This window comes from Cygnus atratus, chromosome 2 (assembly GCF_013377495.2).
Source record: "Cygnus atratus isolate AKBS03 ecotype Queensland, Australia chromosome 2, CAtr_DNAZoo_HiC_assembly, whole genome shotgun sequence".
Lineage (NCBI taxonomy): Eukaryota > Metazoa > Chordata > Aves > Anseriformes > Anatidae > Cygnus > Cygnus atratus.
The window spans coordinates 60,829,562-60,968,102 of NC_066363.1; the positions used below are offsets into that span (position 1 = coordinate 60,829,562).

The 138,541-nt window shown below is 38.3% G+C and overlaps 1 protein-coding gene across 3 annotated transcripts; it reads left to right on the top strand.

Moving 5' to 3' along the window:
* The first annotated feature begins 11,165 nt into the window (after positions 1 to 11,165).
* On the top strand, positions 11,166 to 116,369 carry VPS41 (VPS41 subunit of HOPS complex). 3 transcript variants are annotated; one of them, XM_035552619.2, is made up of 30 exons: positions 11,172 to 11,249; positions 12,200 to 12,346; positions 15,390 to 15,428; positions 29,584 to 29,691; positions 32,547 to 32,624; positions 50,980 to 51,054; positions 56,389 to 56,451; positions 57,663 to 57,728; positions 67,039 to 67,158; positions 70,403 to 70,549; positions 71,733 to 71,799; positions 79,959 to 80,056; positions 82,443 to 82,572; positions 84,287 to 84,402; positions 85,981 to 86,037; positions 88,772 to 88,833; positions 89,654 to 89,735; positions 95,558 to 95,650; positions 96,138 to 96,265; positions 97,096 to 97,240; positions 98,523 to 98,564; positions 98,697 to 98,747; positions 99,983 to 100,120; positions 103,070 to 103,124; positions 104,250 to 104,390; positions 105,850 to 105,986; positions 112,444 to 112,543; positions 113,357 to 113,401; positions 114,413 to 114,492; positions 116,003 to 116,369. In XM_035552619.2, the coding sequence occupies exons 2-30, from the start codon at positions 12,311 to 12,313 to the stop codon at positions 116,081 to 116,083; spliced, it is 2,580 nt and encodes an 859-aa protein (XP_035408512.1). In that variant the 5' UTR covers positions 11,172 to 11,249; positions 12,200 to 12,310; the 3' UTR covers positions 116,084 to 116,369. The 3 variants fall into 3 exon arrangements, with proteins under 3 accessions (XP_035408511.1, XP_035408512.1, XP_050565235.1); XM_035552618.2 differs by lacking the exon at positions 12,200 to 12,346 and having other exon boundaries at positions 11,166 to 11,249; XM_050709278.1 differs by lacking the exons at positions 12,200 to 12,346; positions 15,390 to 15,428 and having other exon boundaries at positions 11,197 to 11,249.
* The last annotated feature ends 22,172 nt before the right edge of the window (positions 116,370 to 138,541 follow it).

The following is a 138,541-nucleotide window of genomic DNA, read 5'->3' on the forward strand; positions in this document are numbered from 1 at the left end:
ACCAGCTACTTCAAGGGACTAGATGGCATTCAAATGAGATCCGGTGTTGATTTAGAAATCTGTTCTTTCAGAAAGAAATTGTATCCCCTCATCTTCGTTCAAAAATAGGTAGCATGCTGTCGTCACAGCCACAATATAAATCACTAATTATAATGAGCCAGACGCCCATAAAATAAACAACAGGGTCTTTGATTGCCCTGGTTCTGTTTCTTCTAAATCATATCATCTGTTGTACATGTTGGGGGCTGGACTGTTGGCATGATGTTAAATACTTAAAGGGGAAGCCTGGCACTTTGTCACAGAGGAGCATTCTTAATAGCTGCTGTTTAACACATATCAGGGGAAAAAATGGTTCCGAGTGCCCATTGGATGCAACAGCAGTTAGCTAATAAATACTATTCCCAAGTGATTCACATACAATGAAGTAACCAAAAAGAGCCATGTTAATTTCTATCCTGTTTTCAAGCAAGAGAACAAAATCAATATTTGCTTAATGGAAAAAGGCAATACTCAAGGCAGCCCATCAAGGGAGGAAGGGCTGTCCTGTAGCCAAAGCATAAGGCTGGCAATCAGGGCACAGAGATCTTCCTTTCAAATTGCTTAAAATGAGTTAGTATTGCTCTTTGACTCACTTTCCCCACCTGACAAATGGGAAGTTGTTCTTCGTGGAGGCTGCACGAGGCAAAGAGACGATAACACTTTTCAAGCACTATGGGTATTTGCTGGCCTGGCAGCAAACACTGTGGAGAAAAGTGTTGCAGGTGACCTGTCACTACGTGCTGACAGCAAACCAGGCACCAGTAGAATTGAGGCCGCTTCTCAACACTGTACTAAAAATCTACTTAAATGAAGTGGGAAGGTGACGACCGGTGCTCTGCTTCTGCTCTGCCCACTTAGCACGCAGCGGGTATAGCCTCTCGATATCTGACCCAACATGCCATAAAAGTGTTATTATCTACAAAATACCTTCTTGGGGGCTAAAGAATGAGAAGAATGGAAACAATTTATTTCAGATTCAAAAAATTGCTTTGGGGGAGGATATCATCCTATTATTGCTCTGTGGCAGCTGTATTTATCCATATCCATTGTTGAGAGCAATCATCTTGTTAGCATTTTTATACTATAACCACATGCTGCAGGAATGTTGTGGATTCCTTTGAAAGCTGTGTGGCCTTTTTTTCTATGGGATACTCATATCTTTTAAAACCTTCAGAGGTGAATCACTTCCTTTGTAAGGATCATTGACTTCAGCGTGACTGTTAATGTTTCATTAGTTCTGTTTCTGTGTCAGGGGTTGGTGGATTGTACAGCATTTTTTAAATCCATACCCTTTGGATAACACAGTGTCAACAGGCTTACATTTGAATTTACTTAAACTTGTTGATACATTGTCAGAGCTAGCTATGTTTCCTACATCAACATAAATCTCACTGACATTGTATTTGACTAAAAAGTTATTCCACTCCAGGGTGGAAGGAGGTAAGAGGAGATACTTAAATAGCCCATATATTACTTCAGGCACCAGTCACAGGTACTACCCTGCACCCCAGGGACCTGGATTTTGACTCTGACATTGCTTCATAATCAAGGATTGTCCCAGGGTGAACTGTCAGACTTCAGCTATGTGGTCTTGGGTCAGATCCTGAGGGGATGTAAGAGGATCAGAAGAGATGGCAAGGAAAACATAGCTGTGCAAAGGTGCAGGCTGATAGAAGCAGCTAAAGATGTAATGAAAGAAATAATGATTTTTAAGAGTTTTGTTTTTTTTTTTAAACTAGTTTATGATTAGAACATCAGAAAACAGAACACACAGAGAGGATTGTACTTTCAGTAAATGGAGAGGTTGTCTCATAGGTATAAGAATGTGTGATTAAAAGGCCTGATGGCGATAAACTGATGTTTATAACTCATTCTCAGTTATGCTGAGGTCATTTTTTTTTAGTTCCTATCAGTGTAAAAGGGTCTGAAATGTAAATGATTATTTGTGTGAATGTCATAAACAAATGGAAAAAAGGGGGAGTTCACTGAGACAATCAAGGGGTTATTCTGCTGGTCAGGATCCATCCTGCACCTCTGCTCAAAGAGGGTAGCACATAGGTGTGGTGGTAGTGCCAGTCTAGAGGCCTACTAGATTCCCCTTGGTGCTCACAGGGCTGTGCAGGCAAGGGGGACATTCAATTTAATATTTTGGGCTGCAGGAAAGTTAATCAAACTTCTCTTATGAGTGAAATTGCAGAATCTGTCCTCAGGGAAGATAGTTCAGTTATGTTGTCATACCTGGGAATGAATGCAGCCTTACATAATCAGAACATGTGAGCCAGTCATGTGCCTCTAATTTCATATTCTCATAACTACTGAATGTTCAGACCTCAGTTTAATAGGCAATGTGGAATATCCTAGTGAAGCCTTAACCCCTTTTTGATGAACAGAAAAACTCATTGAATTTAGTGGAACAGGAATTTTATGTCACAAATGACAGTACCTGTAGTTACTTGCTTGGCAGGAGTATAATTGTGACTTTATATATTTATTTTGCTGTTTCTCCTCCATTTTCATGTTTTTAGTTATTTCCTTCCCTCTGCTCCCTGGATCTCAGTTAAACAGTATGACAAAACACATATACAAAGATGGCAAAGTTGAAAATTCACTTCAGAATGTTAGCGTAATGGCTATAACCAGAATATTATGCATGAAAAGCATACAGTTTTCCTGAGGTAGGAACTCTGATAACCTCATCAATCATTTCCTGTGCATTATATACACTACTTAAGTAAGTGGAAAACTAAGTATTTTTCCTTGAGGTTAAGTGCATGTCAAGAAGAAGAAGAAAAGTGTTTTTCACTGTAAATACAAAATAGATTTTCCAGTGATCTATTTAACATTGACTCCATTAAAAACCTTCAATAACAGCAGATCAGAAGAAGTGAGGAAAAATAATTATCAGAAATAACACTTGTGAAGAAAAGGAATAGGAGAGAGTTTTACCAGGCTTGGGCGATTTGACTCTTGAGAGTTAAAGGCAAGATACAACACAGCTATAAGGGAAATTGAACTTTCTGTATCCAATGATACAGATGCCAATATTTAAAATATGTATTTCTTATACATTAATTATCTGAAGAACAATGGTGAGCTTTTCAAAGAAAGAAAATGTTGGTCTAAATCTTTTTCTACTGAAATCAATAATAAAGTTCCTATCAACTTCACTGGCATCAGGGATAAACAGCTACTTCTGAAAATATTGCTTTATAGGGGCTTTTTTGTGTGTGTGGAGGGAGAAGGTTATTTTGAAAATACGTATAATTTGTAGGTTATACACCTTTAAATCATAAAAAATATGAGAAGTTCAAACGTACCACTTTTGTTTCAGGTGGGAAAGACTTATAAAAGAACTCCAAAACTTTAACAGGGAGATGTGGCATAAATAAAGTGATTTACTGTCTGCAAGACACAGCAAGTGAAGCAGCCCAAGGCAAATATAAGAGAAACTTCATAGTCCAATGACAACTCATTCATCCACTGTATATATATATACCATATTATATTATAATATATTATATTATAATATATACCATATTATATTTTCTTCAGGATTTAATCTGATAAAAATTTTACTATTTAGGTAGCAATCTGTTCCTTCAATTTTTTTTTTTTTCAAAATTCTTGTCTAAGGTACTTGAACAAATGTTGCTACTGCTGACCCTTTTAGTGAACGCTTATTAACTAACACTGGAAGAACACTCATCATGCGTGAAATTTAAGATTAAAAGAAGAATGGTTTATGTTCTATTAATTTTGTTCTTTGTACCCTGAAACTTACTTTTTCTTCAAATTAAAATACAAGTAGGCCAATGATATCCAAGGCATGTCTGTGTGTCAAAGTAATACAGTTTATGTAGAAAAATATTACCGAGTAAGATTTTGAAAAGAGATTTTTGTGACATGTCAGTTTAGGTAAGCCACGTGGAAAGATCCTTTTCAAATAAGTGGTCTTCTGTTGAAGAAAACACACCACACAGAGGTAAATTTAATTCTACATTATCTTCTGATCTTCTATGGTCAGTATCTGGAAGCAGCTCTAGCAGGTATTAGTGAAAGCAGCAGTATATTACTAGGATTCATGCAGACTTGTAATAAGACAATAAAAATAACAGAAAACTATTTGAGTGATATCACCCACATGTAGAGAGACCACCAGAGTGCAAAACGATTCTGTGTATGGACCACGCTGCCAGCTTGGATCACTCTTTCTCTTGCAGTGCCTTGTTGCCCAGATCATCAAAACTGTGCACATGGGTGTTCCTTCTGTATAGAGGAAACCAGTGCCCTCTGTAGTTGGTTTACGTGGCAAGGTTTTGGTAGCGCGGGGCCATAGGGGTGACTTCTGCGAGAAGAATCCAAAGCTGCCCCATGTGAGATAAGGGCCCTGACACTGGCCAGAGCCGAGCCAATAAGCAATGTTGTTTGCGTCTCTGTGAGGGCATATTTTAAAAAAGGAAAACACAAAACAAAACAAACAAACAAAACCAACCAAACAAACAAAAAACCCTGCTGCTGAACATCAGCTGGGAGAGCGAGGAGTGAGCACCAGCCCTACAGCCCCCAAGGTCAGTGCAGCAGGAGGGCAGGAGGTGCTCCAGGCACGCGGCACAAGTTCCCCTGCGGCCTGTGGAGAGGCCCCTGGTGGAGCAGGCTGTCCCCCTGCAGCCCATGGGTCCCACATGGAGCAGATCTCCACGCTGCAGCCCGTGGAGGAGCCCCCAGTGGAGCAGGTGGATGTGGCCTGGAGGAGGCTGCGGCCCATGGAGAGCCCCCGCAGCAGCAGGCCCCAGGCTGGAGCTGCAGCCCGTGGAGAGGAGCCCACGCAGGAGCAGGGGGTCTGGGGGGAGCTGCCGCCCGTGGAGGACCCGTGCTGGAGCAGTTTGCTCCTGGGGGATGGATGGACCCTGTGGTACGGAGCCATGTGGGAGCAGTTCTTGAAGAGCTGCTGCCTGTGGGCAGCCCCCGCAGCATCAGTTCGGGAAGGACGGCATCCCGTGGGAGGGACCCCACATGGAGCAGGGGCAGAGAGTGACCACACTAGACCACAGGGAGTGTGGCTCCTTCCTCTTAATACAGTCCTCTAGCACTACCCCAGGACACTTTGTGCATTTGTGTGCTCATTTATGTCTTCCTCCTGAACATGACAAAACTCAGCACAATGGCAGACACCCACCTGACAGACAGAAACACTATTTCCGCATCACTTCAGGTACTTAAAATTAGAAACTTACAAAAAAGGAATGGACTCAAGCCAGTCCGCACCAGTCACCTTGGGAACCGGGATTCTCTTGCTGGTGCAACCTGTAGCAAGAACATAGACAGAAGCGTCTCATCACTTCAGTAATGCCAAGGATTTCATTATGCCACATAATATATATGACAAACAGTTGATCATACTGAATGTGATAAACAGTTCTGCTAAAGTCACACCGTAAGCCAGATAAATTCTAAAAGAATATTGTAACCTAGACTTAAGTTTTGGATATTTGGATTCTGGATTTTCAATTTCAAATTCCAGAAATGTTAATAAAATAAAATAAAATCTAGGTTCAAGATCTAGGATTATACGTAGATAACCTAATCTGTATTTTATTTTAAGAATTGGCCTCACTTGTAAAGACAGACAGCAGCTCTTGGCACAGAAAGGAAGTCCAATTTCTGAAATCTAACGAAACCTAAATAAGAACATTGGCATTAAGTTTAAGCTAGTTCTTGAGACTCTTGGACCAAACAGTATCTTAAGATTGCTAAAAACATTATGCATTAATTTTAAATTAGATCAGTCTGAGTGTTTTCTTTGATGAAAATGCTCATTACTCAAGTTACATTTGTTTGACAATAGAATATGTCTCTTATTAGAAACAAATGCAAATGCTGCTTTAAAAAAGATGAAACCGATGAATAATCAGCTAGGAGGAACATATAAATGAGAAGTGGGAACTATAAAAAGAATACTTAGGACTCCACAACAAGATAAAAAACCTACAAAATATCCTTGAGTAAGAGTGAAAGCATCCATTATAAGTTTATACCTATAGGGTTTCATTTTTATGTTTTGTTTCAAAAAGAAAAAAGTAGTGGGACTGACTGTAAATTAAAAGCTAGAAATCGTGAAAATACATATTATGGGAAGCAGAAAAAAAAAAATCAATGTTAGTAGAATTAAAGACAAGGAGTGCTTTAATTCTATTAGGAAGGAGAAAGAATCCTAAAAATGGAATGACAGGTAGAGTCATGGTATGACTTTGATGAGAATTGATGGTGGAGTTATTCACAATAATAAAATAAATGCAAGAGGGGACATTGCATTAGTTTAACATTAATACAGTCATATTCCAATAGGGACAAATCAAAAAAGATGTTAACAGATTGGAGATATAGCAGACAGCAGTCACAAAAGTGATTTGCAGGATGTAAAACATCTTTTGTGAAAGACTCAGTGTCACCTTTATATTTAATTTTACAAATAATTAAGAAGTGATTTCATATTAGGCTATGAGTACTCTCATGGGGAACAAAAAGCTGATAACAGTGAACTTTTGAAAGTTGCTGATGGGTGATGTCATAATGGACATAACGGAGTGGGTCAAAGCTGACACTAGACAAAATTAAATTTAAATAGGGATAAAGAAAAATCATTATGTACCAGGTCCTGCAATATTAGAACTAAAGGGCGCTTACCAAAACTGATTGGATCCACAGGAGATCCGTAGCAGAGAAGTTTAATACAGAAAAACAAAACAAAACAAAACAAAACCTTCAAGCAGCAGGCAGAGAACTTCAGGGTTTCATTGCCTCAGGAGACTGTGGAGGCAAGCAGTGTTAGCACATCCCCAAGAGACAAATTAATGAACGATGGGTTCATTAACAGATGTAGTCAGGGATGACCCTTCTACCATCCCTAATGATATGCTGGGGTAAAACAAGGGGAGTGGAGCTCGGTAGTTGGGCTCAAGTGCACTCCCAAATAGCATCTCTTATTGCTACTATTGGAGACCAAGTACTAAGCTAGGTGGACCACCGCAGTGTCCCGGTAAGACATTTATTTTGCATTCTTTATTCTTCCAGCAGTGCGTATAACTGGCCTTGAAATGACTTATCAGAAGTGCAGGGAGGTCTGTATAATTGGAACTGTTATGTCAAGGATATGTTTTCTTTTTAAAAAATTGGCACAAAGAGAGGAATTAATTCAGGTAAATCTCATGGCCCATGTTAGGGAGGAGTTCAGATTAAATCATAGGACTATTCCCATCTGGCTTCATAATCTATAGATCTATGAAATTTTCTTGTAGTATAATCATTTTTCAATTTCAGACTTGCTCCTTCTTGCCCAGACCCTTAATATTTTTAACTATAAGGTTTTTAAGAGGGTCCCTTACTACCTCTCCCTTTATATATACCGCTTGTTTATCTTTAATAAATGGATAATTGTACTGACTTTATGTTGTTTACTGTTCTTCACACTTTTTCATCTTCTCTGTGTGCTCTACCCAGCACAAGAAGGTATCTTTCAATAAAGATTGCCGGAGAGTGGAGATGAAGAAAGGGAGCAGAAGAAACACAGGCAGGGAGAAAGGGTCAGAGGAAGAAAGAAAAGTCTAAGGGAAATGTTATTCCTGAAGGATTTTAAAATAATTCTCTATAATTTTGAAAAGTCTTTAAATGTCAGGGAACAGAGATCAACCGTTTTAAAGAATTTGTAGTAACCTTTCTGATATGCTTACCACTCTCATTTTTATAAAAATGGCAGATTATTTATATTTAATTATATTTGACACAGTGGTAGGACATAGAGGTAATGTGTACTTCCATTTCTTACCTGGCCTTTTTGGTGATATGGCAAATTACACAGAGGTAATCTTTAGCTCCAATTAAAGAAGACAGTTACTATGATGTTCACATGGTACTACTATGTTGAACAAACATGTATTTATTTATCCTTGTTAGTGACTATGCTATGAAGATTTGCATATGAGTTTAGCTTTATAAGCATGGTTAATCTAGCTTTAAGTCACTAAAATATATTTATATTTTTTTTGTTTTGTTTTATAAGTAAAAGGGTTTTTGTAGTCATTGGTCTGATACTAATTTCAGGAGGAAATTTCATAAAATAAATTTTAGATGTGGACTAAGAAGAAAAAAGTAAACATTTGCAAAACAACATAATGCTAGCAGGTGAAATAGGATCTTTTTTAAAGTACAAAGGGAAGCTATGGTACAAATTGAAAGTAGCTTCACAGAAATAATTCTCTGATAGCGAGGGAAAAAAAACTCTCTGCAAGTTTCTTTGAAAAAACAAACAAACAGAAAGAGGAAAGCCTTTGAACTTCTATTGTTCTGACAACAATATTAGCTATGTTTTATCTAGTATAGTGTTTTTAAATGCTATTAAATTACAGACAACACCGCTTTATTCTTCTTTTTTTACTGAATAAGTGGTGGTGAGAGTGGAAAGAGATAACTCAGCTGAATATTTTGTTGGATGAATCAGTCCTACTTGAAAGCAACTGAGAGCTCTTGGAGCCTGAAATACAATCTTTACCAAATGGCATGGATACTTGCTACTTGTTATGTTTCGCAGTAGTCAGGGAGAAAGTGTGTTAAAGCAAGAGATAAAAATTCAAGCCAGCATTTGAAATCTGAGTAATGGTCAAGGTCCAAGTTTCAACGATAATTCCAATTTCTGTGGCAAAAGATAAATCAAAAACTTCTGACAGACTTGAATTTTAGAAAGCTTGATGGGGTTGTCAGCATCCTTTTTTACGTGTCCTGAAGTCCTGTCAACTCTGCATTAAAGAAGGCACTATGAACATTAAAATCATCATGGCATGGCTGAAATCATTACTTAAAAAGTCTTACAAAAAGTGTTATTTTAGGTGAATCAAGTTAAAGCTAAATTATAAGGTACAGCCAGACTATCACTTGAGGCGGATCTGAGCCCAAACGCTCCACCTAAACTTTAAAGTGTTCATAATCTTACCAGGAGTCCCAAACCTCTCTCACTTGTACAGTCTCTCATTTGTACAACCAACTTCACCAAAACTTCAGATCTATGTGCTGGCAGACAGTGAGAGAGACCAACTTTTACGGTTAGGCTGGAACATTCACTTCCCTTAGGTGGTGCTGTACTTTTCCATTTATGCTGAACTATTTTTAAGCCTTTTCTCTCCGACGGTTGAGTGGGATGTTCTCAGGTCCAAGCCTGTAGGATGCTGAATGCTTTGTGAGAGGTGCTGAAAGATTTTCAGACTCATAGATGTCATTGCAATCTGATGGCTGTCAGCACTTTTGGGGTATGGGTGTGGTAGGGGTGGCGGAATCAGATGCTAACATATTAAATTTTTCTGACACAATAAAAACCTATAATCATGGCAGATTGAATTCATACCTTAAGCCTAAACAAACAAACAAAAAAATACAGTTTTGCATGTTTCTGCCAGATATAAGGAGCGTGCTGTAAGTAAATCACATTATTTACACCACTTATTCTATGTGCAGTGGAAACAAAAGCAGCTGTTCTTTGACTGCTCTGTTTGGAACAAATGTGTCCCATTAGGTGTTATAATAGCCAAGTTTACAAGATCTGCCATCCCTCCCTTACACTCTGTTTTTCTTGTCAATTATAAAGTCAGTTATTAATGCTTATTCCAGTTTAAAACGTGCTACAAAATGTCTCTGTTTAGGAAAAACAAAAACCCACAAAACTGAAAACCAAAACCCCTAATATTTTTTTTTTCCTAAATGAGGAAAAAAAATGCATCAGGCAAAGTTTCCTTTCGCTAGATATACACTGTCTTCAAGTACCAGATAAGATAGAGGACACGTCCTGGCTCCATTGACAGCAACAGGACTAAGATTCAAGGAGGTCAGAATGGGACTGGAATGAGTTTTCTATGTTAGCTACACAGATATCAGCAAATGTCTCTCACAGTCTCTTACAGAAGTTTATTAAACCTCATCCTGAAATTAGCTACATTTCTTGCCAGCAAGATTCTTCTGAGGACCTCACCTGTCTGATACATGGGAATCTACTTCTCATTTCCAGCTGAAATGCATCAGCTGTTTTCAAGCTGACGACTATTTCATCTTGTACCTTTTATTTTAATAGCTCATTTTCTTCTTCAGCTCCCTCTTATTTCTAGACTGAAGAAACCAATAAAATAGGCCCTAAATTTCTGTGATCATTTCAGATTTGCCCCTTTTCATCTTGAATTCATCTTTTTTGATCAAAGGTGTCTTGAAATTCAGTTTTTCCCAGATGAGGTCTCAACAATATTTTGTACAATGGCAGCCAAACATCTTCTTTGTGGAGTCCCTTGGTTTGTATGAACAGGATGGCATTTATAAATTTCTTTGTTGTGGTATCCTGATAGTCTGTAGACATCTGGTAATGGATGAAAACTGGAGGTGTTCTTATATTATCTTATTTCCAACTGAAATGTAGTCATGATAGTTATATGTTCTTGTATTAATACTTTTGACTTGATAGCTCTCCCTCAGCCCAGTGTCAGCCCCTCAGTTTGTCTTTAAGGGACAGTTGTATTTCCTTTGTCAAAACACAGGCTATTCCTTTCCAAAAGTATAGAATGATATACCTGACTTCCAATGCCATGGTAATACTCTGAATGTAACTTGCAATTCATGGCCTTATGGTCATAGGGTTCCAGCATAACAGTCTAGATTTGTCTTTAGTTGCCAAACTAAAGCACATTTTAAATTCATTGATTGCAACGGTAAGGACTTTGTATACGGACACAGTAGCTCCAGCTTAGATTTGGGCCCTCTCCACTGACAGAACTTGAGCGATACAAAGTGCAGCCTACAGCTTTTTAGCATTGGTTTTTAACATGTAGAAAAAGTAGCTTGGATGCAAGCAAGGCATTCAGATCTTCTGTTTTAAAAGAGAAAACGCAGCAGCTCTTTGACTGCAGAAAGAGATGCTGGCTTTGTAAGGCCCTTCTGGCCCTACAGCCCAAGCTCAGGTGGGCACCAATAAACGCGCCTTGCCCTCAAGGACTGGCCGACACACTTGGGACTGGCCCTCGGCATCGTGTGGCTTAACAAGACGGACAGAAAGACGGACAGAAGGCACCCCAAAGCAGCAAAAACCTCCCCAAACTACATTTCCCAGGGTGCCTCCGCCCCACCGCCTTCCTGCCCCTCACATGACGGCCGCCGGCCGCGCCATGGCGGAAGCCGCGGAGAAGGTAGAGAGGGACGGGCAGGGCGCTGCCCCGCCGCGGGGCCGGGGGCCAGGAGTCCCCGGGGAGCGGGGAGCGGGGCCGGGGAGGCTCCTGGAAGCGGCGGGGCAGGGTCCCCGAGGGGCTAGGGAGCGGCGGTCCGAGCTTTGCTGCGCCCGGGGTGGAGAGGGGGAGAAGATGGAGGAGGGGGGGAGGTTTTTAGGTAGCCCCCGGGGGCTGGGCGTGAGGGTGGGTGGTTGGAAGGCAGCTGGCACCCTCATAGAGCCAAGTTTGGGGGTTGGAGGAAGGGAAGGGTCTTTCTCAGCCTCAAAAGGTCCTTCTCAGCCCTAAAAGGGGCGCTAAATGGGGCTGAGAACCCTAAAAGGGCTAAGAAACTCGCGTGTGCCCTGCGGTGCAGGGCATGTGGGCAAGTGCATCTCAACAGGGGAATCTTCCCAGGTAAATGGGGACAGTTTGGTATTTGTGACCCGCACCTCTCTGAAGTGAGTGGCCTCATAAAGCTCACCCTTTCCAGATGACTCCTTCCCAGGAGACAAAATACAAGCTAGGAATGAATTTCCTCACTATTCTGAATACTTTCTGAGTTTCCTTGCCAGGCTAGGGCTTTTATTTTTGACAAGAGGCTAAACAACATGACTTCTGTCCCTCTTAAAAGCCTTAGTGTGGGAGAGCTTTAAAACTCTCCCAGGGAAATTTGTCTTGTTTGGGAAAAGATGTTTGGTTTCCACATTTTCTGCTGTCAGGGATTTAATTTTAGGGGCTGGCTTCTCTTGGGGAGGCTTTATTGCCTGATTTGGTGAATTTTTAACTGTAACAACACTTCAGAGAGCTCTCAGGATAAAACTAACCCTGATAAATCTTCTTACCTTCTATAACAACATAAGGGATTAAAGCAGTCTGTGTTTTGCAAACTTTCATTATCGTATCTTACTCGTTTCTGTTTATTTTCTGTGCAGAGTATGCACAGGTACACTGGAAGGAAGGTGTATAACGCCGTGTAGGTGAATGTTGGCACAGTTCCTTGGAAATACAAGTTCATAATTTTCCCTTCCCGGCAGATCCAAGTTATGGGACTAAAAATGTACTTGGCAACATCTCTTTTCGTAAGTGAAGGGAAAACTATACCCATTTTATTAGAAAGGAAGATCTATTGAAAGCTTATGTTGGATCTACTAAACGAGAGATTATAAGGGTCAGAGATTACTTTGCATTTCTATGGCTTCCTCATCCGTGTTGCTGTTCTCTGTGGTTAGGCTGCTTGAGCACCAGCATTTGCCAGCTGACTGGAGCATACCGCTGATTCTCCCTTTGAGTCTGAGACCTACCAGTGACAGTCATTCCTACATGATTTGAGATTCTGGCCATCTACAAATCCCTGTTGAGGGATGTTCTTTCCACAGTTACAAGACTACTAAAAAGTAGAAGTGGAGTATAATCCTCTTGGTTCGTGCATTTTGTGGGAGGGGGAAGTAACCTGACAAAACCCCAGGGTAGTCGTAACTGCAGTTTGCTGTTCCAGTTTGCCTGTGCGAGTGGGAGAAGTCAGGCAAAAAGCTTTTCACAGAAGGTTGCTAGCAAAGTGAGTTGGTAGGTACGAGTCAATTCTAAATGCCTTCAGCTAAGTTGTTGTCAAGGAACAAATTGGAGGAAATTCTTCACTCAGGGTGGTGAGGCCCTGGCCCAGGCTGCCCAGAGAAGCTGTGGATGCCCCATCCCTGGAGGTGTTCAAGGCCAGGCTGGATGGGGCCTTGGGCGACCTGGTCTAGTGGGAGGTGTCCCTGCCCATGGCAGGGGGGCTGGAACTGGATGGTCTTTAAGGTCCCTTCCAAACCATTCTGTGGTTCTGTGATTTGTTTCCGAAGCCAAGACTCCCTTTGAATTACTGAATGTTATTTTCCCTAGTTAATCATAAAGGCCAGGAAGCATTTGCTTGAATTTCTGTGCCAGTTATGAAACTTTGTAGCCGCAATCGTAGTAGGTTTCAAATACAGTAGCATTAACAGTGTAGTTATCCCAGATCAAAACACATTGATCATTTTAATCAACTTCTGGTGTGCCCTGACTTCATAGGCCAATATTTTCCAAGGATGTCCTTTAACATAACTTAAAACAAGAAAGATTACACTAAATCTTAAGTGACGGGTGGATATAAGAAACAACAAGTGTAACAGCAAGTGGGCTTTGTTACTCCACTTTGTGTGTGTCTGTCTGTCTGGTGTAATGTAGTGAACTCATCCTCTTGTCACTTTCTTTCCTTGCATCTGTGTTTTCCTGAATAGCCAAAACAATTAGGAACTATGGGGGAAAAAAATTAAGTGTTATAGCTGCACTACTAGCAAATCTTGTGTAACAGCAAAAAAGTCACTTTTTGCTATTGCATGTTTTTTATGGGGGGAGAACAGATCAAATTTTTTTTCCAAACAAATTCTCCTTTTGATATGAACTATGAGAATTGTATCAGAATATCAAAATGATATATCTAATGGTTTTGATGTATAAAGGAGTTGAGTATTCAACTCTTAGTGTCCCTGAAAGAAAAAAAAAGTACGATTTTTTTCTGTTAGGAATCTGGTGATCTTTTGCATTGGACTTTGTGTGTTATTGCTTGTCCTATAGGCCGGCAATGTTACATCATGATATTTTAGTTCTCGTATCATTTGGTTATTATTGTTAAGTAGAATTTAGGATGCAGAGATTCTATATGACAAAATTGCTGTTTCCTAAAAGGCAACTGTTTAGTGAGTGGAGACAGTGAGAATGACAAAGAAACAGTGCTACAAGAAAAGTCAAACCCAGGCTTGAAAAGATACCTAAGTTTTAATCCCTCTTCATCTGCCCTTGACTCCCATATCCTTTCTACTTGGCATTTCCCAATTCAAGTCATAAATGCAGACTAGGCAGATAACCCTTCTATGGGATACATGTTTTAGAGGTGGACATCGCTGCGGTAAGTAAAATGTAGGAAAGAGGTGGCAGCAGTCATGGTAATATCTTGCGGTGTGTTTCAGGTAGAAAATAAAAATGGTGCTTTTCTTCTCCCCCATCCACATCTCTTCTGATCAGTTGTGATGGTCACTAAAGGTAAACCTCCTGTAATGCAGACGAGGCATTTGCTTGCATTTGCTTTCTGCCTAGAGGTCACAAGCAGTGCATTTTATAAATAAGGAAAACAAATAAATATAGCAAACTAAAGATGACACTGGTCATGGGTGCATTAAATTTTCTTCCCCTTTCATTTCTCCTTAAGCCGTTGGTAATTGTCTCTTTTTTGCCTTCTCTGATGAAATTCCCTACCTACTTTTTGTATTGTCCAAATATTATCTCATAGGCTTATAGGAAGTTGCTGCCTTCTCTCTTGCTCATTCTTTGCGTATATCATGTTTTGTTGTTAAAATGCTTACATTCACTGTCAGCGTATTAGTTGTAACCTTTTATTGCTATTGATAATGATAAATACATTAAGTAAATCTTCATTTTGCTGACCTCTTTGAGGAGGCATTGCATCAGCAGATTTTACCAGTGGTCAGGTGAGAGATTAGCAGAAGTCGACTTAAATTTTTTTGTAGCACAGTAAGATTCAATGTCTTGCCAGAGAGAGATGTTTTAAAGGTGCCGTTGCTTCAAAGGCAAGAGAAAGGCACTTGGTTTGCATTGATGTAAGATGGGAAGGAGAAAGTCATTCAATGCTGATGTCTATGGAAAATGGCTTGAAGTTAATTTTAAAATAAGTGAACTAATAGTTGAATACAAGAGCTGGTTGCTAGATAACCAGAGAATGCTGTTCTGCCGTGTGAGTCAAGACACGAGTAGACATTGCAAAACTTACTGCTGCTTCTTAGGGGAGGGAAACTGCACAGATGATGCTGTTCACTCTTTCTTTTAGCCAGGTAACCAACTATAGTCTCATAGTCAGCTGGTGCCACTGAGTGTTAGTGTAGCGCTAGATTACACGTCCATGAATTGGGGATGAATGAAAAGGATAATTTCTGACATGTTCAGAATCACTCTGAACTTTGAGTTGCTCCCAGTTTTCTCATGCCTCTTAATAAAGGTGTAAAAGTACTTTAAAGGGGAACTGTTACTCAGTTGTCTAGGGTTATGTATGCACTTAGCTAATTTTCCCTATTTTCTTCGCATTGTTTTCAGGAAAGTGGGTATAATGAAGAATCAACAGATGAATCTGAGGTAAGCCTGCTTAAAGTGCTTGGTACCTGAATTGGTGTTAGTGCTACTCCTTTGTCGGTGTGAAAAGATACCATGCTTTATGGTTTGTTTTGGCAGCTGCTTACTTAAAAGTTCTGCTGCTACTCTACAGTGGTGTTAAGCTGCACTTCAGGTATTTAAAAGCAGCTGTGATTTGCTAGTAAGTTCTTCCTTATATTTAAAAAAACCACAATCACCGATTTGTAGTGAAGTGAATTAGGTTGAGAGAAAGATTCAGGTGTATGCACTTCTGTTTGAAAATGAAGCAAATGAAAGTTTAATTGACAGTGTAATTATATATGCAGTAATAATACGTTAAAGTAGTTCCTGTGTTATTTAATAATTTCAAGGCCTGGATTTAATCATGTTCTGTAGAGTCTCTGTTCTTGAGATTTCATTTTGTCAAGAACTGTCTTGTGTTCGAGAGAGGTCTGCCTACGTGCTGGAAAAAGTGGACTGGGATGAGGAGAGAAAAGGAACTACAGAGAACTCAAGAACTTGTCTGTGGACAGTAGTATAGTAACTCCGAAGTTGCAATCATTGAAGGGGTCGTAAGATATTTGGCAAGAGATACTTGGCTTTAGCGTGTTCTAGGATGACTATAGGAAGGAAGAAGTAGGGGTGGTTGAGCAGCTTCAGTTGAGGCCACCAGTGAGAACAGATTTTACAGAGCAGGGTATTAGCTTGACTGAGCATTTTCACCCATTATGTATCTAAATGAAAGTGGCTCCTGGGCTTCCAGAACTTTAAAGGACTTGCTGGTTGGAAGATTTTCTGTTCTTTTCCTAGTGCCAAATCTTCATGCTTTGTACTTAAGTTAAAAGGAGGTTTAAATCCTAATTTCCAGGATGGTGGATTCTGTAGAGGCTATGGTGGTGGCTTTTGAAAGAATCCTTCTGCAGAGGACAGTGGCTTTCATTGTGGGATAACTTTCTCCTCTGCCTTTCATGAGTGGCTGTGGTGGCACAGTAGGGCATTCCTAGTGATCAGCAAAGATTTCTTTGGCGTGTTTCTTTTCCGGTGTGTTTCTGTGTGGGACAGCTGCTGGGACCAGACTCTTTTTGCCCAGCATGAAATGGGTTCGTTCTAGAGCTACGTTGGATGCGGAGGAGGCTTAATGAGGTGAAATGCACATTAACAGTGACTGGGCCAAGTACTCAGCATTTTGCAGAAAAATAATCTTCTCTCAAGGGGTTGATGTTCACAGGATAGTGAGCATGGCTACCTGACAGGTCGATTTTTCTTCTTTAAGAAGAAGGAAGAGGGTGGTTTAGTAGTACTTTAATAGCCTTTCAACACTTAGCCCATTACAAGTTAAGTATTTACAGTGGTATTAGTATAATTAGGTTGCCAGATTACAGTTTTTTCTTGTTTTCATTTCAAGAAATCATAGGCATCATAAAACCTTTGCAATGTCAAAGGTGGTATAAAAATAGTGGTAGAACCACCAAGTCTAAATGTTGTTAGTGTTTGCTTATATTGTTTGAAGCAGGGACAGAGATAAGATTGAACTGGTGGCTTTACTTTTACTTCTTGTGATTGTAAAATTGTGTGATTTCTTTTGGATGGCTCATAGTTTGAATAATTGGGGATGAATCCTATGGTGATGAGTCTGGGACTAATCCTTGCAGTCTGTGTCCTGTGATCTATTTAAAATAATATTTATGGCATGGATTTTGTTGAAGTTTTGCCATCACAGTAATAAAGATTTTTACATATACAATTGGTTGCACTTAATTTCATTTAAATGCTTTCCATACAATTGAAAATTATCGCTGTTGGTTTCAGTGAATATACGATGTGTATAAGTTATACTACAGGAATATTTTCTATTATGGAGGAAGATAAATTTTAAATAACTTCTTTTGAGTAAATGATGTCCCTGTCTGAACTGCATGCATAAGCAAAATACGAAATGTTTTTCTTCCAGTGCTTTTTACACTGCTTTGCCATTGCCTTAGTAGAGTCAAACATGCAGTGCTTCTCTTTTATGCAGCAACTCCTTTAGTGTAATTCCTTTATTAGCTCTTAGTATATAACATGCTAATCCTAAGTTGCTACCTGCTTGATTTGTTTTAAATGAAATGTTCTTTAACAAATGTCAGGATGCTCATTAGCACAGACTGGAGGTAAAGCTTTACAATAGGCCTCAAACGTGAGAGTCTGCAAAAACGACTGTTTTGAATGTACATCAGCTAAGAGCCCCTCATTGTAAGTTTGGTTACAACTCTTGCTTCTCAGGAAATTGAGGTCTTAAGGCTGCTTAAATGGGTTTAATACTTGCCAGCTGTTTGTCAGAATGTGTGAAATTCAGAGGTGATGCATATGTTCAGATGTTAAACAACTATCAGTATCTTTGCACTGAGAAGCCTGATTATGTCAGCGCTTGTAGAAATGCTGTAGATCTTTCCTGATAACTACAGTACAACTTAGACTTTATTTCATATACTTACATATGATATGGGGGTATTATAAACTTTATTTTTCCTTTAGACAGACTGATATGATGAGGAAGCAGTGTATCTAACAGTGTGTTTTAATTCTCAAGAGAAAAACCTACGTGATTTGCTAAGTATTTCTGTTGTGCTCTTGAAACACAATCATTTTCTCTTTGTATCTTCTTGTTTGTTTTTCCTCTTTGGTTTGTTTGTTTCAAATTGTGCTTATTAAGTATACTTGCTTTACTTCTCGCAACCCCATCATCAAATGGGCTGCATTTGGGGCTGAGCCTGAGCAGCTTTGTTTGATTGAAAATTCCTAGTATAAGGAGGTTTCATTAGCGTATTTAATTTTATTTTACAGCACCTGGAGCTGCATGTTTGGACTGTCACATATGATGAGACCTTAAAAACAGACAATAAATGATGAGACCTTAAAAACAGACAATAAAGTAATTTGACTTCTGGCTGTTCATAAACTGTGGAGAAAAAAATCTGAATAAATTATGTATAGCCTGAGTCTGAATTTCTGTTTTCAAAGTATTTTTCTTTTTTGTAATGTGTCTGTTTCTTTAACATCTAACTCTTCTTGGTTGAGCTGTTTTCTGTCAGGCAGATCCTTCTTAGATGTTCCCAGTGAAGTAGAAGAAGATGATGTTAATCAAACGAAGGAAGTATTGAGGTTTCTGCAGTAGCATTGCAACATGGTGTTAAAGCGGGATGCGCAATAATATTTTTCTTGCATTGAAGTTGCTACTGCTGCTCAGACTGTAATTTGGTCTTAGAAGGTTTTTATTTTAATGAGAGAATCCTGTTATATTACATAATGGACCACGGTGGAGTGACTTAAAGAAATTTTTGTTTTACATGAGAACAAGTAATTTTTTTTTTTTAGCTTAAAACAAGGAATAGTTAGATTACAGTAGCACATACAACACTATGTAATGTAAAATTCACCCATGAGTCATTTGCATTCTCTGAACAGAGTTCTTGAGTCTGTTAATTCAAACAAAAGCTTACTAAAGAGTCAACTTCAGTCTTCCTGAAGTTCCTCTCTCTGAACCTCCATGCCATTCTGCACTGCGTCGATGTATAGTGATGATTTGGTTTGTTGGTGCTGCACAGTATGAAACTTAAAATTCGACCTCTGACATTATGAAATCTTACGAGGTCAAGCAGATTTTTTGTCTTCACTGTATAGATAGCGCACAAAACATTCTCACCAAGAATTAATTTGTACTGATAAAGGCATATCATTTACATTGTGTCCTTGATAATTGCTGGTCTGCATAAATTAGTAGCAGTTGTTCCAGGTGTACCTTGCATGCAGTAGAAGTGTTTTGAATCAGGTCTTTGAGTCCTGGGACCTTTGGCTCCTGTCTCAGCCTTGGCCTTGGTGTACTGGCTTAATTATGCTCTTCCTCTTTCTTGTCCCCCCCTTATGAAGTGGAGCAGTAGTTTCCTACCTCTGACAAGTTTCTTAGCTCATGAAACACTTTTTGTCAGTGTGAGATACTGATGAAATGAAATTCGGGAAGTATCAAAAACCAGAACCTTCCAACTTGATGAGGAAATTGGAGCCAAGTTAACATCCTGAAATTTGGTTAGTCAGTCTTTAATGTTTTCTGTTCCTTTCTAATTGACCGGAGTAGATTGCCCTGGTCCAGTACTTATTTCCTTTACAGGAAGAACCTTTTCAAAAAGAAGTGGCAGTGGAATCATAAAACTAGTTCTTGATCCTGTAAAACGATTCTATGATTATGTAAAGAATTACACTTGATTTTTGTATGGGGTGCACTGCATGATGGGTAAACTCTTTGATTTGGATTCTTGGCCTGTTAAAGGAAACCACCAACAAAAATGGCAGATGCTTATGTTCCACAAACAGTTTTGAAGAATAATAATTTGTTTTCTCAGAATTAAAATGCTGTGTAAATATGTGTATTGCTCTTTTTTATTAGGTACTTGTGTTTGTTAGGGATCATGTCTCTCTTCTGTATAACATTGTATATTTCCGTTCTAGCATTTCCATTTTTATGTTTCCTAGTCTGTTTTCTGGCCTGTTTTCTGATCTTTAATCACTGCTGCCTTGTGAAGGGGTTATATTTGTTCATTAAATTTATTCTGTTAGCTATTTAAACGCTATTAACGTATTAAATTCTAGGAGAATTTGTAGAGGGGAAGTATTGTAGAAATTCTTGTTTAACCCAGCATTCAAACAGCTTGCATTGGCTTACAAATATCCCTCACCTTTATGCTTTTTCCACTTCAGTTGGTGGTGTTTTTGTTCTTTAAGGTTTTAAAGACTGTGATCTGAACTTGAGCATAGTTAGGAAATACGTAAACGTTAACAGGAGGGCAACTAAAAAGCCTTGATGTTTTCTTTTCCTTTTCAGTGCACTCCAGATCTTAGTCTTGTAGGCTAGGTCTGGATTAGGTCAAAGCAATTAAATCATTTCAAGTAAATAAAGCATCTGGTTAAAAAGGCTCCTTGTCGTACTCTGTTTCCATCAAAATGTTCTCTTAACATAGAGGGTTGAGCATTGGGCTGGAAGAGGTGAGCTCTTCTGTGGCTAGTAGTTTTTGAAGGAGCATCACCATTGCAACAGAAAATGAGTAAGAAGTAGACTTGGCTACTGTAACTCAGCCCAACCTGCCATTTTTTGTTTTCTGTCTGACCTTTGGTAAATCACTTCATGTCATCATGCCTCCTGTCTTTATTATTGAATGGCTTTATACTATGGTTGCCATTATCTCTTCCCATTGTTTTAAAAATATAAAATGGGAGGAAAATGCTCAAGAATGTTTCACATACCTGAGCAATCTGGAGAGAGATTGCTTCTCCCCACATGGCTTTAAGTGAAATTGGCCTTTTAAGTAGGGTGAATGGAAGGAAAAGATATATAAATTCCAAATAGAAAGTTATCCTCCTTATTAATGAGAAAATGTATCATGCAAATAATTTATCAATTTGAGTCAGTAGGATGAGCATGGTAAATTATTTATTGAAGTTTAAATGGAATCTTTTCATACATTAATTTGAAAAACAAGTTTGCGGTGACTAGTAACTAACATTATAATATACATCGTTAGAGGATTGACTTGCAGGAAAAAATGGATTATTGCTAAATTCTTTTAATATCTTCTGGTTTTGAGTGAAAATTAGATACTTAATTTCATGAGCTATTAATATTAACCAGAAGTGCCTGTTCTGTCTGTGTGTTGTGGAATACATAAAAAGTAAAAATGCTGCTGAGCGTGTTACATAAATAAAATTGCACAACTAGTGTTAACAGAGTATACAGATGTGGCCTTTCCAAAATACTAAATGCATTTATCTGGGTGGAATAACACTGGGGTGGAAAATGGAAAATAGTGGGAAATCTCAGCTATTTACTTTCAGCTTTCACTGTAGCGACTGGGTAGAAGTAACTTTAAAAACTACTGTTCCCAAAACTGCACCGTAGGGCTTTCATATGCAGTACATCACAATGTGGCAACTGGACTGCTCAAGTGGTGTTCACGGAGGAAACAAATGTTTGCCCAAGTTCCTTACTCAGCAAACGGAAAGTACAAGTAGAAATGTGTAGTTCCATTGAGATTTGAACTATTTGGATTTTTCACTGCTGGAGTTGGATTTAGACATGGAAGATAAAACAGCCTATCCTGTGCTGCGTCTGTGTATGGTGCAGTTGAAGTGGATGGACTAATCCTGTGCTTTTGAGCACCAGAGTGGATTTAAAAGTTTTCACGTATTCTTTGCCATGCACAAAATTACCAGTAAAATAAAAGAAACTTACGGGAGTTGAATTGAAACCAAATCACATGCTATATAGGCTTTACTACTTTTTTTTGTACATGTGATTTATGATGATTGCTCATCTGCAGTATGTCATCTGCGTTATTTCTGCTTCACAACTTGGCTGATGCCCAGCTCCTTCAAACCTGTGCGAGTGAATCCTCAATTGGTGTTCCACAAATACAGTATGACATTCTGCATACCACAATGGTTTTAAGAAGAAATAAAATGCTCTCTGCTTTGCCTTTCATCTGTGTTATTTCATACTCTGAATGCAGCCTGTTTTGATACATATTCACAGGCAGTCGTATCATCGTAATTCCTTGCTCCTGGTGGATATCTGTATTTTTCCAAAGAGGTTGAGGGATTAGATAAATCCCTGTAGAAAATGCATGGGAAGAACAGAAAACAGCTGTGTGAAATTTTAATATCGTAATCCATGTTTGCCAATTTTACAGCCAGATACTGGGAAGGTATTGGCGATTTGTGTAAGAGGAATCATAAAGGAACTGGATGGGAGGTTATTCACTTCACTTCCTTCACTGAGCTAGCATTACTGTATTTTCACCAGAGAACTAGAGGAAAATGTTTGTTAGCACCTCAAGTTACAAGTGTGACTTCATGGTTTAGAAATTTCAGTCTTTGTGTCATTTTGTTGTTTTGTGTAGCAATGGATATGGAATAGAAAGTAATTGTATAGCTAAACAGATGGATTTATTTATTTATTCTGAGTGATATTAGCATTTATTCTAAACTAATTCTCACAGAACCTGTGTTTAAATACTGTTAAAAGTGCACAGGCTGCTGTATTTTGCACTGTCATACAAGTGTTCCACAAAACTGAAGTAAATAAGCAAGGTTTTATAAAGATAATTATGTACCCCTTGCCCACCTCAGTAATTTGTTTCTTTATTGATATTACTAACCAGTTTGTCACTTCAGATCAGTAATTGTATAATTTGGCTCTTTTTTTAAAGGAAACTTGTCTTTTCAGGTTTTGTCTGATTCAGCTCTTTGTGGGAACAAACTTTTCAATATTGGAGTTTCAGAGGAAAAGAGGTTTGAATTTTCTTAGTCACTTTTGACCTCCACAGAGTCTGGTTAAGCACACGATATTTAAATTTGGCACAATAAATAAGACAACAACTTGCAATGAAATTTTGTTCTTGTTCCTTTATTACCTAACAAACTGAGCTTTTGGAGGTTAAAGGCCTTAGTCTGAGTTTTTCTTAGCATCCTTCTAGTGGTAGAGATTTGATTGCATTGAGAGAAATTGAGTCAGGATCCTAATCCTGAAAATAGCATTTATCACTGAGAAAAGAACAGAAGTCTGGAAATCAAATCCTAGCGATGGAGAAAGAGTAACGATGAAGCTGCACTATGCAATAGGTGTATATTCTTCTAGTATAATTCTCTTTGTTGGCTCAATGTCACTTGTTTTTTCAGCACAAGTGGATATAGGTCCCAAAACAGTGGAGGATGGAGAGCTCTCTTCTGGTTTTGCTTTTGGATTTTACTTTTTCTTTTAAAAGGAGGTGAAATATAGAAATGAGCAGCTGGGACGGTGATGTTTGAGATGCTTCCTTGCAAATAAAGTGAAGTGTTGCATCATTTCAGGACACAGGGATCTGTTTGAAAAGCAAATACAGCCAGATCTACTTGAAGATCTTTAATTTATAACTTTGAGGTGTTACCTTGCTAGGAATGAATGGGCTTCTGGTTGGCAGTTTGTGTTTCTTCATTATACCAAGTAGTGACACAGTTCTGTTTTTACAATAATGAAACACAAATGGTAGGAACTATTTGTGTTGTGAATTTTCAGCTCTTTTTATTAGAAATAATGATTTTCCTTAAATGATTCTTCACAGTAACTGGGACCTAAACACTGATTTTGAGAAGAAACCCGAGTTTGGGTATGGGCTTTTATGACTTCCGTGACAGGAGTGGTGAAAACGTTTTATTTTGTGGGAGCCTTCCTTCAAATATTGTGGTGACAGAGACGAACGCTAAAGAAGTCGGATGGTCCAATGGAAGAAGTCCGACTTCTAAGACTTTCCAGACCAAACCTCCTTCCTCTTCCCATTTCTGACCAGAACTGGTCATGATTTTCAAATAAAGTGATATTTCCAAATCATGAAGAAGAGCAGGGCTTTGCTAGTATACATAATGAATGCCACCTGTGTTAATATCAGATAAGGTTAATTGGATCTACTGCAGGGAAACAAAAAGCATGTTGGATTTTGGGGCGGAGGAAAGTGAACAACTTTCCAGAAATATTCTTCGATCCCTTCTGATATCAAATAGATTATGCACCGATTCAGATTTAATATATGGGTTCAAAGTTTACACCTCTTACCTCTTGTCTTTAAAGTACAGGTAATAACCTGATACCAGCAGGCATAAAGTGAGAGTAGCATTTATGACGACTGTTTTGCGCCTAGTAAATGGGAATATAATGAGGAGGAGGGAGAAAGTTGATTTATCCCCATCACAATTATAACCAAGGTGTTATCATACTTAAAATTACGAGCATGATAAACCATTTAGTACTTTAAAATTAGGAGGTTTTATTCATTGCCATGTTCTCAAATAAACGAAACCCAAACCATTTTAAGAGGTCATCTGGGCTGGAAGTTGAAAGGATATACAAACTGTGTAGCAACATTACGATGTTATTCCTTAAATCCATCAACAGACATTAGCAATTTGTTACAACTTGTCTTTTAATAATTTTGAAAACTGCTTTAAGAATATTAAACCTCCTGCGTGTGGTACATCATGTGCTGCTCCTGTGTGATGTGCTGACTTGCAGCAGGCTTTTGCTGGATTATTTAATTCACTAGCCATATTCCCATGTCTTGCAAATGGGTGGTTAGTGGAGGCTGGGTTGTATTTCCTCGGGCTCATGAGGGCTCAGGACTCTGTTGTCTTAAAAGTGGTGCACCTCTCAGAGACCTTCCAAAAGAAAACTTTAAAATAAAAATCTAACCCTCCAGTTAAGACACCACTTCCATAAAAAGCTAACAGTTGGACATTTTTCTCTTCTGGATCAAGTCAAGAAGTTGTTGAGAGAGCCTTGATTTATCTGCGAAGGTAATTGGTGATCTTGATAACAGAGTGCTGCTGGAAATGTTGCTGCACTTTGTGCTTCTTTACATTTAGAGAATTAAGTAATTCTCCATGGAGACTGTGTTCTGGGACTAGAAGTCTTTTTACGTATTTTATTTGTTGTTGGATTTCTTTAATAAGTGAACCTACCATCAGCAACACACAAAGGAAGTGTTTATTTTTTGCATAACAGAGGGTGCTCTATGAACCTTAATTTCAATCCCAAAATAAACTGTGTTAATTTCTTTGGTTTAGTTCAAGATTTTCACATAGTTCATCAATTAATTAATTCTGAAACTGGAACTAGTTTATTTTTTTTCTTCTGAATGATAATTGTTTTTGGAAGGAAAAAATAATTTCTTAGTTGGTTCTACATGGCTTTCCACAGATCTGGCCTGCATTAAATGTCAAGAAATGTTGTTTTTGTACTTGGGCAGCAGAGCATTTTTAATGGCTTCTAAGCTGGGAGAAAGTGAGCCAATTTAACAGTTTTCTTACAGTTTCTCAAACAGAGATAAATTTGAAAGAAAGTATGAAAATGAGCTGGCATTTTTTTCTTTTTTTTTCTCTTTTCTTCATTTCTTCAAGACATGCCCTCTTAAGACCTGTGACACCAGGGTTTGTTGCAGTAGGATGCGAGCGTAGCCCCCTTGAAATCCCAGGAGTGATTAGCTCAGGTATTTTTTCCATTTGAGTTTAAATGCTTTGCAGGGTCAAAACTTGAAAGCGTAAACAATGCTGGGGTGACCACCTCCAGTAAGTGGGGCTCTATCTGGAACTGGATGGACAACGCGTGAGCAAACATGAATGGCACTTGCCTTATAATGTATGCACCGTTCATTTCCAGAAAGGCTTTGAAAAACTTAGAGGACAAATTGTGCAGGAAGGATGACACTTCGCTGTCAATGCCCGTAACATAATTAGAGTATCCACAATCAGTAGAGCATGTACTTCAAGTGACAGACTGTCCTGTGGGCAGATCCACTGCTACAGGAGCAAATGTGGGCTAATGGAATAACTCCAGGAGCTGCCCACAGGTTCTTGCTGGAAATTGACTTTGCAAGGACCAATTTATGTGGATTGGTTTTCGACTCGTGATTTCACTGCGGTTGTGCCTGCTTCCAGACTAGGAAAGGCAGGGCCAGAATACCTGAAGAAGGCCACGAACTTGCATTTAGTAAGGCAGATGAGCTTCCTCGCAGTGAAATCGGCCTTCGGAGAGCATATTGCACATTTGCAGTGCCCTTTGGTTGAGTTGGTCTCTTCCTGAGGAGGATGTGGTAGTGAGCTTTGTCCCCACGGGGTGGTAGGAGCACGAAGGGGAGTTTGTGTTCATTTTGTGTTCATTTCAGGAGCTCAGCAGTGACAAACGAGAGCCCTCAATAGGAAGGGATGTATATTGGTCTCCCCGGCTGGTTAGAATGTGTCTTTCAATTGGAAGTGTGCTTTCAGTGGGAAATACTTATGGATACCTGGAGCAAGTTCTTTGTTGTGTGTTTTGAGCAATTTTACTCTTGGCTTCAGCAGTAACAGGCAAAGAGAAAAATAAATGGAAAATGAGTTTCAAATTAGCATTCCTGTGGTTGAAAAGTGGTTATTATTTATTTTAAACCTACCCGAGGGTAGCTTCCTCTTGTCAGCTCTGTGGGTCTTCTTCATTTTCAGAATTGAAAGCTGCCATCTGTGGACTACTTTAAACATCTTGTATAGTATATATTTCTTTTTCTCTCAATACATTTGACAAGAATTTCAGAATTCAGTGGTTTTGTGTTGTGTTTTTTTTTTTTAGGCAGTCTATATGGAAGGAAGTGTTCAGCGGTGGTACAAGAAGCAGTGCTAGAAAATTTATTTTCAAATGTTTAGATTCCTCTAGGATGGTTTAAAGGACTTCTCTTTAATTAAAAGTGCCATACACTTAGTAAAAATCCATGTTAGTTGAGAAATTGATTATTATTTTTTTGTTTCTGTGAATTTTTTTGTTTCTGTGAAGCTGTGAATTTTCTTGTCTGGGGTAAATGTCACTGTTTATATCGCAGCTTTGCTGCGAGTCAGGACTTGTACAATTCCTCCAGGTTGTCATAGAAACGCAGCTAACTGTCATCTCAACTCAGGCTGCTGATGGTTTTATTTGTAGGTTTTCAGGATTATTAAAATTTAACAAAAATTATTGATTTGCTTTTTATTAACACTGGGTTGTGTTTACCTTAGAAGTTCAGACTGCATAACAGCTTTTCCTGATAGAAAAATACCTTGAAAATGATTAAACTCTGATACTCTGAAGAAGGGATCATCAAATGCATTTAGTGCATAATGTAGGGTCTGAAGCAATAGGGAAATCTTGCAATTTTGCAAATCATCTTTTTCGTTTCACTGTGTTTACAGCAAAGTTCCCCCTTCCACACACACATTTCAATTCACCTTTTAGCTTGACTTTTACTTAACATAAAAGATACCTGTCAAGAAAGTGTGAAATGGGTACATCATTGTGCCTTATATTTGAAGTTTTCATTTTATTTACTTTTTCTTGAAGCCTGGCAGAATGCTTCAGTGCACTGACTTCTGAAAGTATATATTTTTTGTATATGCATGTGCAGGCAAAGTTACTTAGTTTTCACTCATAAATAAGACAGGCAAAACTTATTTACAGTAACTTTATCTAATGGTCCATGGATGAATGCTTTTATGCAAACGACTGAAGAGACTAGAATTAACTTTTCACATTGGTTGCACATTTGATGTCCAGACTTAGGCAACATGCGGGATCTTATGAAAACTGGATGACTGGAGTTCAATTTTGACTTTTATGAATTTATTCAGAGATTACCCATGCATTTCAAGTGTAATCTTTGTAAGCAATGTATAAAATGCAATAATGCATTAATTGCTGTAAAACAGACGCATACTCCTTCCACTCCCTGTACTCCTGTTTCTTTGACATTACCTCCTCCTGCTCCACTGCAGTCATTTATTAAGGATCTGTGGACACAAGTAATTTGGCTGATTTATATAGAGCCCTGTAATTTGACATTGTCATTCTGTCTAGTAACAACTTTGTTCAGTGTTGGGCTTTACTGAATAAAATTGTTTCTTGGTGGACATTTTGACACCTCACTTCAGACTGCTACGTCATGGACTGCTGACATCCCTATATTAATCTCATTTGTATTCTGTCACAAAACTCTGGAATAACATATTAAAAGATCTTCTCTTTGCAGTGTATTTCTATAAGCAGGATGCCGAATATTGAATGTTTCCATTAGTCTGTATGGCTTTTATATGGTTTGTACGAGGATATGTGTTTATTAACGTGTGTGGTGGTAGCACACATGGTAAATGGGAAAGACTGGCTTTGCTACTCCAAAGGCAACTTAAAATATTTTTATTAATGTCTCTCTTTTTCCACCTTTACTTTTCAGATCATTAGCTACAATAAAACATAGCACAAATAGACTTCTTCTGCCATAGGCCGCCACAGTGCATTTTTATTTTCTGTTCTAGGAAATGGAAACCAGTGGTTGGTGGGAAGTAAGGGATCTGCTTTCCTAAAGCACTCATTGGTGTATTTTGGTAGCTTAGGAATGAAAGGAATGTTTTGTGTGTGAAATACACTCCATGTTGATGCATTCATTAGAACTGGCAGTGTGTGTAGGAGATTATTAGGAAAGGTATATACTTTTTCCCAGTGAGAACCAAGGTGTATATATATGGGTTTTGTATGTCTAGGCATGTGTAGTATTAACTGAGGCTTATTGAAGGTTATGAAATCTCTCTCTGGCCTTGTACTGCTGTAGACCATCTGTTACAGGTAGATGCCAATGACCAGAGTCCTATTTTGCACCTTGGATTTCCTTTCCTTAGGAGATAAGCATGGTGGGTGTTGTGTGAGCAGTGAGTTCGTTCCTTGTGGTTTTTAGCTCAGTCTCCTCTTTGTTCACAGTATGCCATTGTCTTTGCATCTAGGTAGTGATTGGTGATAATACCTAACATGTTTGGGAAAAAAAAAAAAGGAAAGCTTTGGGATTTACTGCAGATGATATAGGTGATCCATAACAACATACTGTGTCTGGATCCTTTTCCCAGACAGTTTTGCAACAACATATTTATATTTCTTGTTTTGAACATAAACCCACTGGTATGTTTTGTACAATTAACTTATTCCTAGTGGATTCTGTTTATTTTTGTTCACAGTGTTTTGCCCCTACCCTTCCTACAGAGGTGCAGCATCTTGTAAAGGTCCTGAAGTTTTTCGTAACCTGCATGCTTCAGCTTAGAGTTAAATGTGGCTATAGCGGCACACTTTATTTTATCATCCATTTTTCCATATCATAGAATCATCACAGAATCATAGAATGGCTTGGGTTGGAAAGGACCTTAAAGATCATCCAGTTCCAACCCCCCTGCCATTTATATTTTTCTTCTGAATTGGGAATGACTAACTTTATGGAACAAAGTACACACATACATCTTTTCCTGCTTTTTAGATATTAACTAAGTGCCTCTTACAATGCAGCTGAATTGATATGCTGTTAAACAGTCTTTGTTTGCACTCAGAACTTTGGAGTGAAAAGAGTAATCAACAACAAAAATAAAGCACAACCCAAACCTTCTGGAATGACAAAAATGTGAAAGTTTGGCTTTTGGTTGTAATGGCTGTTGTTAAGATACGATGGTGATCCATCTTCGCCTGGTGCTGTGTGACAGTTGTGGGGTATCTGTAAATTTCTTGCTATTTAAAATGAACTTCTAATTTTTTTGTTTGTTCGTTTTTTTCCTTGTGCTTTTAAAAATGTAGGAAGATGAGAGTGAAGAAGAGCCTAAGCTGAAGTATGAACGGCTTTCTAATGGAGTGACTGAAATTCTACAGAAGGATGCAGCCAGCTGCATGACGGTGCATGAAAAGGTATCACGCTATTTTGTGGCAGAGATAGTTCTTCTGCTTGGGTTTTATGTATTTTATCTGTGCTTATAATGCACCAGTATATTTCTCTGTAGAAGTACTGCCAAATCTAGAGGTGCAGTGCAAGCCAACAATAATATAAACAAAATTCATGGTAAGCCTGTGTTGAACAGTCCCTCCTTTCTCAGTAGGAAAATGAGGTGAGAATTCAAGGTGCAGTAATTTGTTAGATGCAATGTTTACATAAGCTACTGGGAAATGCTCACTAGATTTTAATTATGGACAGTACCATGAACCACAGTTGAGATAAAGTCCCAACTTCCCTTTATCTCAGAAAAGAAATTGTCATATAATATGTCATATATTATGCTTATTTATACAGCCTGAATCCCTGAAAACAGACTTGATCATGCCAAGGGCCAGCTTAATATTTATCCAGCTGTGGTAGATGGCTGAGTTTCTGTTAATACAGTGTGAAGGAAAGGAATTACAATGCTTTTTTAATGTTTTTTTTTTAATGCTTTAATACTAAACTAAAGTTTCAGATGTACAAGAATGAATGGGAGAATGGGATCGACAATGAAAAATAAATAAATTTTACTAAGAATTGTTTCTTTGTTCTTGCAGTGAAGAAACTTCAGCTGTTTCTTTGATTAAAACAATTGCTTTGTTTTCTTGTCTTTTATAAATATTGGAGAGCATTTTTAAAATATTGAAGAATGCTAAAGAACATCTGAAAGTATGAGTTAATGATTTGTCAAGTAACTATTAGTATGTAAAACATAATTGCTGTTTTCTGAATGTATAATCTTTCACAGCCAGTAATAGCTCCTTAACGGTTATTGTTGAGGCATCTATCTCTATTATTTGGCTATATTTTTAGATTGACTTGTGCTGTGTTTCTTTTACTCAAAGGACTGTTGCCATGGCTCAAGAGGCTCTTAAGATGAAGCGTGTATTTTAACTGTGGGAATGAAAACAATAAGTCTTTTTAAAATGTTTTTGGCAACTTAGAATTAAACGGATATTTTGAAAATTGGCAAGCATTTCATCCTGGTCTGTGACCTGTTTGCCTTACCTTTCTGAGCTTCAGGTAAATTTTGAAAGCCAAGAAATAAACAGGATTTTTCTGTAAGGAAGCGCATAGATACAGCTTTAACTGTGGTGTCACAAAGAGTGACAATACAGGAAAGCTGTTTAAGGATCCCAACACTTTTAGTGTTCCAGCAAACTAGATACACTATTTATAAGAAGGATCAATATGGTTAGAAGGTAGGTGCCAGAGTCTTTTAGGAATATGTCTCTTACAGCAGGGAGCTGAAGAATGAAGGTGGGTCATAGGTTTTGTGAGGGTGTTCTTTGGTTAGATTTTTTTTGTTTTCCTGCTAAAATGGGAAAAGCCCTGCTAAAGACTAATTATTAACAAAATGACATAGTGCTATGTAAAGTATGTCTCTGATTAAAGCACTTTAACTTTGCTAGGAATCCGTATTCCGACTAATTTCCACCCAGAATTATTATTATTTTCTTTTCTTTTCACTGCTAAAGCATCATATTTTCACCAGGCTTGCTGTCTGCACTGGATGACTAATCGTCATGGCACCTGGTGCATTCAAGCAGGCCTGTGCAGTGGAATAGTCATACCTAGTTATGTCTGCACACCTGATGTTTTATTAACCAGTATTGATTTTTTTACCCGGGGGACTTTTTTCTTCCTGAAAAAAGGCAACCTTGCAGGAGTGAAAGGCATTGCAGGGGATGAATTTCTAATGAACCCCTTCTTTCCCTTTTTTGACTCCTTTTAATGTAGCTTCATATTTTAAGTGCCTGAACTGAAATTTCATTTTAAGCAATTCCATTTTGATAAATCCTTTTAAACCTTGACTTTCTGTAAGGTTATTTTTTAAAGATTGTGCTGCCTGACTGACACGCTTAGCAGTGCCTGTAAATTTGAGCATTTCATTATAGGTTGCAATGAAGCATGCTCACATGCAGTGAAATACAGAGAATTGAGGAGCCTAGACTATTTAAGTAATGCTGAAAAGGAGGGGGGGGAATAAAAGAAACCTCTGTCATAAATCAAACAGAAAAGGAAGAACTTCGGTACTACTTAGGAGTAGTTCACATGGTTCAATTAACAGCAGATCTCTCAGAATCAATTGCAGTCTTGTTTGTATCAAAATAAGTTTGTGGTTGTATGTATTCGTGTGGAGATTTCTTTATTTTGTTACGTATTTTTAGAATGAAACCCCTGAGATTGCCAAGGAGAAACATTATTTATCTTGAGAGTGCTCGACATAGAAGTGTTACTATGTGAAAGAAAGCAAACCCAGTGGTTATCTCTGTGCTTAAATGCAGCAAGAGACCTTCTATAATCCAGCAGTATTTTACCAGTGGCCTTTTCCTGTGTTTCAATGGTTTGTTTTGTGTTAATGACGAAGGAAAATTTAAAATAAAGCCCAAAGGAAACCACTGCAATTGAAAGAAAGCTGTGGAAGGGAGCCCAGAACTGTTTCAGGTCTGTGTGTTAGTCCTTGCTTTCACACTGCATTTTTAATTTGCTGCCACAGTCCATCAGGCAGTGTGTACGGACTGCAGACACACCATTAGTTGTCAGTAGATGAGGGTCCTCATGACTCATTCTGACAGCTAACTTGCACTATCACAGTAATATGGGCTGGAAGCCCTGTTTTATTCTTTAGGTGCAGTTAAAATAAGCTTTGTCTATAGAAGTTATTTTTTTTTCTTCTGAGTGCTGCTAATCATTAATCTGCTAAACATCCTGGAGTTCATTTAGCAATGCTGTAGTTCTGGTTGTGGTGTCTTCTCTTTGTATAATCTATCTGTTTCTTTTACAGTTTTTGGCACTGGGAACGCATTATGGCAAAGTTTATTTACTTGATGTCCAGGGGAACATCACACAGAAGTTTGACGTTGTAAGTATGGCATTATTTAGAACACATCTACTGGGATGTAAAATGATGTGATGTACTAAGTAATAAATTAATGCTTTTGCTACACCTGAAATTTTGCTAATGCATTTCATGAATTATGCCCCCCCCGCCCCCCATAAAACAAGAGACATTTTGTGGTCCTTGAAAGAAGTTGCACTGGATGGTTTTGTGATGAGGACATCTCAGTTTACATGTAATAAACTTTCTTGGTGAAGACAGAAGAGGAAATACATATTTATGATTGTTAATGGTTATTATTAATTATGGACCCCCAGAGGCTTGTGACTTCCATAAGGTTTGAGCCTGCTCATTAGGTGACTATTGTCAGTTGTTAGTGTGTACACTATCGTCTTATCTACTTGCCACAAGTAATTGAAAATTGATTGATTGCCTTGCTAGTTCAGTTTATCTACTGCAAATATATAACGCTAATATTTTATGTGAATGTTTTGAAGCTTGGACTCTTAAGGGAGTGTATTGATTGAAGGAGAAGAGGCAGACTTTTTTTATTTTGGTTCCTGATATTAGAGGATGAATGAAATGCTCAATTTAAAATTGTGTTTCAGAATGTTAAATGTTTCTTTTAATTGTGCATATTTGTTGATTTTTCTGTTCTTTTATTATTATTTTATTATTTTCAATCTTACATATTTAATACTTCTTTTTCAATCTCTCCGTTCTCCATGAGGGTGGGAGGAAGGGGATTAGCAATTTTAAATCTTTATTTTTTTTCCCTTTCTGGTATTGTCACAAAATCTGGTAACCAAGCATCAGTTTTTCATAGCAATGTCAGCCCTTGTCAGAGTATCCATGGCAAGACATTGGCATGTTTGCAGAGACAACGTATGTTCTAAAGCTGACACAGCTAGCTGCATGGGAAGGGTGAAAGGTTTTGTTTATATTTTTGAAAAATCTAATTACACAATTGTTGTGCAAGGGGAAAAAAGTCTCAGCCAAAACCCAGTCTCCTAGGCACAACCTTTGGAGAAAATTTTATAGATAACAACAGTCAGATTAACAGTGACCTTCCTGGGTATTAATAAAAGTCAAGCTAATGATGTTCTCCTATTTCTTTTAGCTTTTTATGTTCCTTGGCCCTACAGAGGAGATGCTGACTGCATTTCAAAAGAGGAAAGGCTTTTTGTGTCTGCCTTCTAGTACCAATTAGATTACATGTATGCTACTTGCTAAAGATGCAGTTTCTTTCTCTTTAGAGTAATCTCTTTGGAAAAGACCAGAGTAAAGCATATACAAATTCTTTGCTTCTGTTGCTGAAGCAAATGACTTGACTCAAAGACTTGCTCAAATGAAGTGGAGATTTTCTCTGGAGACAGGCATTAAATGTCTTAGACGTGTATTCATTCCTCTCTAGGTCAGGCACTTGGAAGAGTTCATTTGTAGTACTGTCATCTTTCTTTTAGGTGCATGACCAAGGCCTTCTTCTCCCACACTGATTCCTAAAGGTGAAATCCTCATCTTTCTGTGTAAAGATGTGGGGCATTGCCTAGGTGAAAGTCATAAGGGATCTTCGTGTCTGTTAAAAATTGTAAAACAAAATCCCTGCATCCTCTTTACACCATTCACTCCAATCTGCTATTCCTTCCTTTGCTTTTCTTTATTATTAAAGTCCTACCAGTGGCTGCTGGGAGGGTCATTTCTTATGATGGAGTTAAGGTTAGGCCATATAAACCACTTTCTACTCTATAGCTTTTATGTTTTTACATGTTTTCCAGACTTTTCCTGGCTTCAAGCTAAAGATTTTTGTGCTGCGCTTTCTTATAGAGATGGCAATGATTTCTTTTTTTAACAATATTTTTTGATTAAAAGCTGCTTTTCAAGATGAAGAATAGGAAGAAAATGTTTATTTGTCTCTTCTTAGTATGTCTTTTCTTTGTAATGGTACAAGTCCTCTGTGCAACAGATAAATTATAACACGGATCAGGTGGAAAGGGTGCTTTTTTTTTTTAATTTGAAGAAAATTTATTTTGATCAAGAAGCACTTGGCTTTTACAGAAAATCTTTTATTTGGATCTACTGGATGTTGTTGAACAGAACAGCCTGTCTATGCATTAGAGCATTGCTGTGTGTTGAATCGCAAAGAAAACCTACATTTCTCTTGAAAAGAAGCAAGCTACTTCTTGAACTCCTATAGATGCAAAACATTCTCTTGTAAATTCTCTGTGACAAAGAGTATTTTCTCTGGTTACATATTCTCTGGTTCTTCATTGAGTCCGGAATGAGCAAGTTCCCTCTGAGAAGTGCTTCTACTGCTGGATAGCTGGTGTGATTCTACCTTGAAGTAGCAAATAGGAGAAAGATTTGAAGTTCTAAATAGGAGAAAGATTTCCAGAGAATTTCTGGAAATCAGAAGCATTTAAAAATTGTTCCAAGTAACTAAAATAGTCTCTTCTTAGAGAGTAGGCAACATCTTGAATTATTTGCAGTGCACAGTATTCCTTGGGAGTGAATTTTACAAGTTTTGCATTTTGAAAGATTCCATTTAGCAGATGTTTTCTGTCTTATGGGATGGCAGAAATAATAAGGTAGTAATGTGAAGCCTTCCATCTAGAAGAAATCAGTTATGTAATTCAAGGAATTGCTCTGCATTTGAGCCTTACTCAGTTTGTGTTTTTTTTAAGCCAAGGTAAAAACAAAAATTACTTTTCTATACATCTCAGTCTGTTAAATGTGTAAATAGGGAAAACAAACCTTACAGGTGAAACTTTAAGTCACTAGATTCCAAATACTGTCAGTATGTGAAATAAACCAGAATTAAGAGAGGGATTTTTTTTTTATGGGTGATCTTAAGTGTTCCTTTTAACAATGGTGTAGATATGTTTCATGTTTGAGTCTTGGTGATTTTGCTTTGGCCATAGTTAAGTAAAACTGTACCATAGAGAGGGAGACATAAGAATGTTCCCCTTCCATCCCCCCAAAAAGTTATATAGATGTAGAAAATATTACTTCTGTTTTAGTCTTCTCGATTTTCCATTTCTCTCTGTTAATCTCAAATAACCATGTTCATGGGCTTGGAAGTTGAACAAATATGAATTTTGTTTTTATGAGAAGTCAGTTGTGTTTTATATTGGCTCACATTTGGATTTGATCCAAATTGTGACACAGAAATAGAGACTGATCTCAGAGGACTTACAGCATAATTACTTTATCATGTCTTCAGTTCCTGTGAACTTTGAGAGAGAAAACTGACAGGTATGTTGCAGAATCTTTAAGATGGTCAGTTTCTGGATGATGACCTTCCTGTTGAAGTTTGAATTAATTAAAAAAAAACAAAAACAAAAAAACATAGTGCATAAATAAAATTTACATAAAATGTAAAGCCTGGCAGCCATGTAAGTTCTGCTACCTTAATACTCCGGTTATTTTTTGAAGAAATCTTTTAGAACTTCATCCTGTAGTGTCCTTAGAATACCCACATTGTTTTGATGCTGAATTACAAATACTGTTTCTAGTGTTGCAAAGATTTATTTGTGTGCTCTATTTTGACCCATAAAATTCACTGAGGCTTCTGTGAAACTAACCTCAATGGCTAAGAAGTCTTCAGAACAGTCTTTCTTTCATCCTGCTCTTAAAATACTTGATGCTGGATCCGTACCAGGTGGACTACTAGTCTTTTCAGGTTTGCAACTCCTCTTACCAACAAAAGTGAAAGTGTTTGTTTTGAAACTGTTTGGGGAGAATTATGAGACAGGAATTTGTGGGGGTTGCCTTCGGTGGTGCTGGTATCTCAGTGGCCACACTTGTGATCCTTGCATGATCTCCTTTCCTCCTTGCTTAGTGTGTTTTTAGCTCTCACCAGTGTAGCTGTCTTTGACAATGTCAGCCGCCTAAGATTAACTGATATGCATCCTCAAATAACGTATGTTTGACAAACTGGTGTTCTGTTGTATTAGGGTTCAGTGCATTGAGTGAGATGAAATGTGTCAAATGCACTGAAAATTATTACTAAAAGGCAACAAGAAAGGGTGGGGGGGAAAGCCTGCTAATGCCACTGACAAAGGATGATGCAGGACTGATTCACAGCATGTTAATTCCAAATGCCTCTCCATCTTTCTTTTCCTCTTAGACTGTCTACAATTTATTAATATAATTATTGCTTCAACTGACATGTTGTGGATTAAAGACTTGTAGGTATGAAGAAAGCCGTACAAACATGTTTAGTTAAGTAACAAATCAAAAACCTTCTAAAGGGCAAGAAAACCTGTCCCCGTTCTAGTCTTCTAATAAACATCAAACTTAAAGCAAAAACAGTAAGAAGTCTTGGCTGGTGCCAGTGATACTCTGTAAGGAGTGGAAGCACAGCCTATTTTACGAGTAGGGGAGGATTTAAATGTTTAATGCATCAGAGGTGCTTCAAAGATGATGCATGAGCCTAGAAAACAAATGTAAATAGCATTTTAAAGCTCTTATTAGTGCAAAGAAGTTGAAGTAGTCTTTGCATGCAAAATTTGTGAGCTGTTCAAGAGTGCTGGAATTTCAGAAAGAGAGAATGAAACAATTAAGTAGAGGCCCATTTTTTGCAGATTTTTTTTTCCTGAACTCATTTTTTTTTCTAATTGTTTCCCATTGGGTAGTACTAATTATTTCTTTGTTGTTTTAATCAGAGTGTCAGAAATTCAAAATCACCAGGTCCTCTCTGCTACCTTGAAAATTCAAAGAGGAGTTCCTTCAGCTGTAATATTATTGTCCTTAGACTTTAGAAAGTTACAGCACTTGCAGCTTATGGAGCAAGAGTGTTGCTTGCTTAAAGATGAATCAATGGCTTGTTGGTGTTGCTGATACCTCAGAAAGTTGCAAACAGATGTCAGAGGTTTCTGTTGGCTTGACAGGCTTTTGAAAGAGTTTAATTGCTAACAAGAAAACCATATTTGCTAATGAAGAAGCAGCAGTTGCCGAGCACTGAATGCTGTTGCTGGAATTGATGCAAAATCCACTAACTGTTGAGAGAGATAATGCAGCATCTTTCAATGGGGGAGGTAACTTTTAGCATTTGATTGTATAATGAAGAAGTTGTTTTGAATGGAACTTTACATGAGAGTTTAAGACTAAGATGATATAAATGTCACTTATTTTGACAGGCTACTTAAAATTCCCTGTTTATTACTTTAACTACATCATTTTAGTTGTCACTGTCAGACTATGAAAAAAGACTTAGTCGGGAAATGAAACGAAGCAATGGAATTTAGAGTAAAGATCTGGGTAGCTCTGTGTTAGTATTTGCAGTGTGTCAGTGTGCCTGTTAAATTTGAAGCTGAAATCCTGCTATTTGTTTAAAAAAAAAAAAAAGGCATGCTGCTATAAATGTGGGCTCCAATAAAATGAAGTAAAAAATTTATGTTCTGATAGCAAAGTGTGTCTATGCAGGGAAGCGTCCTTCCCCTCTGTGGGACCTACCAGCCAAGTTGGTGGTGCGGTCCCATGGCTTCAGTGCTTTGAGTTTAACCCCTAGCTCAGCCCAGTGGGAAAACTGGAGAAAAGTGACATTCTCCAGAGTTTTGCTTTTAAGACTTGGATGTCTACACCCAATATAATAGCCTTCCTTCTGTTTCTGTCTACCTGTCTTTTCATTTTAGCTGTAGATTATTTGGAAGTTCAGAGCTTTCTACAGTAGTTGTGGGAGTCCAGAGGTTTTCTTTATAGTAGTTGTGGGAGTAACTTGCATGGCCTTTGAGTCTGTAATTTTGGATCTTATAAAGGGTTGGAAAGTGTGTATTATGATGTTTTCCTGTTATTGTGCCTACAAACCACTCCAGGTTGTTTGTAATCTGGAGTGTTTTCAATGGGAACTATGATGCTACTGAATATTAGGACCCTTCCTTAGCAGGAGTCATAGTGTACCTGCATGTCTGTCATTTGATGAGAAGTGAGTTATTTTGACTGGGTGAAGTTGTGGTATCAGAGCCGTTATTTTCTAGGTCTATAAAAGTTTCCTGTATGACAAATCACAGAATATCTGGAGTTGGAAGGGACCCACAAGGATCATTGACTCCAAATCCTGGCTCCCCACAGGACTACATAAAATCAAAACATATGCCTCAGAGCATTGTCCAAATGCTTCTTGAACTCCAGCAGGTTCAGTGCCGTGACCAGTTCCCTGGGGAGTCTGTTCCAGTGCCCAACCACCCTCTCTGTGAAGAACCTTTTCCAGATATCCAGCCTGACCCTCCCCTGTCCCAGCTCCATGCCATTCCCTCAGGTCCTGTCGCTGTCCCCAGACAGGAGAGCTCAGCGCCTGCCCCTCCGCTCCCCTCGTGAGGGAGCTGCAGGCCACCATGAGGCCTCCCCTCAGCCTGCTCTGCTCTGGGCTGAACAAACCAAGGGACCTCAGCTGCTTCTCATATGTCTTGCCCTCTAGACCCTTCACCATCATTGTTGCCCTTCTTCAGATGCTCTCTATTAGTTTTATGTCCTTCTTATATTGTGGCACCAAAAACCGCATGCAGCGCTCAAGGTGAGGTTGCACCAGCTCAGAGTGGGACGTTCCCTTCCCTCAACAAGGTTGAAACAAAAAATGTCTTGTAGAAGTTTTGCACATCACCTTTTATCCACTGTATCCCTCGTACCTTGAGTGGAGTGTTGGTTGAATTTTTACTTGAATAAATAGATCAGGTTGATGTGGAAATTATTACTAGATATATTGCTTGGTGTCTGGGTGAAATATTGAATGTTTCAGTTGTGTCATATACAGTTAATTTTTATAAGCTCGAAACTGAAGGAAAGATGGCTATTGCCTTCAATTATTCTTTCAAGCTTGTAACTTGTAATAGCTGTAGCTTAATGCAGAGTAATGTAAAAAGTTTAATTGGGAGTATAGGTTCAGCTACAGAAGATCTTGCGTGGTCCAGACACTTGTTTTTTAAATGAGGTTAGCTTGTACAAGTCAAACATAGGCTTGTGTAGTCACAAACAGTAATCTCTATGCTGTATATTTAATTTCTGTTAAAATTATAAGGCTTGTGTACTTCATCAGCTGTTTCTGGGACCGCAGTCATTTCTTTCCTTCTTTGACTTTTCACTAGCAGCTATATTGTCCATATACCTTCTTTTGAGAAGGATGTCAACCCCATCCTTAGGCTGAATGTCTTTCTATAACTTCATTACTCTTAAAATGCATGTTGTTTTTTCTGTTTGTTTTGTTTGTTTGTTTGTTTTTTTCTTGACATAGAAGCATAGGAAGAAGTTTCCTTTTTGTTCTTTAATATCTATCACTTTTCTTCAGAGTGGATATTTTGTTGTCGGTCAGTCATATGTCATGACCAACTCTTAAGGTACTATGTTCAGGTACCTTAGAAGCCCTCCTCAATGTCACTGATTTCAGAACGAGTTTGTTAATGTCGCTCTTTAATGAGGTAAAGGGCTGTTACTGAATAGTGTTTTGTCACGGTCATCTAGAGATAGCAAACAAGTCAGTTTCTGTTGATTTAGTAGCATTCTATCCTGCTCTGTGGGCTTTCTCAAATAAATCTTTAATATCTGGAAAATTGTAGGGGAAGATATCTCATTATGGGAGAATGCTAGACATTTAGAACATTAATTCTATAGCCTTTAATGTAGCCTGTTGGTCAACCAAAGGGCAAAGTTTTCAATGTATTTTTGTTTTTTTCATCAGACCTTGCAGGAACTCTGAATCTATTTTTATGAAAGATCAAATAGAAGACCTACTGTAATTCTGCTAAGTGTATTTACATGTGGCATTTTCAAACAAAATTACTTGTGACATTATGCAGAAACATTAAAAAAATTCTTTTTGTTTGGTTGTTTTTTTATTTTTTTCCTGAACTCTTTCACCATCCTGGTTTGGTAACATTTGTTGCTTGAATGTATACTGCATTTTGTATCTTGTGATTATTTAGAAAATTCATTTTCTTTGCAACTATTACTGGCTTTTTTTGTTTTAAATTTCCCTATACACCACAATTTGACAATTAAGCAACAATGTTTATTTGCTTTTAAGAATAACACAGAAGCATAGCTTCTAATTTGAAGGACATAACCATGCACATAACCGTTAAAGAAACAACCATACACAGAATTATTTTTTCATATCAGATTTAAGCAGAGTATTATTTTACTAGAGCGTAATTGGCACCTAAAAGAAACCCTCAGAAGAGTGCCAGTGTATTTCAAACAACTGTTAATATAGAGTATTTATACTTTTCTGTGCCTTCCAGTGGCTTTGTTCCTGGCAAGACTAAGTTGTTCTCTCTCTCGGAAGAAACCTCAGATTCTCAGCCATTGGGGATGTCTGTGCCCTACTAGGAACTTGACCAAGTTTGATCAGGTGATTTTTACCGGCCAAAGGCATATGTTCAGTGCCTTGTCTATTCCTTTTTCCAGTCATCTCAAAAGCATATTGTGCCACATCTGTCTCATAACCCTCCCCAAGTCCTCTTTGTTGATATGCTGCTGGACTACTGGGCCAAGTTGCTCTAGAGTTTTTATTATCAGCAATGAAACAGCTAGTTTCAGGTAACACAGATGTGTCTTCTAAATCCTTACAACCTTTAAAAGCATAGGAAGGATATGGAAAGGTTTGCCTTCGAAGAAGCTGGTATACTGCTGATTCCTAGAGCTGTTCTCCTTTTGTTAAATGGCGTATTATACCTGAATGACATTTTTGTGTACACCGAAGGCAGGCACTTGCGTGCACATATAAAAAACAATAGCAGTTTCCTTGTCAGAATTATTCAGAGTTCTGGCATTAATAAAATATTATTTGCATTAGAAAATGTTTTCGTAGTTAGAAAATCCAAAGCAACTGAGTTCTGGAGGACGATGTTTTTTATATAAGTTGACATTAATGATAGAGCTGCAGCCCTTTGTTTCTGTTAACAATAAAAATGCAACACTACTTAAAACATAGAATGACATAACAGGGGCATAATATGATGAACAAAACATGAAGGCAAAACTAAGCCTTTTTTTCCCATAGGGGGTAAGATATTGTTGATAATGAACTTTGTAAATCTAATGAAGACTCACATCTAAAGGATGAGACCAACTTGCTTTAACAGACATGACAGTGTATAGTAGTTTTTGTTGCACTCCTGATGGAATGCTACATATGGACAGTCCAGATTTCACTGGTCTTGGGTGTTAATACCCTCATATTGCTTGTTGACAAAAGTAGCTACTTAAAAGCTGATCATCTCTATTGTGACGCTGATGAGGAAGCTAGTTCCACTCACAGTCCTGTGGCACAGAGAAATAAGTAAAAGATTAAGAAATTTTAGAAATCTGCTGGTTTTGTGTTTAGCATTGCAACCCCGACTCAGAACAGAAATCTGTAATTGCTACAGGCCTTGGCAGTTCTTGAAGATAGGAGCTTTGAAATGTGAGCAGGATAAAGATGGAAGAATGAATGAATCTGCTTGTGTTTTTGGACCTACATTAAATAAAGCTTATTATAAGCAAGGATGTCTACACTTGCTGGTATTGAAATAGAGCCTCTTTATATGCAAATGCCATGTGGAAGTTGCACAGGATCAATTCATCTTCACATTTAGCTTTCCCTATCTTACTGCCACAGTAAGAATACTGCATATGATTTGCCACTTATAGTAAGTTACAGGGCACTTCAAGATTAATAGTTTCTACTTGTGTGAGTACTCTCCTCCCTCTCCCCCCATCTTTTTGATTTGCAGAATTTTTTAGGATCCTTTCAAGAATCCAAAACCCAAAATTGATCATTTTTGAGGATCTCTCTGCCAGGTTTGTGAGACTTGCTCAAATGACACAACTGCAAATAAACAAAGTTTCCGAGTTGGTGTCCGAAGAGAATAGAATGCTTTCAGTAATGGAGAAATGTATTTATTCTTGCAGACAGCTCTGTACAAGTGTTGATAACTGGATGTTATCAATGTGGAAAAATGTCACTTCAATTTTAGCTATTGGCTGAACTTCAGCATTGATCACCCAGTGTAATATTCAACAGTGCCAAGGATGTGACTAGCTATGTCTTTTTTTCAGTCAGGAAAGGGAGTTCTTCCTTCATATTATTTGTGTTCTGTGATTGAGTCAGTGGGAGATCTTTTCACTGGTTTCAGTAGATACTGGACTGGGATCATCATCTATAGTAGGATGGTTGGCAGGCTAAAATAACTGGAAAAAAAAAACTTAGTGCAGTTTTTCATTGCAGGAGCTGATAGAAGGATGAAAACTATGTGGTTGTGGCAAGGGTAATAGCTTTGTAATGGGCATATGGAAAAGCAGGGATGCTGGGTGCCCTGTGGTCGTGTCCTCTGTTCTGTGTTATGTCAGGGAGGGGGATTGTCACGGCTGTGGTGAAAACCTTCCTGGAAGTGATGCTGGCAAAACAATGAATGACCCCTGAAAAGGACAGTAAAGAGCCTCATTGCTTCTTTAAAAGTTGTTTGGACAAAGCACCAATAAAATAATCTCTAAAGCAAACCTGTCCTGACAAGAACATGCACTGTATGACCTGGTTGGCCTCTCTCATCAGTCACTTCTTTCAACTGTGGTTTATCAAGAAATGGAGAAAAATCTCAAACTTCGCACTTCTAAAATTCTACAAAATCCTGTTAATTGCGTTAATGACGGTGCTCGTGTTTTTCTATTAAAAACAGCCTGTGAAAGTGCACCACTAAGTTTGATCCTCAGAGATCTATATACATTTTTTTGGTATTGTTCTCCAAAGCCCAATTTATAACGCAGTAGCTTGTGTGGAAACTGATGTTCCGTGATGAGTTCTCCAAGTTCGCAGTGCTTGGGGAGCCATTCTGAAAAGAAAGCAGTTAGAGAAATCAGTGAGGTGAGCCTCCAGGTGGCATGGAATAGTCTTCTCCCACCATGTGCTGCATTGTCTGAGGCACGTATACGTAGTTATCGCCTGCAGCCCTTACTCGGCTCCCCAACATCAGCTCTTACTTCAGCCCTCCCCATAAGTGTGTGCTGGGGAATATTGTTCCATATTCTCAGATGCTTTACTACAGAGATAGCGACAGTGAAGTAGAGGCAGGCTTAGGACATTTCATCTTTGAGGCCTTGCAGTTACACAGTGGTTGTGAAGGGGACCTGGGGAGAGGAGGAAAAGGGAGTAATTTGTTTGCCATGGCACAAAGCTCCCAGAAGGACACAGCTTTACACGCCAGTGTTTTAAGAGAAATGAGATTCTGTTTTGGATCTGTCAGGAATTAGCTAACAGTTAAATGTGGCCAGGAGGAGGTATAGGCTTTCAGTGTAGATTTGTTTTCAATCATAGCTTGGTCATTCCTAGACGAGCATTCTGATTATCTAGCAACTACTACAGGTTTAGGGAGATCCCTTGTTAATTTTTCTCTTTGGATGTATTTTTGCTTAGTCCCTGTAGTTGACAAACAAGATTAAGGGATTCACTGATGTGGAAAATATTGAAATCACTGTAGGCTTTTTGGTCTTTCTCACTTTCTTAGACTGTATATTAGAGATTCCTTGTCCTCATATTCCCTTACATTCCGACAAGCTTTTGAGATCTTTCTTTTTTGTAGGCAAGGTTTGCCTTCCCGCAGACAAAATAAAAGTTAATGTTGTTACTGTTCTGTGTCCCAGACCTTGTCACTCTCCCCAGCCTTCCCCCCTCCCTTTTCGTCTAACCAATATAATCTCCCATTTTTCATTTGGAGAATGACAGATTCAAGAGTGTTATAGGAAAAGCACTGGAGCAGGAATCCTCACTTATCAGAATACTACCAGTATTGCTGAACAAAACCTCTTTGGTGTGGATATTAGTACATTTTCAGCAAATGAAAATTCATATTGTAAAGTCAGAATATGCTATTTCTATTGGAGACAGTGGCAAACAGCTTGTTCTGTAACTTTTAAAGCTGACTTTTCAATTTAAACCTTTGTTTTGCTACATGTTTCTCAGATGTGCATGTATGCATAGGTGTATACATACTTATACCATGTTGTATATAATCCATGAGATAGCATCAAAATTTGCTTTTCTGGATTCCTTTTCACTCTATTGTGTTAGTAAGACTCAACAAATACGCAAACTATGCATAAGTCAGTACAGCACCGTAATATTTTTTAAATATTGACAGTGTCTTCAACTGTTTGCTATATTTCCTGTCACCTCCTCTCACTTCCCAAAATGAAAAGACCTTAAAAAGTAGAAGTTCTTTTTTGGCCAGTTAGTTAAATTAGGCTTTCTTCTAGGTGGGCTGAGGTTATCATTTCAAATTGGAAAGACACCCTTGGAGAAAGAACATTCAGTACTTGCCGAGTTCTTTTTTTTTCCAGTAGCCTTAACAACAGTGTTTTTCATAATTCAGTGGTGTATAGAACATCTAATATATGGATGTAAAAGCTGAAGAGTTGAGGCTTTATTTAGAGCAAGTTCCTCATCCTGCTAGTGCAAGGCTTATATATAGAGAGCATCTTAAATATATAGAGATGTATATATAAATATATATATATATATAGAGAGAGAGATGTATATATAAATATATATATATTTAATATATATATTAAATATATAGAGATGATATATAGAGAATATATAGAGCATCTTATATATAGAGAGCATGCTTAAATACGACAATAGCTAAGGCAGTTTGTTTACAAATCAGCATTTGACACCAGACCTCCATGGTAGAAGTAATCGCTTCCATTGGAAAGAAGTATTTCCACCATTTTAATGGTGAAAACAATACAATCAGAAAGATAGTAGTTCATATTCCCGTGGATTAACTTTTTAAAAAGTGAGGTTGTATTGCTGAACACTGGAGTTTTACGTGTTTATGTGAATATTGTACAGATGGAAACACATGAATAAGTGTAAAACAGAAACTTTTAGGAGACAGATTTGTTTATTTTTTTATTACAGTTTAAACTCTAGTTTATACAGTTTTCCTGTAGTATGAAGAGCAGCTACAGAATGGTTAGGTAGATAACAATATAACGCAGCAAAAAAGACTTAGGGATGGTTTTCTCCTGTGGGTAAGTATATACGCATGCATGTGCGTAGGTGGATAATTAAGAATCTTTGGGTTAATTTAGGGAAAGTTCTTGAAAATACTTCTTAAAGAGTGGATGAAAATGCTGCATAAATGGCTTGTATTAGCTTTGGGAACCTCTTGAAGTAGAACGAGCTTTGCAGCAAGTATGATCGAACACTGCTTTGCTTTTCACACTCTTAATGTGTTTGTTGCTTGCCTGCTAACCATGGCTAAAAGGCATGAAGTCACAGGCAACTATTAAAATGTTTAGATTCCTAGCTTGTAAATATTGCATTTCTCACAGAATTGGAGTGAAATCCAGTCTTATGTTTCTTGTTCATCCAGTTCATATCCATTGGGATGCAGCATTTGTGAAAGAATCAATTATCCATTTGTTAGTCAGAGGAGCTTTACAAATTATACATTAGCAGATTGATTTCTCAGGTTCACCGTTGGGGGACTGATAGTATAAGGTGGGTTGATGATGAGTGTCAGGGGAGAAGGAGTTGCCACAAAGAACACAATTAAAAGAAGCTTTCTGAGTGGCCGTGAATTTAGCCCTAATTGAAGAGCTGACATAATCCATACTAAGTGCGTTTATTTCAAGCATTTTTACATTAGGTAATTGATTAGTGCATGAGGTACATTTGTTGGTAGATGCTCGATTTTCCTTTCCTTTAAATTTAGAGTTCTCCAAAAGCCTGTATTTAGATCTGTTTGAGCAAGATCCCTGCTAGCTCTTTTTCCTTCTCCCTAAACTTTTCTTTCTTCCATTAAGGTAACATTTTTTTGTTCCGTAGTGTCAGCTTGACATTATTGATTTCGAACAGTCAAACTTACTTATGTTGTCGAGAATTCCAAACATGTCTCCATCAGAAAGAAAACTGCCGCTAATGGAAATTCAGCTGAAGACATTTCTTCCTCCTTTGCCAGAACTTCCACACTTTATGAAATTCAGAAGCTGTTCTCAGGTTAATCAGTTCAGTGTATCTCCCTTCCTAACTAGCAGGATCCTCCTTATTGCCAGACTTGAATCATGTCGATTTATAGATACTGTGTGCGTTACTACTACTTATTCAGTCCTGTAAGTGTCCTTATGACTAAAAAGAAGTTGGTGGTGGTTTTTATTGTTTGCTTGTGCTTTTTTCTTTTTTTCTCTTGTTTTTTTTTTTCCTTTTTTTCTTTCCCTTGGTTGGCCTAAAGCTAGTGGTCCTGATTAGGTTAAAAAAAAATATTACCCAAAGTAGTGCTAATTAAATAATTGTTAGCAACTCAGAATTTTATACACAGGTGCCCAGGTTTTTATGGCATAGGATTTGAGATTAGTTCATATTTATTATTGAGTAATAAGTGAGTAGGATTTTTTTAAGTTTTGGATTAACGCTTTGACCTTACTGTTGTAATTATTTTATTTTATTTTATTTTATTTTATTTTTAATATGATGCCTATAAATTTGGAGGTTTTTCCTCCCCCTTTACCTCCTCCCCTCAAAAAAAAAAAAGTTTAAAACAGCTAACTGGCCAAACCCCAGAGCATTTCCTAGTTCAGACTGTATCAAATGATCAGTCTTCCAGATGGCAGTGGGTTAGTGGCTATGTGTCCTCTCTGACCTTCAGTGATTCTTCTTATTTTGTCAACGTGTGCAGGTAGATGCTGCAGGAGGGGTGCTTATGCTTTAAAAACCAAACCTATTCCTTTTGACAAGCAAATTAAACTCTTCAATGGGAAAGTTGGAATAAGCTTTAAGAACAAATAAATAAGGAAAAGAGTTGTAACTCCATGGCTGAGTTAGTAACATTTAATTTTTATATATATGTGTGTGTGTATATGTATATATATATGTATATATATATGTGTATATATATATACACAATATATATATATTTAATATCACATATATTTAATATATAAATAAAATATCTATATTTAAAAAAGAAAGGGAGGGGAAGCCACAAAATTGTCTGTGCTTCTCTTTTCTGAAATCTCAAAATTATCCACAAGCTGTTGATAGGATATAAGTATGACTAATTTTGAAATGGTAAGTAGCTTTGCTGGCTGGCACGCAGCTGTGTACTTATAAAAATAACTAATTTGAATGGATGAGTTGGAGCTGATTCTAGGAGAAACACCTTGGATTTAGATAGCACACTAATTTTATCAGCGGTCTCTTATTTCTGATTTTCTGGATAGCTTTATGTACATATCTTAAATGGTTTTACTGTGGAATATAATTCTGGAAATTATAGCCTTGATTGTAACTCAGTGCCAAACTAGAAGTTCCTGGCACTGGAGTTCTTCACCTTGCTATATAACTTTACCGTAAAATGCATTTAATATTCAGACTTGACTGTTATTGAGTCTATGGTCTATCATCACTTTCTGAGCTGCATGGCAAGTTCTGACTGGTAAAGTCAGCAAACAGGCTGGTAACCAACAGTGCCAATTCAGCTTGAGCTATGGAAAAAAAATACTCCGTGATTGCTGTACTTTGTGTACACCATCTAGCATAGTGTCTTCTGTTGGAAATTAGCTGGAAGTCTGTGTAAGTGAGCAGCATTGCTTTTAGATGAATTTGTCTTCCCTGAGTGTCCTCTGTGTATGGTGCAGGCAACAGGGAAAAAAGTGCTGGGAAGGAAGTGAAAAAAAGAAAAGTTAAAAATAAATAATAGAAGCATTGGGCATTCAGGAGGCTTGAAACAAGTTGCCAGTTATATACAGTGTCATGAAATACCACATCTACTTAATTTCTTCCTAACAAATTTCTACTTAACAAACATTTCTGAAGTATAGCATGCAATTTTGAATGCGAAAAATGTACATAATGTGAAATAATGTACATGGTGAAGTTTTGCCTTGCTAGGCACTGTTTGGTTACCTGAGCACAATCACACATTTAATCTCCGAAGTGTGCTGTGCAGCCTTCAAACAGCACTGTGATGGATCAAGTCCATCATCCTGCTCTCCAGCTTCACCTTTTATACCAAGATAATTAACACAGCCTTCCTTGCCTGCTTACTGCACTTTGTTTTTTGAGCATCAAACTTTATCCAAGCCATTTACCAGCACAGTGGGAACAGTGTGGACCTACAGGCTGAGCTGTTGGCTCTTCTGGCCTGTCTTTTGTTTCTTTTTGTCTTGGGCTTTCTTGCCCGTTGAAGGAATGCTGCTAGATCTGCTCTTGCTGTCCTGCAAGCACTGACGGCAGGTTTTAGGTGCTGGAGAGATGAGAAGAGGGGGGCTGACTGAACGCAGGAACTTAGGAATGACCCTGTGTCTGGGTAGTGCTATTTCAGGGTGGACTTTTTGCCTTTCCAGTTGCAGAGTAGTAAAGGACAAGAACCTCTGTGAGAAAGTTGTCGCAACAGCAACTTAGATACCAGTGAGAACAAAAACCACGACACATGCTGAGCTCAGTTGAACAGTCTGTGCTCCTCCTTTCCAGGGGGACAGAGGTGTTTCTCATGGTAGGGGGGGCAGTGGAGACATGTTGCTTTTTTTTGTGGGTGGCTGTCTGCCCCCCTCCCTGCTCCCCCCCAGCAGAGACACAAATCTTCTCTTGCACCTTTCTGAGCAAACCAGAAATTTAGAAAGGCATTTCCAAGGTATTAGCCAGGTGTGGGTGTAGCATCCAAGAATCAGAGCTTTCATGAGGCCACTGACCACACCAGCAGGCCAGTGGACGTGAGCTGTGCCTCTCAGCGGATGCCCCCAGATGTGCCAGGAGGAACGAGCACCAGCTGTCTGCATGACCAGGGCCGTGCTCACTTCTGGCTCAGAAACACAGCAAGTCAGCGTATCCACCCTGCAGCAGATGAAAATACATCTGGAGCACATAAATCAAGGGAAGTTGGGTTGATGGCTTCCTTGGCAGTGCACTTTTTGGCAGGCGACACAGGGTGGAAAGCCCATGTTGTGATAGGCAGCAGTCGTGGTATTTCCATGCAGCGCTCCCTGATGACCAAGAGCGATGTCTTCTGCGTGCAAGGAAACAGGAGAGCAAAAGGGCTGGCAGCATCCTTTCCCAGCTGCAATGCAGCATGCAGTTGTTCAACCTTGATTAGAAAGAAGATTTTAGAGAATGAAAACATAATTTAGGCAAATGCTAGTGTTCTGTTTTATTGTTTTTGTTTTTTTCCAAGGTGGAGGTGAGGAAAACTTCATTTCCCTGAGTTACGTTTTGTGTCTGTGTGAAAGAAAAGGTGAAAAGGTTTCCAAAGACTCTGAGAAGACCTCAGTTTTATCCCCTGTAGGCTGTTCATCTGAACAGCGTGTTTTCATAAAACTTTTAATGGTGGTGTAATTCCATCTGCCATAGCATCTGTAAGGACTTGTGGTATTTTAGGCACACATCTGTAACATCTAATGTGACCCCATGACTCTAGCACTCTTCCAGTGATGCTTTCTTTTCATACAAACCTATGATGAATTTCTCTTTTAAGATGCTCAGAATCACAGAAGTGATCTGTTTCGTGGTGCCATCTGTTCAAAACTTTGTAAGAGTTTGAAAAGTTATTCTTAAATATCTAAGAGACTGACTTGGGTAAGGATCCTTCAGTGATGCTTGAAATGATGATATATTACGGAGGGTGAAATGAGGTTCATAGTACATAAGAAGGTTCTTGATATTTAATATAATTGAAAGGTTTTTTTTATACATGAGAGGATATGCACAGCATTACCCAAATAATGTTATGTTAGTCCTCAGTACTTAAGGACAGATGTTTAAGCTAAAGTAAACAGTAACAAGCTGTCTAACCCTGCAGGATAGAAGTAAAAGAATATCTTAAATGGATAGGAAAAATGAAAATTTATTAAATTGGTGCAGTCTTGAGGCTTTTCTCAATATTTCTCTGAGTACAACTATGTTGCACTTCAATACCTTCTAATACTAGCTTCTGAAAACACTATTAGAGGCAAAAATGAAAGCCAGAGAAGGGATTTGCAGGAAGAAATAATTACCAGTACAGCCATCAGACCAAACCAGGAGAATTTTCAGTTGCTTTGATGCCTGTGTTGTCAGCATGTTTTATGCTGAGTTTTGATAGCAGGAGAGGTTCTTAACGAATAGCCGTGGTGCACAGACTCAGATGCTCCAGTCCTGGGAGCCTGGCCCTTCATGAGGGCTCTAGGCCTCTGAGGCAGGTAACTGCAAAAAATGTCAGGTTTCTGGGTCAGACAAAAGGCTGGAAAGAAGGCTGTGTTTTGGCATTATTGGAAAAAGACCTATTCTGTGTTTTTTGGATTTGTGCAACTTAACATCGTACAACCTTTCATACATAAATCTCAGAAAGCATAGAGGTCATTAAAGCATATGATTGCTGCTGCAACTTTAAATGTAACTTTAAAAGTCTTTTTTCTTTTTCTTTTCTTTCTCTAGAGCCCGGTGAAGATAAATCAGATCAGTCTGGATGAAAGTGGAGAACACATGGGTGTTTGCTCAGAAGATGGAAAGGTACAACTAACCCATTTGTGTATCTAACAAGGAAAAAGGCAGTCCTCAGTGTTAAACCTGTGATAATTGTGATACTTGTGGGGTTAATTCCTACATTTAGCACCACTTTGACCATCCATTTTGAGAACGGGGTTCACCTTTGAATACTCAAAATTAAAGTCAAATATATTTTGCACAAATGTGCTGTAGGAAAAGTAATTACAAGAATGTCAATAATGTAACCGGTATTAAGCTGATTAACAGCTGTGGCAGGAGGACACGTCACCTTAATCATTACTGCTGTGCCAGTTATACTTCAGTGACTAGTCTGCTGTTCCTGCAAGACAGTAGTTTAATGCCTTTCTGCTATAAATCCACAAAATTGGATTTTGTGGGCATGATTTCTGTGGGCTGGTGGTTTTCATTTTCACACATGTTATGAATGTTTCTCTTGAATTATAGAATCTTTTGATAAGTAATCATAGTTTATCAGAAGAATAAAGTGTCTTACAACAGCCACATTAAATAAATGTAAAATCAATATATGTACAGTTTCCTAAAAAACTGGCACCTACTTCCTTGACTGTGGACATATATCATTTGTGCAGTGTATAACTAACAATTATCAGTGCTTCTCTGGAATGTTGAGCTGTGACATTTAGTGGTTTTGGTGATTGATTTTTCACTTATAAGAATGTCTTTTTTGTTTTTAAGTCGATGGCAGTCTTTTCTAATGTTGGTTTGCAATGATAAAATTCTAATGCACAGGGTGTTTTTAAGCTTCTGTTTTGAATATGATGTTCATATACAAATGCAGTGCGTTAAAAATCATTTAAATCATTTCTCAATTTCCACCTGGCTTCCTGAGTAGAACATTTCTTACAGAGTAGATCTAGGGGGGGAGGAGGAGTGTTGGTGATCCTAATGGATTTATCCTATTCAGTATAAGTTGTATAAATGAAGACTAAAATTGAATCTTGCAACAGTCAAAATGGGGAAACAACCCCTTTAGACTGTATGCACTTGGATTTTTTCCCTTCCAAATAGGTGTTTTTTTCTGCAGCAGGCAGAGAGCCACTTCATGTATCCAAGCCTTTTGTTTCTCAGAGATCTCTTGATGTCAGTATCTTGACACAGTAATTGGGATACTAGTGCCTATCAAAGTGGGTTGTAGAATTTTACAGCCTGTGAGAAACACAGCAACAGTATCCTAATTGTCTTAGCAAGATAAGGGAAGGGTCAATAATTGTGCACAGTAATAAAAAACGTTGAGCTTGCATTGGTGCTTGGGGTATTTTGAATGGTGAGGGGGAATGAGCACTTGCTGTAAGGACTCCTTAGATATGATTGTGAATTACTTACTTGAAATATATATGTTGCAGTAAGGCTACAAGCCATGCTTTTTATTTAATATAATACATTAATGTTAAATTATGTATTTGATTGCAGAAATATTCAGAAATTCATTATTCCTATTCTGATGTGGCTGTATTTGAAAAGGACAAAACTCCATTACTTTAAATGATGAATCTGCTTTCATTTAGTGAAATAGGTATTGTGGATCCACTAGGTGACACTGTACACTATACAAGACAACCTCAACTTTGTTTCTCAAGCTAAAGTTAATTCAGATAATGCTTTTGACACAGGGTTGGAGTAACACAAGTGCAATATGAACCACGCTTGTGTTCATGAAGTCCAGGGGCATTGCAACCTCACCATACTGTACACTAAAGACTTAAAAGGTCTGGGTGTTTTAGAAGTTAAACTTTTGACTTTACTGAGAAAGGTGTGTCTTTATGAAAGAATCCACCGAAGGAGTGGGTGAAAGCACATACTTGTATGTTGTGCTGCTGTATAATAAAAAGGCAGAAATTCCCGGCTAGATAATGTAGCACTTCAACGTTCTTGGTCATAGGAAAAGTGTAACTTCACACTCCATGTATCCCTCTTTCAGTACCTCAGTGAGTGTGTTTGTATTGTAAGAAGTTAAATGCTTGTTCAAGTGGTTGCAAGATTATCATTAACTCAGATAAATAAGCAGAAATAGTGAACTCCTTGGAGGGAGGGAGGGAAGGGGGAGGAAAAGAAACAAGTTAATTTTGTTAAATCTGTTTCAAACAAACAAACAAGAAGGATATGATAACAGCTATGCATTTTGAGCTAACTAGGTTGATATATGTATTTTCTACAAATTACTGAGGATGTGTCCCACAGGCCACTTACAGGTTTTCCATACTTAAAGTTTTTTTCTTTGAAAATGTTCCTTGCCAATGGACTCTCTGCAGCTGACCATCATCTCCATGGAAAGCAACAGAAGTCAAAAAAAAAAACAAAACCCACCAGCATTTTTGTATAGCCACTGGCCAGGTGTTGAAATACGAGGGTATACGAGGAAAATGCTGGCACTGGAATAAATTAGAAGGGGAAGCACACTTGCAGCTTCAGAGCTGTGGTTTTTTTTTTTAGGTTAGATATTTGCTTGTGTACTATCTTGAAGAACCTTGGTCTGACTCCTTGTTTTGCAAAAGTTCTCCATGTTATTACAGAACGGTAATATAATTTGTATCTTTATTGACTTTGAACTTCTTATACAAAGAAGCATAAAGAATATTGAAACCCCATGTGTTTACATGTTTTAGTGTCACGTTTACTACAGCAACCTTTACATTAAGATTTATGAAGTATTAAATTCTACATTTTTCAAAAAATATGGCTCAGATAGATTACATGTGTGTTCTTGTGTTTTCACCACCAAAAGGTTGGCTGCTTCTTCCACCATGTGGAAGCAAAGAAACAGCTAAGTGTGGATCCGCAGGAGTGGTGAATCCTGGTTATTTAAAATTGGAGAGAGCTGGCAAAATACAGCGGGCTCTCATCATGAAATCCTTTTTCCAGCTACCTAAAAACATCATGAGCTGAGTGGGGATAGAAAGTAGAAATAGATAAATCCAATATAGCTTTGTAATATCAAAGGAATCACTTTCTCTCTGAAGAATAAAAGACATTAAGAAGTAATAAACTGTTATATGGTGTCCCTAGAGTAAACATGATAACGTATTTTATGCTGAGTTGTTTTTTCCTCTTTAGTTAACTGGCTTCATTTTGTTTTCAAACTCTTAAAGAAATGTCTTATTGCCGCATTTGATTCAGTATTAGGAAAATGTTGAAGGCACCATTGCCAATGTTAATTCTGGTTAATTGTTTTTAATTGGAGAGATGTTTTTGAGAATGTTGCTTTCCTGGAATTTCTAGACTTGTGTGTTAACCATTTTTATTAGTTTTCTTCCTCCTTCCTTTCCTTGTATTTTCTCTTTCCTCTGCACCTTATTTTGTTTAGTCTGTTGCACTGGCTACAGTGTGCCAACTGATGAAAACAAAAACACAGAAAACAAAATCCTCTAGACATCAGCCCGAAGGTTTTCTAGGCTCACAGCCAGGCCCAACTCAAACATAACCCTTTGGTTGGCTTACATAATCACAGCTTTGCGATGCATCTCACTGTCTCCAAATATTGATTTTCCAATCCTTTGGAGCAGTAGCTCAGCCCCACACAGCGCATGCTGCAGTATTTGTAAAGCATGTTGTTAGAGACTGTATATTCACTAATGAGTAATGGACAGAGCTGATAATGCTGCTACGGAAATGTATCCAGGAGATGAGCTTGAAAGGGAGATGAGGTGTTGTGGGGTGGTTTTAGCTTACCACCACTGCCAAACTTTGAGCCAAGCTGAGGGTGGTTTATTTCCTCTCCCATGGCTTAGTTCCTCTTGTAGTTTACTTGGGCTCTAATTTTTAACTCTGTCTCCTTGGTTGTCTGGGTTCTCATCCTCTGATAGCTGAATTGATCTTTTCATAGAGCCATTAAGCTTTATTTCTGTGGCCCATTCCTGGGACTTAGTGGCTTTGTTCTGCAGATCTTTCTCTAGTGATTTTTGATTTATATTTTTGCCTTTTTTTTTTTGTAGCTGTCCCCCCACCCCTTCCAACTCAAGTAGTCGCAGTGGGGCTGGAGAGAGAGAGAACACAACAGAGTTAAAAGAGGATTTAAATCTTTTAGTTAGTCCAACACGTAGTTAGTCCAACTAGCTGAACATGTAGAGCAGAATTACTGAAGGGATTACCTCTCCCAGAAACTAAGGATGAATGACTAAGCCTGTCCTGAAGCCTTCTAAAGTAGATTTGCTGCCAGATACAGTTTTTCATGGACTCGCTTCCCGGGATGCTCTTTTCCCTCCCTTCTCCCACCAGCAGCATCCATCCCTGCTGAGGCTTCTGGCAGTGGGTGCAAACCTCTTAAAATTATCATGTAAAAGCAAACCGTTTATTATTCCTTGTGGAAATAATAATTAGTATATCAATTACTAATTCCTAGCCATCAGTCTTCAGCCCTACTTTACTCCTAAGCTCTGGAGGAAATGAACTGTCACCACTTCATGTGAGAATCAGGGAAGAGAATGGGGTGTTGCGTGACAACACACTAGACTAAAAGTGGGTTGCACCTGCAGAAAGCTTGAGGAAACCCTACTCTGGGGTCATAGCATCTAAGAAGTCTAATTTTTTTTATACTTTATACCTCTGTACCAATTCTGTAAATAAAGAGAAGAAAACATTTAAAAATCCATTAATTCTCTTGATGGTAGAAAGATACTTTTTTTTTATTTGTGTTGAGCCTTCTTGAGATTAATTAATTCTGATAGATATTCTGATGGCCTATGGTTACAGCTCCAGTGCTGACTCTTAAATGTACTAAGACATCAACATAGATGAGAAGGGAGCAATCTTCAGAGAGAGACGTTCCCAGTGGTCATGGAATAAAACAAAGTAGCACTGAATGCGCCTGGGAGGAGCAGAGGATGCCAAGAAACATATGGGACTTGGTTTTCAGGCTGGTTTTGCTTTATTGTCACAAATTTCTTTTTTCTTATGTAAAGCCTGTATTGCTTGGAGGGAAAAAAATCTTCCATTTCTTTCTCAGAAAGGAAGAGTTTTTAATTTATCTTCCCCTGAATGTTATTATGTTGCTCATACCTTACCTAGATCAGTATCTGTTAAACAGATTTGATCAGCCTAAAGCAAAAGGAACTTGTCGTTTCTGTGTTTCTGTTTAGGGGAAAAAAAACAAGTTAGATTCAAATAAGTACTTTTGCTCTGCTGAAAATATTTAGAGATAAGCCAAAATAGAAGTCAAAGATGTCTCAATTAACTGAATAGTTAAATATGACTTTTTACTTCAGGAAAATGTTGCAGCTGTTGGCATTCACACTAAATTTCTACTTGTTAGTGTTTTACATTCACCTTTAATTGTCTAGTGGTTATTGGGTACATATTTTTGTTGTTTTTTTTTCAAATTAGGTGCAGGTGTTTGGATTGTATTCAGCGGAAGAGTTTCATGAAATGTTTGACTGTCCTATTAAAGTAAGTGCTTGTTTTAATCTTTAGTAATTGTGTTGTTGTTGTCTTTAATAACAGAAAGGTCACATTGAATCTAAATGAGAGAGGAATACTGCTTCCTTGTAATGTTATTCAAGTCACTAGAAAATAGTTATCTATCTCAATATAAAAGCTTTTGATCTGGTTAGGCAGAAAGAAAGCTGATCTAGGTTTTGTAAGACGTATTATTGAGTTTTTCAAATACAAAAGGCAAAGTGTCCTGTTTCAGCTGTTACCTGTCTCAACATATTTCTCTCTTTGTAGATGTGTGATATAAATTCTGAGGGTTCTGCTACCTGTGAGGTCAATATTTTGCAACCAATTCATATCTGTTAAGCCTATCCTGGGATAGAGCAATGGGTGGCGATGCTGATGTACTCTCCGTGGAGGGAAGAATTCAGTTTTACTCTGGTAGAGATAAGTGTGGCTGGCTGGCTGTTGAAAAAATGCCTCTAGTAGACGTATGGGAAGATCTAGCTTTCTTAGCAAGAAGCATTTATTGTGGGAGAAAAGGTGGTGTGTGCAAGCTACTGTGTTTTGCTGCTTGGGTTCTTACATGTTCGCATTCACTCTTGGAGGGGAGAAAAAGAACGAGCTCGTGAAGTTTTCACATACATTGGATGCAACTCACTTGGCTCCTACTGCCATACTGCTCTTACAGCTGTATCTCTTGACATGTAACACAAAAGCCCTTTGTTTGGCACTGTGATTCAACATGCCAGACCCAGCTATCAGTTGGAACGTGAGCCTGGTGCTTGGTGGGGCAAAGTAAGGAGACTGTTCAAGCTGTGTAACAACACACAAGATAGTCATCTGACAATGTCAAGCCTTGTCCTCTAGGTAGGTCCCAAAGAAGACTCACTTGGAGGAATGCTTGCAGTGCTCCTGTGCTGCGTGGACCTCATTCTGCTGCCTGATGTGGAAAAAAGTGGTTGTTCTGCCTGATGTCCCTCAGCATCTTGCATGTCACGTGCCTTACAATATGGAGAACATTATTTTTGTTCTAGGAAAAATCAGTGGGACTAAGAAACAGACTCAGATGTCTGAAAGAACTGGTCTCTACTTCAGAGACAGAACTCAGCTGTAATGTTTGATATTTGGCAAAGAGCTATCTAGTTAAAAAAAAAAAAGATGCAATGCACCTTTTAAACTCTTATTTGAGTTATAATCATCTTTTTTCTCCTGTTTATACTCAGATTGTTGCTGTTCATCCTCATTTTGTAAGATCTCACTTCAAGCAATTTGTAACAGGAGGAAAAAAGGTAAGCAGTCTCAGTGTAAAGAACTATCTTTAAACAGCTTTTGAAAACTGCTCAGAAGGCTTGTATCTGTGATTTTTTTTAACATCTAGAACAAAGAATTCATCTTTTGCCTTCTCTTTATGCACTACTATTGTACCACACTCTTAATTGAGATTCCAGGAAAAAAGTAATGCACTAACTGTGTTAAAAACATGTTGCAACAAGTATAGCTTCAGAATAAAAATACTTCTGGCCTTTCAGCTTGGAGGAAAAAAAAAAAAAAAAAAAGAAATCATTTGTATTTCCTAGGGTAGCCTTTCTACATTCATTTACATTCATTTTGATTTGTTGAAGTGGGAGCAGAAGTTAGACCTTAATACTGATCTTTTATAATATACGTTGGTCTTTTGTAGTAATTCAGGAGAGTTCTGAATAGAGAAGAGCACCCACTTTCTTTTTTTTATATACTCGTATCTGTGTTATCAAAGTCTTCTATTTGAGGAGTTTGCTATTTTATATGCACATTACAATGTTTTATTGGTGTAGGATGTGATTCTGATTTTTCAGAGTACAGATGTTTCCAGGCTCTACAAGTATGATGTGTCACATAGCATATTTTCAGTTAAAATATGAGAAGTTTTGATTTGGACCATTTTCTTGAATTCATGGAATTTTCCTGTTGCCTTCTCTCATCAATTAAGGGTAAACAATCCTCACCTGTAGATACATTAAACTGAATGTTAAACACTTGTGCTCCATACAACTAAATTTTCATAAACAGTTCAGTATGTTTCCAAGAATAGCTGTGTTTTTTGTTTTGTAAATAGTGTGCATGTTTGGCAGCTTTTGCAAGCTGGTTGGACCTGGTGTTGCCCTTAAAAGAATGCATAGTCAGTGTATGTCTTTGTCAGCCATCAGTTTGTGAAGCTTTTTAGTGCTGATAGAAGTGGTATGGAAAGAGGGAGTTAGGGAATTAATAGAACAGGACTCTCTCAGGTGGTAAAAGAGCTTGCATTCACCTGATGCTGAACAGAAAAAAACATCAGGGAGTTAACATTCTCTTTGGTTATCTCTGATTACTTGACAGGTTGTTTTATATTCTGTCCTCTGGGGGATGGTATACTCGTTTTTAATGCATTCATTTTTTGCTGAGGAACTTTCCTCTTCAGGAAAACTTTAATTGACATCTTAACATAAGATATTTAGCATTGAAATAAATATCCCTTGATGCCTGTAATTTGATTTTATTGATACATAAAACCAACAAATAAAACCTTTTAGCCATGTGGTAGAAACCACTCCTCTTTTCTCCCTTCCTCCAAAAGGAGTGTATTTACTTGTATAATGGTGACAACAAAATGCTCTGTAAAGATTCAGGAAATTAAATTTCGCCTACCTATTTATCAAAGATACTTTTTTTTTTTTTTCGGAAAAGGCCTTGAAAAACATTTCTGCTCTTTATACCCCTCCTTAAGTCTGAAGCCAACGAGCTGCATGGGGGGCAGCAGGCAGTGGGAATTTGGTCCACGAGAGCCAGGAGCAGGGAGCCTGCAGCACGTCCCCTCGGGCTGTGGCCTGATGCCTGGAAGTTGTGCAGTTGTGCCAACTCCTTCAGGCAGGAGATGCTCAACTCCCAAGGTCTCTCTGCTTTTTAAGCTTTTGTGTGGACACGGAGATTTCAGCTGCTTGATAGCTGGCAGCGGTGTGAGGTACGCTGCCTGTCCTGCCCCACCTGCACAGAGGCGGTGAGGATGGAGCTGCAGGAAGACAGCTATTCGAGGTTGTGATGCTGCTATGGAAATAAGGCTATCCTCGCTTATATCAGTCTTAAGAGAAAAGCTTTGATTAAGGCTCTCATGCTATGCTCCTTGCCTGAGCTGCATTCACAAAAATAGTGTGAGGGATGTGAACTCTGCCCAAATGCTGTGGGGCGTATCGTTGTTTTTTCTTACTTTGGGAGATGGTGACTTTACATATATTAGCGTTTTAATTTTCTTTTGTGTTTTTAATCGTTTGCTAAGACCTTTAAAGCAGATAAAAGGAGCGAGCCAGAAAGGAATTTGGTCATGTACTCAAACCCGTCTAGTTGCATTATGAACGTTGTCACAGAATACGAGAAGGATGTTCTTGATTACTTACGTGAATTTCATGCTGACTTTGGTTTACAGCAAAATAAAACAGAGAAGCCAAACCACATCTGCACTCAGAAATCAAGAACTGCACCCACCCGCTAACTTGTAATGCTGTGTTTGGTCTTAAATCAAGAAAACACTTAAAGATCTGCTTAAATTTATTAATTTTATAGACAAGCATCTGCCTTAGTAGGATCCTTAATTGTAGTACTTCTGTGAACGGGGTGGGGGGCTGTAATTGTAAGCTACCACCTCCTTAATTATTTTTTTGAGAAAAATACAGCTCATCATAGTAATGTGAAATGTATGCACAATAGGCTTTCCAGTTCAAATACCCATTGCAGAGCATTTTGTCAAGTTCAAGGCAAGCTACGATGTCTTTAAAAAAAATTAGGAGAGGGAGGGAGAGGAGCAAAGCAATGTGGTTTGGGGCCACGTGTTACAGCTGCTCGGTTCCAAAGGCAGGTGGATGGTTGGGAGCAGTGTGAGCTGTCGGGTGGTGCTGAGATTTGCTGTGGCTTTGAAGTGCAGCCTGACCTAAAGCTGACTTGAGAATGGTGCTCCCTGGGGTAACTGCTTAAATCACTACAGATTGCTGAAAGTTTAACTCTACCTGGCATATGTTTAACTAGGCGCATGCCTAGTCCTTTAAGAACGTTTTTCCTAGACTGCATTATGAACTAATTAACCAATTTAAATTGTTTTCTTATTAAAACACTTGTTTTTAAAAATAAAGAACTTCCATTAAGCTTGCAATAGTACCATTGCCTTCTATTTTGGGCTGGAAAGGCATTTTCCCTTTGTTTTTTCAATGAATGAGCATTATCTGTGCCTAGAAAAAAGGTAGGTATTAGAGAAATGTTGATGGGAACTCAGTGAGAAGCAATAAGTACTATACTCAAAAGAAGCACTTCCTTGCTCCCCTCCCTGTTACCTCTGCAATTAACTTCAGCACCATTGTGGTGGCTTGGCAGATGATGGTAACCCTGAAATAATAATACTGTATATTGTAAATAACAGGGCATTCCTGTCCAGAGCAGACAGTAGAGCTTCAAAGCAAGTGAAAAGACAAATACTGTGCTATTGAAGGCCGTAACCTTCTACCTTTTAAAAAAGGGTCTAATCTTAAAAAATAACAGGGTAAAAGCCAACAAAATGAGGGTGGTAAAGCTGAAAACAAGGTGTTCTTTATTTAACTATAAGAATGCTGGTCTTTCCCAACACATCATCTAAATGAACATTATTGCAGAGTTGGAGTATCCATTTTATCCCAGAGGGTTAAAGAGGCAGAACCACCAAAGAGAGAAGACTGAAGGATATTGCAGTTCCGAAGTGAAGGTATTGGCGACTGTCTCTTGTGTGAAGATAACTTCGGAGAGCTGGACAATTGGAGGTTTCCTTCTTGGCAGAGGCATTGAAGGCACTCCCTATTTGACGTTAAGATCAATAACTAGACATGACAGATTTTTTAGTAAAGTTCGTAGAAGAATGAATTCTCTGGAGTGATTAAGTCACTCTGCTGAATTTGTGCTATTAAAGTATTGGGGGGATGGGTTCTGCTCAGCATGGTGGTTGGGGACCGAGCACAATTCAGCAAACGAATACTGAAACCATTATGGGAGGAGGACATTCAGCATCTCAGAAGATGCATTCGTAGGGCATTCATTTTTCATAATAACTGTTGATTTGAGTATCCAATCTGAAACAATTTCAGCTGGATTTTCAGAGCTAGGGAACCAAGGTAAAACTGAAAATTTACCTGGTGACTGCAAGTAGTTACATCTTCATATCTATCTGTATCTGTATCATATGTGTATATGAAATATATACGGTGGAAATATTTAAAATCTTTAATGCAGTCTGTGTTTCTGTTGCTGGAGAAAATACATTATAAGAACTGGTTTTCAAATGCAGATACTTACGTCAACATACTGAAGTCCAATTTATCCTCTCAGAATTAGCATCTGAGCATATAGATGCCCATGGTTGAACATTAGACTCCTCTCTTTGTCTATTATAAAAGCAGAGAGAACTTAGTGTTGCCTGGGGCAAATTTCTCATTTAAAAAAAAAATCAAAAATAAAATTTCAGTGTTAGAAGCCTGGGCTGGACCCACATTGTCTCCTGTCTGAGAGGCAAAACAAGATGATCTAAATTCCTTTTCCACTCCAGGTAAAGCAATGCTGTACACAGAAGAATAGCAATTGCAAACAATGCACAAACAGGAAGAGAAACAGCATTCTTGTGGAACGGCAACTGCTCTTACGGATAGTTGAATTTGTATGTTGAAGTCAAGTCTGCCAGGGAATGTCTCGGATTTTTTTTTTCTTTTAATTGTCTGCTTTTTAGTGTCAGCAGAAGCACTTTGCTTTGTAAGTAGATGACCTTTACCTCTGAACCCTATGATATGTACTTCATAATAACTGGTTGGACTACTTTGACAAATTATTAAATTGTCAGGATGCTGTTTGCAGCACAGTCCATTTTTAGAAAGCAGATAGTCAGCTGTTTGGCATTATGTTGGGTAGAAGAGTACCAGACAAGAAAGGCAGATTGCTTTGTAAGCTATAAAATGTCAGTCAGTAAATACTCAAAGGTCCGGTTTAAGTGAAGGAGGAGTAAATACTGTGGCAATTTCTGTCCATGCATTGGATAATTTACCATAAACAGGAAGCAAACTGTAGCAGCAAGCAACCAAGGCACAATAGTACAGGTCTGACATTTGCGTGCTGTGATGTATGGTGCCTGGATGTATCCTGTATTATTCAACAGATGAGACTTGGAGATGTAGTGCTATGAAGTCTGATTTACTTAATAAGCAGCTTATTTTGTTGTGCTTAACTGAGGCTGGGTTTTCACAATGAAGAAGAAGAGAAACATTCATCTTGTGCTGTAATGGACTGACTTTGTTTGTGGAAAGTGAGAAGAGATTGCATGTAGTCCTGCGTGCGGGTAGTCTATAGTTGTGTGTTTTGCAAAAGTCTGTGTAGAAAACTTTGTTGTTGCCCGAGGTGGCGAGCAAAGAGGATCTAAATACATGAAATGTGGGAGAACTTGTGGCTCTGCCTGCGAGGCTGCAGGACTTGCTTCCAAAGGTGTTAAGGTCTGTAGCTATTTGTGAATGGGCGACATCTAGAATCTAGTGGCTGAGTTATTAAAAGTATAGCCTGTTAGAAGTCCTATGGCACTTTTTTGTATTGAACTCTTCAAAATTTCTAGCTTCTCTGCCCATGAACTGTACAGCAGAAGCTCCTGAGTTGCATCTCACTATTGCCATCACTTCCCAGAGCCGTGTCTGCTTCTGCTTTCATGTTCAGTTTCCCCAGACTTGCAGTGCTGCGCCTGCTGCCCCCACTCCACCCACACCCCAGCCCCTTGTACAACAGCGATTGGTGATGATATTTTGAGAACCTATCTTCAGCTGAAAACTTGAGGCTTACAATATTCTCTGCCTCGTTTGAACTCATCCAGCCTGTTGCCGCTCCACACAGAAGTGATAATTTTTTATTGTCGCTATATATTTTCCTAGGGATGCACGATTAAACAGTAAGTCTTCATGTGGCGTGCTGTTCTGTGTTACTCCCAGATATCTGTTAATCTCGGCTGTGCCTGTAAATGTTGTTTTTACGCTTAAAACAATAAATATCTACAGTGATCAGTTGCATCCGTGGCAGTAGCATTTTAGGTTTTTGTGATCGTGCCTGACTGAGGAGAGAGCTGGTGAAGCAGGTGCCAAAACCCAGAACAAATGCCACAGGTAGGCATGTCATCACACTCGGGCAAACAAAGAACAGGACAAGGACAATATTTTTCCTGGTATTTATTTCGTTGAATGTGAAAATTAATCCAGCAGGGCTGCTGTAGGAAAAGGAAGGGTGGCTCTTCAGTTACAAAGTGAAGTCTCAGCCTTTTGCTTCAGCAGAAGTCCTACAGCTCTTTACAGAGAAGGCACTGTGTTGAAACAAAGCAATTGTGTGGAGTAGAAGAGAGATGTTCTTCACACGTGATGCTGTGCACAGTGCTACAGGAAAAGTCTTGTACTTTGAAACTTTTTACTGTGTGAGAATAGACATCTTTGATTTTAGCATTTTCCTATTTGGTAGTGGGATGAAGTTAAATTGAATTATTTCACTGTATTGGTACAACCAAAACTACAGTCATTGGCCTCTTTATTCAGAGGACTGAGAATTCCTGTGCATAGTTTAAAAGCTGGGATTACATGCAATTAGTGTTAATGCTAATTGCATGATAGGCTCCATTAAATTCAAGCACTAGTCTATTCTCTTTAGTGGATGCACAGTGCAAATAGAGTTTTGAGCTCTCAGAGGAGTTTAATCTCCTGGTAGTGAAAGATACGGAGAGATGTAGTCACTAGTCCAAGAGAAATATTTTAACTCGTTCTTAAAACCAAAAAGAACCAAGACCTGCACCATCCTCATCTCACGCATTTCAATGTGTCTTTTTTCTCAGTAATCAGTAGACAAGCATAAGCAGTTAAGACCCACAGAAAAATCAGTAGAGAGATATAGGAATATTTCAATGTACTGTGAAGGAATATGGGTGGGGACCCTTGCAGTCAAAGTTAATTTTATTTTGTCTTAGCTGTATTATCATGTTGTGGTTACATGCGAGAGGTGCTGGAAGTGCATTCTAAGCACTACTGTATTGTAAAAAAGAACTTGAAAGATTTACCAGAGCAAATCAAAAAGAGGAAAGTATAAACTCTATTGCACAGAATGCAAGACAGTGATTTTGTGGCTACAGTTGAAATATAAGTACTGGGAATGCTGACCGTCAAAATAGGGGATTTATGGGAAATAAAGTCCTAAAATATTTTCAACTACCAAAAAGAGTGGGAGGTGATAGAAGGAACCCCTCCAGGAATGGTAGATTTTTGTAATGTATCTAGCTGCTATTGAAGTTTTAAATGGCTTTCTGGTGCAATAAATATTTCATTATAAAGACAGAAAGGAAGACCGAGAAATAAATTAGTCTGCTTATTTTGAGAGAGCTGCATTCAGTGGATAGCAGTTCCAAAGCAAGTAGCAAAGTTGTGTGTTCAGTATTTCAGTTTCTAGGTATCGCAGTAGGAAATAATAAATAAATAACATTATATATCAGTAAAATGGAGATAATTCCACCACAGATAAAGTAGTAAAGTGTGTTTGGAGATGAAAATAGTTTTGTCTTGAAGCTATAATATTGAGCATCCTTTAGCTTCTATTGCACTTTGTGATGTGAGTTGGGGAATTTGGGGTGCCGCAGTGATTCAGATTAACTTTCCATCTTTTACAGGCAAGATCAGCCTGTTGTCTTCTATAGTCCTTGGTTTGAGAATTTAATTAAGCAAAGTTGAGCATAGGCTGAAGTAGGATTTTGTTTTACTTTTCTCCTCACCACTTTCTCAGGTCAATTATTTTCTTTCAGTTTCATACTCAGGTAGAGAGGCATGAAAAAAACATGACGTTCACAAGCCAAGAACAGTAACAAAATAGCTGGAAAATGTCATTGCAAGTGTCATTCCGTGAAACAGCTGGATTTTGTAGGTTAAATAAACTTAAATCGCACATAAGTCATAAGCAGAACAAAGATCGGTTAATGTAATTTATATCAGCCAGTTTTACTTCACATCATCCACATCGTTTTTCACAGCCTTGTGCAGAAAGTCCAGGTGAAAATGCTATGTATTTGCTGCTGTCTCTACTGGATTGTATTGAAAGAAGCATCTGTGTGGCTTCCCCTTAGAAGTTTGTGAACTGGAAAAAAAGTAATTTTAAAGTTGGAATCAGCATGGTACTCAGTTTTAAGTAACATCCTCAGCTTCTGAGTAGAGCTGATTAGTTTGGGTTTTGTTTTGTTGCGTAGCCTTTTTACGGGTGGGAAAATCCCTGAGGCTGTCTAAAAGAGAGCCCTTCACATGAGCTGTGGGAAAGGCACTGGGTCATTTCAGGTGGAGTTAAAGTGGCCGGGTGTGCTCTGATGTCTGCTGTGTGCTCCATGCAAAATTTTGTGACTATCCTGGATAGTGACTACTTCAAACTTTTGGAGGAAATCTTTGTCTTTTGGTGCCATCTTGTGGCTGTGGGATAGGCAAGCAGTCAGTGTAATTATCATCAAAAGTCACTTACTTTATTAAAAGATGTTATTTTAAACAATTAGTGTCATATCATTATTTATGCAGAGGTGGAGGACACAAGCCTGGTGTAAAAAAGCATATGTGAACAGTAGCAACATAGTCACTCAAATTAGGTCCTTGCAGTTTGTAATTTTACACTTCTTAATGGTTCTTCTGCATTTTATGAGCTAGGGTTCAGGTTGTGTATGTGTCCATGTGTGTGTACTCAGGCAACAGTTGGCAGGACTGGTACCTTACTCCTGTTCCCCTCCAAGCACTATGCTTTGCATCGCTTGAAGTGATTCTGTCTTATAATCCTATTAAATAACTTCCTGAAACCACGTAGGAACGCTAAAGAAGTTGGACTGTCATACAGACTGTCTGCATGTAGTAGTGTTTTTCTTTGCTGTGCAAAATATTTCAAAAAATAGTCTGTGCTTTTTAGATATTGCAAAATCCTTCTGTATTTGCAGAACCTGGGATCCCCCATCACACAAGTCTTACAATCAGCAGTGCTTGTTGCGAGTGCAGTTGCATGTGTGGGACCGTGCAGCATCTCTAGAGCCCTACTGAAGGCTGGGTAGTTCCATATGAGGCCAAGCGAAAGGCTTCAGACTTGGAGGTCTTCAATAATTTTGACTAGCCCAGGCATAAGAGATGTTTTTTACGATCTCCTGCTTTTTGGAGAGAAGAAAGCCTATCAACAGATTGGTGGATAGGTGTAAGACAGCCTGGTTTCTTTATTAGCTTTCTTAACTCTTGTCACAAGTGCTGTTAGGTTCTCAAATGCCTTAAGTGCTTTATCTTTCAAATGGAAAGAAATATATTTACTATTCTTTGAAAAAACTTCATAGGAAGGCTGCTGATTAATATAATTATCAAAGTAACTTGATTTTTTTTAGTATGTAAGATTCTCAGTGTAAATGTACTATATGAAAATGATTGCATTCGCTTTTGTTTTGTGATAGCTGCGTATTTCTCCCTACCCTCGAATCCAAGCAGAGTAAGAGATAAGGAAGCAAAAAACTCCTTTGTTTGCATACAGCACTGTGTCAGAAATATTTCTTGTTGCACTTCTTCACAGTTGCTGCTATATGAGAGAGGCTGGATGAATAGATGGAAGCCTTCGGTTTTACATGAAGGGGAAGGAAACATAAGAAACATAAAATGGAGAGGACACTTAATAGCTTGGGCCAATAATATGGTAAGTTTTTGTCACCTCTGTTAAATGAGCAGAAATACCGCTGCTTTACGCTGATGTTTGAAATGTTTTAAAATGGTGTTAATTGTTAAAATATTCCTTTGAAAACTGGTACGTTAGAAGAATCCAGTACATGAGGCACTGAAGGATAGTGCTTTAGGTATGATTTCTTCATAGAGAGCCCTGCTGTTTGCATTTACTGCTGTCTGTTCGGTGTTCTCCATGTAACTTGCAGCTTCTGAAGAAATTTAGAAAAGCAGCTCTACGTACATACGAATGCTAGGGGTGGTCACAGCTGTACCCTATTGTATATCAGAGTTTTGGCCAGTGAGATTTGTTGAAGCAAATTGCTTGAGGAAGGAATGCTAATGTGAACTCTTCTTTATAAGTATAATATCCTCCTAATCCCTCCTCCTCCACCACCCAAAAAAAAAACTGTCTAAATTTTGAAGTTTCTATTGAACTAACAGCATAATATATATTCCTAATGTAGCAGATTATAAAAAATTATACTAATAATTCCTTATTTTGGTAAGCCACTTGAAAAGGCTAGACTTAAGAGAAAACAGGCCCTTTTTGCTCTAAGTGTAATTCATATTTTAAAGGGAACTCTTGCTTTCATGCTGAGTGTTGCATTTCACCTAACAGTGTATATGTAATTGATGGGTCAAGGTCTGTGTTTTAAAACTCAGCAGACAGGGATACATTTTTAAGAATGTATGGTGTCTAAATTCCAGATTTTTATTTTAAAATGTAGTGAAGGTATTACTGAAAACATTTGCTTTCTCCCTTCTTTTTTCCCTCCTGGAAGGAAGCATTTATTAAAATATTTTAAAGCAGTTGTTCTTTTATTCCCTTTAAAAACAGCTTGATATGAAATTGTTAGCGGTGGACTTTGTGTTTATTTGCTTCCCTTTAATGACTGCATTAGCACTGAAACTTAAGGAAGTGCTTGATTTTCTTAACATTAACTCTTCAGAAGGTTTTGTTCTTTTCAGAGCCATACAATTACAATGTATATTCTAGGTGAATCTGCAGGGAATAGATAGGACAGTTGAGGAGAGCTATCCCTAGAGATGATGTGTCACATCAGAACACAGAATACTAATAAAATGTTGAGAGCCATCTGTCAGAGACAAAAAGCCATGGTCAGGGCCTATCTTTCAATGAAAAATGAAATGACACTTGCCCTCCAAAAGATTAATATATTTGGTTATTGGCCTTTTCCCTTCCCTTCCCCCTTTACCTTTTTAAAATTTCTCCATCCTCTAGCAAGGTATTTGTTCCTGTTTGTTTTTTTTTTTCTTTCAAAGTAAGTCGGAGAAAATCATTTATAGGCTTGCCATTTACTGTCTGTATCTAGTTCTTATTTTCTCATGTGTTTGTTTTTTTTGTTTGTTTGTTTGTTTTATTGCACACTGTATGCATGCTTGCTAGACGTTGGACATTCCAAGATGGGCTCCCAATTAATTAGGCAGGGTCTAATTCTGCTCCTATGCTTGCCACTTTTCCCTCTTCTCCTTCTTCCATGACCAAGAGTGTAAGTCTTACAGACTGAGACACCTGAGGACCAAATCCTTAGCAGCATTAACTTTCCTAACTCTCACAAAAACATGTTTTAGGCTCCTTCATGACAGGAAATTGAGACTGGAAGTCCTTTCAGTTACAGTGCAAATGGCATGCTTTAACTATAGAGGATTCTACCCTGCTGGTTTGAGAGCCACTTTAAATGTAAGCTCATCTGCCCCATATAGAATTCAATTTGCTGCCTTGTTGAAAAACAGATGTGATATGGGTCACTGATTTGGAAATCATACTTAAAGTGGTGAGATTAATAAAAGACAGCTTTATTAAAATGCAGTTCAAGCAAGACTGCAAACTTTAAGAGATGTGTTTAGAAAACACAAAGCATAAGCTCTTTCTTTATGCTACCCTGAGATCTGGGCTCTGTACATTGCAGATGATGTGTACAAGTTTTTGTTGCTTTGTTTTTGTTTTTGTTTTTTTTTGGCTTTTTGTTTATTTTGAAACCTTGATGCTTGATGACTTTTAACCTACAAGATGCCAATAGGAGTCTTTCTCTTCACCTCCATACTACTTACTGCTCCTTGTGATTTAATGATTTAAGGTGTTTGTTTGTTTTTTTTTGGTTTGTTTGTTTTTTTAAGAAAAGGAGAGGGTGGGGAGGAGGGAAAGCCAAGCTTCTAGCTTAGTTCTGGCTTAGACCATGACCCCTGTGTTTAGATTCTTTTACTTAAAAACAGTTGAACTGGTATAGCTGGGGACACAGAAATTCAGGGGGGTGGGGAGCAGGCAGGGCGGAAACAGGCAGGGGAATCTTCTGAATCAGTTTTGCAACTAGAAAAATCCTAATGTGGAATGTCATCCTGGATGCTGACCTTTCAAGGTCTTTTCCATCCCTTTTTTGTGATCATGAGATGTGGTTTTCTGCTCACTGAGCTTAAGGGAAATATCTACTAAAACGCTTGGTGTTATGTTGGCAACTTTTGTTTTTAAATCACAAAGAAAGAAGTTATTATTTAACATGAAATTAATCTCCATTTTACTACTGGAAAGGTTATAGCTCACATTTTCTAAATGGTATGGAAAAATCCAATCGATGGCTCTTCCCCTTCTCCCTCCCTCTAAAATGACTTTAATCTTCTTTTCTTTAAACTTTTTGTTGTGTTAGTTTGAGATATTTCCTGAGGAGGCAGTGAAAAATCACACCGTATAAAACCAGGCATCATTTAAGTATGCTTCCTTTTTTTCTTTCAACACAAGAGTATAAATACATTTTTATAGAAGTACAGATTGTCTTCATTTACCTTAATTTGTTGTTACTTCATCTTTTCTTTTTTTCTGAGGTGGAAATTTCTGTTTCTCGATGGGGAATGTTTTGGAGGAGCCTGGGATGCTTTTGCTTCTCCACTAGTAGCACCAGCCTAAACAAGCTGGTCTGGTTCATGACTGGATTTGCTCATCTGTCACTCGTTGACTCGTTATATCTTTGTATTTAGCGTGTAAATTTAAAATATTTAACTTACTCTAATCTCATTGTTTCTCCTGTCACCTGCTGGGTGAGATTGGTCTTTGTATCAACAGCTATTTGTGTTGGCACTTTCATCCCTAACCTGCAACTTATGCCATAAGCTGCTATGACTGTTTTACTGTACAGAATAAAATGGGCTCTGGTGGGTAAGAGTTTGTCATACTGAATAAAGTTCTCTTGTATTTAAACTTTCAGGGCGTGAAGATACTTGACATGATTTCCAAGCAACGAATTACCAATGTGCCTCGAGATGACATAAGCCTTCGCCCTGATATGTATCCCTGCAGCCTTTGCTGGAAGGATAATTTAACGCTGATTATTGGCTGGGGAAATTCAGTAAAGGTGCAATTACCTGTCTTTGTAATAAATGCTTACTGTTATCACAGACAAACAGAGGATTATTTCTGAAAAGCAAAGACAATCAAAAAAAATAGTTTGGTTTGACTACAGTCTGCAGAACTCCTGCTGCCATAGAAATGTCATTGGACTGACCCTCGTGAGGAGGAGGAGAAGGAGTGATAGACACCCAGCGGTCAGACAGATTTCTGTGCGTGAGCATGCAGCAAGTGTAATCCTCAGGGACACTTCTCTCCTCTGTGCCTTCAAGAGATTTCCTCTTTTGAAAGCTTTTAGAGGGGCTGTTGAATTCATTTCTTTTGATTAGCATTAAGGAAGGACAACTTACCATGAGTTATTTTTGGAGGGGCTTATTTTGGGGGCTGAGGAGTTTATCGTTGCTAAGACAGACACAGAATTTCAGCCAGCCAAGGGGAAAAAAAAAAAGGGGATGGAGGACAGGTTGCTTGGGGCTTTGCTTCGCTTTCAGCAGGGAACTAGCATTTCGAACTTGTGCACAGCAGACTGCGATTTGTGCAGACCAGCACCTGACAGGAGTTCGTTAGAGCCTGTTAGATGTTTTCTAATAACAGCTTGCTACATCGTTGCACAGTGGGAAATTAAAAGTGCTTGGTAGGAGTAGATGGAGAGGGAGGGTAAAGTGAGGTAGGTGAAGCATAAAAAGCTTTTGGAGCATTACACTTAAAGTTTTACAAATGAGGAGGTTTGTCGTAAGTTTGGCATCTGTCTTTCCCCTTGTATTACGTGTGCTTCACAACATATGGGTGTCTGCATTTCTTTATACGTATGTGCTCTCCTCCTGTTACTTGGATTTGCAGTAGCATATGCTTTCTGAAATAATAAGGTAATGAGACACCAAGTGTGAGAAGATAGCGAAATCAAACTCTCATATGCTGCTGTGAAGAAACAGTAGTGAGCAGATGCTTTCAGATTTCTCTCTGATGGCCCATCTTCTCCTCTCCCAGCATATTTATAAGGCTGTGAGCTACAGACACAACTTTCCTGTCGGGTTTTCTTCCTCAGTGATGCATCATCACTGTTCTAAAGCCAGTGTTTTTCAAAGCAGAGAAATGCCTGTCCAAGAACACCTCAGTAAGTTTCTGGGGAAAGTTAGCATAATTTTAGGAATGCGTATTCATCATAATGATCCAAATATCTGTTTTCCTAGATTTGCTCAGTAAAGGAGCGGCATGCCAGTGAAATGCGTGACCTTCCGAACCGCTACGTGGAAATAGGTATGATTGTACGAACACATGCCTTTTCACAATCAGATAAGCTTTCAAAGGTTTGTTTTCACGTTCAGCCTGAAAAAGCTGTTAGAGTTCAGAGACAACATTTAACATAAATGTCTCCTGGTTTTTACTTGATGAGGTTGTCATAATGTCCTGCATAATTTTTTTGTAATCATAAAGTCTTAAATTCTGTGCTCTCCCAAAATCAGAGAGCCTTGTGTAAAGAAAGAGTGGATGTCTCAACTTTCCTTTCAGGCAGATTTTTACAGAGAACTTGGGTTTTCGTCTTGGTTAAATGATGATGGGTGTAGTAATATAAGGAGAAAACAGACACTAGCTTAATCAATTACTCATTGTTTAGCTTCCTTGCTCATAACTTTTTTTTTTTTTCTGAGCATCTCTTCGGTATAGTCCTAGAAAGTTGATATGAATTTCTTCTTGTTGCCTTTTTTGCTTCTGCATTTTGTACTTTGCTTTCACGTTTCTTTTGGTGATGTGAATAACTTTGTTATTGGTGATTAATGATGGAAAAGGTCTTGACAAAAAATGTCAAGAAATTCAAACAAAATTTGAGGGGGCAGGGGGGTAAACAAAAACTCTTCTGTTCCCAAAAGAAGCTTCTGATGAGGAAAGATCTATGAAGAGGTAACACTGCCAAGATAAGCAGGCCCTCTGGGACTCTGCAGTGCAGAATGGACAACTGTTTGTAAAGTTTTGTGCTTCCTTGTCTTGACTGTAATGACATGAGACTGTAAACAAGAATGTTCACACAAAATCCTGACTCAGGTCAGCGTACTGACCAGAATGGTACATAACATAGATGTATACTGCTTTATGATTTCAGAAAAGAACAGTTCTAAAGTAGCTTTTGAAAATCAGCGAGGATGTTCTGACGTTAAACTCTTTAGGAATTCTGGATACTGAGAGAAGACAGGCCTGACCATTAACTGAGACTTCTTGAAAGCTATTTGTTGGTAAAGATTATATAGTCCCAAAAGAATAATTAACCATGGAATTCTAGGATTTTTGAGAGAATTATGTCAAGGAAAAGTTCAGCCTTGAGTTTTACCGTCGAACTCTTATATAAATCTTTTCTGTACCTCTAAGTAGCTTTTAGGAAATAAATAAATGAGGTGAGTTACATAGTGTTAAGTGAACAGAGGGAACTTATACTATAACTGAAGTTGTAGGTTTACAGGGAGGGAGCTAGCCTTACAATACTGTCTATTGGAACTTCATTCAAAAATAATAAAAAGCTGTGATCAAACTATTTAGGTGCAATTCTGAAGGTTAGAGATTTTTGCAGAACTAACTTTTACATATTTCAGTTTTTAGCCTAGATTTCTTCTCTGTATTCTTGAGGACTGCAGTTATATCTCACTTAGCCTGTTAATGATGTGCTTGAGATTTTTCTTTCTGGTTTCATGTCAAAGCACTGAAATGGCTCTGCCAAATGCTGCCAGTACTACTCATTGGAACGTGGATTGTATGCTGGGAGGGAAAAGAGTGAGATACTTGTTCAAGTCTCAATAGACAGTACAGTAACTTTTGATGTAATCACTTAGAAAGTCTTTGAGAGTTATGTTATTCCACAGCATCTTTTTCAATCTTACTATAGTTTAAACTTTTACTTTTCAGATGCATAGCTGTAAGGTCTGAAATTATTATTGGGCAGACTGACCAGCAACCAGTATAGTTTTTTACAAGAGTATTAATATCCTAAGTGGATGCGTAAGCTGATTTACTCTCATAACGTAAAGAATTTACACAAGACAAGAATATCTGAAGGATATTCAGCTACCCTGCCATACATATCCTTTTGGCTTATAACATCTTGGCATCATCTTATCAGGGTAATACATATGGAGCCTATGACAATATAGTGATTTCTTGTATCTCAGCAGTTTCAGATTTGTGTTTTTAGAGACGTTCTGAAGGTCTCAAAGTTCTACAATAACATCTTAGCAAGCTTTGGTGGCATCAGTAGACCGTAAATGTTTCTTCAGTGGCTTGCAGCCCAGTGAATAAGGAAGCGGAGCATCTCCAGCCTTGCAAGTTAGGTCCACAGGATCCTGTGGTGCTAGGATTTTATCTTGATACACAGCCATACTTGCTCTGAGGCAGGAAATAAATATGGTACCTACCCTGATTCTAAACCAGATGGCCCGTGATGTGGGAAAGTACCACCACTGAGCTGTTGTGGATGTTGTACTTCAAAGAAGATAATGCTGTGGTTGCATGCAAGAGAAATTAGAAAAAGATATATAGTTCTCATGCACTGAGATCTGTATGATATTGCCAAGTTCATTTGTACAATTCGGTATATTAATGGTGCTTTTCTTTATTAATCTTTTCTGTTGTCCCTGGTTCCATGTTACAGTTCATTGCTTACATGAGTCTCTATTCAGTGTCAAAGATAAACTCCGGTGAAATGTTTCTATTTAGGTTTAAATGTATGTTAGCTGAGCAGATCCTATCAGTTTAGCTCTGTCAGCTACCACTGTGAAGTAGCGTATTGATTAGAAAGTATTGGTATTGAATTACAGGCTTAACATGGACTAAATGCCATTGTGATCCTTCTTAAAGAGTGCTTGACCTCTGTGCTTGCTCCCAATACATGTACAAAAGCTGTAATGCTAGACAACTTCTGTTCTAAACAGGGAGCCCTACTCAAATGTAGCCTGCTAGAAGGCTGCTTCCTAATGAACTAATTAGCACTTTGCAGCTAATGCAATTCCTTTTCAAAGTGAAACTGGGCATCTTACAAGCATGAAGTAGTCCTCTGGTGTGACTGTCAGGCAGCTTGGGTTTATGGATCCTTTGTGAGTTACTTTACCTATGCTTGAGTTTGTCTCTCTAATGATAGTGGAAAATAAAAATTAACATTAAAAGTCAGTAAAAGACTTGAAGTTGATTAGAGACTTCCCATTCAATTCATGTTAGTGCAGATTTTATCTGAGGAATCTCAGCTTAATTCCAGGTGCCAAGCAGCCAGCAGTGCCTCGAGCACTTTTCTCCCATGTGCATTTCCCCACATTCCTGACAAAGCAGACTTCTGGTATAAGAATTGCATGTGGATATGCTTGTAACAACACATCTTCATGTTCTGTGAGGGAATAGCTGTACCGCTGCATGCCAAGTTACCATCAAGTACTGAGATCACACATTTTTATCTGAAAAGAAAACATGGGAATATTTATTTCTTGGTTTGTGAAGTGAGATACTGGGATCTACCATAGCAGCATATTTGTCTTTACATAGACAGAGCTTAAAGCTTGCTTAACAAATAGGGTGAGCAGTAAATCAATGATGAATAAATGTCATCAACTTTATATGCTGATTTATGCAAACATTTAATTGGACTATGTCTGTCTACATTCTGAAAAGCAAACTGCTGAAAAAAAGGAAAGGAAAAAAAATCAATTGGTATAACTGATTCCGCTTAGACTTCTGTTCATCGTGTTTTGTCATGAGACAAAAACTGATCATTTGTAAATTACTTGATAAAAATTACTTCACACTATCAAACTAATTACTATCAAACTACTGAATATTTCCCTGTTTGTTGATAAAATCTTTTCAGTTCGATCTGTAATGGAAAAAAAATAGTTTTTCAGAAAATCAACTTTGAAGCTTTGAAACTTAAGGTCCTGACTTTCCGGCTGTCATCGAGGTTTCTATGGGATTTGCTTAAAGGTTGCAGGTGCTTCTGTCTGCAGAACTGTACAGACAATTGCCATATTTCTGAAGATGATTTTATTGTTGTGTGGGAGAGAATAGGGGTAAGAGGATTTCAACCCCAGTGTAACACTGCCGTTTCACAAAGCCTGACTGCAAGTAAGACAGCAAGTTGTGGCACTGCTTACAGTACACAAAACATTTCCTAATTTAATTGAAAGAGCAGAATGCCCCAGATAGATGATTACTGGCATGACCAAGCAGTTGTTTTGTTTGTTTGTTGTTGTTGTTTTTTCTTGATGTTTCTAATTTGCATGATATTGTAGTTGAGAGAAATTATATTCAGTAGCAAAATTCTTGCTTATTTTCATTCTGTGCTGGTAGCTAGTAAGGCAACAACTTTCGGGTATAGAGGTTTTACAGAGTTTTCACCGATTTTAAGCTTTTTTTTTTTCTTTCTGTCATCATATTAAATTTTACAATATCATTTATAGTGCCCTGATTTATTTCAGTGAAAATTCTCATCCTCTTTGCTATGTGGCATTTGAGGTTATATTAAGAATGATTAATTGATCGCTATTAATTTTTCTCTTAAAGCCTTTCCAAACTTTCTGCATTCAAACAAAAATAAATTTGAAGATCACACTTTTTCTAACATATTATTTTTAAATGAAGAGTGGAGGCTATGAATTCTGATTTTGGGAGCATAAACTGAGAAATAGTGTTTTTGTAATCATTGGTGTATAGGTCCTACCATTGATTTGGGTCCTACCCTACTGCTCTTCCTACTGAAATTGAAGGGAACAGTCCATTAAAATGCCATTGCAACATGTATATGATTAGGTAAATAGTTGCTTAATTTTCACTTATAGTAATATGGGGAGAAAAATTGCAGGCAATTGCAATAAAATATTGCACAAATAAAGGACACTCACGTGGGTTACTTCACTGGTCCTCCCCAGAAATTTTTGTTTCCTTTTGAGTCGTGGCTGACATTTCCTTAACTGGGCACGTCTTGAGCTTTCTGCTCAGGTTCCTAATCAGAAGTAGGTCTACCCTGGAAATCTGAATTTATGAAGACTGCTGTGGAGTCTAACAGGAGAGAGAAATCATCTGAGTACAGAAAAACTCAAATGCTGAAGCAGGTGTTAATGCATAATGATTTTCAAAGAAAATTATGAATATTAGAAATTTATGAATATTAGATATGTGAGGTTTGTATTCAAGGTTTATGTTGATAGTACATCTAAAAGTAATAGTATTCTTTTATTTCTTTAAAAGTAAACCGTGTATATGTAATTTGCCTGTATGCACCTCAAGACAACTTAAGTAATGATAATGCAGGACAAAAGCCTTCCCTGGCCTGTAATTGGAACTGAATGCATATACTGTGGGGCAAAAATTATATTGTATATCAAATGCAACTGCGTGAACCTGATAATAATAGTTAATCAAAGCATGCCATTTTGTGTGCTATTTCGTTTTGGATAAACAACCTAGCTTAGTAAAAACACTGGTGTTGGAGATGCCACCTTCAGAACACTTAAGGGTGTGTTATACTGCAGCCAGCAGAAATGACTGCGAATTTTGCAGATGTGCTTGAAGTAGGTGGTGAAAAGGTAATTTGGGAGTGCATACTGACATCACCCCAGCAGCTAGCAGTGCACTGGAATTCATGGTAGGTTTTGGTAGGTTCACCTTGCTTTGTGTCTCTCATCTGTTGTATGAATGGGCTACCTGAAAACTAGACTGTCTGCCTCTCCATTTCTATCATATGGAATTAAAAAACAAAAGCAACAACAATAACAAGACTTCTTTTCCTCTACACATTAAGTTTCATGTTCAATCTATGCAGCTTCCTGCCTACTTTCTCAAAAGATAACGTGGAAACCTTGGCCCTGTTGAAATTAATGGCAAAACCTTGTGACATCACTGTAAACAAAATTTCACATGCTAAATCTGCAGTGGAGAAGCAGGGACTGTTTTTTTTTTTTGAGATTTGATTAAACAAAACAGACCTTTTTAGTTCCAGTCCACTGCCTGTGTATCTTTAAAATACAGAGAAGGTTGTTATATTTGGGTAAACAAGGTAGCATGTATTGTATTGTGTATTTTGTACATTTCATTTAATGAACAAGGTGATTTACAGGTTTTGTCTTTGTGCTTCCTGGTAATTTGTTTGACAGTTGTATATAGATGGTGAACATAAAGTAGATCCACTGTCAGCATATCTTCCATCCTTTCTTGTGACAGGCATAAACATGCATGACACATGGTAATACCGCTTTCATTTCCATTTACTTCAGTGCTACGCCTGGTTTAATTGTTTTGGATCTTTTTCAAATTAGCAGCATTTCTGCAATACGTCCATGTTGGATTTCCCCCTGCCTTTATCACAACAAACTGTCCAGAGAATAAGTCAAATTAACCTCATAGTGTTCTGTAAAGCTATAACTGCTGTAATTTTTCAGTAAAACTGTTTTTGATGAGCTGCCTCAAAGGTTTCTGCTAGGTCAAGAAGCACTGTCTGTGCCAGGTGGTCTTTGTTCAAGGCTGTCGCAGAGAGCTGGAGCATTGTGTTTCCACAAGGCCTCTTGAGGAGGATGAGCTGAGAGAAAGCTGAAAGTGAAACCAAGGAAACTAAACTCTATTAAAAAACAAAGCTTCAAGTGATTTTCTTTTTTGTCTCGCTGAACAGCAGTGCTGCTTTATCCTAAATACACCATTACAGGGGTGTTACAATCGTTTTTAGCAGTGCCTCCCTGGCTAAGGAACTGAAGCTCCAGTGCAGGTCAAACACAGGATTTTTGAAAACTGCCCCTATAATCTTTATAAAGATACCATTCACCACCCTGTTTTCCTCTCCAAATTCAAATGACAATGTTTTAGATGCCTCCAAAAGCCTTCTCTTGTCATTTTTTAAGCTGTCAACAAATATTTCTTTGCTGTCCTTCTATCTACTGCTTTGGATTTCACTTCTTTTTTTAGTTTTCTGTGTTCTTGTGTCTGCCTTACGTGTATATGCCAAATATTAGATTGTAAACTGGGAATAAGATTTATTACGTAGACGTTCTTAACATAGTTGGTTTAAAGCCACCATTCAGAGCAATATGTGATGCAGTACAAGTAATCTCATCAGTCTTGCAGGATAGAACAAAAAAATTGCATACAGGATTACAAATGTGAACCTATTTTCTCCTAGAATAGATTGTGTTTTACCCTTATGCCATGCTTTGGTCCCCCAGTGATCTCAAAGTGTCAACGGTCATTAAGAGAAAAACAGCATTTGCTTATTCAGGGAAAGACAGATGTCAAATCTTTATTTTATTTGTCAATATTTTTTTCTTCTTTCGCAGGAGGATGATTATTTCTCTTGTTTCTTCTTATTACCGTAGCTGAAGAAAATTAACTCTACATTTACCATCATTATACTGTATTTTCTATTTGCTTTACTAAAATAATTAGTACCTATTTCAATGAACAATAGGTACTAGTAATGTAGCTTGCTAATTAGAAAGCAAGGGGACATTTATTTTCTACTTATACTTAGATTTTCCTGAAGCCATTTATTGGGAGAAAGTTACGGTGGATCTGATATACCTTATTTTACAAAAATAAGTTTGCTAATACAAATACTAATTAATGAAAACACTTGGTCTTGGTACTTCATCAAATTCCCATTGTTGTGTTTTGGGCCCCATGAGAGAGAGCCCCAGATGTTTAATGCCTGTTCTGTTAAACCCATAAATAATAAAAATTAAACAGTTATATCTGTGGAAGACATGTACTTTAATGGGCCTTTTTGTAAATACAGTTCAACTCTTTTTCTTTTTATCTCAAAATAATCAACACTTAAATTGGTCTTGAAATCAAGACAGTTTAGGAAATTACATTTTCAGTTTTAAGAACAAGAAAAGCCACTATTTAACCATATCTTTTCTTAGTAATGAGTGTATCTGTAAATCTTCTCATGATGATAAATTAATAATGAGCTTTGTGTTTTCATTTATCATACATATCATATCAGATGTAGCAAGATCATATCAGATGTAGCAAGCGTGATTCTCTTAAGGCAACATGACTTGCTGCAAATATGCAAACCTACAAAGATGTTTCATATGTTACCTATTTTACTGAGTTTGGTGGTGTTTTTTTCTTTAGTCCTCCCAGCCCAACCCCCACAGTGTGATTACTGAAAGTTTAGCTGACCATTCATTTCATATGTTTCATCTCTAGCATGTCCTGGAGCACAAACATTTCTTCTTGCAAGCCTTAATGGAATTTAATCTGTTAAATGTAATTTTTCATCATCTTGCTGATCCAACTGGGAAGACTTTAGGTTTGTTATATGTATCACATCTTCTTATCTCTGTACCGATACTGTGTGCCATTGGTTGTCTCTGAAAAATCAGTTGAGTGTTTTTCTTAGGGAGCAGTTCATACATTTGTTTGCCTAACAATCTGTTTTCTTTCCTGTGTTTCAGTTTTCCAGTTCGATACTGAGTTTTATATCAGTGGGCTCGCACCTCTTTGTGACCAGCTTGTTATACTTTCATACGTAAAGGAGATTTCGGAAAAAACGGTAATTGTTTTTACGTTACATTTTCATCACAGTGTCAAGCCATGTCCAGTGAGTTAGGGCTTGCACCAGTCACGCAGATCTGATTACCTGTGAAAGAGTTTGTAGTCAGCTTGTCGTGAGCAGTGCTTGAGACTTCTCTGACCTATCAAATCAGGGCAGTGGAGGTCACGTTGAAGACTAATGGATTTACCTTTTAAAAGTCTGGGTTCCTTTGTTTCCTGCAGGAAATGGAGAAGGTCCCTAGGTAGTCTTGCTTTTTTTTCTTCCTTTTTCCCTTCCCTCTCTCTTTTCCTCTCCTTTTCTCTCATTCTTTCTGCTATTTCTGCACCAGAACAACTGAAGGATCCTTACAGCCGAAGGAACACCTTGCTACACTATGCTTCAAAAGTAATGAGAGCAGTGAAGCTGATGAACTCAGACAATAGGAGTCACTGTGCTGGGTGGGATGTGTTGGTGCAAGCCAAGTAGCGTTGTTGCTCACTTTGCCTCCAAGACCTTAGCTGTGTGCACCAAGATCCGTGCGTAGATAGCTAAAAATTAGGATTCGTGTCAGCTGTTCCTACAGCAAGCGGGTGCGTACGGCAGCTGGCTCCAACATTTATTTCGTATTGCCGAATGAAAGGCGAGGTAGCGGAGGAAACCCTTGAAGTCGCAGTGTGAGAGTGGCAGATGCTCTTGATCATCTCTTTGATAGCACGTCTGCATTAGGCACCCATCGCCATAGTAACCTCGAGCAACTGGGTGCACAAGTTGCTAGGCGATGAAACGCTGTAGGTTCAAACAAATGCTCAAGCCTGCCGAAATCAATAGGGTTAGCTTCCAGCTCTGCTGCAGGATGTCAGGTTATTATTTCTTTATTTATATGAAGGAGAAAAATAATGTCACAGCACAGTTTCCCCAGAGAGCCGGTGTGGTAGTCCTCTAGTGCGTGAGAGTCAGCGAAAGAAAAGGAGGCAAACAAATGGGATGAGAAGGGGGAGGAAAAGGCGGGCTGTAATGCAAGGAAGCAAGGAAATGGGGAAGTTGTCAGTAACGAAGAAGGGAGCTAGTGGAAAGCCAGTAGTAACTGAGAAGGCTGGAACTCATTCTGGCTGCTTTAGGGAAGAAGGATGAAAAGAGGATGTCAGGTAGTACAATGGAATAGAACATAGGAAAGAGATTTCTTGTGTATTTGCCTTTAATTAGCCTTTTAAACAAACAGCGAACTGCAAGCTGGACTTTGATAGCCTCCCAGTCCCCTGAGTACCTATAGCAAGGAGACAAAATGACTCCTCTCCCCAGCACTGTGCTGTGACCTGGCCTGCTGGGAGCCCCCTGCTACTACCTCAGCTCCGCAGAGCCCAGGCTGGTTGAGCTCACCGCTCACTACGGATGCTGCTGGGTTGTGAGGAACACTGTTCTTGCTACGCTTGATTTCACAGCTTTCAAATGACAACTTCTTACTTGTTACAAATTGCATCTGAGTTGAACTCACGGCTGTGTTTCATTTTTCACTTGCTCTGGAACAGTCAAATCAGGGAAAGATCCGAGTGGTGCTGCAGCCAAATGGGTAGGCTGGAGCTGTGTAAATCCACTTTTTGCATTGCCCTGTTCTCTCGCTCTGTATTTTGCTACAGTTCATAGCTAGAAATATGAAATAAGGCATTATCTTGGACCTTAACTTAATTAAAAATAAAGCTAGCTGAAGCCAGCGATTTCCCTGTGTTGTCGTCTTACTATAACCACCTACTTTGCACTGCCAGAGTTCACATTACTGAAGATCACCAGCACAGCAAAGGTTTTACTTTATTCTCAAATTAATTTTAGCTGTGTTGCTGTTGGATTCTTAGAAGTGCAAACTTCTCTAAAAAACAAACAAACAAAAAAACAGAACAAAAAAAAAAAAGAAAAACACCTCAAAAAGAAGTTAATCTTTGTACTGGAATAACACTGATTTGTAGAGCTCTGTCCTCCAGGGCCTAAGCCCAGCTGACAATGTCTCTGAAATTGTTCTGTTGCTTGTTGAATGCAGTGGTTGATGATCGTCTGTCATAGCTCTGGAAACTTCTGTGACCAAGAGTAGAAAAATAATGGTCAGACTCAGGGTAGAATTTAGACCTGCGTCTTGTCTGAATCTCCTTCTCTATGCTGACCTGTTCAAGAGAAGCAAGTCAAAAGTTGGAATAACTTTCCTTTGTGTTCCAGATGTAATTACAGCTCCTCAGTGGATCACGGTTTTACAATTCAAATGGTTCACAACTGAGTACCCAGTGCCAAGTGAATACTGATACTGCATCTTTGGGAATGGCTGCAGTTGTTGAATTTCAACCTTATTCATAGGTGACCATCAGCTGGTATTGCTAAGTAAATTGTGTAGGATGCAGCTAAGACATTTGTGTTTTTCTAGGAGGTGGAGTGTTGTGCACGGCCCAGACTGGACATCGTACAGCCCCTGCCGGAGTCTTGTGAGGAGATTTCTTCTGATGCGCTAACCGTACGAGGATTTCAGGAAAATGAATGTAGAGATTATCATTTAGGTAGGTGTCCTTAATATTGTTTTGTTTTGGTTTTGGACATGAATTAAAATGACCTGATTTGGAAATAATTTGAGCCTACTTTTTCATTTTTGTCATCTCCTTGAATAACTGCTTATGACACTGAAGTGTACACTGAAGTCCACAAGAACAAGTCAGATGAAAAAACACAAACGTGCTTTATTTACAAAGGGGTGTATTTACACATAATTTCCAATGCCATTTATTAAGCCAGACATAGTGGGGAAGGGAGAAATCTAGATCTTGTGTAATGCTCAGTGTCATGGAAAGAATTATCTTTGATAGAGACCTACTCAGCATGATCTTTAGGAGCTCTTGCATATCATTGGACAAACCTAGAAGGGCTTCAGGAATACTGAAATGAATGAAACATTGTCTGGAAAAGCTTTGTTAGAGCCAAAGATGGAATAAACATAATTTCAGTGGTAAGATCAGCTTAAAAGGTTCACGTTAGTATTTATTTAGCTTCTCTGTACTGACAAAGCTTCCAGCATATGACAGACCTTAAAGTGGTAAAATGAGTAGAAACTGGAGTTTGGCAAGTTCAGCCTTGAAGATGGGTTTAATTATGTAACAGGCAGGGAGAATAAACTCTGGCACAGCATATACCACCAGTCTTTTAAATAAGCCGGTGTGATTTTCTGATATATGTATTGTAGTTCAGGAAGATGCATGGCACAGCTGATGCAGAAATCCTTGGCGAATATGATATAGCCAGTGTTAAACAGAAACATACCTTCTGGCTTTTAAAATCCATGAATCTGATTATTAAACAACTTCTCTGGCAGCACACTTCAAATCATAGGCTTGGCAGGCCTCTGTGTTCATCAGTGCCCTTAAGCCACTAGAAATAAACTATATCTCCTCCTGATCTCCAAAACATCTCTGCTGCTATCAGTGGAATTTAGATTGCTTTATACCTGTCCAAAAGCAGAACACTGATGCCCACAGTTCTACTTTTATGCTTAATGAATATTCTAGTTAACCTGACAAGTCTAGATTTTTTTCGATGGCTTTAAAGCAAGCAGTATTTTGTGGATTGCTTATAGGTTCAGGACTGTGTTTGTATGCATGCATAGATACAGCTGCAGTCTGGGGGATGGGTTTCTTTCCCATACCCACAAAATATTGATAGTGATTCTTCATGGGTTCTCTGCAAGTAATAATTATTCTGAACAGCCATCTTCTGTGCTTGGTTTTACCTTTAAGTACATTTTTACTTTGAGCTTACTCAAAAATAAAGGCTTATGGTATAAGCAAATGCATTATACATACAACCTTAACTTACAGCATTGCAAATGCATTGCTGTAATGATGTGCTATGTCCCCAGGGGTTATGGCATCTATCATTTATGCTTTTGATGGCCTTGACCTTGATGGAGAGGATAAGTTTATTGCAGGCTATGTGGTGTAATAGTCCTCTAAAAGTATAATAATGTGTTCTAAACCATCATAAAGTTTACACGTAGTGGATGAATCAGAATTTGCAATAAGCTGTAGTGATTTTTTTTTGAAAGCTATTTTGCCATTTAAACCAGTTCTAATTTATTGGAGAATCCAGCTTCCTAAAGAAGCATGTTCTGCTGGAGTAGCTTTGCTGGCTTCCTCTTCTTAAATTCCCCTCTAGGATGTAGTAAAAAGCAGAGTTTTACTTAGGGAAAAAATAATAATAATAAAATTGTGTATGTATTTGCAGAGTATTCGGAAGGTGAATCACTTTTTTATATCATCAGCCCAAGAGACGTGGTTGTGGCTAAAGAGCGGGACCAAGATGACCACATTGACTGGCTTCTGGAAAAGAAGAAATATGAAGTAATTTTTACAACAGTCTTTGCTTCAGACTTACCTGTTTTTGAAGTTGTGGTGGGGTGATGAACTTAGCTAGATCATTTAGATTAAATATTTTCTGTTCATTCAGTCATTGTCTAAATGATTGTGAGGGCAGGTATTGACCATACATCTCTGTATCACATCTGTGGAGAGTTAGATTTCTTACTGGAACAACAACTCGTCAGAATTGCACCCAAATGATGTAGATGAATTAAATGCTGTGAATGCTGCCCTCAGCATCAGATATGAAATGCATTAGCTGTTACTAAAAATTACTAAAGCTGGTTTTTGGCTTTAAAGCAGCAGAACAGTTGACTACTGAGCTGTGTGGGTGTTTTTCTAGATCTCTCCTGACTAAAGAGGGAAGGAAAATGGACTTAGTGAGGGATATTAGATTTTCCCATTCTATATTGCTTTCACTATAGAACGAAAATGGTGTTAGGGCATTGTGTGTTGTTCCATGTTACTTACCTTCAACATTGAAGTTTTTAAAAGTAAAATAATATGGGCTCCAAGTGTAGGTGTTGGTGCTGAAAGCAGTATTGCTCACAAAAAAAAAAAGAGCTAATACTGAAAAACAAGGATATACAGCTCCCTTTGAAAAAGCAGCTCAGTAGTTAGTTTTCTAAAAATTAATGTTTTTAAGCATGTGTATCTTAACACCTAAAACAATAGTAAGTTCTTACAGACTATCTCAACATGCACCCAGTGTTCTGGATTCTGCTGTCCTGCAGTCAGTGATTTAGAACACTTGTTACTGCGCATGAAGTAACTTCCAGATGGTTATTTACGTGTTACTTGTTGGATGCCCCTTATAAGAAAAAACTGCTGTTCAGCACTTACTTCTTTCGTTAATGCAGTCATATTCCTCATGCAGATTTGTTTAAATCCTTGTGGATGCTTTTGCATCTGAATAGCAAACTCACATGATGAACACAGTTATGCTGTTTATGTAAATCACAGCATTTGGTCCCTGAAGACTCCAGTAATTTGCAAGTGACAGCTGTGTGTGTGCCTTTGTGAAAGCTATTCAAGGTAGCAGATAGCTTGTGTGTTAAGGTGTATGTTAAAGGTTTCGTTTTGTTTGTGAAAGTGCCAGCTTTGTTTCTGTGCACTTGAAGGAGGGAGAGGAACTGCAAATGACACTTAAATGTAAATCATACTGATTGGAGAAGGCTTTTGGGGTATAAAAGAGAAAAGTATACCTTTCCCCCAATGCCATCCTGATGATTTTTTTCACGGGTTTTGGTAGTGAAGGGTTCTCATTTGAAAATGATCCAATGGGATTGCATTGTCTGTTTCGTTGTAATCTGGAGATTTGATCCTAATATAGTAATGTGGAGTGAACCCAGATGGAAACAAAAGTAGTTTTCTCTTTGGTTGACTGCTTTTGTTTGAGTATGAATTCAAAGCTGTTCATTCAACCATGGCATTAAAAATTCTACTGCTTCAAACACCCTGCTCTGAAAAAAAATAGTTGATTTATGCAGTTCTAGAGCTTTCTGTATTGAAAGTTTGTGTATTTGACTAGTATCTCTGTTTTCTACTTTTTGAATATAGGAAGCTTTGATGGCAGCTGAGATCAGTCAGAAAACCATAAAAAAGCACAAGATTTTGGTAAGTCTCAAAACTTCTATTCAAAACAAAATATCTGATTTCTTTTAGAGCACTGTGAGATGCTACAAATACATTCCCTGTTCTGTGTCACACCAGACAATAGCTGTCAGGCATACTCTGACTAGCATTCGATTTCCTGGTTTCAGCTGCAGAACAGGAATGTTAGTGTGTGAAACACAAAAGGATGTGGATTTTATGAAGGTGCTATTGACATTAAAGAGAAGAGAATTGCACTTCTCTGATTGCTCATGGGGTTTTTGTTTGCTTTTACTTTTGTTTTAAATTTTCTGTTGTTTCAAGTAACACGGTATTACAATATTAGAGATTGGGTTGGGGGGTGACACATTTCTCTAACTTTTACCTTGTATGTTTGACAGGGTTTTGGCAGGAGTTTCAAAGGTGCCGTCGGAAGACCTTTTAAATGCTATTGAAATTCAGTTGCGGTTTCACATCTAGCTCTCTCATGTTGCTTTGCAGTTCTCATTATTTTACATAGTTAAGCTTCTTTTCCCCTGTATAGTTATTTCCCATGTTTATAGTTCCTTCAGACCACAAAAAAGGGTATTGTTGTTACAGACAAAAGAGTGAGGGAGATAATGTAACAGCCACAAAAGCATCACTAATTTTCACTTATTTTATTTTTAAATTGACCTCAGTATGAACACATTGGTATTTTGTTAATACTGGTGTTTCTTTAATGGAAGTGTTCTTTTTAGGTACAAAGTGTTTGAAGAGGTGTTTAATTTTTAGCCAGATTATTTCTACAATATGCACACTGCATATAAATACATCTTAAAAATTCTTTTCTTCTGATGCTGTACAAAAGTTGAATGAAGTCCTAATGGCATGCCATCACGTATCACAGCTTGCATGATTTAGCTGCTTCATGACCCTTGCAAAAGATGTAGAAAATTCTTAGAGGACATCCTGACAATACATTAGAATATATATATATTTATGCTTTTCTCTTGGTTTGCAAAAATTTATTCCACTAGGTTTCAATTCATTGTGGGTATACACAAGCACAGTCATTGAGCGTTTGGCCCCTAATGCAAAACCTACAGAAGGTGTTAAGGGAAAAATTGTTGATATCAAGCCCTAAGTGAAGTCTTAGTGGTACAGGGATTTAAAACAAATCATGTTCTCAGTGCCTATCAGCAATCAGACCAATGACACCACAGTTGCACCACCTGACAAGTCAGGTGGTTGTCCTGGGCATTTTTTAGTTTGCAGTAATGAGCATGGCCCTCTGTACCTCCTCAGCAGAGTGCAAGTATCTTATACAACTGCAGCCCTTTCATTACACTGTCTTCTCTGCTTGCTGGGAGACTGGCCCACAGGAGAGAGAGACTGCCAGCAATCTTCATTCTCAGGAATGGTGAAGTTGAAAATATAGAGATGGTTCATATAGTGGCATGAAATCCTAAAGTCTGGAATATATTTATGTTTTTTCTTTTTTCCAGCTTTGTAATAGATTGACTGATTGAAGCTATTGGATATCTCCATTCATATTCTGCTGTTCTCAGTACTGTCTTTGATTTTGATCAGAAAAAAATGTGTTCTGTCTGAGAAGACCTTCCCAAATGTCTGTCTTTTCAGGAAACAAGGACTTCTTTCTTTCATTTTACAGCCCTCTTTGTGGCTGGAAAAAATGCATTTTTAGCAATATGACTCTTCCATTATGCAATGAATACATTGGTCTATGTTGACCTTGACACCACCACTGGGATTACAATATAAGGCATGGTTGTTTGACTTAATGTATTAAATGCCTACCAAATTACTTTACAGTTGACCTACGTGATAAACTCTTGAGAAGATGAATTTAGTATGTTATTACTGAGAACTTTGTGAGATTATTATATATAATTTCTTTACTTTATGAAGCAGTAGGAAGACTTCATTAGGATTGGAGAGCTGGAGTACCTCTCCTGTGAAGACAGAGTTGGGGTTGTTCAGCCTGGGGAGGAGAAGGCTCCAGGGAGAACTTATAGTGGCCTTTCAGTAGCTAAAGGGGGCCTTACAGGGAAGATGGGGAGGGACTCTTTGTCAGGGAGTTCAGTGACAGGACAAGAAGTAATGGCTTAAAACTAAAAGAGGCTACATTTAGATCAGATATTAAGAAGAAATTATTTACGATGAGGATGGTGAGACACTGGAACAGGTTGCCCAGAGAAGTTGTAGATGTTCTGTCCCTGGAAGTGTTCAAGGCCAGGCTGGATGGGGCTTTTGGCAACCTGGTCTAGGAGGTGTCCCTTCCCGTGGCAGGAGGGTTGGAACTCGATGATCTTTAAGGTCCCTTCCAACCCAACCCATTCTGTAATTTACATTCTCAACCAACATTTTTCTCGGATGCAAACTTTGTGTTCACAGAGGAGGTGTCTCAGACAGTGGTTGACGTTCTTATTTTTGAGATAAATAATGCAAGTACTGAATGATCAGCTATGTTTTTTGACCAGTCCTTAACATACAGGAGTGGTACAGTCTTCCCAATGTCAATGAGATTATGAAAATTATTTAAAAGAACATCTTAATTTGAGTCCTTGAGTGGTTTAGGCAAACATTTTGTGTTGACTGTTCTGTGGGCCCTACATCTAAAGAACTGGGGGTATTCATTTAGGGCCTGGTGCTTGACCTAACAACAAGGCCTACAGCTGAAATGGTAGTTATTGTAGCAGTAAAGTACTTGATTTCCAAACTTTTATAACTAACTCCTTATTTTTGTTCCCTTTAGGACATTGGCTTAGCGTATATAAATCACCTAGTAGAGAAAGGAGAGTATGATCTGGCTGCTCGGTAAGATATTATGAGATCTTCTTTGCTGGCTAAAGTGTGTATGTGAGAAAAAGTGGAAGCAATTACTGATTCTGAAGTATTTTGAAATGTTGATTTTCTTTGTGTTGTGGAGTCTCTAAGGTATCAAAACATATAGATGTGTTACTGTGTTCTATATTTTGTTGCCTGTAGTGACCCAAAAGTTACTGGAATCTTTCTTAAGTTTAATTGTAATTAGGACATACATATTTTGAAAATAAGCCATGATTTTTTCAAAACCACACTAGATTTTCAACACTGAGGTTTTCTTTGGATGTAGATCTTATTAGTGTGTCAATGCATGTAAGATCTTCAGAAGATAATTTGTTTCCATGCACGTAACCAAAATGTCAAATTTGGTTATCTGAAGTATAAGAAATCACATGAGATTTGTATTTTCATATGTATGTGTATGTATATCTTTAAGCACTTTATTTTATTTAGCTGAAACTTAAATTTTTCACTCATTAAGCTAATGCGGTCCTAATCAGTAAGACTGAATGCATTAATGTATTGCATTGCAAATGCAAATTTGCAATTTGCAAATTGCATTTGCAGATGCATGCAAAATAATGCATTAATGTAAGCAGTCAGGTTCTCCTGAATGTAGTGAAATTGTAAGCCCTGACAGGAGGAGTTATCTGGCATACTCTGCTTGAAGCAACGCTTGCCAAAATTAGTGACCTTTGAAAGAGTCCTGATAAGGGAGAAGAGAGGAGGAAAGAATCATGCAGTAATGCTGTCACATTTTTATTATTCTGTGTATTTACTTTTATTCTCTCCCCTTTAATCTTCCTTCCAGAAAGTGCCAGAAAATTCTTGGCAAAAACACAGAACTCTGGGAATTTGAAGTTTACAAGTTTAAAGAAATAGGTCAGCTTAAGGTAAGTTAATTTGTATCTCTGAATGGAAGTAATTGGCATGCTCTGTTTCCTCTGTTTTGACCAAGTATCTAAAGGTTTGACATGTAATGGCTCTAATGTGGCAGCACAAGACAGCACTGCCCTTGAAATTCCTGGGCAAGACCTCTTGTCATACAGTTGTCATTCAGGTTGATATGTATATGTTAAAAAGCCTCCAAACAGGGTTGGAGGCAGACCACATCCAGGTACTCAGCTACCTATTTTTAGCTTGTTGACAGCCCACAAGTAAAAGACCCACCCCCAGGGCCTTTACTTTCACAGATGCTTACAGTTAAATACATCATTTCATTTACTTTTCACTTCCTTCTAATATCTCCTGAAAAATCCTGCCCAAGCTCTTAAGGGAAAGAGCCTCTGTGGATGCCAACCTTTCCTGAAAATCCAAATCCCTTGCAACAAAGACACAGCTTTAATTGCAAAAAATGGCAAAGTAATTTAGGGAAAATATATGCTCTGTGCTAGAAATGGTGGCAAAAGAGGAGCAGCCTGCTCTGTCTTGTGTTTTCCCTCCTAGGAAACCAACTACCGTAATGGTACATGCTTAGTGTGAGATTCTCAGTTAATAAATTGCCCAGGACATAAGGCTATATAGTGCTGTCACTGCCAAACCAGTAGAAAACATTATGCACACTCCCTTCAGTAACGCATGTACGTTTATTTCTGAATTTTATGTCTTCCTATTCAAAGTCAATGAGCCCAAAAAGGACATATTATAAAGATCTCACAGCATGCAGTCCATAGCTGTTGTTGAGCTGTTTAATTCTGTTCAAAGAGTGAAAGTGTTTCAGCATTACTGTTTTTAGAAATGCCTGGCTTTTGTTTTAGAGTCACACCAGTGTGAGAACAGCCTTGCCTTTTATATGAGTTCTTAGTGGTCCGGTGCACTCTTTGCCACACTGGAAGATGAAATCTCATGTTTGTCTCTTTATTTCAATCCAATAAAGGGCCTGAGTGCAGGTGCAGGTGAAATTTTGATACACTGCTTCTTCGTCCTTTTGGTTTTATTTTGTTTTTAGATGCAAGCGTCTGGAATGGATGTTTTTCTTGACTCCACTTAAGTCATCCAGCAGACTGTAAAATATAAAAATATTTGCAGGTTTGCTGCAAAAACATCTCTGCTAAATTACTGCCTTTCTAAACAGTTGGTTGTTTTCAGCCCATTGAAAGTGGACTTAGAAAAACATAAGATGCAGTACATTACATTATTCAGTTTCAAGCTGCAGTTCTAGAAGATGCCTTGTTTATTTTACTATTGCAATGACAAGTAAGTTTTCCCAAGTTACTGAAGATACCAGACTATTAGATCAGACTTAGCTTATCCTTTGTAAGTTCTTGAAATGCTGTGAGTTTCTTTTATGTTATTCGGAATTTTTACCTATATACCCAACCAGCAGCTATTACACAAAAGTATAACTGTGCTGTAATGTCTTTTAGCCCTGATGAGGGGACTGTATTTGAGATTTGGAGGCAAAGTGTTTTCTAGCATCAAGAAATGAAATTACATGAACTTTGGATGCTGGGTACTTAGCTTTGGAATAGCTGTGCTACACTGTCACTCTTCAGAATTGCTTGTGCCTTTAAAAAGGGAATTTTCTCTAAGAATTTTTGCTGCATCTATTAGCTGTTGCCTGAAATCTGATATTTCCAGTATAATGTGATTTGCCAATAACTAACTTGTGGGTTTAGGTTTTTTTGTGTGTGTGTGTTCTATACTAAAATGTCCTATTTGGCTACCAAAGGCTGCATTTTGGTATCTTGGTGTCTGTTGCGGCTTGAGTTGAACGTCCTCTAGCAAACTTTGTTACAGCAGTTTCAAGATTTTAGAGCCTTGAGTCGATCTGCCCCACTCCTCCCCTAGCAGCTGTGGTTTGGTGGAGTTAACGTGCCTGTGCATGAGGCACTTCAGTGTAAAATCCAGGGACTCGGCTCCAACAACTGAGGAAGGTGGATTTGAAGGAAGAGGCCAAACTCTGTGAGTGCTGTTGGTTGTGGCACGAGGCATATGCTCCGTTATTTTGACTCTGCTTTGGCAGCATTGACTTTCAGCAGGGATGCAGGATGATCAGCTAGCAGCAGGAATGTTTTAATGACCAAAATGTTGGCTAGAGGACACATCAAAAACTTCACCTGACTATGGTGGGCTTAGCATTGAGCGGCATTATTCAAACAGTCCGTTTCAGCTCACAGGTATCCTCTGAGGAATATGTATTTGTGTTTTGGGCTTATTGGTGAGATGTTTTAGGCTATCTCATGTCACCTTCTGTATGGGGTTTCTTGTGTATACCCTGCTTTTATTGATCAGAAGTCTGAAAGCATGTCTGAAGAAGAAAGAAGGAAAGAAAATGTTTCTGTGTATAGTATCTTCTTTTCATTTAAAGTCACTTTGCCAACATGGCTCAGGAATTGATACAAAGGCATCCCAATTCTGGAGCTTTTTGTCTGTCTGACCTCACTCTTTACCTACTGTGTAAAAATAAAATAGGAAGAGTTTGTAACCTCCAGCATGTCTTGGTTCAGCTTTATGCCTAGGCTCAAAAATAGCTTGGATGCTTTTGTGTCTTTGCTGGGCAGTTTGGCAACTGCAGAAGGTGGCTGTGATTTTCCTTTGTAGCAGTGGGACTTTGGGCAGGAGTGATTTCCTTCCCACATTATCCTGGCCCCCTGTAATGAGGCAGCTACCCTGCTCTGCAGAGAGCTGTGCTGGCAAACTGGAGCCGAGAATTGCAGCGAAGCCTGTTGGATGAAGCTGTTTGCCTAGGAGGTGGCAGGAAGACAAAAGTGATATGAAAACAGTAGTTCAGGAGTGTCCTCTTCTTCAAGTCTCCAGATGATATTCCAGCTTTCTTACCGTGTGGTTGTTGAAAGAAGGCTTCTTATTTGGGTTTAGGCATTTGGTTCCCTGGGGCAGCTGGCAAGAGCGTGCCCCAAGTTAGCTGTTAAATTCTGTGACAGATGGTGAGAGCTGATGTTGGCAGCATGCTAAGCTTTGAAGGCTGGCCGAGCTCAAACTGGGGAGAGATGTCCTGTGAGCAATGAACTTTTAATTTTTGCAAAGTCATTAACAGTGTTTTTTTTGTCAATGTTTTATTTTAACCTCCTTTTTTTCCTGCAGATGGAAGACTATCATGAAATGTATAACTTCAGCAATTGTTTTGAGTTAAATACTGGGAGAATTTATTGTGAATAGTCATTGCTGTTTGTAAAACTGGAAGGAAAAAAACAACAACCTGTGTTGTGTAGTGAGCTGTTATTTTTCCAGCTTTGTTCAAGCGACCTCAATAACAAAATGCTACTGTAACATGTACTGTTAGTGGGCAACAGGCAACATCACTGAGTGTTTGGAGGAATTTCATCAGGGCTGGGCCTTCAGCTACAAACCCAGGAGTACCAGCATGGCTGGTAGTGGTAGGGATTATTTTGGCAAGCTGTAATAGCCTTGGCCTCTTCGTGCATGGAATAATAGTGCTAATAAGATGCTGTGCTGAAATTCAATGGCATGAGCTGAATAATTATAGCAGGTTCTTGTTTCCTGACTGCCAGCATGCAGTTTCTTAACACCTCCTATAGAGCAACAGATCACATGCGTTCAACGTTTCCTTGGAGAGGTATATTCTCAAATTAATTTTTATTTGGGTCTGTAAAAATACCTGGTGAAACAGAACTCTTCAAAAATGTAGTGGCCTCACAGTAAGTCACAAATTAGAGTACAATACAATATCCTGAGTTGGAAGGGACCCACAAGGGTCTTTGAGTCCAACTCCTGGCACCACACAGGTCTACCCAAAAACTGAGACCATGTGACTGAGAGCATAGTCCAAATGCTGCTTAAACTCTGACAGGCTTGGTGCCATGACTACGTCACCTGTTCTAGTGCGAGACCACCCTCTCGGTGAAGAACCTCTTCCTGATATCCAGCCTGAACCTCCCCTGTCGCAGCTTGACACCATTCCCGCGGGTCCTATCACTGATCGCTAAAGAGAACAGATCGGCGCCTGCCCCTCAACTCCCCAACACGAGAAAGCTGTAGACCACGATGAGGTCTCCCCTCAGCCTTCTCTTTTCCAGGCTGAACAGGCCAAGTGACCTCAGCCGCTCCTCATACATCTTCCCCCCCTCTAGGTGGTTCACCATCTTCGTAGCCCTCCTCTGGACGCTCTCCAATAGTTCCACATCCTTTTTGTACTGTGGTGCCCAGAACTGCACACAGTACTCGAGGTGAGGCCGCACCACCGCAGAGTAGAGTGGGACAGTCCCTTCCCTCAACTGACTAGCAATGCCGTGCTCAATGCACCCCAGGATACGGTTGGCTCTCTTGGATGCCAGGGCACACTGCTGGCTCATATTTAGCTTGCTATCAACAAAAAACCCCAGATCCCTCTCTGCAAAAAAAAAAAAAAGTCTCCTGAACCTGGGGCAGAAGAAAATGCCTGCTGGCCTGAGAACTGCCAGCCCAGGAGCCGTACCAGTATCTGTGCGGGCAGCCGGGCCTTGCCTGGGGCCGGGATGGTGGCAGCAGCCACAATTCCAACCAGAATAAATTCCATTTTTATATTTCATTTCCATTTCACAAAGCCTCTGTCTGCAGTCACAAATTGGTTTGGGGATGTCGGCTGCAGCTTGGAGGGGACAGATGGATGGGGAATGGCTACGGGTGGTGTGCACCTGTGGGAGATTTGGGGGTGGGAAGTCATCAGGGGAATGGGAAAGTGTAAGTGGTCAGAGGAGCCATAAAGGTGACCATGCCCTAACAGAAAAAAGGCTGACAGAAAGTCTCCTGAACATGGGGCAGAAGAAAATGCCTGCTGGCCTGAGAACTGCCAGCTCGGGAGCCGTACCACAGGGTGCAGTCCTTCAGGAGCAGACTGCTCAAGCATGGGCTCCTCTCCATGGAGCAGCACAGGAAGCTTCTCAGACGAAAGGAGCTCTGTTTTGGGTAAAAATCAGACCTGTTTTATACCATTTATAACTGTTACACCTAAGAAAGCATAGGACACCACCACGTCAGGTAACCAAGAGGTGCTGTTCATTTCTACCATCCTCCTGGGACAGCCAATAGCTGACCATGTTCCTCATACTTTTTAAACAACTCTTGATTTCTCATGCACATTGCCACTTTCTTGGGCCAATTTCCTTATGCCCAGGGTCTTTTTCACCTTCCCAGGTGAAAAGTTGTTCCCCAGATTCTTGTTGTTTCCTTATTGATGGTCTCTTCAGGATGTCTCTGGTGCTCAGGTGTCCAGCTGCACATCAAGGACATCCCTGGCTCCCAGGCCGATGCCGAGCTCCCGCCCTGCATCCCAGCCTGGCAGACGTTGCTCCTGTCATTGTGTAGCAGCCATTTCAGTAAAAGTTTTTTGGCTAATGACTGCTTGTACCTTTTTACCATATATAATAGCAAGGCTAGACAAAATGGATTTTGATAACTTTCATCTTCTGAGGGGTCTTGTGTGTGTTTTATTTTCTAATGACTGTCAGTAAATGTTCACACCTCGGTAAGTCCAGTGGCTGATTAGCCAATTCCACCAACTAGTATCTTACTGCTGCCTTTCTAATGAAAATTCCTTCAGGGAAGTAATAAGATTCTGATGTGTGCCATCTTGAAGCAAGTAATATTACGATGCTGCTTACAAATATGATTATACAATGCTTCCAATGTTTATCAAGAGACATGTTTTTGCATGGTTTTGTTGTTTGTTTCACAATAATTCTTTTTCATATAATTGAAGTACTGGGACGTTACTTATCATGTCCCTTCTTACTCTTTGTTCTCTTTGTTCCTATAGGCAGTTAGTCGTTACTTGCCCAGACGGGATCCAGTTTTGAAACCTCTTATCTATGAGATGGTCCTGCATGAGTTTTTGGAAAGTGACTACGAGGTACTGCAGCCTGACATGTCCACATGTAGTAGCTATTGCCAGCCAAATACCCTCAACAACATAGAATTCCGATTACAAATTCTCCATTGTGTTCAAACAGGTTGCCAGTGGACAACTTCATGATAGTGAAAAAATAAAAAAATAGATTTTGTTTGTTTTCAGAAGAATAAGTAGAATGTTCTTCAGAGCATACAAATTTTGTGAGATTGTTTACTTATTATGAATACTTTTATTTTTAGTTTATTTAATATAGCACAAGTGGTTCAGGTGCTGCACAAAGCATACAGCACCTGAAAGAGACCCAGCTTCATGGATCTTGATAACATTGCCCTAAGAAGGAAAATCTGTGCTAAACTGTGCAGGTCTCTGGGCACGTAACAGTTGCTTAGAGGTGAAGCACAGCAGGTATCATCTCAGAGGCTTTGATGTTTTGAAATGTTCCTTAGGCAGTTCTTTCTGTTTCTGTTACAATCTCTTATACTTTTAGGGGTTTGCAACACTGATAAAAGAGTGGCCTGGAGATCTCTACAACAACACAATCATAGTTCAAGCTGTAGTAGATCACCTGAAGAAAGATCCACAGAACAGGACTTTGCTAAGAACACTTGCAGAACTGTGAGTACAATTTCAAACTCCTGTTACAAAAAGTAAGCTTAAAATAATATACTGTAGGTTACAAATAACCTAAATCTCTTAACAGAAATACTTGCTTTTCTGCAGTTTTTCTGCAGAAGGCAAAGAGTTCCGTAGAAGATCAGTTTTGCTACTCCTCTTTCCAAAACAAATAGCTAGCATTCCTCATTGTGCTGTCAGAGGAAGCCTCTTTTGTGAGGTGTGTGTTCCAGAATTATCCACGGGAAAATAAACAGTTGTTTTTTTCCCTCTTTTTCAAAAGTAGTATATTAAGTTTACTGCATGGCTGGAAATATGTGACTGGAAAATGTGTTAAAACTGGTCTGGTTTTAGGCTACTTCTTCCAGGGATAAGTTCTTCAGTTTTCTCAGCCTGATTCTCATATTAAGTTCTTCCCATACTGCCTCTTTGAAGAAAGCAAAGCTACTGTCTGTTCCTCTGTTAAAGCCCATCCCAAAGTTTTAAGAGAATAGTGTTTTCTTAGCTCTGAAGTGACTTCCAGTTAGCTTCCAAAAATAGAAAAGCTAATGTTTTGTGTAGCTTCCCCTGTGGTTTGAAAACAGAGGATAGTGAAAACTCAGAGAACCACATAACAGCTACATATTTGTGTTCTGTTCTGTAAACAGAATTGAAAATAACATTGCCCAGTGTTAGTTCCCCATCAACAAAAGTGAATCATGGCAACTATTCAAACATTCATCAAATCAAGTAGCATCCTAATAAGTTTTACGTCCTAGGGTATATTTATTTTTTTCCCTCAGGTAATTTTCCTACAATTAGATCAAGTAAATTATAACATTGGTTTTTATCAGGTATACTTATGACCAGCGCTATGGCAGAGCCCTAGAAATTTACCTAACTCTGAGGCACAAAGATGTCTTCCAGTTGATCCACAAGCACAATCTTTTCAGTTCCATCAGAGATAAAATCGTTCTGCTCATGGATTTTGATTCAGAGGTATGGTGATTTTAATGATTTTATATTGACTTTCAGCTAGAGGTATTTTAACAGAAGAAAAATAAATGAGCTAAAGATACTGCCTCAGCAGGGAGTGTGTTTGCTGTGTTTGGATACTTTCTGAGATAATCTGTTTGCCTAGACTGCAAGTAATTGACCCAAGGATGAAATTTTTCTTTGTATTTCCATACAAATTATCATTCACTGTGAGAAGAGTGCTGTATCTGAGATAGTTGTTGTGATTCTCAGGTAGACTTTCATGATGATACTCCTTCTGCATTTCTAATCAAATAATATTATTAATGAGCTACAGAAAGTAAACAGTTAATTTATTGTGAGGCAGGCTTTAAATGTACTTTCCACTTTTCTTTCATTGCAATTGATTAATCTACTTCTGAAACGTTGCAAGATTATTGAGTTAAATCCCCTAAATCAAGAAGTATACATATTGTATTGCATTCAACCTTCTTTCTTCCCAGTTGGCTAAAACCTCAGCAAATGAGCTTTAGTGTGAGCTTTGGGGAAAGAACCTACATGGTCCTTGGGAAACAATCTGCATATGATCCTTGGGAGAAAACCCAGTAGACTGCTGTTTCTGTGCAGCTCTTGTTTCAGCACTGGGACTATAACAAAGATGATCGTCTTTGGTATGCCCCTCGTAAACTACATATGACAAATACTGTGTAGTTCTTTTTTTTTAATGAATTTTAAAAAAAAGAGTTATATCACAGGCATCTGTGATTTTTTTCTTTTTAATGTGAAGCAAATTTTGCTTTTAAGAAAGAGGAAGCAGAAAAGGAACCCTGGTGGCCACTCTGCTTTACGTGATCGTGTCTGTTTGTGTTCCTGTATCAGTGTGTAGGTAGGCTGGAGGAATCTAGTTGTGAGGCAAGTTAGGCTGTGTGTTTCATATATGGTCATCACCCCAAAATTGTCTTTTGTAATGGGGTAAATAGTATTTGTACAGCATTTGCCAGTAGGCTTCTGTGACCCACGATTCAATGGGCATATTTTACGTGCAATGTAAGTGTATAGAAGTGATTGGTGATAGTGTGGAAACTTAGGAGAGGTGTTCTGGAAGAATACGTGATGTGTTTACCTGTAATGCTCTGCTGTTAGAGAATGCTGATGTTATGCAAACTACTCTCTGAATTAATGCTGTTGAAAAGAGTAGGTCTGCAGTGTCCATTGGATACCAAGCAGTGAACAAGCATAATACTGTATCAAAAGTGAGAAGTTGTGCAAACTTATTCCATAACTGGGTTTTCTTTCTTTACTTTAGAAAGCAGTAGACATGCTTTTGGACAATGAAGATAAAATTTCTGTGAGTATAACAAGTTTATGGCATGGTGATCCCAGTGCTTGCTTGCCTTTTCCGTCCTGCTTTCAGTCCGGTGAATGCAATGTTCTTCACAAGTTTGCTGATCTCTCGGTTTTCATTTGTGTTTTTTTTCAGATTGACAGAGTTGTTGAAGAGTTAGAAAACAGACCTGAACTACAGCATGTGGTACCTGAACTACAGCATTTCTATATTCTGCTAGCTTCACTTTGAGCTGAATATGATCTTTGCAGGATACATCTTTTATAGATATACTGTCAATGTGCTCCTGACACTGAAATTGCATATATCATCAGAACCAAAGTGACTGCTTCTGCTAATCCACTTTTTACCATGGCAATAGCATTTTGCCAGTAGTAAAATAATCTTAAAATGATTAATTTGTGAGAACTTGATAACATACTGCTTACTACTTAACATTTTCTGAGGTATTCCTTATTCACATTGTAGATACTTGTCTTCTCTGGTCAATTACTTCTTGTTTGCATCCTTCCTCTTTCCCTACACTAAAATGGGGTTGGACGGTGGTTGCAACTCTGAAGAGCATTTTGCTGTTCCAGGCAGTAAACTGCTTGTCTTTCTAGAGCAGTAGCTTCCATACACTTCAGGATTGTTCTGGTTTGTGCAGAATTACGGTATCACGGGAAGCTCCACATTGCTATTCCAAGAGCACCTCTTCAGTTGGAATGTGCTGTCGGTAGAATGCGTAACATGTAACTGCAGTCTTGAACTCTGTTAGGGAGGGAAGTTTAACTTGCTGCTGTGTGCTGGTTGGGGTTCAGTGCATCGATCTGCTGGAGAGCATGGGTTTATGTTTTAGAGATCTGATTTTAGCAAACAGCTTTATGAAGTGTGCAGCCTGCAGCCCAAGTGCTTTACAAAGACTGGCTGTCAGTTTATGGAGGAGGTGCATTAGTTTCAAAGTGTGAGCCTGCTTCCCTTTGGGTAAAAGGAACCCTCCAGATTATTCTTAAGACTTATTTGTGCTCATCAAGAGAGAAGGGGCTTTGCCTCACTACTTATAGTATGAGTACTTCAGTTGAAATATTTCATAATCTTTGCTTATCCATAATGGTCAAGCATATCTATATAACCAAAATGTTTCATATGACATATTTGTCCAAAGTTTTCCATAAAATTCAAAATCCAGTAGTTTCCTTGAAAGTTAAAGACATTTACTCAAGTGTTGCTGAAAGCCTCTTTAACAGAGGTGGTTTACAGAGACTGCTGTGATGAGGGTACTTCAGAAAAATGTAAAATTAGTCCTCTGAATTGGTATTCAATCTCTGTGCATTTTAGTATGTACTATTATATACCTGCGGAAATTTGGAGGAGATTTTTATACAGCAGAGTCCAAATAATGTTATAAAAGAGTTTTTAGTTCCAATTCTTTTTATTTCTAGTATTTGCACAAGCTTTTCAAAAGAGATCACCATAAAGGACAACGATATCATGAGAAACAGATCAGCCTTTATGCTGAATATGATCGTCCAAATTTACTACCATTTCTCAGAGACAGCACACACTGTCCCCTAGAGAAGGTAAGCCCCCCAAGATGTGAAAACAAGTCTTTGATTTTTATGTCTGTCACTTGTAGTCTGGTAAATTTGTAAATGTGTCTGGTACTGCCCTCTGCTGCCAAAAGGAGGAATCCCTTGAGTTTGTGATCATCACCTGCAGAAGTGATGCACCCACAACTGGCTGATAGCTGAGACCTTCTCTTAGCTCAGAAGGCAGAAACTGTGGCTATTTTTAATGCAAAATTCCCAGATTTGCTCTTGATGCATACCTAAAGCATATCCATGCATCAGTGCCTGACCTGATTAGACAGTGGGTTGTGGTTGCAAGAAATCAACAGTTGTTTTGAAGAACCTAAAGCTACTCAGTGTCAGATCTTAAAAAATGAATAACTGTAACTGGACTTTTTCTAATTTTGTATTCTAAGGTCCTAAATTGCTTTCCAGTAGTTTACACAATGTAACAGTCGCTAAAGGAACAGAGCCAAAAGTGTTTTGACTTTGTACTTCTGCTAGTAGACTTAGAATTTTACAAAGTATGGTGTTGCCACCTTCTTTAACCTTTTTATGTTTTCCCCTCCTTGATCTTTCTCATCAGACAAAAAATAAACAAACTGATGATGGGCATATTTTGATTTTTTTTTTTTTTACCCTTCTTGTATTAAAGTGAGTGGAACGGAAATTTGAGTTTTCCTCTTCAGCTAGGTCATTATTTTATTATTTGTGGTTTTGCTGTTAAGCTCTGCTCTGCTCAGCCATTCTGAAATGTTACCTCTCTGTGTGCAATATAATGATGACACCAGTGGAATAGTTTAAATGTAGTATCAGATATTGCATTTTACATGGTTAGCACTCTAAACAGAACCAGTAGCATTCTTAGCACCTCTCTTATTTTGCTTGCTTTTTGTAAACTGTCAGTCGTCTTTTCTGCAACAGGAAGCACTGGAAAATACTGTGTTATCCTTGCAGCCTTGGTCTTTGAAAATATCCAAAAAACTAGGTTGTCTCAGTGATCTTTCTAGACAATGAGCCTGAGAGGTTTCCAGCTAGAGACTTTTGTCAGTGATGCCTGCTTTTTTAACTGTGATTCTCTCTAGCTTTTGCCTACTGTGTAATTTGCACAATCATGGTTTTATGTATCAAAACTTACCTGCACTTCTTTTTTCTTTTGATGCAAACTAATTTTAGTTATTCCAGATCCAACCACCTATATTCAATGATGGGTGATACAGAAAAGTGTAGTGCATAAATGATGCTAGCACACTGCTGGCACTGCTTTGCTGAAATTAAGGGCTGTGAAAAAGAACACATCAGAGACCCATGAACCTTTAGAAAGTTGATGCAATAATCATAGAAGTGAAAGAAAACAATATTAGAAAAAGAGTCACTTTAACCTTATGTTAAAATATGAATATGTTTCAGTAAGAAAGAAGCTAAAGAAGAGAGGAAGGATACCAACAAAGTACAAATCTTAACTGAATTTACTTTTGCTGATAATCTATAATTATACTTCTTACCTTACATGTCATATAATAATGCTTTTTGCCACATACAAATCTTTGCTCCAAGGAAATACAAGGGGAAACAATTATTTCCCAGATATCCGTATCTTCAATTCCTGTTAAGCAGATTCCAGCGCTGTTTAAAAATGACAAAGGAAAAAAAGAAGAAAAAGAATAAAAAACCCACATTATAATGGACAAATTCACACTTACTGTTGTCATATATAAATGATAAACCATGCAAGACTAAATCATTCCTGTTCTTTAACAGTAAGCCACTGTTGTTCAAGTTTAGTTTAGCAACTGTTTTATAAAACAAACTGAAAGAGAAGTACGGTTGTTCCCTATTTTCCTCTAGAGGGAGCATGACAGTCAGTAAATGTGCAGCTCCTGGAAATACTGAATACCTGGTACTTCGTACTCTAATGTCTAAGTGGAGAGAAAAAAGATTGTCAGCTGTGTTTATAATATATTCATTAGTAATTATGGATAGTTACAAGCCTCCAAAGTATCTAGTTGAGAAATCACTACCCCTGCTCTGAAATTCATTGTATATATCTTTAATTTGCAGAGTAACCCATCTGAAACAATTTGAGAATGGAAGGAAGAGTTAATTCCTACCTATATCTTCAGCTGTAGCTGTACCTTATCAACTTACATTTTTTATTTCCAAGTATAACTGTCTTTATTGGTGAACGTTTGTTTTTGTAGCAATGCCATCAATCTTGAGTTTGCTTTCTGCTTTCAGATTGGAAACAGACATGGCATCATTTATAGCATATCCAGCCCTTCAGTTACTAAAAAGTCTTTGGTAATCAGTTTGGTAATTTTAGTAACTGTGGTTTTGGTCAACTGTGCACAAGTTCTGTAACTGCTCATGGCATTGGCTCTGATGTCTTTAAACCAAATTTACAAGAAATGCTTTCATACTTGGATTAGATTATTTTTTATTTTGTTGTCTTTGAGGCTGTTCGCAAAAAATTTTGAGGTTTCTCTCTCTACCTCCCCAAGCAGTTCTGGTTACCCTGCAGGTATGTACAGATCTACATTCATTGTGTTAAGAATGAATGTCAAGTAGACCTCTATCACTGGAGACCTCATAAGTCTACCTGCAGGAAAAAAGTCTTGACAGTAGATAACCTTAATGCTTTTGGATTAGCCAACTTTTGGAAGGAGAAAGAAGTTGCCAGTAGATTTAAAGCTAGAGATTGACATAATCCAGACTCAAATGCCCATCCTGTCTCCAGACTTATCTTAGAGAAAAATCAAAAAATGCCATGGAGTTTCTCCTTTTAATTAATGCCAGAGGACCTGACAGTACTTATTAAGGGAGCTCTGTTCCTGTCAAAATGAGTAATGCAACTTCATGGAAAAGTATCCTTTAGTCTCTTGTAGCATTGATGATCAATAAAATATCATGTTACATGGTTCCCTGTATTCTCTTTCCCTCCTCCCTTCTCTTAAATTCAAGGCTCTAGAGATCTGCCAGCAGAGGAACTTTGTAGAAGAGACAGTCTATCTTCTGAGTAAGTAACTTTTGCTGTGATAAAATATAACATGCATTTAATCTTGTTATAAAGTTTAAGCTGCGAAAATATGAGTTATTGTCTACGATCATTTAACTTGCTTTCCCAAAGACAAAGCTGCTGGTATATAGTCAATAGAACCAAATAACATGATTTAGAAAGTAGAACAAAGACTGGATTATTTGTATGATGTCTTACATTCATGTATTGTGTTACTGTGTTTCTGGTTTGTTGTTTTTCTTTTTTTTTTTGAGGTTTTGTGTTGGTGTGTTTTGGGGAGAGAGGTTATGGGGGCAGAAATTGTTTATTTTTGTGATGATCTCCAAGAGTAAAGTAATCCTATCTGTTTGAAGGGAGGGGAGAAATAAAACATGTTTTGCTCTGTATGCATCTCAGAAGCTTGGTATTGTCTTTTGTTGAGGTGGAAGATTTGCTTATGTTGCTTTTTTTTTTTAATAAAGTTAATTTTAAACTGTTTAAATTTAAATTTAGATTGTTAGCTTCCCCAGCAGGACAAGGTATCCGCCTCTAAATGGGAGACATTGTATGACTCTAAGATTTTTATGTATTAGTCACAAACAGAATGGAAAGCATTTATTATTGATATAATCAATCTTTGTTTAAATAAGAATGTTTTGTGGACCATTTGAGAACAGAGTAGGATTTACTTAAAGAACAGTTCAGAGTTTATACTACTGCTTCCTCTTTCTGTCATTTTCCATGGGTGTAGGCTGCACTATACTTAAGGCAAATTAAGTGTGTCCATGGAGGCTCTTAACAGGGGGTAACTCATGTTAAAGTTTATATGCACACATATACACACACACACTCAACCTTACATCAGATGTTGCTGATATTTAGAACCCCTGATATGACCCAACACATCCTTAAGAAGGTCTCTGGGTCCCAGCCCAGCAAAGTATTTGAGCCCATGTTCAGGTTGTACTGACTGCTCTGGGATTTGCATACCTTTCGTCAAATTAGATTAGATTAGGTCTTGAATTAGCCTGAGGCAACTTCACACTTACAAAATTCATATGGAAAGAGCAATACAAGCTTCTTAAGTATTTATCAATGCTCAGTACTTTAGGGTTTATTATCTCTTTACTTATTCTGTTCTTCTAGGTAGAATGGGCAATAGCCGCAGTGCCTTGAAGATGATAATGGAAGAATTGCAAGATGTAGATAAAGCTATTGAATTTGCCAAGGAACAAGATGATGGAGAACTTTGGGAAGATCTAATTTTATATTCTATCGACAAACCACGTAAGCAGGATAGTTTCTTAGCAGCCTTGTTAGCAGCTTAGCAGCTATTGCAGGTGAAGGATTGATTTATCCACACGCATGTTAGCAAAATGTTTATGGATAGCCAGGAAGGTGTTTTGGTTTGTGGAGCTTGCCATAGCTGTCCTGGGCATAAAAATGTCCAGTAAGGCAGCACGTGGGCATGCTACAGAATGAGTACTTAGGGATTTAACACTTGACTAAGCTCTGCATAGTTATGTCCTTACATCAAGTTAAGGAGAGAATGGTGCTTTTAATTTGGCAGTATATGAAGCTTTATTTTTAGACACATTCAAAACATAGTCAGCAGGCTTGATGAGGATGTTGTGTGGTCTGTTTATTACAGCTGCTTCCCTTTGAAATTCTGAAAATGAAAAGCCTACACCTGTCTGCCCCTCAATAAAATAACCATGTTGTTTTGTTTCTGTGGCACAAAGATAAGATCTGCAATAACAAGAGTATTTTTGCTCTTCATGATATGAACGTCTACTCAACTTTAAAGTTCAGATAGAATCAGAATCTATCAGAATCTCCTAATCAGTTTTGTTCAGGAGGGAGATTCAGAGTTCTTATGACTGGGAAAATAGAGAATTGTTTTAACTATCCTGTTAGTTTTACAACCTCTTCTGGTGCTTTAAATCAAGACTGTAAAATCTCTGTTGGGATCTCTTTATCCAAAGGATTGCATGTCTTGTAGAATTAATATCAGAATAAATATCTTTTCATCACTTGACCACTAATTCTGACAAGCAAGAGCGAACAAAATCTGTTACTCCTTTAGAACAATAGCCTCTCCTGGCACAGCTTTGTGGCATTCCCACACATACTGTCATCGGTTACCAGGGAGAAGAGACCAGCACCTCCCTCTCCACTTCCGCTGCTCACGAAGTTGTAGAGAGCAATAAGGTTGCCTCTGAGCCTTCTTTGAGGTTCATCCTTCTAGTGTTTCATTTAGCCAGTTGCACTTCAAAAAGCAAGACTTTTGCATCACTCTTTTCACTGCTGAGAAACAGGTTCCCTTGGAGTTAGGTTAAATACTTACAAATATGGTTTTTAACCCTGTAATTAAGTATGGAATATTCAAATAATGAAGTTAATTTTCTGTTTCTGTTTGCTCAAATGCCTTTTTTATTGAATTGAAATGTGTTATTTACTCACGTTTTTGATGACTTGCACTGGATACTCTGGTATCCCTTTTCCAGATAGCCTAGGAGTTCTGTGCATTGCCAAACTCTGTGTCTTCCTCTTCCCCAAAGGCCTATTTTCAAGTGAATATATCTGCGAGAAAGATGTAAAGGCTATATGAAAGAGGCTTAATGCTCTCTCTCAGTATAGAACTGTCATAGAAACAGCCAAAGCCTCTGGCTGTCACTGAAACATCCTTTGATCAGGTGTTTGCCTGGATTTTTATCTTAATTTACTCGTCTCTTGGTTTTCACAGCTTTTATTACTGGTTTGTTGAACAATATTGGAACACATGTTGATCCCATTCTTTTGATCCACCGCATTAAGGAAGGCATGGAGATTCCTAATTTGAGAGACTCTCTAGTGAAAATTCTTCAGGATTACAACTTGCAGGTAAATGTTGCATTCTTCCTGTGATAATCATTTTCAAAAAGACAAAAAAAAAAAAAAAAACTTCACTACGGAGTAGCATGATAAATCGTTAATCCTGAAGGCTTGTTCATTTTGTTCGGATGTCTGCCGTTACCAACGTTACCAATGTGAGTCGGTATGAAACTTTGACAGAAAGGGTAGGAATTAGTCAGGATGAATACTCTCTTCTCTTAGATAGCTTCTGGTCTTCTAAATCTCTCTCATACCGTTATAAGCCTTGTGGGTAAGTAGAAATGTTGAAACCTTGGATGATATAGGTATTTCTTTTAGATCGTGACTTTGAGTATTTCAAAGAAGCATTTTAAGTGTCTTGTTCTCCTATACATATGTAACGTGCAAGGAGGTACCCCAGATAGACAGGTACATGTCTGTATAGACTGCATGTCGTAGCATTATTTGCAGGTTTTTGATTGACTTAATTAGATACTACTATCCTTCCAAAATAATGCTAGCTAAGTTGCATTCTGCGTTTAAACAGTTACATGTTAATCTTGTTGCTGTCAGTACCCTGCTGCTTGCACTGCTGATCCCACTGTTACTGCATTCTGTGGAAATCAAAATGGAACATTTTCTACGTCTGCGCCCAGAGTGATTTTGCCTATATGTGAAGTCTGTTGGTGGCTGATGAAGTCGTTTGGTTACATTTTGGGGAGGAAAGAATCCTTTTTGTCTTCAGATAGCTTTTAACAAAATTACTTTGGGATTAAAAGGATGTATTTAACCTCTAGAGCGGTATCTAAAATTATTTGCTCTTAGCATTGAAGTGCTTCATGGATTTTAAGTTAATTCATTTTAAAGTAGATTTGGATAGCTCTGGGGCTAAAATTTATACCTCTTAGGAGTAATAGAAATTAGGGAAGCTTAATGTAAATTGTGCTTGGCTTGCTTGTACAATAGCAAAACAATATAGCAAAAAGAAAAAAAAGAAAGAAAGAAATTAAAGTGACTATTTTTCTTTACAGAAATGTAAGCTATAGCTTAAAATAAGACTGCTCCTGAAGTGTTACAGGAATGTGAAGTGCACCGTTATAAACAGATGGTGTGTCTACACTGAAATTTAAAGATGCGATCACAGCTCTTGAACATGCTCACCTAAGTATCTTTAAGTTGGCAAGCTCAGTTTTTGATAGAACCATTTTTGCATTAAGCGTGTGCTTCATGACACAGATAGACCTTCGTGTAAATAAATGTCTTAAGCAGCGTTTCCTAGCAGAGGGCAATTCCACCCTCACTTCATCATTACTACTGCTGCCTCGTTAGCTGTTTCAAAGCTGGTCTCTGGTGTGTTGGTATGATGCCTGGTCGCACCTTTACATCATGTTGTGCAGGTTCGTGCTGTGAAATGTATGTCCTCTATTCAGGCCTGAGACAACTCCTTTCAGATTCCTGATTTGTATTACCTAATGTACCAGACACTTCAAACGTGTATAGTGATCCAAATTTTTTTGGTTAGGACTTCTGTGATTTCATCTCTTCAGATCACCAGTTTTGTATGTGCATAAGTCTCATCATTCCCATTTTCAAAGGTAAAAAGGAAAATCTTGTGCCAAGAACCACAAATCAGGAGAATACGTGAAGTTAGAACCCATTGCTTGGCTTGCAAGTTACTGCCAAATATGAAAACTGTGCTGATCTTGTCATAACATCAGCTCCCAAAAAGTATTGCAGCTGTGCCTTTCTGTTATTTAATTGTGACCTCCTTTGGCAAGCCCTGGTAAGATTGTTTTATGCAAAACTGTACTTATGCAAGTATTCAGGTACAAATTTCCTATTATGCTCCTAAATTTCTGTAGCAGTAAACATTTCATTAGATGTGATTTGAAATGTAGGTATGAGCTAAAAGCAGTGCTTTAGACAGACTTTCTCTCTTTGAAAACAATTATTTACATGACAACAAATTCAAGTGAATGAAATTGAATGGCTGCCAAAACATGCCATATGTAGCTTGCACTGTGCATTAGAGAATCCAGCGAGGAAGTCTAGTAATGCAACAAAATTTGTTGTAACTTCTTTTTTAATCTGGCATCTTCCCTGAATAATATAAGTTTTTATTAAAATTGGCATATTGCAGATATGAAGCAGATATCATTAGATGAACTGCTGCAACTGTCTTATGTGCTACCCTAAGTTCACCTCAGCTCTAAAGTAATGTGGATAACTTACACATGTGTGAAGGAGCTAATGTTTGCTGCCAAACAAACATGGCACTGAGATAGGATTAGGTATTCTATTGGGTAAAAATAAGATGCTGATCATGTGAGACTTTGCTCTTAGACCACAAGTTCAAATAAGTATTACTAATTTATTTCTGCTGTGGAGTTACAGCTCTGCTTTACAAGTAGGGGTCTATCAGCTACCTTATTATTTTTATCAGAATACCATTTTTATTTTCCCATTTCAGGAAATGCAATTTCATACAACCTAAAGCTGAGCATATTCCTAAACAGTGTCAGGAGTATTTTCCTAAACAGTGTCAGATTTAAGCACTCATTTAAGTGAATTGGGAATTAAGTGAATTTAAGTGAATTGGGAATAAAACTACAGATAGTTATTGCCTTTTTTCACCTTCCCTTCCTAAGGATCATTTTTTATGTTTTCTGTTCGTCATCTTCAAAGTTAATGTATTAAAACCACAACAGATAATTGGGTGCCACTGATATTTTATAATGATGAAGTTTACTTCCTGCTGAAACAATAGCAATTTTAGTGTTTTTGTACAGTAACATTGACAAAGTTATGAAGACATAGACAGTAAAAACAAAGTTACAGTTGTCTGCATTTCAACAGGAGTAGTTACTAAGTGTAGTCTAAAACTTTTTTTTTTATTATTTAGCTCCTGAAATCTAGTTCTTCAGTGCTATAAATTTGTAGATAAAATAGGCCACGGACTACTTCTTTTGAATTTATAAACTTCTGAGGATATGGTGTCTTAAGGAGGGACATGCATATTTAGTAGGAATAATATGTACCTAGTTCATTTTTTAACAGTCAACATTTCCAACATAACTAAATACCATTCAAATCTGTGACAGGCTAACTGTATTGAGCCAAGACATATTAATATCCTGGCAAAAGCTTAATACTTTTCATCTTTATTGTTTGCATTTAAAAGGGCTTGCAAAGACAAAGAATCAAAACTTAGCTATCTCCGTACAAGTGAAAAGTTGTCAAGATAAAGTTGTGGTTTTAAGAACTGACTTTTATATTTACTTAGATCAGAACACCAGCCAGCTGTATTGTCTTTTTCATCCAACAGTCCTTAAATTCTTTAAATCTGCAAGTTCGTTTTTTCTACTGAAAGTCAGGATTCAGTCAGAATAAAATATTTTTTTACAGTCTTCTGGAGTCAAACTGAATTTAACTGGAGCTCCTATATAAGAACACCTTCACTGGAGGAAAAACAAAACAAAACTACAAAAAAAAAAGTTCTGAGACTCAAGAAGTTCTAATATTCTTCGTCAACAGTGAAATATTTGAATGTGGGAGGAATGCTTTCTCCTGGGATATCCAACCTGTCTTCAGTCAGTAATGTGTAAACTCCTGTCAAAAGGCATTTCCTAGACACAGATTTTTAGTCTGGTGCCTGTTTTTCGATTTCACATTCCAAGGTAGCAGCAGTAAGAACAGGTCAGGATCTGCTGACAGTGATTTAGGCTTCTAAATGAGGGATGGACAACCAGCTTCACACTCTCACAGCCAAAAGCTCTGCCGTTTGAAGACCATCCTGAAAATGCAGGTAGTTTGCTACTTGCTTTTAAGTAAGCATGGTATTTGCCTGTTTTGAGCCCCTTGAATGAAATGGATGCAAACAGCTTAGGCTTGATCAGCACCAAAAAATAACATTGTTCTGGTGTAATCTACTTTCCACACTTAGTGATGGTACTTTTCTTAGACTCATACATGTCCTCTGTTCCCATTAGGACTTCACCAGTGCAATTATTTTTTAAACCTCCCTTACCAACAGAGTGAGGTCAGTATTGCTTTTATGTGAAAATTGTAGCAAAAATTGACATTTACTAGGATTTCTGTGCAAAGTAAACATTCTCTCTTTTTTTTTTTTTCCAATGAAACTAATGCTATTGGTTTTGTTTTATTTTTTTTATATACATCATCTTTGGACTGAAATTCATCAGCGTTACAGTGATTTAGTCATAACAAAGACCTTCTCTCTCTAATGTGTAGTCAATCTTTGTATTTGCCTTTATTATTCGCTTCTCTGAGAATTAAATGGGAAAGGAATATGAAATTGTTCACATGTGTTCAAGTCTCTGCTATCTGATCTCACAGTGGTCTTAACTTAGGAATTAGGAATCTGGGAAGCTTTCTTAAAGTAAGTCATGTAATCATCCTCCAGGTCTGTAGTTTCTATAGTTGCTGTATCAGACTTCTCTCTCACAGCGAAGGCTGATATAAAAAGTCCCTTATTTGTACACTTGTGTGTTAGCCATAAGTCTGTTACATTTTCTGAATTTATAAAATAAGAATCTTTTCAGCTTCTGTCTATACCTAAGTGAAATATACAAAAAGCTTGTGTTGTTGGAAGAGATGTAAACACCTCCCTCATTTCAGAATGATGTGCCTAATTTCTGAACCTTTTTTGACAATTTTTAGAAAAAGACATCAAAAGATTTTGGTATTCTAATATTACGCCCCCTCTACCTCAGTTTTAAAATATAAAATCAATTCATTTAGATTCAGTACCTCTAGGTTTTATGGATTAGCCATTTTACTCAAATGTTATTATGTTATTAGTTTAAGCATGGATTGAACCTGCAGTAACTCTCTGATGGATAACTGGGGCTGTCCATCCATAATTCTTCCATTCGTAGCATTCATGTCTGTCCATTCACAACAGAGGTTATGAACTAACAGACATCAATGATAATCTGATGAACACTGATTGAAAGAGCATCTGGAAAAACTGTTAGGCTCTTCTGAATCCGAATAAGCCGCTGTTCAGACACCTTAGAGGCACTAGGGGGCAGGTGGCAGCTTGCACAGTGGGACACCAGCTTCTTGGTCATAATGACTAAAAATAATGCGCTTTTGATTGGTTTGTGACGCATTTTGGAAGCATTTAAGTAATTGTCCTTGAGAAACTTGGGTTTGGTTGAGGGCTAAGCTGAATCAAGGCCTGAATGTATTCCTTGTGCTTCAGGTATACCCTTCTGCATACTGCAGTGGTTTCCTTTAAAGATAATATTAGGCATATGTAAATCAAGACTTTCTAAATTAAATAGTTTTCATGGCTTGTGGTTTTCATTCTGCAGTAGCACCTTCTCTAGTATAGTCAGAAAATCAGATTCTTTACCTCAATAAATGATTTGGTTCCAGATGTTTTCATTAATTTAGTAAAGTAATATATCCACTTAAAACTTCTTTCTCTAGCCTTAACATAGTGTCCTAATTGTGTTTACGGTCCTGTGCTTTTTTAAGGGTAAAAAATTTCATTTTCACAAGACTTTTTTCAAAGTCTCCTGTAGTACAAATAATCAGGAGAAACAAATGGACACTCCCTCTTTATAACACTTTTTTTTTGTAGGTTTGTTCAGCTTAAAATTGATTGTGAACCTCTTTGAAAACATTTTTCAGAACAATTGCAGTCTTGGAAAACAAATTTCCAAACATCAATTTAGTATGGGGTGGAGGGAAGAAAACTTTCACAAGTTTTAATTTGTGTTTGTCCTATTTTCATGAACTTTCCTCACTAGGCATTGGGAAATAATGCTCTGTGTAATTTTGATGCCCTTTTTGTGTTTCACAACGTTGACAGACAATAACATGTCAATCTAATGTAAAATACTGAATAAGTTTAAAAAAAAAAAAAAGGAATCTTAAGACTTTTGCTAAGGAGGAACAAAATCTGGATCTTTGGTTAATTGCATAGGCTTTTTTAATATGGCTAACTAAATGACACCTCAGTAGGAAATACGTATGAACAAAATATATTTAGAATTACTGTTTTTTGGAAATGTTTTATGATTAGTAAATGCCTTTCCTAAAGTAAGTAGGGAAGGTCTGGAAAAAGAGAGAGAAAGTTTTGAAGAGAGTTTGGAGAAAGTTTTGAAGTGGTTTAGAGACCATTTCTGAGAGACAATGTAAAAAAACGTCTCTCAGTTTTATTTTCTTAAGAGCAGTTGACTGGAAGATCGTCGTAATTTACAACAGTAGTATGTTTGCAAAGGATTTTATATTTATTTAAATGTGTTTTTTTCATTTAAATAGAGGTGGTAGTAGCAGGACGTTCCTCTTTTCCTCCTTTCCTTTTTGCCCCCACTGCTAGAGGTATAATTGTTTGGAAAGGCTTAAACATTCTTTGTGCTTTCTATAACAGCAAAACCCCATAGATGACTTGCCAAAGTAGCTGCTATGCCCATCTATTCCATAACTACTGTATTTTGTGTCCTTTGCACAATAGATCTTGCTGCGGGAAGGTTGCAAGAAGATACTTGTTGCTGACTCTCTTTCTTTGTTGAAGAAAATGCATCGAACTCAAATGAAGGGTGTTCTAGTGGATGGTGGGTACAGAGGAAATGTGGTGACATTCAAGGTTTTGAAGTCTTTTACTTGGTTTATAAACCTAAGCCACATGACAGTCCATTTTGGAAGCTGACGGAAAGCCTGAGTATTATACCTTATTTGTAGAGTACAGTAGGGTGCTAGCTGCTTTCCCTTTTGCAAAGAAAGCACTTGTATTGCAAAAACAAGACCCAGAATGCAGCTTTTCACTTTCTTAGTCTCAGCATAGCCAGTAATATATTTCGTCCTGAAGTCTGTAACAGTGGAAAATGCTGTTCAGTGCCAAAACAGTCAGGTAATAATAATCTGCAACAAGATAGTTTTTAGAAATAGTTTAAAATATTTTACAAGGTGCTAATTGTGTACGTGAAAAGTTCTGTGATTCATGCAAGATGTGTGTTAATGCCATGAGGCAAAAGCTGATGGAAAGACAGAGGATCAGAGCTTCTGCTAGAAAACGCTGCAGAGAAATCAGGAACCCATCCTGTGCTGCTTTTTTTTTTTGGAGTTTGCCTTGTGTCTCTACAGCCCTGTTCTTAGTCTAGCTCCTGCACTTCTGCCTGCACTGAAATCAGAGGAGCGAAACATTTTTCCTGCTGTTAATAGAATATTGCTTCAGTATTGCTCTTCAATTTTTAATAGTCTGTGGTAGGTATCTTAAGGAAATACTTTAAGATCAAGATCCATTTCTGTAACAGCAATATGTTAATGCCCGCTTTATTAAAAGAAGAAAAAAAAAATGAAACATGGAGTATGTTAATAAAGTTGTTACAAATTTATACAAATTTCATTCTTTTTTTTTTTTTCCCCAGAAGAGAATATATGTGAATCATGCCTGTCTCCGATACTTCCTTCAGGTAGGATGCTTTTCTGGAAGAGTAAGAAACCGTCTATTTTTATATTTTATGAGGACCTACTGTTTGCTGTTATTCATAGAAATGCGTAATACTCTTCCCTTGGTAATCACTGTGTAAATTTCAGTCTCCTGTGTGAACCTTGCTGTTGAATTCCAGTGTGGGAACAGAGTCTAATTTGAACATTTTTGTTGTAGTAAATACAGATTTTCTTTCTTCTTTCTTACTCATGTTTGATTTTCTTATTTTCTGTTTTGCAATATATCGAATGGAAGGAACTTTAATCAATCAACATACATATTCTTAAAGATTATCAGAACTGTGAAACTAAGCTGTTCCCATCAAATCTTGCTTATAGCTGTTTTATGATTTATACAGAACTTGCAGACTATAAACTTTTATGGAATATACATTTTGTCTGAGTGGTAGAAAACTCATGGCTTCAGTCACTGCTGGCATATTTGAAACAGCTTATAATGACTGTAGTTTTAAAACATTTTATAAAGTTAGTCTTGAAACTAGAAATTCAGTAAACTATTTTTAAAGATGTACATTCTGCAAGAGAACTATATTTAGAAATATCAGCATAGTCACCAGGCATCTTAAGGAGTAGTAGTTTGACCAGGAAAATATCTGTTATGGCATCTTCAACAAGAATATATAAGACAAAGTATACAGATAAAAACCAGTTTTTTGTTTGCCAGCTGTGAATAGAACGAATCATAGAATGGTTTGGGTTGATAGGGACCTTAAAAATCATCTAATTCCAGTCCCCCAGCCATGGGCAGGGGTACCTCCCACTAGACCAGGTTGCTCAAACCTGACACATTACCTGATAGCATCACTCTGTGTGGTTTCTCTAAATAAGACAGAATAAATTGGAATTAAATATGATAAAGATATGACTTGATGTATACACAGTGTGTATAATGGAATGGGGGCGTATACAGCTGCAGTCACTGAATTCTTTGTTTCATTGTCCTCTTGTAATGGATTTACTTTTCTTTTTCCCAGATGCATCCAAGTCCTTCAATGTGGTAGTGTTCCACTGCAGACACATGTTTCACAAAGAGTGTCTCCCGGTATCTAACACAGTAAGGAACTAGCTTACTATCTCTGTCACCTTTGCCAAAGACAAAAGGACAAATCATGTCTCCTTTTCTCATTTGTGGAGAAGGGCATGGCTCTATCAGGAATTATAATACTATTACAGTAATTATTTGTGATGGTACCGTGTAATAGAATGTGAATAGGGAAAAGATGTGTTGGGCCACTGTAACCAAAGTACGTGCAATTTAAAAAGAAATTGCTGCTGTTTGAGAAGTACATTACCAATTTCTTCAATCTGAATGGGCAACACAACTTTGAGTCATACAGAAAATATGACACATTTGAATTTTTATTAGTTCTTTTCTGTTGCAACAGCTTAAATATGTTTAATTAAAGAAAAGAATAAGGTATTTTTTCAGGTGATTTTTATTATATGAATCTGATCCCAATTTGTGTTTCAGAAAGCAAATATTTAAATATCTTTGCAATTATTTTTATGCTTAGAATGTTTTTCTTCATTAGGGAAATATTTTTTTCAGTGAAAACAAAGTAATATCTAGATATAACCATGTTTGAATTTAGAAATGAAAGCATAAGAATAGTACTAAAATCACAAAGGAAATGGGATTTAAAATTTGCTGATTCTGTTTCTCTCTGAAAATGAACATCTAGTTAAAAAATCACTTTGAGTCACCGCAAAGTGACCAAGCAGAGTGCTTATAGCCATATGGTACAGCTTGTATACTTAAATTGTTATCATAATCTTAATGAATATTAGATCGCTTGCACAAGAAAGCCCACCAACTATTATATATTCAAATAATATTTACCACAAATGTGATTATCTGACAAATAATCTAAAATTTATCTAGCAATCACAGTATGCTGAGACAGGGGTGGGACTGGGTAACTCATCAAATGTGATTTTTAAATGTGACATATTACATAATATTTATTCTGTGTTACATATTAATATACAGGTATCTGTCCATATCTGAAACAAATTCTCCACTGCTATAGTATTTCTTGGCTTTAGACAGCCAGTTGTGTTACTGATACTTGGTTACTGGTGATGTAAGTTAAGGAAAGTAGTGTGTACATAAAGCATCACAGAGGGCTAAATGCAGCAGTAACGATGAGCACTTATTTGATAGTAAACAGAAGGGTGTTCAGGTGTGACTGTGACTAAGACATCCAGTGGTCAGTGGAGCCAGCCAAGTGACTTAGTCTCTTCTTCATCTGTGAAGATAATCAGCAACATTTTGAGTCTGTATTTTTCATCTTTGTTGTGGAGAGAATTTGACTTACTCGCCTGGAGGGTCGTGGTAATACAAGTGGGGTGAATGGTGTACGGCCCTCTGACTCCAAAACAACCTGTTTTACCATGCTCCACTACATCACCTTCCTAAACCTATCCATGAGTATGTCTGTAGGGAACAGCCTGACAATGAATAGTGACACTGGGACAAACATTGGCAATTTTCATTCATCTTCCCACATTCTAACCTGGCTATATTTCTCTAAGAGGCTCGTGATTTTTTTTTTCATTTCCAGGTATCTTCTGTCCAGTTCTGCAACATATGCAGTGCCAAACACCGAGGGCCAGGAAGTGCAATCCTGGAGATGAAGAAATAGCAGTCACCTTGTTCTACATGCCAGTGTGTGACACCAAATCTGTTAGGACCATGCAGAGCTACTGTAGTTTTTGTTTACTTGTCATTTCTGTATATAATTCTGAATGTGATTTAAAACTGTTTTCTTTAAGTTATCCTGCTTACCAAATACTTTCTGGAAAGAGAAGATGTGAAAATCTTTACCTAGGAACTCCTTGTTCTGCAATTCATATTTCACTGTTCCTCTGCTCAGCTTGTTCATTACTTAACTCTGGAACAGAAAAGAGAAATAAAAAGGGGGAAAAGAAGTTTGGAGATTTGTGTTTGTATCAGTTAAACTGCTTCACATATTGGGAACATATCATGGTCACATAAAGAAAGATGAATCACTGTGAATTCAGCTCACCAAACTACTGCAGTCCAGATTTACTCTGTTAGTGAACTGTTTAACTTTAGTGATACCCATGAGGAGTCTTACTGCTTTCCGTGGAGCTGCTTCAGGACTTGAAGCTGACTGTGTACTGAATCATATATTAAATTAACAAACTTGTTAATTGTTAATTCCATACATTGGGAATGTACCTTTTTTTGCGTGGCAACACATTCATTTTGTTATAAACTGGTTATTTACTCAGTCTTCACAGTGCAGTAGTTTATGCAGTTATGTTTTCCTAATATTAAACCCATCCAGAGACTTTATTTTTAAATGTCAGCAGTAGGTCTTTACACTTATAAAGTAAGTGTAAATGTAGTATATGACTTCATTTAAATACAGAAAAAAGTGGCCTTTCAAAAATGAGATATCCAAGATTTTCTTTTGTCCTTGGGAGCTCAAAAGAGGTAAGTTAAATAAGTCTCTTCGGATATTAACAAAAACACATTTATTTTTAATTTAAACATCCAAAGGAAGTGATTTTTCAGAGTACATTATCACAGAATGTAATCTCTTCATAATGTTCTCTGATGAAATTAAGTAATACAAGCATCCCTATGAGAAGTTATTTTCAGAACTCCAAATATTTTTCCTCCATTTAGTCACTGAAGTTTGAAAGTAAACATACATTGCTTCACCAACAAGTTGTGAAGTTTGAACAAGTAGTTAATATCTGAAGTTTTGAAAGAACACTGTAGCAATACTGCAGTGTATCTGTAAAACTGGAAGATGTAATCCCTCTAAATTCTTCCATACCTTATTCCCATGCAGGTACACCTTAAAATGATCTATATTAAAAAATAAAAATAAAAAAGGATTTCTAGTTGATGTAAATTCACGATACTCTCTTGCTATCCTCGAGGCAGTTGGCTGAGCTGCTCTAGAAACCCAATGTGTGATTTTGTCCACAATGTGGCTCTGTATAGTACCAGAATACAATTTTAAGTATATTATAAATGCCGTAACTGCATAGTTACAGACAACAGAACTATCGGTAAAAGGCTAGATCCCTCAAAACATAGCAATAGTATTCTGTTGTGATAATACAAATAGCTGAGGGGAAAACAAAAAATGGTGCAGGTTATTTGTGGACATGCAATAGATGAAGTAACGGAAGGTTAGGAACTTGGTAGTGCAGAGCATGGTCTGCATACATCAAACTTCACCCACAAGAATTACTGCCTGGCTCTGTAGCAGTTCATTTTCAGTGGCTAGTACACATTCTCGGGTTTATTGTTCATTTATCCCTTCTTTGCTACACTGATCAGCAAAGTTGCTTTGATTCCTTGTAAACAAAATGCTCCAGTAAGCTCAAGGGCTGTTTCATCATGATATTTGAGCTCTTGCATGCCAGTGAACAAGTTTAAAAACTTTTTTTTTTTAAAACCTTTTCCTCAGTAGCTCTAAGCAGCTTTTCCATGTTATACCCTAAGAATGAACTGTGCAGCGCCATAAGCTGTCAGCTTCCAGGAGGAAAAAAGTCAAATTGCTCTTGCACAGTTATGCCACAAGGTGTTCTGTAGTTCACTTATGTGATAATTTAAAACAAGTATGTTGTTTACTTCAGCTTGGCCTTAAATTCCCTAAAGCATTTGAGCATTTAGTGACAGCTTGCCATCACTGGCAACCATGTTGCATTATACCCTGGCATATTCTTTGCATTATGCAAGTAATTTTAAATCACTGTGTGAAAATCTAATCAAAATCTTCTCTAAATCCAAAGCTTTTTTTTGTTTGGGCTTCAGGGACTACCCTTTTCATGTTCTTGAATTCCAAATCCCCTATTTAAGCTTTCAGCAAGAAGCACACAGTCCTGACTTTGATTCACTTTTCTTCCTAAGAAACATTCACATCATAGAAAAAGTCTGAGGCTGGAGTCTAAAATATTCAGCTACCCAAGAGCTTTTCTTCTGGAGAACAGTTCTGCCTAATAAGTAACCATAAAGTTGCATAACCCTTCACGAAAGCACAGAATAGTACCTACCAGCTTCACCAGAGCTTATTTAAGATGTCAATCCATTTATCACAGTGCTTGTGCTTCAAACTGAGGTAAACCTAAGGTAAATTTAATGAGGGATTTTTATTGTTTTTTCTTCACTGATCCATTCTGTTCTGTATGATTTCTTCAGTTGTGACCAATTGTAACTGCAAGGATATGTGATGGGCCAAGTAGGAATGTATTCGTCTGCCATATCAATGAGACAAAAGTCATAATGAGTCTTAGGATTATTTATTTTTAAATCAAAACAATTTATTGTTTTGAAACCCACAATAGGCATAGGTGATAGGTTTGGTGTCAATGTTAGGCCACGCTGAAATTTTGTCAGTCCCAGGTGAGGGGTGGCTGTTACTTATAAATGTTCTCTGTTCGGGTGCTTATTGGGTGTTCTTTTATGGCTGACAGTGTCTGAAAGGGACTGGGACAACCTCTGCAGATCTTTTGGGACTTACTGATGTTGAGATGCATGATTGGTTTTTGCATCTCCTACTACAGCTGTGTTTGCAGGCTGGAAGCTATGTCTCAGTGGGCTTGAAGCAGCTTCCTGAACATCGATGTATTGAATCAGCTGTGCTTGGTGCGTGGGCAAGAACCTGCTGTCCTGCATTACGTGTGTCAGTGGGTCAGTTAATCCTTTGAGGAGTCATGCCACATACAAGGTGTGTCTGTGTGTCCTCCAGCTGCATCTGACAGGCGCTCTCCTCTGGGGAGCCTGAAGGCAGGGGGTCTCCTGTGCAGGAACAGGAATAAGTTGTTAGGTCTCTGACAGATGCTTAACGCTTTGGAGGGCTGGAGGGCTGAGCGTTTTAGGCAAGTTTTACCACTGAATTTAGTAGGAGTAGTGTTTCACCGCAGAACTGGAGCATGTGCAGAGTGCTTAGCTGTGCAGCAGCAGCAGCAGCAGGACAGGTTTCTGCAGCTATTGCTTCGCAGCAACTCTGGTGTCACATCAAAAACTGATGGTTTTGTAGCTGCCATTTCTGGCCTCCCTAGGCTTTTCTATTCCACGCTCAAAATTAAAGATATATATGGCCCTTGGGTAACCGTGCTTTTTGTATGCCTTAGGTAGACCCTTCAGGCTTTAACCTTATGCACAACTCTGTCAATATGCAAGAGGGAAGTCAAGTGCTGCTCCTTTGGCTATGGTGGCAAAAGGACAAAAGTTGGACAAGTTAACCTGGACTGCTAAGGGCAGCAGCTGAGTGCTGAGGCACAGGAATGAAGGAATTGTCTTGTGTTACTGAGACACACAGCAACACAGAATGAGTTGTTTCTATGTTTTTAGATCCACATCATGTTCCTAACTGAAAAACCTATTTGAAATTCGTGGACAGTTGCTGCTACTGGCTTGACTGCAGAATTGTCAAGTACTACTATAAAGCAAAGAACAGGAAATATCCACTTGTCTGCAATGTTTTGTAACTAATGTTTTTAGTAGGAGATTGTTGCAACATCTTTTTCTAAATTTTGGCTGATAGGTGGGTAATCACTGTCAATACTCTGTATAGACTGCACAGGCTGGCTTATCAAGTTTTCATCTTTAGAACTTTATTCACTTTCCACCTTAAAGTTAATGGTTATTGAGCTAGAGTCTTCCCATTTCTGATCTGCTGTGACTTAGCATTCAAGTTTTATATGTCTCAGTTGCCTTGGAAAATACCGTGTCATCTTGGCAGGTTGGTTGGATCAGTCCTTGCATGTGTCATTTGATAGTAGTTTGAAAAGAACTTGCAAGAAAGTTCTTGCCTAATGCTGAATGAGGGCCTTTATCTGAGGAAAGCCTCAATGAGAAGACTTTTCTCTCTTTCCTGTTGTGGGGTGCACTTCTGACTTCATATCTGTGCAGCATTACTTTTACCCGTGTTTACAAATACTAGACACAACATCATTCTCTTCCTCTCTAGAACTTCTCCCCCAAGCAGGTTTTCACCGAATACTAGCTCTAAATCAATTGCTGTACTCTCAAAACAATTTAAACAAAACTTCTAAGTAAGGAGTCATTCTCACATCTAGGGAATAACTCTTTAATTACCTTCTTTTGGGACTGAATTTTTACTCCACTGTGCCATGAAAGATTAATTTTGTCTTGGCATTAGAGAAATCCCTAGATGATAGTTTTCTCTTCTTCAAGACAACACATGCTTTCTTTTACTATAATCAAATATTAAATTATGCTGAAAAGAGGACATCTGAAGTGTCTGAGGTATCAAACACACAGGAAAGCAGGATGTATGAGAAGTTCTAAGAGAAGGCAGTGAGTCATGGTGGAAACAGCCTAAATTTAGTCTTAAATTAAATTCCAGGGGGATCATAATAAGCTTTTGCAACAGAGCAGGTCTTAGAGACCTTTATGTGTTCAGGCTGTGACTTTATTTCCCCCAGGAGTTTGCAATCTGAATGGACAAGGTGCCAGTGGCTTCTACTGCTGAGTCGTATTCGCAACCAGTTGTGGTGCTGCAGCAGCAGGAGTCAGAAACCTGCCAAGTGGAGGTCAGTTCCCCTGCAGCCTGGAGGAGCTGGCAGAGGTAGAGATGTTCTAGATTAATTAAGGGCTAGAAAGTGGCAGGAACTGCAGGGGACAGTTGAATGGTAGTTTCTTTTCCCCTTGATTTTAGTGCGGTCCCAATAGGATTTAAGTCCAGTGAGATTGATGAGGTCTTGGTGATTGATCATGTCTTGGTGTGTGATGGCTGCAGAGTGGCATTTTGCAAGATACTAGATGCATGGTGTATTCCAGATCACATCAGATGCAGATTTCTTTGTTTCTGGTGGTAGCGAAGGACGAGACCACAATAAACAGTTGTGGTGGGCTTTTTTTTTTTTAAATCAGATTGAGGGGAAATGTTTTTAGAAATGAGCAACTGTCCATATATAATACCACGCCTTGCACACAGTAAAGTAGTAGCACTGAAAGGTGCAGTTGACAATAGTGTTTTTACTCTGCAGGATCTGTTGAACAGGAGCTCTTCGCACATGCTAGCACAAGCATCACTGAAGCACTTTGCAGGGTCCATCACCAGCTATTAACAGTCCCCATCTGGAATTTCTGCAAAGTAATTGAGATCTTTAGTTAAACAGAGTGGAGTTAATTGACCCCTGGAGTACACCACTAGTGACTTGCCATCTGTACTTTGTGCTGCTGATCACAACCCTCTGGGCCTGGCTGTTCAGCCAGTTTTCAGTCTACCTGAAAACAGTTTTCAGTCTACCTGAAAACTTACTCAACTTCCTCTTCAGCAGCTTACTTATGAGGATGTTACAGTAGACAGCCTCAAAAGCCTTGCTAAAGTCAAGATAAACAATATTTTCTGTTTTCCACTCATCTACCAAGCTAGTTACCTCATTGTGGAAGGCAATAAGTTTGGTAAAGCATGATTTTCCCTTTGTAAATCCATGCTGACTGTTCCTGATCACCTTCTTCACCTTCATGTGTCTGGAAATGGTTTCCATAATTCATTGATCCACTCAGGGACTCAGGTAATGCTGATGAGCCTGCAGTTCCCCAGATTCTACATTCTGCCCTTCCTACAGATGATGGTATCCCAGAGGATCAGTTAAAATGAAGACTAGGGCCTCAAAAAGTGACATTTGCTTTCTTCCAGCCTTCAGTTACCTCTTCTGATTGTCATGACTGTTAAAAGATAATCAGGAGTGATTTCTTCATGCTGAAGGCTTGTGCTTGGGAATTTTATAACACTGCAGTCCAGTCCAGAGATGAAAACAGTATAAATAACCACAGGGTTAGATCATGGTTCCCAAGGAAAGGGCAGATGTTCCTAAGCACCTGCACTTGGCAGAAATGTTATTCAGTCTTTACAATCTTTATTCACTGAAACAGTGCCAGCTTACTTAGCTTTGGTAAAAATACATTGTATTTGAGCATGTTTCTGGCAGCAGATCTTCCTTTGCTGCCTTTTTCTTCCACAGGAAGCTGCTGCTCTTGTCTTGCTCACTCGCATAGCCAACAACTGCCCTTGTAGCTCTCAGTGACTGGGAATTGCAGTGGAAATCCTCACTTCCTCCATTGTCTCTACTAAGGAACTGTGCCAGGCTGGTCTGAAGTTGTTCATCTTGTATCAGCTCTTAAAAAGCATATTTAATACCTTTTCACTACTGATGAATGACAGATGAGGCTGGACTCAAACTAATACAGAGGAATGAATAAAAACACTTTGCATATGGTAGAAAGAGGAAAATAATGGCAGGCACATTTTTGGAGGAGGGAGGAAGAAAATTTGTTCCTTTAGCAGGATCACTATAGAGGTTTAGATACTGATTTCATTTAAAAAAAAACAGTTGTTTTGGTGAGCTATGCATAAAGCAAGGTGTAACACATGCTAGGGGTCAGAGATCAGAGGTGATGAGCTGAGGGCAGTCATCAGCATATACAAAATCCCCTGCAGCTGTTTTAGAGGTTAATGAAAGTTCTGTTTTTATAGGGTGCATTTTATTCACTGATGTTCTCTCCGGTTTACTTCTCATGATAGGACCCGGTCACCTTTAAAAGACTGAAAAAAAGGCAGCCTGGATGTGCATTCTCCTTCTTGCTAGTTTGTATTATGAATAAACACCATAAAATTGATTTGATCTGGAGCTTTTGTTTTTGAGCAGGTTTTGATAGTCTGTAACTGCCCAGATGCATGTAGTACAAAATTACTTTAATAGTAGAGCTTCATGGTCATCTATAGGATTCATAGCATTAGAGGTTTATAAGTGTCATTTACCATTCTAGGAAACAGTGGAAACCATTTTAATTAATAATGTGTACTTCCAAAACCACATTAAAACAATATTATAAGCGCATTTAAAGACGTTATACCTTCAGCTGCTCCTGTGAAATATGAGTATATTGATGGTTATAGTTGTTTTTACACACTTCTTTCCATATGCTGCATTGCAGTGTTATACTGGAAAGGCAAATGCTGTTGGATCTGAAGAATGAAAATCTAGTTTTGTTGCACAGTGAGGTTAGGTAAAGAAATTAAATCATCAGGCTTTCTTAAAGAGATCTTTCTGGATATTGAATCCTTCCTCTCTCCTTTTGTGCTCCACTGCAGCCTGTTCTTTCATGACTGCAACCAGATTTTATGTTGAATTGAATCGAACTATGTTCCTGAATGGGCTGCATGACTATTCATGCAGTGGCAGGAGACAGGAGATGGTTTTATATATTTTGCTGGGGTTGAGTCCCAGCAAATAAAAACTCAAACTGGCCACAGACTTCTAGTGTGATGTTATGCTTATCATTTAATTCTGGTCTAAAGCAAATTTCTTTTTGAGGGGAGGAACCAACACTTCTTTTTTTTGATCATTGTGATTGTGGATGCATTGTCTCAAGAATATTCATAGTAACTGTAATGTGTTGTCAGCACATGATCATGTAAGAAAAATAACCTAAAATGGGCTAAGAATATAGAACAGTTGTGTTAAAAGATGAAATTAAAATCCTCATGGTAACACTTCTGAAATATTCCCAGTCGCTGAAGCATGAAACATAGAAAGGCAAAGTCCCAAAATATATTCAAGAAAATAGCATGGTGAAAGGGGATTTAAGGTTATAATGAAGTGGGTTCCACCTAAACCAGTATTGAAATCAAGTTCCTGGCACTGAAATAAGTTAGCGGTGTTTTGAACCAAAGACTAACAAGGAAGTTGGTTACTCTTTGCCCAGAAGACTCCAAATATAAAATTACAAAAATTGTATTTTCAATAAAGCAAAAAGACAGATTTTAATATATTTGAGGAACTGTAAGAAAAAAAAAATAACAAAAGGAAACCCCCAAACTTGTAATCAGGGTACATAAAATTCAGAGGAAAACTTACTGTGTATCGTAGAAGTGCTGTTTGAAAGTGATCTCTGTAGTCATCTAGTCCAGGCTTTTGTTTGAGGGTTTGCTGAGAAGAAGGTATTGATAAGACACCTTGATACCAAGGTTCAAATTCTGTAAAAATATCAGAGAAAACCTTGTGAGGGAAGGACAGACACTATATGTTAGGGAAAAAATAGAATCAAAGGAGATAAATAAATGAATACCATCAACAGGTAATACAGTCATTAATGGCTTGAAATTTTATGCCTAAATATAAAGCAAAATATTACTATGGTAGCATGGAGAGTAAGGAGTCAAGGAGGAGCAATAACAATGTCTTCAGTGTCTTCAGACTTCAGCCATTCCCAGGTTGACTGTGAAAGTCAGGATTAGGCATCATGAGAAAAATACATTTTCAGTTCTGCAAATGACTAACTCTCAAAGCACTTAATCAGAGAGCACAAAAGGGGAAGCAGTCCTTGATTTTTGCCCTGGGAACTGCAGAGAACCTGAATGCTACAACTGAAAAGCCACTCAATAAGAGAGTTCTTAATAGGATCAAAGTCAATATCCTTGTAAGACACAGCAGCAAAAGAGTAATCTGTCAAATAAAAGGTTAATTCTTTAAAGAGAGAGAAAAAAAAAGAACTTTAAAAAATAAAATAAAAGTAGCAAATTAAAAGCAGTAAAGTGCTCATGAGTGGTATGAAAAATGCTAAATTCATCATTGCGGACTTTTAAAAGCATTTCCCCTTCCCAAAGCAAGCTTTGATAAGCAGCAGAGGGAAGAGCCTGCTTAGATATAAACAGATTTTCTTCAAAAAATGCAAGATGTGTCAAGGAAAATGGAAGAAGAACATGGCATTCTGGCAGTTCGTATCCAGCCACAATAGTATAGGCCAAAAGAGTCAATCAGAGGCAACATGCTGAAACTCAAAGCTAATGCTAAAGACTTCATCGATAAGCTACAGAGGGATATGGCCACCTGAACTGAATTTAAAAAAAAAAAAAGGCAAAAAAATGATTTCAACAAAGACAGACCCCAGCAGGAAAAGCAAATGAGTTCCTTGAAGATGTATTTATTATGAAAGTGCTCAAGGAAAACCTAGAGTGGAGCCTTTTTTAACGAGGAAACTTCTGAAATTAAACTGTTTATAGAAAATGTAGGAAAAAAAAATCATTAGATAGTATCAAACCACATGCATCGGTAGCTATTCACCTAAAATTCTGATGGATCTCAAGACAGGATATTGCTACATGATTAACTGTTGTATGTAAGCTCTGTTATAAGTACTATAAGAGGAATGAAAAGTAGTAAATATGCTGCTAACATTTTCTAAAAATGTCCAAGACAAATCCATAGAAATACGGGCCATTCAGTGGAGATATCAATAGAAGCACTATTAAAAAGAGAGACATGAACATACCTATTTTATATCACATACTGGGGAAAAGTGAGCATGGATTATGGAGATGGAAGGTATCCCTCACATTTATATGAGTTTCTGGAAGGACCTGATGGACTTGTCAGTAACTGATTCAGATGTTCAGAAGTGTTTTTACACGTACAGACAGACAAAAACTCATGTTGAAGTCCTTCTGCAGGTGCTTTAAGGAGAGAGAGAGAGAGAGAGAGAGAAAGAAAAATATCAACCTCGAAACAAGAAGCAAAAGTTTGCTATAGAAGATTTATATCCATTTAAAATGAGATATGGAGTAGGATAACAAGGAAGGAAAAATTGCTAGTAAAATTCCACAGGGATAAGCACTGGGACTCAGGCTGTTCAACCTAAGTATTGATGGTGTGGTGAAGGGATGGAAGGGGAGAAAAACATATTTGCTAAACATGTAAAAGTTTCCAGAATCAAAAGAGAAAGTTGACTGAGGACATGTCCTAAAGTATCTTGTCCAGTGACTGGGCAAGATTTTATTCAATTGTCACTTAATCTCATTAACAAAAGAGAAAAAATAGCAATTCAAAGGCAATGACGGATTTTAAATTAGCTATCATCACTGAGAAGGGAGACCCAGGAGCCAGGAGAGACCCATTTCTATAAAAATGTCATCCCAACAGCTGGTGGCAGCCAAAAGGCAAGCAGCATGTGGGAATTACTAGGAAAAGTATAGTGCATTAGGAAAGAAGTGCACATTTCTTTGGTGTCTCCACTTGCTGAGTTCTACAGGAAATACCAATACCCATTACTTCCATCTCAAAAGGCTGAAATACATTTTAACAAGGCTTCGTTGACCTGATTCAGTGTGGTAAGTTAGCTTATGAAGGAAAAGGAAAGAAAAGGCAAAGTCTTCCCTATTTTTAATGGCATTTTGTGAGATATGGGAAGCATCTTTCAAAAATAGTATGTCTGTGACCAAAATATTTCTTTACCAAAACTTACAGCAATTTAGAGATGAAGAAACATTAAATCACTTAATCCTTCTTTCTGACACTGAAGAATTACTCCCTACAGGACTAGGATGTTGTCTAGAGGTCTTTTCAATCTAGTTTTATGTATGTCCAAGCAGTACCACATCCTACAGGTCTCCTGAAAGTCTGCATGTAAGGGTCAATAGATGTTGCCATTAAAGACTTTACCAAGCTTGTGAATGCCTTTTATTTTCTTTTGCTTCTTGCCCAACACAAAAACAGTTGTTCCAGAAAAGGTTGAGCTGTGCAGCTGATCTTGGTGTGGACAGGAGATAGCTACAGCATTTACTTCCTCGAACTGTGACATTATTATTATTATTATTATTTTATAGTGTTCCTCTACCACTGCTTTTTCCTGCAGAAATCTTCTGCTAACTTTAATACAAGTTTCACAAAGCAATAATGCTGGGATTATAATGGCTCCATGCAAAGGTTCATTCTGTCCTCACTGAATCTCCTCTTCTGTTGCTTGTTGATCAGGTAGACAGTCACTTTTCACATGATCCCTGCAATGGGAGGAAGAGGTCTCCAGAATAATGAAAGAGATGATATTTTTCCACTCAAATCTGTTCTGAGGTGGCGAATTTATTTTGAAGCTGCTCTCAAGCCAGTTAAAATGTTTTGCAGAAGTGATTTCTCCTGTGGGCAAGTGCCCTGTGTCCAGCCGTGGAGCCCGCTGGGTTCGCTCTGCGGGAGCTGCCGAGGGCAGCTTGGTGTGGCAGCAGAAAAACCTGTGTTTGTGCCTTTCTCTGTCAGGTTCTGCATCAGCACACTGTAACAGGATCCCTTGTCCTCCCCCTAATGTCAGGTGCTGTCCCACCTGCTGTGGTGGCAGCTCACTTACAGGAGATGTGCCCCAGCTCACCACTTGATCTGCTTCATTCGGCACAGGCTGGGACGGGATGCTAGACTCTCCCTGGTGAAGGAGCCAGTGAAACAATCCAGCGGTCCTGCTGTAAGCATAAAGAAGTGAAATGGGATCCTTATTTCATTTGTTCCACGTAGAAAATCTGGATCCTTCTTTCTCTCAAGCATGGGCTTGTCCCAGGGTTCCTCTCTTTTCTCCCCTTCCTCTGCGCCTCATGGTAGCAGATTGCTGGCTGGCTGCTGCTCGGGATTTGGCATGGTGAGAAGAGGTGCCTTACAGGGAGGGAGCTTCACAGTCCTTCAGAGGCAGCAGTCATTGCTCTGCTGTTATTAATTTTTCTTAAAAGGGACATTGGCAGGAGAGCAAGTAGAACAACTGCTTTTACTCAGCCAAAATCTATCACTGAGAAAGTCACACTGCAACACTTTCAGCTGCTCGCGTTACCGAGTGGCACAACAGAAGTCTGTACCATCAGAGAAGGTGATGGTTCAACTCCTACTTTTTTTCAGATGGCCAGTAAACCTCACTGAATGGCAGACGATGAGGTTTTAGAAGGACAGCAAAGGAGAAAATTCATAACTGAAAATGCTGGGCACCACAATGACAATGACCACATGCATAAAAGTGAAGATGACCTTGTAAATGCAAATGAGATTATTTATTTTATGGACTAAAATAAACAAATCCTTGAGAAGGTGCACCATGTTGAGCCAGTCTATAGGTTTCCTTATGTCCTTTTCACAAGGTTTTTGCAAAGAAGTGAACATAATTCTTTGTAACTTCTTTTTATGTGTTGTGACACTTTCTATCATGTGATAAAAACCATAAAAAACAACAGCACCAACCAATCAACACAAAACCTTCCTGTGATGAAAGCAAAATCTCTGTCTCACGTGCTGGACTTGGTGCAATCTCACTAGACTGAAGCAGAACAAATTCACATTCCCAAATGGTTTATTGGTTCTGAAAAACATAGAATTGATCTCTATGATGGCACCAGTAAGCAGCACAGTGCAAGAGGAGCCAGGCTGTGGAGCAAAGCAACTAGTGCTGAGGTTTCACTGTCTACATTATGGATGATTATTTGCTCCAGACAAAGCCTAGTTTGGTCTAGGGGGTTATGCACCTGCAGGCAACTGCAGCAAACAAGATTGGCTCTGGAAGCAGGTTTTTCGGTTTAGTTTCATTCAAAAGGAATCCACTTTGCACACTGTGACTGCTCTGGGGTGTGAATTGAAGCACAGTGAGTGGGGATGGTTCAGGAGTGGTCTGACCCATAAGGCCAGTCCAGGTGAGTGCTGTTCTGTGGTTGCGATCTTAATCTGTGAGAATTGGATAACAACACTCAGCCTGAATTGCATGGAAACTTGCTCTGGCAGATTTTTCATGGCATTTATGAACAAAAAGGTAAGAGTAGTCTTACTCTGTATGTGATAACATTGTTAATTTGGCTTTTACAGACACTATCCCTCGTGTTCAAATTTCTCTCTACAATTTTCTGTTATTTTGGACTCTGTTTGGATCAACTGTGTAAAGCAAGAATTATAAAAGCAGAGCCTCAGCACAGTGATAGTCAAAATCACTGCGACAATTTTAATTATACTCAAATATTCATCATTCTTTGCAATACAGCATTTAAGGCTAAATAAACTATAAAAGACAACAGCAAAAAAATGGCACTATCTTATTTAACACATATTCTGGTTGTTTGTTCTCAGATGTATATTTTAAGAAGCAAGAGGGTGGTGCATAACCAGCTTCAGAACCTCCTCCTAATGTTGCGTTAATCTGTTTATAAGATTGCTTCTTTATGTCGGCAAAAGACACGAGCTGCTGGTAAGGACTGTGCCAGGCTGTGGAATAATCCTGCTTTGCAAACTAAACCAGTCTCGCGTTTTTAAAGAGCATCTTGGAGGAAAAAAAAAGTCAAAGGAAAAATGTTCTAGTTAGACGTCTTTTATATGATACATTTTGAGATGCTTATAAACCTATTTGTCATTTAATCACTTTTTAACTTTGTAAGTGAAGCAGGAATATGTGAGGAAAAAATACATAGTACAGGCATGATCCTTGTTTCCAGAGTCTTAATTTTATTTTATATTTTTTGATGCTTAGTAAAACTTGGAATGAAGCCAGATGCCCAAACATCCTGATCCTCCAGCATCACACCAGACAGATCCTCCCTGAAATGATGCTTCCAACTTCGGCAGTTTTAGCTCCTGGCATTGATGAACATATAATGTGCTCTTTTAAGATCAAATGGCTCGTTGCAAGGTGGACCAGTTTTTCTCTAGCTTATCCTGTCATTAGCAATCCCTCCTTTGTTACCTGATGCTGAGTATTATGCACTAAGGATATTCCCACCACTAGCCATTATCACCATGTGTACTGTGCCCTCATCTGCACATTACTCAAAAACCTTCCTGGATTATGGACTTTGACACATAGCTCATACAATACGGTTGAAAGAGTCTCATTGCCCTCAATAAATTTTGAATCAGACCAAATTCACACAATTCTGGCTTGCTAGTATAAACTCCTTGTGATAGTTCACCTTTTCAATTTCTCCATAGGCAGATGAATTAGCAAAGACTAGTAAGAAGATTTTCCTAATGAAGTTAATTATGCACTTTAGAAGGATCTCTGTAGGTGTAGGAAAAAACAGTGTTGTTCTGCTTGCTGCCTTGTGTTGTTGTCTGTTTGGAAGTTATGTCAGCTCTCGGGCAGCTGCCTTTCCTTGCTCTGTGGTGCACAGCATCTCTTAGGATTAATAAATGACTATTCCTAATATGTTCCTCTCATGACAAATGTTCCAGCAGAGTCGTAAAGTGTATGGCCTGATTTATTAAGATATTACAGTACAATATTGGGAATGCTTCTATGAATGCCTCACAAGGGATGTACATCTGGATTTTATGAATGTAGCAGTGTAAATATCCTGCACGTGATGGATCGCCAATGTAAAAATTATGGCATCAAAGTGATGTTGTGATGCAGTTAGGTGGGACAGGAGAAATACATTATAAGAAAATGTAAAACTTCTGAACTGATGGGCTTTAGTGATCCTGGTATGGTTTCACAATGACACCAGCATCACTTCTGCTTCCATTACAATTCATCTGTCACGTCTTTAAATATTCATTGTGGCCATCTGCCTGACCCAGGCTGGTTGAACAAGATACCACAGCATCATTTGATATGCATCCCAACCTCTTCTCCTTCTCCCCTTTCCAGCCTCTGGCCTTTCAGGCGCTAAGCAGCATCTACCTTCTTAAACTTTTGCTTCAATCCTCCTGCTCGCTTTTCTCGCTGATGGCTTTGATTCATCAATACAAACTTTATCTACCTTAAAATGCTAGCTCTGAATTCCATTTCATGTAGGCCATAGGTAATTGCTGTCATTTGTCTTAGGAGGAGAGTGCTTCCATCCATTTGTCTAAACAGAGCCTAATTTCTATTCAAAAGTTGAACTTGTAGAGGGCTGCAGGGAGAGGAGAAGAATCTTGCTCTTAACAATTACTGTAAAGTCTTACAATGGAATTTGATTTCCTTAACTTCTTATAAGCTGGCCTCGTGCTTTAATTTTGTTAGGTCTAGGGTGCAATACCATTAGAGGGGTTAGCAACAGAGACGTGAAATAAAGTGGAAAAGCCTTGGAATTCTTCCATTCCAAAAGGATCATGTTTTCACTTTCAGTTAATGACACTAGCTCACCAAGAAAAATGTGTTCCTTAAAACTCACATTAAAAACAAATTAAAAGTAACAGCTGCCATGAAAATTCAAAGCAAAGCTGTTCATTGTCTTTGTGTAGGCGATTGCATGTTAAGGTTGAGTAGTACCAAAGCCTATATTACAATTAATGTTGCATTGTGTTGTGTTGCGGTCACAATATGTGAATATGTGCATCCTCTGCCTCAGAATAGGAAATCCTAAGTCAAAATTATTAAAGTCAAACCAAAGTTTTTTATTGACTTTGATAGGACAGTTCTTGAAGCCCTGGTACTTCAAAGCAGCTTTGTAGTTCATTACGACTGTAATTAAAAATCCATGAAAAATGTAAGCAATTCCACCTGTTGTCTACCAAGGGCTGTTTCTTCATCACATCAGATTACATTAATTTGGCATTGATCTGTTTGTGAGAACTGGGCAATAGGCTTGAGACTGTTACACTCATTCCTGTAGTTCTTTATTTCTCACTACCAGTAAAAGACAGAAAGCTTTTGTCCAAGTTATTTCCCTCTCTTTTTGCTCTCTCCTAGGACTATTTTCTTGGTGCACCTGTTAGCTGTGTTATAACTTAGTTATAAAGACGACAATCACTGTGTGTCATGGTTTTGGCTGAGATAAAGCTAATTTGCACAAGAAGCTGGGAGGGGACACAACCAAGACAGCTGACCCAAACTGGCCAAAGGGATATTCAATGCCATATGGCATCGTGCTCAACAACAAAAGCTGCGGTAAAGAAGAGGGAAGGGGGGGACATTTGGAGCGATGGACTTTGTCTTCCCAAAAAGCCATTATGCAGAATGAGCCCTGATTTCCTGGGAGTGGCTGAACACCTGCCTGCCAATGGGAAGCAGTGAATGAATTCCCGGGTTTGCTTTGCTTGCGTGTATGGCTTTTGCTTTACCTAGTAAGCTGTCTTTATATCAAGCCACAAGCTCTTGCACTTTTACCTTTACAATTCTCACCCCCATCGCACCTGGGGAGAGTGAGCGAGCGGCTGTGTGACACTTAGCTGCCTGCTGGGTTAAACCACTATGCTATGGAAAGCGGATACTTTTCGTTTGCATTATGGTATGTTTCAATATGAGCATAGACAACTTCTCCCCTTCTGCCAAGTGTTGTTTACCTCTGCTGAAGTCTTTATATCTAGGAGTTTTAAAAAGAAATGAATATTGCAAAAGATGATGCCAACAAAGGGGTCTTGCTGTTTGCATTGCTGCATGATCCTAATCTTGCTGCCCTTCTGACATCTGCAGGCTAATTTTGGAGCTCAGGCATTGGTATCACTGCTCTTTTGGATCAAGGTTTTAAATTATATCTCAATGTGCGTGGAAATGTGTCATGTAAACTCTTTGTTTTAAGTAATATTTTGATGAGTCATGTAATTTAAAGCCTGACTTAAAATATCTTTTCACATCTACGCGACAACAATCTGCCTCAGTCTGCTTCTGCTTATCTTTATCAGGTCTCATTGCTCCCTATTCACCCCTACATCTCCATATGCTCCAGTATGCATTTCCATATGCATATTGCCTCTCATCTCCTACCTAGGTCATCAGACACAGATGCAAATAAAAAGCTCAGTCTTTCAAAGCCTAAACTGCATTTGAAAGTTGGGTCTAGAGGGGCTGAGATAGTTTCCAAAATTTCCTGAGCTCTGAGGAAGGGAGAGGGAGCAAAACCTCCCTGGCAGTTTGACCTAGACTCCCAGTCACATTGTTCAGACATTTACCATGTGCAGCTGGAAACTAAAAGCAGGGTTTACACAGTATATTACCAATATATAGGACTTGTAATTGCAAAGCAGTTCAGTATTGTCTCCCAGCTAAGACTGGTAAGATGCTAGTCTAACATGCCACCACCCCAGCAAGGCACTGGATGAATCCCATCCCTCCTCTCAACAAGGTGGAACCTTCTCATTGCTATTCCGATTCCTTGTTTTACCTTTATAATCAAATACTTTTTCAGGTCACCATTCTTCCTCTGAAATTCTCCATTTGCTGTCTATAGCAGACTCAGCAAACTTGCCTCAGCCTGCAGTTTTACTTTCTGTGCTTTATACAGCTCTACCAACGTGATTTCTCACAGCTTCTCCTCGCATCTTAGCCTCTGTCTCAGGAGCCTGAGCCTGGGTTGTGCATGCATCAAAACCAGCCCTTGGCTCATGACTCCGACTGCAGGGATGCCTCTGCCAGTTGCTATGAAATGCTCAAGACAGGGATGTTTTTCTCACGTGAACGTAGGTGTAGCTAGGCATCTTTGTGAAAGTGGGACTCGGCACCTGATGCTGTTCAGTGCCTTAAATCATGATTTTTCTTCTCTGGGTGGGAAGAGTAGGAGGTGAGATTGTTACCACCCGCTCGTCTAGTAATAGTCTGGCATTCAGGGCGTCTACTCTGCAAAGGGAGAAGTAGGTTTTGTGCCTTGCTCCTTAAGCTTTACTTTACCTTTCTCATTCCATGATGGGCACCTGCCTCGACGGGGCTGCTCCAGCAGTGTTTGGGAATGGCTTTGCAGCAGCTCACACCGCGGCATGACTCCCTGTAGGTCTCCTGACATGAGATGGAGCTTGCTTCCCTGCGGTCACAGTGAAACCCTACAAACAGACCAAAAATGTGTGTCCCCATACACAGCCATGCTGGGACTTTTAGGCAGAAATGAAGAGAAGGATCAGAAGAAACTCATTTCTCACTTGACATATGGAAGCAGTGGGGGCTTCAGAGATTTGTTCATGGGTAGATACCAGCTACACTGAGATAACTAGTGTTGTGTGTATCACTGTTCCTATTCATGGCTCTGTACCATTTCTTAGCTGCCCCCGTGAGCTCCTTGTTGAGGTGTGTATCAGCTGGTTACCATCCCATTTGCTCTCCATTGTAGTGAAACTACTGACACTAGCACTTATGCCTTTAACACTCTTAAATTTATTTAATGCTCATCTACTATTCCACTAGCCTTGCTCAGAAATTATTTCCTTGATTTCAAGGGGCATATGAGTGGGTCCTTCCCTTTAAAATTCTTGGTCAGATTTAAACAAAAAAATATTAGAGTATCTGAAAATACTGGTTTTAAACAATACTGTATTGAGGTGAAGAGAAACCAGTGTTCAGTGAAAAATACTCACCACCAGGTTCTGCTCACTCCTTTTCTGCAAATTGTGGCCACAATGAAGGAAAAATTTTATTCTAGTACTGCACCAAGGGGCCTGAACTTTCAACCTGCCACAGATCTGCTCTCTGACCCTGTTCCTCAGTTTTCTTAGTATGACAGATTTTATTTTTTCTGCCTGTTTTACAGGTGTTCAGGGAATACAGAGAAGTGTAATAAGTCCATGACCTCTCTCTACAGAGCAAAGCATTCATTATTGATTATACAAAGTGTATTGGTCTAATACAGGTTTTTTGTTTCATTTTCAATTAATTGATATATAATAGTAATGCATTAGTGATAAAGATTTACTACATTTTTTTTTCTTTAAAAATCACTGTTTTAACAGACATAGAGTTAGAAAATATCATTTCTGTGTAGTTAGCTCTCTCCTCTTGCTGCGTGCCACTTCTCAGATACAACAAGGAGAACAGTAGCAATGTGTGAACAGTTCTCAATACCGTTTTGAAGAGGGCGGAGGGAAGGGAGAAGGTGTTAAAATTTAATTTGGATGATGTATAACTTAAACTTTTAGCAAGGCTGCCACAGATGAAAGATGCAAAAAGCTGCAAAAATACGCTTCTAAAATAAGACCAGCATAACATTATTAGCTATAGACTTTTTTTTTGTTGTTGTTTCCACACAGTGTGAGAAAAATCACTGTCTCACATGCCAAGGACTAGGAAGCCTGCAACAGTTTCAGAGTTTGGTTCCTATAGTGACTGTTAGCATTTAAAGTGTCTTTTTATCTAATGATTGAAGTAGTTCAGAAAAATGTCCTTCCAGAGACAGTGGCTGGATGAGTGGAGTGTTTATTGTCATGTATACATCTATAATAAGGTGATACAGATCAGAAATGGCTTTTAGGGAAAGGCCAAATAAAGCTTTGCTGAGCGTCTGCATGTAGGGTAACTGATCTCCAGTCCCTGCTCTTTGTTTATAACTCTTCAAAATGCTGCAGGGATATATTCTGGGGAGGGGAGAATAGAAAATAAAATAAACATGGAACTTAACTTTTCAAATATGCTGAAAAATATGCTAACCACAGCTAAACAGTCTGTTAAGCTAGTCAGGCATTTAGAAGTAGGACTTCTCCAGGGGATTATAGTAAGAAACTGAAGTCAGGACCAGCCTAGCTGAATTAAGGACAAGCTACATACTAAGAAAGAAGAAAGGAGAAATTTGAATAAGGATCCTCATTAATCAAAAGCTAGCAGTGAGGTCTTCAGAGGCCATGGGTTTCTTAAGCTGACTTTAGACTCCACAATTAAAAGCAACAGATGCTACAATTGGCTGAGTCTTGAGAAAGGATGCCTTCCTGAAGTTTGGATTAATCATTTGCTATACTCTATGGAACTCACTGCTAACATGCCTCTCTTGTGGCCAGAGGTCACACCATTCCTGGCAGATGTTACTGTTTTGGGACATGTCTGGTGGGTCTAGTGCTAGTAGCAAGAGCAGGGCATCTCCTCTCAAAGGTGATCTTCTGCACCTTCAGAAGCAGATCCTGGTTGCTCTAAATGGTTTTGTTTCATTGAAATCACCAAGTGTCAAGACAAGAACTGCTGCAGGACAAGAGGTTTCCAACCTCCATAGCCCAGCCCTACAGGATTAAGAGGAAAAATCTACTTATATTTAGTAAGCACTGTGTCAGAGACTGAACCAACACAATTAGCTTACATACATGTGCCTTCTTGAAAAATAAATCCTGTGACCTTCATGAGATAATAAATGTAACCTTTGAGTTTCATGGCCTTTTCAAATTAAGACACACACAATCAGAATAGTTACAGCTCTGAAATGGAGCATCTTGATAGATGTTCTTCTTTAGCCATCTTTCTCTTCACATGAAAATTAAAATTTTTCAGGATTAGGATTACACATCTTGCACCCCACTCCTCGTCCTAGCCTATGTGAGTTTGTGGATTGATGGCACTGTGTAAATGTTCATTAGCACTAGGAATAAAAATGGAGAAGATAGGTGATGATATGATGTGCTCAGAATGTAATTGTCCTCCAGTTCATGAGCAAGAGTCATTTATGGAATCAAACTGATGTCATGCAGCTGCTCCCTTACAAGTGCCTAGTTTGTGTGAAGAACTTACCTCTGGTGAGGAATTCACCAAGGAAGGGAAGATTTGTGGTAGAATTTGTTTAAAAAAAATCAGAGACGTAAAACGTTACAATATTCATTATTGCTGTTATCTTAATGAAAGGTGTTTTTTTTTTTTCTAGATTCTCACTGTAAATATCAGGAATATCATAAATATATTTGATGGGAAAGAGATGAGGAAGGGTATGGAAACGTGTGTAATGAGGGAATACACTTTCTAAGCAAAGAGATTATTTTTTCTTCCAGGAGAGATCCAAAGGGTACCCGACAGAAAGTGTTTCCATCCTTTTTAGCTGCCAGTTAAAAGGCATGTATTTCTGGTTCTGGCCTCTGACCTTACAATTCTATGATTGACAGCATGAAATGTGTCAAGCACGTCTATCTATATGCAGACTTTTCACAAGCAATTTTGAATGACTTCTGAATGCTCACCTCATGGACTAAGGAAGCCCGAATTTAGGCCATGGGTGGTTGCTACTTCTCAGAAAAATTAAATTCTTCTAAAGAGTTGGAGTTTGGGAGCCTCCATTTTTTTAAATCACATCATGGGAGTTTTTCTGCTTAGGTGCAAGAACGCATGTTGTACACATGATTTTCTATAATCCTTCTTCTGAACCATTCCCAGTGTTTTTCATATAAAGCCTGACATATCAGGATAAGGCCAAACAGAACATGTGTCTCCTATTCAGGAAGCATTCTTTGTGTCTGAATCAACAATGTATATGCGCCTATCAAGACCCTATTGCTGTCTAAATGACACGACGTAAAGCCAATTTTGTTGTGCAGCTCCTTTTGCAGCAGGGCCCAGATTGGCAGTTACCCTCACTAGGAGAGGGAGCTGTGAATTCCAGGAGCTCTGGCAATGCAGAAGCCCATTCTTGGATGTCCAAAATGCTTGTCCTTATCATCTTAGTCTTTTCCTCTATGTATTTTATTGACACTTCAACTGTGTACAAAGAAAAGTGATATTTAGTATAGAGCTGAGAGATACTTAATTCCTTACACCTACCCCCACCTCCCAGCCCTAACAGATTTTGGATCTCTTGTCATGTCTACTTATCTACTTGAGCAGCCTCAAACCTGGAAAGATTCCCCCAAAAAGGCAGTGGTAATTCCAGGCACTCTCTCACTAGCGTGACATTAAATGCTGTTTTTGAAACATTTCTCTAATTCCTTCTTTTTTCAGGGAAGAAGACTTGGAAAGGGCAAGGAACACACCCCCTACTGAAGTCCAACACAAATACCTGTGCTCCACAGGTGCTACCCAGGAGCGAATTTCACACAGACACATCACCGGTACTCATTCTGTGAGCGAGTTCTGCAAGCCTCTCATTAGTGCTGCTTTCCAACCTAAGGCTCATTTGCAGGGGTTTCAGAGCCTGGGGTGTCATCCCAACTGTTTGCTGATAGAAATCAGTGGCAGGACAGACCTCCAGAGGAAAAACGTGAGGCCATTGCCAAGCACATCCTCCCTGTGTGTAGCTCTGTGAAACCAGACAGGTTCAAAAAATTAAGCTGAAATCAAAGAGCACTTGCACCTCTCAGACAAAATGCATCCCAGTGATGAAACTGGTGTTCTGTGCCAGAATGTAAGTATAGATTCAATGTATGTTAGCACATTAATGACTGAGAGAGAAGTGTTAATCTGAAGTTACAACAGTGATGAAAAATATAAAAATAAAATTAAATCTGTATTTGGCTTTAACTATAAAAATTTTAATTAAAAGTAAATGCCTAAGTCTTTAAATATAGAACATATATATTTTATTAAAATCAGATTTTATTATTTTTGTCCTCTGGAGTAGATTTTTGCAGGGTTTGGCACCATATTTGTTTTATGAAGATACTTTTTTCTTCTGACAGGTATCTTCCACAGTGTTCATTACCTTCCTTGTCTCATGATTTGACAGGTAGCTCTCCTCTCCATGACCCACAATCAAAGACCAGTGAGACATAAG

What these genes read in the sequence shown, in the direction of transcription:
- VPS41 (XM_035552618.2), top strand. Translation starts at nt 11,208, where the DNA reads ATGACGGCCGCCGGCCGCGCCATGGCGGAAGCCGCGGAGAAG. An exon ending in TTGTAACAGGAGGAAAAAAG is followed by an intron (nt 57,729 to 67,038) that starts GTAAGCAGTCTC and finishes ACTTCTTCACAG; the next exon opens with TTGCTGCTATATGAGAGAGG. An exon ending in GAAGGGTGTTCTAGTGGATG is followed by an intron (nt 112,544 to 113,356) that starts GTGGGTACAGAG and finishes TTTTTTCCCCAG; the next exon opens with AAGAGAATATATGTGAATCA.